At 49.0% G+C, this 108,446-nt stretch overlaps 5 protein-coding genes and 1 long non-coding RNA gene across 20 annotated transcripts; 3 read left to right on the top strand and 3 right to left on the bottom strand.

The window, feature by feature from the left end:
- Positions 1–5,505: 5,505 nt before the first annotated feature.
- LOC115078101 (monocarboxylate transporter 13-like) lies at positions 5,506–17,198 on the top strand. The gene is made up of 6 exons (XM_029580743.1): positions 5,506–5,551; positions 6,005–6,257; positions 9,052–9,254; positions 9,735–9,878; positions 13,919–14,704; positions 15,480–17,198. Exons 3-6 carry the CDS (start codon positions 9,059–9,061, stop codon positions 15,758–15,760), a joined length of 1,407 nt encoding a protein of 468 aa, XP_029436603.1. The 5' UTR covers positions 5,506–5,551; positions 6,005–6,257; positions 9,052–9,058; the 3' UTR covers positions 15,761–17,198.
- A 6,000-nt stretch (positions 17,199–23,198) lies between these two features.
- Positions 23,199–39,847, bottom strand: LOC115078102 (monocarboxylate transporter 13-like). 2 transcript variants are annotated; one of them, XM_029580745.1, is made up of 6 exons: positions 39,656–39,847; positions 33,343–33,526; positions 32,115–32,343; positions 29,460–29,603; positions 24,933–25,715; positions 23,199–23,840 (listed from the first exon to the last, which is right to left on the bottom strand). In XM_029580745.1, the coding sequence occupies exons 3-6, from the start codon at positions 32,320–32,322 to the stop codon at positions 23,581–23,583; spliced, it is 1,395 nt and encodes a 464-aa protein (XP_029436605.1). In that variant the 5' UTR covers positions 32,323–32,343; positions 33,343–33,526; positions 39,656–39,847; the 3' UTR covers positions 23,199–23,580. The 2 variants fall into 2 exon arrangements, with proteins under 2 accessions (XP_029436605.1, XP_029436606.1); XM_029580746.1 differs by lacking the exons at positions 29,460–29,603; positions 39,656–39,847 and having other exon boundaries at positions 33,343–33,888.
- Positions 39,848–39,874: 27 nt separating this feature from the next.
- LOC115078104 lies at positions 39,875–42,716 on the top strand. The gene is made up of 2 exons (XR_003853072.1): positions 39,875–40,163; positions 40,860–42,716. It is a non-coding gene; the product is annotated as an uncharacterized LOC115078104 (long non-coding RNA).
- Positions 42,717–43,155: 439 nt separating this feature from the next.
- On the bottom strand, positions 43,156–56,532 carry LOC115078103 (monocarboxylate transporter 13-like). Its single transcript, XM_029580747.1, has 5 exons — positions 56,274–56,532; positions 54,014–54,269; positions 50,762–50,905; positions 49,642–50,427; positions 43,156–44,778 (listed from the first exon to the last, which is right to left on the bottom strand). Exons 2-5 carry the CDS (start codon positions 54,216–54,218, stop codon positions 44,570–44,572), a joined length of 1,344 nt encoding a protein of 447 aa, XP_029436607.1. The 5' UTR covers positions 54,219–54,269; positions 56,274–56,532; the 3' UTR covers positions 43,156–44,569.
- Positions 56,533–65,933: 9,401 nt separating this feature from the next.
- Positions 65,934–75,186, bottom strand: BCL6B (BCL6B transcription repressor). 2 transcript variants are annotated; one of them, XM_029581281.1, is made up of 8 exons: positions 74,406–75,186; positions 73,497–73,774; positions 72,081–72,302; positions 70,539–71,177; positions 70,258–70,406; positions 69,047–69,177; positions 68,681–68,818; positions 65,934–68,278 (listed from the first exon to the last, which is right to left on the bottom strand). In XM_029581281.1, the coding sequence occupies exons 2-8, from the start codon at positions 73,658–73,660 to the stop codon at positions 68,111–68,113; spliced, it is 1,611 nt and encodes a 536-aa protein (XP_029437141.1). In that variant the 5' UTR covers positions 73,661–73,774; positions 74,406–75,186; the 3' UTR covers positions 65,934–68,110. The 2 variants fall into 2 exon arrangements, with proteins under 2 accessions (XP_029437141.1, XP_029437142.1); XM_029581282.1 differs by lacking the exon at positions 72,081–72,302 and having other exon boundaries at positions 74,406–75,184.
- A 9,821-nt stretch (positions 75,187–85,007) lies between these two features.
- On the top strand, positions 85,008–101,090 carry TRIP6 (thyroid hormone receptor interactor 6). Of its 13 annotated transcripts, none has more exons than XM_029580868.1 (10): positions 85,008–85,162; positions 86,043–86,164; positions 86,481–86,668; positions 96,830–96,949; positions 97,276–97,842; positions 98,197–98,287; positions 98,715–98,884; positions 99,275–99,453; positions 99,659–99,779; positions 100,067–101,090. In XM_029580868.1, exons 2-10 carry the CDS (start codon positions 86,053–86,055, stop codon positions 100,196–100,198), a joined length of 1,680 nt encoding a protein of 559 aa, XP_029436728.1. In that variant the 5' UTR covers positions 85,008–85,162; positions 86,043–86,052; the 3' UTR covers positions 100,199–101,090. The 13 variants fall into 13 exon arrangements, with proteins under 13 accessions (XP_029436728.1, XP_029436732.1, XP_029436731.1 ...); XM_029580878.1 differs by having other exon boundaries at positions 85,093–85,166; XM_029580869.1 differs by lacking the exon at positions 85,008–85,162 and adding an exon at positions 85,331–85,341.
- Positions 101,091–108,446: the final 7,356 nt, after the last annotated feature.

Here is a 108,446-nt window from a genome sequence, read left to right as displayed (position 1 = left end):
ATCAAGCCCAGGATCCTGTTTCCAACAGTGGCCAATCCAGGACACAGTACCTAACAAGATCTCAAACAGTAGATATATCCCATGCTGCTAATGCCCGGGGGTAAATAGCGGTTTTCCTCAAGTCTACCTGGTTAATAACAGTTGATGGACTTCTCCTCCAGGAACTTATTCAAACCTTTTTTTAAACCCAGCTGTGCTAAATGCCTTTACCACATCTTCCGCCAATGAATTCCAGAGCTTAACTGTGAGCTGAGTGAAAAAAAAAAATGTCTTTGTTTTAAATGTGCTACTTGCAAACCTCATGGAGTGTTCCCTAGTCTTTGTATTTTTTGAAAGAATAAATAACAGCTTCACATTTACCCATTCAAGTTCTGGCATGATTTTAAAGATCTCTGTCATATCCCTCCCCAGCAGTCTCTTCTCTAAGCTGAACAGCCCCAACCTCTTTAGTCTTCCCTTACAGAGGAGCCGTTCCATCCCCTGTATCATTTTATTCACTTTTCTCTGTACCTTTTCTGGTTCAACTACATATTTTTTTGAGATGTGTTCGCTAGAATTGCACACAGTACTATAGGTGTGGTCTCATCATGGAACAATACAGAGGTATTATGATATTGTCTGTGTTATGCTCCATGTCCTAATATTTGCAATCCTCCATATATGAATTACACTGTTTCACTTTATATTAAGGATAAAACTCCCGCTCCCCTCATTGTCCCCCATAAATGAGTTACATCGCATCACTTTATATTAAGGATAAAACTCCCACTCCCCTCACTGTCCCACATACACGAGTTACACCCTATCACTTTATATTAAGGATAAAACCCCCGCTCCCCTCACTGTGTCCCACATACACGAGTTACACCCTATCACTTTATATTAAGGATAAAACCCCCGCTCCCCTCACTGTCCCACATACACGAGTTACACCGTATCACTTTATATTAATGATAAAACCCCTGCTCCCCTCACTGTCCCACATACACGAGTTACACCCTATCACTTTATATTAAGGATAAAACCCCCGCTCCCCTCACTGTCCCACATACACGAGTTACACCGTATCACTTTATATTAAGGATAAAACCCCCGCTCCCCTCACTGTCCCACCGTATCACTTTATATTAAGGATAAAACCCCCGCTCCCCTCGCTGTCCCACATACACGAGTTACACCGTATCACTTTATATTAAGGATAAAACCCCCGCTCCCCTCACTGTCCCACCGTATCACTTTATATTAAGGATAAAACCCCCGCTCCCCTCGCTGTCCCACATACACGAGTTACACCGTATCACTTTATATTAAGGATAAAACCCCCGCTCCCCTCGCTGTCCCACATACACGAGTTACACCGTATCACTTTATATTAATGATAAAACCCCCGCTCCCCTCGCTGTCCCACATACACGAGTTACACCGTATCACTTTATATTAAGGATAAAACCCCCGCTCCCCTAGTTGCAGTGATATTTGTTTTTGGACAGAACGCTGTTTGAAAGTTTTATTGCAACAATCAATTTACAGATTGGCATATTGACTCTTACTGTGGTGAGAGTATGTTTACAACATAAAGCCCCTGATGCAGCCTTGTTGGCGAAACTCAGTTCGAGTCGGGCATCTCTAATAAAATCTTCCACGGTGTAAGGTAGTCCCTTTGTTGTTTTTTGCCACATACAGGAGTTACACCGTATCACTTTATATTAAGGATAAAACCCCCGCTCCCCTCGCTGTCCCACATACACGAGTTACACCGTATCACTTTATATTAAGGATAAAACCCCCGCTCCCCTCGCTGTCCCACATACACGAGTTACACCGTATCACTTTATATTAAGGATAAAACTCCCGCTCCCCTCGCTGTCCCACATACACGAGTTACACCGTATCACTTTATATTAAGGATAAAACCCCCGCTCCCCTCACTGTCCCACATACACGAGTTACACCGTATCACTTTATATTAAGGATAAATTCAAATCCTATGCCGTAAGGCATGTAAACTAGACAATGGGGGTGGCAGAAGGAAATTTGAATGTCACCCCCCCAAATACAAAGGAAATGGGTGAAGGGAATAACAAAAGTCATCTGAATAAGACACAAAACAAGTCCAAGAAAAGCAGTAACCTGAAGGAGAAAAGCTGGAAAGCTATGAGCACAAATGCTCGTAGTTTGGGCAATAAAATCCCAGACCTGCAAGCCCCTGATGGCGGAGGAGGACTTGGACATTGTTGCTGTTAGGCCAGACCGGGTTTACACGAGTTCTGCTGGATGACTTTATACTAAGAAGAAAATGCCCGCTCCCCTCTCATTCGTCTTACGTGAGTCACACTCGGTTAGATAACATAAGCTGGGATATTCTTTGCAAGCTGACACTACAGTGTTTGTTACTCAGAAGGGGAACAGGAGAGCTTCTGATTTTATGGGTGAACCACTGGTTGCCAAGGTCAGAGGAGCTGATGGTACAGAACAGCACCTGGGCCTGGTAAGCAAAAGGTGTGAAACTGGAGCTAGGCGGAAGCGGGGGGAAGGTTTTCTAATCTGCTAATTGTTTCTCTTCCCGGAGGAGAATTAAAAGGGCGGCGGCTTAGCACCGATTCCCAGGCTGCATCAGCTTGAAATGTCCAGTTTAAGGTAGCAGCACTTTGTGATGGGTTTCGCCCCCGACAGTGGGGCATGCTCGGACTGAATTGCTGCGTGCGCGGTGTGACGTCATGGTTCCCGCCAACTATGATGCCTTAACTTTAGGTTACTTGTTTACCTACAATCATTGCCCGGCGGCTGTGGAGTGACCTAGATAGGATTCCTGGCTCGGGCTTTCTGGATCACCAGAGGTCACAGTCACGACCCCTGGGAGGAGAAAGTTATTCGTTGCTCAATGGAGAGACCCAGTTAGGGTTGATCCAGGCCTCGTTTTACCCCGTGGAAAGCAGGGAACTGTAGTCCTGATTTTCCCAAGAAGTGTCATGCCAGATCGAGGGCCCATGTTTGTGGGGTTCCAGAAGGACATTCCGGGGTGCGGGCCCCCAGCCCAAGGACTGTGGCTGTAATCTGGGAGGGGATATGAAAAGGGGGAGGAGTCATCAGGTGGTCCCTAATGAAGGTTCAGCCCTGGTTCCAACTGAGCTGGAACCCACTGGCTCGAAGCAAAATCATTGCATTGCGGGTTCCCGATTGGAGCCCTATGGAAGGATTTGGGGGGGGGGGAGAGAGATCTAACAGGGAGGGACCCATACTAACTCACTGCATGGTGACTGGCTGTAAATATTATTCCTTCCACGGTGGGGAGGAAGAGGCTTTAATGACCCCCCCCTTTGGCCCACCCACTCTGCCCCGTTGGCCCCTGCCTGCTGCGTTACCACCGACTCTGCTCAACTTCCTGTCATCTCTCTGTCTTGACCTTGCCCCCCGCCCGCCCTCTCTATTTACTGCAGGCATCTGTGCCCTCTCCGCCGTTGCTGATTCCAGGCTCCGGCCTGGCCTCTTGGTAAAGGATTTTCTCACTGTTTCCTCTCTCCCCTCCTTCACCTCAGGACCCCCCATGCCCTTCAGCTTCATTTTCCACTGAAAGCTCTGCTGGATAGGGCTCCAACCTCGCCCAGATCTCCCCAGGCTGCTTCTACCCCCGCATGGAGTCTTAGGCCGAGCTCCCCAAGTAGGACCTACACCCCCAGACATGCAATGGGACACAACCAGGACTGGCTCCGCCTGTTCCTGTTGACCTGGCTGAGGTGACGACCCTACCACTATAGGTTTGAATATTCTTACCATGTCCCTTCTTTCCTCTAGCAAGTATGTTTTGCGTGTCTTCAGCTTCTTTCTGTAGGGTTCGTGTTGCAAGGCCCTGTGCCAGTATTAATTCTGCAGTTGCACACCCTTGTGCACGTTGCTATTATCCAATAATAGGTCCAGATTATTATTAAATACCTCTGCCTAAGATAATCCAATTTAACTCCAACAAATAATTCCAGGGGTTTATATGTCATTTGCTTAGAGCCACTTTCCCAGCCCAACAACCCCGTGCACATACCATGCCCACTCTGGGGACAGCAGTGTCACTCCTCCCAAACTGTGACTAAACTCGCCAACCTGGCTGGTTTTAATTAAGGGGGGGTGAGCAGCCAGCAGGACCTTTAGCCCCACAAATATCAGCAATCTGCTGCCTGCCACCTTGTCAGCAGACTGTCACTACCTTCCCCCTGTCCCCACCGCCGAGGCGCTCTGACCCCCATCCTCCTCAGTCTCCAACCTCTTCCCACACCCTCACCCTCTGGTCCTGAGTACTACAGCCACAGTCCTTGGGCTGGGGGCCCGCACCCCGGAAAGTTCTTCTGGAACCCCCCACAAACATGGACCCTCAATCTGGCCACTCAGGCCTGCTGACAGCTCCCAGTGGTGACAGCCAGTCAGCAAAACAAGAAGGTATAGTTAATAGTTCTTTCCTTTTGGAGGGGGGAGAGGGGGGTGAGAGGGGATGCTCTCTCCCCCCTGACTCCTAGCGGTGAGAGAGTCGGTGTCATCATGCTCATCCAATCCTAGAGGCTTTGTGATCCTCACCTTAGTCATCCACAGGAACATCAGAGAAGCCCTGCTGGGTCAGGTCAAGATCTGTCGAGCCCAGCCTCCTCTCTCCAACCGTGACCAGTTTGGGTCACAGGTACTTGGCAAAGCCCATTATGTAGATCTTTTTCTTGTTGCTCAATCCCAGGTATAAGCGGTGGCTTCCCTGAATCTACCTAGACAATAATTATTTATGGCCTTTTCCTCCAGGAACTCGTCCAAGTCTCTTTCAAACCCCGCTTGACTGTGCGCTGAGTGAAAGAAATATTTTCTATGATTTGTTTTAAATCTGCCGGTTGCAAGTTTCAGGGAATGTCCCCTTAAGTACATAAGTAAATAAGATTTGCCATACTGGGTCAGATCAAGAGTCCCTCAAGCCCCAGTGTCCTGTTTCCAGCAGTGGCCAAGCCAGGTCACAGGTACCTGGCAGGATCCCAAGGGGTAGACAGATCCCAAGCCGCTTATCCCAAGAATAAACAGTGGATTTCTGCAACTCCACCTTAACAATGGCTAATGGACTTTTCCTCCAGGAACTTGTTCAAACTTTTTTAAACGCAGCTATAATTTAGTATTATTTGTACTATTTGAAAGGGTAAATAACCATTCCCTATTTACCTGTTCCATTCCACTCGTGATTTCATAAACTCGCCCGCTCTTTAGTGGAAAAATGTCAGATAAGTCAAGGATGAGGATGATGGTGATATTTGACAGTGGGGGAGGGGGAATGGCTGCTGTCTTCACTCCTTCTGCATCCCCCGGCCTTTAGCTAATAAGGTACATTCAGGGCCGCTCTTGTTTTCCTTTCTGTTTATGTCTCTGGTTTTGTTTTGCAAAAGCCCAACGACTTGTCAGGCAGGCGAGGCGAGGGGGGGGAGGCTGACACAGGGACAGGGAGGAGTCACCGCTGCCTATAACTGAGCGTCTGCCTCTCTCCATTCTCAGAACTTCTGCAACAGGTTCCTGTGGCCGGCAGCTGGATTTACTGCGGGTGAGCAATGGAGAGGCCGAAGGCAGGGCGGGTGTTACACCCAAGGGTGCCTGTAACCACAGAGACGGGGGCGGGGGGGGGGACTGCGGAGCGGGGAGAGGGAGCAGGAGGGAGCAATGGAAAGGCTGAAGGCAGAAGGTGAGTTAGTGGGGTGCGGGGTTACACCCAAGGGTGCCGGTAACCACAGAGACGGGGGGGACTGCGGAGCGGGGAGAGGGAGAGGGAGATGCAAGCCTAGAGAGCTGTACAGAGAGAGACAAAGGGTCACCCAGAGGAAGGGGAGGAAGAAATCCTTTCTTGCCTCTGCAGGAGGAGAGAAGCCAGCTCTGAGGGATTCCCCTTCCTCCTGTCCTGTTCTGCTCACTTTTGTGCAACAGGTAAATGTGGGGAGGGGAGGGTGGTCCAGCTCTCGCTGGGCACTCGGTTGCTGACCCACTGTCTTCTTTTCTCCAGGCGACTGAAATCCTGCGCCCACCCAGCAGACGCTTCTGCCGCCACCCAGACAGACACCTCTTTCCTCCCACTCTCGCATCCATGCGGCTCGAGGGCTTGTTCTGACAGCCACAGCCCAGGCCTTTCCTCGGAAGGACCCTGCCCGGCTCACATCTGCTCTATGGGGCTCAACTGAGGTTCTCCAGAATCAAAGCTGGACAAGTGCAAGGTCACTCAACCGAGCCGAGGTCAGCTCTGCACTGTGCAAGACAAGGTGAAGCCAAAGACCGTCCCTCTCATCCCCACAAAGGGCTTGGGATCCCCTGGTGGGCCGGTGCTATGAGGGGGGGGGGGGGGGTGGAGAGACCAGGGATTGGATATTTACTCCCCAGACCAGAACGGGGGTCAAGGGGTGAAGCAGTATGTAGGAAGTCAACCAGGTAGATATGAACAGGGTGCATGGTCTACAGCACTTACTCCCACCCCTCTCCAGGAGGATAACCCATAATGAGGCGCCATGAATAGAGCTGCATGCACTGGGTCTCCTTCTATGCAAATCTATCTCATGCATATTCATTGTGGCAATCCTGAAAACCTGGCTGGGTGAGTGTGCCTGCAAGAGAGGGTTTAGGAAACAGTGATGAGGCAGTTAGCAGGAAGATGCCCAGGACTCAAAGAGACTGATGTAATGAGGTGCGCCAGGCTGGGCACGTTTCTGTGCCCGGATCTATTCTCACAGTTTAATAAAGATTTTAGCACACACCGCTGGGAGTAAACATGAGCCCAGAAATCAGTGCCCCTCTATGTAAATCCCATGTTAATGAAGGCATTAGCTATGACTTCCCAATGCAGGGAGGTGCATGAAAGCCCTGAAGGCTTAACTCATTTTTCCTTATTGCTGGAAATGAAGTGGAGTAAAGTTGACTCCCATTTCTGGGGCTATGCCAGCGTGCTCCCAGATCTGGGAGTCCTGGATTTGGAGCTCCTGCGTGGATCACCGCACCTGGGAACTCCTGGCGCGGCACCATAGACTAAGACTAGGCCTGGAAATGGCAGCTAACTTTACTCCTAAAGAACACAGGCTAAGCACTGGGGAAGCCAAGTCCAGGACCCCTGAGGCAGTGATGCAGAACTGCTGTATATGCAACTCTCTATCCTTATGTCAACTCTTTGGGGCATTTTCTTTTTGTAGCACAACAGTTTCTGTTTATTATTACTTGATTAATTGCAATTAATTATATTGGTAAAACAAAGCGATGTACAAACAAAATTCAAATACGGTTAAAAACTAGCAAAACTAACTTGTTATATGTACAACTGCCTATCACTCTGTATAGTAGGCTTGGGAGCACAGCATGCAGAATAGTTGGCCAGGCAGGAGTTGCATGATCTCAGAGTGATGGGGAGATGGCAGGCCTTATGTGCAAACCAGAGAAGCAGGAGGTGACAGCGACAGACAGTTATACTCTCAGCAAGCGCTGCACCATGGTGCTACAAGTGCCTTCCCCAAAGAGCTTACATAATGCTAGACAGTTGTGTATACAAGTCTGTACACAATTGTGCTAAGTGCATGCCCCAAAGAGAAGCACTTTTGTAATTGTATGCCTTTTTAATGTTTTATTTATTTATTTAATTTATTTATTTAAAACTTTTATATACCGACATTCAAATGGATATCACATCGGTTTACATTATAACAGGGGTAACAATTAACATCAGTAGGAGGAAAATAATAGTTACATCTAACAAGGTAAATTCCAAGGAACGGGATGTCGAAAAAGAGAAGCAGAGTTTAGTGAGGGATAGAGTTAACGTTAAGAGAGAAAGAAAGAAAGCAACTATATTACATTACTGCCACATTATAATACGGTACAGTAGTAGAGTATTATATAACATTATCTGAAGGTATATTACATTTATGCATTGATCATATTTTACTGATACACACAGAAACTGTATATGTATATGATGTATGCTTATATGATATATTCAAAACAGCATCATATTCAATTGCTTAATAATATTAAATAGCTGTTCCCTTGTAGTCTTGTATCTTCCGTTCAGAGATAACCTCATAAAACTTTGGCGGGCTTTGCTTCGTTAGCCCTAATTGCCAATCTTATACTCGTGCAGTCACAAGGTAAGTCTTAGGACCGTCACCGGTTAGTTATAATCATCGGTTACTCTGCGGAAGGACTGGCCATTTTTGATATCTGAGCTGCTCCAATCCTGCTACATATAGCATAATTGCACTGCCTGGATACCGGTAATACAACCTGGTTTCTAAAAGATTATATAAATATATATATATATATATATATATAAATGAAAAATATTTTTAAAAAAAGTTGGTCCTTCCGCAGAGTAACCGATGATTATAACTAACCGGTGACGGTCCTAAGACTTACCTTGTGACTGCACGAGTATAAGATTGGCAATTAGGGCTAACGAAGCAAAGCCCGCCAAAGTTTTATGAGGTTATCTCTGAACGGAAGATACAAGACTACAAGGGAACAGCTATTTAATATTATTAAGCAATTGAATATGATGATGTTTTGAATATATCATTGATCATATTTTATACACACACACGTTTTATACACAAAATCTATAATTTGTGCACATAACATTTTCTGTGCACAAGTCATGTTTTACTCATGCTTCACATCTTTTTGGGCACACAGTGTTGGGCCAGCTTGCTTTTTTACATTGCTGATGCATTTGCATACCACTTGCTTACTACATCGGGAATTAACTCAAGAAATTGAATGCTGAAATTTAGCTCACTTCTTTATTCCATCACTGCAATGTGAAGTCCCCTGATATATGTATTCTGTGCAAATGGCAAAGAGGATTTGGAAGGGAAAATGAGGACCCCCTCCAGTCTATACCAAAGACAAGAAATCTATCTGAACCCAGGTGCCAAACACCCAGAAATGCTACTTTGTAGGTACCAATGGTGGAGCTTTGCTCTGCGAGAGAGGCATGAGCCCCGCTCCTGTTGGAAGTCGCCATGGGCACGCAGTGCAGAACGGCTACAATAATGCATGTTTGCATGCTGTTTCCAGCCCTAGGATGCCTGCCACTGAGGCCCCAGATGGAGGCTGGGGTTGGCTGATCGTCCTGGCTGCGTTCCTGATGAATTCCCTGTCCTACGGGATCATCCGCTCGGTGGGAGTCTTCTTTGTGGAATTCATCCATTACTTCCACAAGTCATCCGGGGAGGTCTCCTGGATCTCCTCCATTGCCATCGCAGTGCAGCAGTTTGCAAGTGAGTCCTTGGGTTGGGGGAAAGGAAAAGGGGAATGAGGAGGACAGCTGAATGGACGTGCTTGGGCGTGGGGACACAGATGGGTAGGGAAGACGAGCTCATGTTTCATATGCAAAAAGACTGTAGTCATTTGTGGCCCAAAGTTTGCATCTATTTGTTACCAAGTGACCATCAGCTAAGCCTGAGAGCCACCTGATATAGCATCAACGCTAGAACCAATTTTAGACACAACACAGAACTGACATTTTATCAGAGACAAGTAGATGTTAATTATGTATTCCAACTGTATGCACATTTTTTGTACTTACATGCTTGTGCAACAGGATAAAAAACCTATCAACTAACCAGGATTTCAATATAGTCAAAACTACTGGATGGGCACATGAACTAAATTGCAGCCTCGAGTGTCCTAGAGCTCTCTCTACTAGCTGTATTCAGACATGTTTTTTTTTTCCCTACCCCCAATCACTTGACTTCTAGGTCCTATTGGTAGTGCCATCAGCTCACAGTACGGAGAACGCTTGGTAGTGATGGGAGGAGGCATCCTATCCTGCCTGGGCATCCTGCTGGCCTCATTTGGAAAATCTCTGCTACATCTCTACCTCAGCCTTGGGGTGGTCACAGGTGGGTAACAAACAAGCAAAAATAACCAGGGTCTTAAATGCATCAAATGATTGATGGTGGGTAGAGGATGGATGAGACGAGACAGAAGATGATGGATGGCGTGTGATGGAAGAATGATGACAGAGGATGATGGATGAAGGGTGGATAAGGAGAAGTACAAGATAATGGATGGATGGACAGATAGAGGGTGGATGAGAAGAGATACGATGGATGGATGAAGAGTGAGTAAGGAAAGATAGCAGAGATGAAGGGTGAGTGGAAAGATAATGACAGAAGATAATGAAAGGATAGAGGCTGGATAAGGAGAGAGAGATGGATGGGAGGTAGATGAGGAGACACCGATGAATGGAGAATAGGTGAGGAGAGGCAGAAGAGGATGAAGGAGGGATGGAGTGTGGGAAGACTTAGGAATAATACTGGGAAATATTGTTTTCACAGAAAGGGTGGTGGATGCCTAGAATGCTCTTCCAGAGGAGGTAGTGAAGATGATAATGATTAACACAATTCAAAAAAGTGTGGGATAAATGCAGAGGAGTGGCAAGAGGATGGAAATTAAGCAAATTGGGGTAATCTGCACAAAGCAGCAGTTACAACTCAAAACAACAGTGGTACCATTGCATCAAGGCTCCAAGAAACCATGGGGATAACCTAAAGCCTAATCAGAGGTGTAAGATTGTATCGGGTCTTTGAGGAATCATGGGGAGGCCAACACTGTAATGGACTTTGGCCATGCTTGGGACAGATTTGAGAGTTGAGAGATCAGGTGGAATACCCAAGGTGGGAGATGGTGTTGGGTTGTATTTGGGAAATTTATATGCACATCTATCAGAAGAGGATCTCAACTGGGCAGACTGAATGGAAAATGTACAATATTACAGAGAGACAGAAGAAGAAAGTGGAGGTCAAGAATGAATAATAAAATGGATGAATATGGATGGGTGGGAGGGTAGATAAGAATAGACAGGTGTTGGAAAGATGAAGGTTGGATGAGGACAGCAGATGACAGATGGAGGGTGAGGAGAGCTAGATGATGGTGGAAGTAAATTGTGGATAAAGAGAGAATCCTGGAGGGAGGATGAGACTGAAAGAGATGGATAGATGGATAAAGGGTGGTTGAGGACAGACATAAGATGATCGATGGAGGATAGCTGTTGCAAATGGAGAATGTTTTATACCAAGATGATAGTATCAGTCATTTGTCTATGCTCTAACAATGGATAAATGAAGAAACTGTTAGATGGATTCATGGATGCATTGATGGTTTAATAGATTATAGATCTTAGACCCATAAATCACTACATGGAATAAGATAAATCTGTGTATAGATAGATATGTGGATGACTGAAGGGTTAAAGGGGCTCTTAGAAAAGATAAGGCGATCACAGAAAGACTACATTAATTCTTTGCTTCTGTGTTTACTAATGAGGATGTTGGGGAGCTACCAGTTCCAGAGATGGTTTTCAAGGGTGATGAGTCAAATGAACTGAACCAAATCACTGTGAACCTGGAAGATGTAGAAGGCCAGATTGACAAACTAAAGAGTAGTAAATGACCTGGACTGGATGGAATGCACCCCAAGGTTCTGAAGGAACTAAAAAATGAAATTTCAGATCTATTAGTTAAAATTTGAAACCTATCATTAAAATCATCCATTGTACCTGAAGACTGGAGGGTGGCCAATGTAACCCCAATATTTAAAAAGGGCTCCAGGGGCAATCCAGGAAACTATAGACCAGTGAGCCTGACTTCAGTGCCAGGAAAAATAGTGGAAACTATTCTAAAGATCATAATTACAGAGCCTATAGAAAGACATGGTTTAATGGAACATAGCCAGCATGGATTTACCGAAGGGAAATCTTGCCTCACAAATCTGCTTCATTTTTTGAAGGGGTTAATAAACATGTGGATAAAGGTGAACTGGTAGATGTAGTGTATTTGGATTTTCAGAAGGCGTTTGACAAAGTCCCTCATGAGAGGTTTCTAAGAAAACTAAAAAGTCATGACTAGGAGGCGATGTCCTTTTGTGGATTACAAACTGGTTAAAAGAAGAGTAGGATTAAATGATCAATTTTCTCAGAGGAAAAGGGTAAACAGTGGACTGCCTCAGGGATCTATACTTGGACCAGTGCTTTTTAATATATTTATAAATGATCTGGAAAGGGATACAATGAGTGAGGTAATCAAATTTGCAGATGATACAAAATTATGCAGAGTAGTTAAATCACAAGCAGATTGTGATAAATTGCATGAGGACCTTGCGAGTCTGGAAGATTGGGCATCCAAATGGCAGATGAAATTTAATGTGGACAAGTGCTGTAGTTACACGATGTTAGGTTCCATATTAGGAGCTACCACTCAAGAAAAAGATCTAGGTGTCATATTGGATAATACATTGACATTGTCGTCTCAGTTTGCTGCAACAGTCAAAAAAGCAAACAGAATGTTAGGAATTATTAGGAAGAGAATGGTTAATAAAATGGAAGATGTCATAATGCCTCTGTAATGCTCCATGGTTAGACTGCACCTTGAGTACTGTGTACAATTTGGGTTGCTGCATCTCAAAAAAGATATAGTTGCACTGGAAAAGGTACAGAAAAGGGCAACCAAAATGATAAAGGGGATGGAAAGCTCCTCTATGAGGAAAGACTAAAGGGGTTAGGGAGAAGAGACAGCTGAGGTGGGATATGATAGAGGTCTATAAAATCATGACAGGTCTAGTATGGGATATACCGATCTCACCTTTCTTGGTTGCTACACAGCTACATTGGATCAGCTTCTGGTTTGTTTTTTAGGTCTAGAATGGGAAAATGTGAATCGGTTATTTATTCTTTCGTGTAATAGAAGGATTAGGGGACACTCCATGAAGTTAGCAAGTAGCACATTTAAAACAAATCAGTGAAAATTCTATTTCACTCAACACACAATTAAGCTATGGAATTTGTTGCCAGAGGATGAGGTTAGGACAGATAGTGTTGCTGGGTTTTAAAAAAGGTTTGGATTAGATCCTGGAGGAGAAGTCCATTAACTGCTATTAATCAAGGTGGTTTAGGGAATAGCCATTGCTATTACTAGCATTAGTAGCATGGGATCTATTTAATGTTTAGGGACTTGCCAGGTACTTGTAACCTGGATTGGCCACTATTGGAAACAGGATGCTGGGCTTGATGGATTCTTGGTCTGACCCATTATGATACCTTCTCATGTTCTTAAGTACTAATGGCCAATAGATGATACATATTGAGGATGGATGGATGGATGACAGTGTGTGTGGGTGTAGATGAGATGTTGGGCCAATTAGGTGATGTTTAGGAGGCATGATATGAATGGATTGATGGTAAGTTGATGGCCAACATTTAAGTGAATGAATAAGTAAACAGCTTGGAGAAGAGACAGCTGAGGGGAGATATGATAGGTGTCTATAAAATAATGAGTGGAATGGAATGATTAAACAAATAGTTGTTTACTCTTTCAAAAGTACAAAGACCAAGGATCACACAAAGAAGTTGCTAGGTAATGCATTTAAAACTAATAAGAGAAAATATGTTTTTATTCAATGCATAATTAAGCTCTGGAATTCATTGCCAGAGGATGCGGTGAAAGCTATTAGTGTAGCTGCATTTAAAAAAGGTGTAGAAAAGTTGCTGGAGGAAAAGTCCATTAACCATTATTAAGGTGGAGTTGCAGAAATCCTCTGCTTATTCTTGGGATAAGCAGCTTGGGATCTGTCTACCCCTTTGGGATCCTGCCTGGTATTTGTGACCTGGATTGACCACTGTTGGACACAGGATACTGGGCTTGAGGGATCTTTAGTATGACCCAGTATGGCAAGTCTTATGTTCTTGTGTTATGATGGACAAAGGAGAATAAATGGATGATGGAAGATGATGTTGAAATGTTTACGACATGTATTAAATCATATTACTTTAGATCCTACATATCTGTCTAGATCTGGCCAGAGAAAGGCATTAATGTGGGATAACAGACAACAAACCATCTGCTTTGATACACAGAGAAAGTAAAACAGCTTTTCTCTTGAGCAGGTTGCGGCTGGGCACTGGTCTTCACTCCAACGATGGGCATGATTCCCAAGTACTTTACCCGACGTCGTGTCCTTGCCTTGGGCCTGGCTCTGACCGGCAACGGAATCTCCTCCTTCCTCTTCTCTCCATTCTTCCAGGTCCTCATCGACAACTTCAGCTGGCGGGGTGCCCTTCTGATCCTGTCTGCCATTGTGCTGAACCTCTGCGTGTGCGGAGCGCTGCTCCGACCCCCAGCACTCCAGGGCAAGGTTGGCAGGAGTTCCGTGAAACCCCAGGACGCCTCCAGGGGCTGGCTGTGTCTCAGGAAGGTTTCTTCTATCTTTGACCTCAGCCTGTTCCGACACCGGGGCTTCGTTGTGTACACGGCGGCCCTTCTTCTCATAGGGACTGGCTACTTCATCCCCTACGTGCACCTGGTGCCTCACGGTGCAGACCTGGGACTGAGCAGCTACGAAGCAGCTTTCCTAATGTCCGTCACGGCCCTGGCAGATGCGGCCATGAGGCTTGTTTCTGGCTGTTTCGCTGACCTGAAGCTCCTGTCGTCGGCGCAGCTCCTCTTCTTGTGGAACACCTTGACGGGACTCAGTCTGCTCCTGTTGCCTTTTGGAGAGTCCTACTTCAGCATCATGGCCCTGGGAACTTTTTATGGGTGCAGTGCTGGTGGGTTTGCTCCCCTGATCTTCGCTGTGGTGCCTGACCTTGTGGGAGTCTCCAGGGTGACAAATGCCATAGGGCTGTGCCTGATGGTCATGAGTTTTGGGGGACTGCTGGGCCCCCCTCTTTCAGGTAAGAAGGAAAGTGGTGCAGATGGCCAAAATGCATGTCAAATAACCACCAGCAAGGCGCCCTCCTAATTGCATAAAAGCTCATCCGAGAGGCATGTGTTATCTACAGAACAGCTTCTGTTATTCACGCAATAATAATGCATAACAGGGGAAGCTTGATCTATGCAAGAACCGCCAGTATGTGCATTGGCCACAGCATCGTTTGCCGGACTTTGTGGGCTGTAACATATAATCAGGCATGCATTACATGGTGCAGTAGCATGCGGTAGTGTGCATAGCCTCTGCAAGCCACGTAGGGGCCAAGGCAGGGCAAAAATTTAAAAAATCTTGTTATAAGACGCTGTCAAATCTCAGCTCACCATAGATCAGTGGCAAATGAAGTGGGCCACAACTCTTGTGGCATTCTCAGCTGAAGCATGTCCTGCTGGGAGCCTGGCGCTGTCGGACAGTAGCAGCTAGAGGGGCATATCACGCTGACACTGCTTGCGATCTTGGGCAAGTCACCTCACACTCCATAGCTTGAGGACTGTATTTACTAAGAATTTTTCACATAAACATAAAATGGGAGAAACCCTTTAGTAAATAAGCCTCCTCAGAGTGCAAGCCCTCTGGGTACCTGAATGTAATCTGCTTTGCAGGGGCTGATCAGCCACACAATTAATTGGTGCCTGAACAGATATGAAAATGAAGGCTGGGGTCTAAGAGCTGGCTGACTAATCAGAGAGGCAGGATCTTCTGATGCCTTTGCTCTCACTTTCGCCTTTTTTTTTTTGCAGGATTCCTCCGTGACCTCACTGGGAACTTCCGGGCGTCCTTCCTGGTCTGCGCCACGTTCATCCTCTTGGGCAGCTGCGTCCTTCTCGGCCTTCCAGCCTTCTTCTCCTGCACCTCCTCCGCCTGTCCGAAGAGGAGGGGCCAGGACCCGCTGGCTCCAGCAGAGGACCCCCAGTCGTCTAGTGCCCTGATCTCCAGGTCCTCCACAGACCACTCCCTCCGCTCCTCGCAGGCCACTCGGGTTTCCACTGTGTCCAACGCGCTCTCGGACAGCAGCTGCTAGGCTTAGGTGGGCAGCAGGTCCCAGATCTTTCTGACTGAGCTAAGAATTGGGTGGCTGCGTCCTCCGCCCTGGAGGGTGGGTGCTCAGGGAACCAAAGCTGTGCCACAGCCTTCCTCGCACCCCTATCCTTTTTGGGGTAATTCCTCACTATAGTGGCTGCTGTTGCTGTGGTTTGCTTTGTGGTTTCTCCTGCCCTCTAGTTAATATAAAAGGTGTCTCTTGGCAATTTTAGAGAATAGCAAAGCTAAGCACTTCTGGTAACCTAAGAGCGTGATGCAGTTCTTATAAATAAGAAAAGTTATTATTATATAATAGATAATGTGAGACCAACTAGCATAATAATGAGGACTTTTAACAGTGATAACAGGATCTCTCACAGATCCAGTAATATATTGTAATTAATGTGAGGTGCTCTTACAGGAATAAGAGACTCTCTTAATATGTTATAAAGAAAGTCAGAGTACTGATACAGAGAAGGCCCCAGAGGGTAAGAAAGGTTATTTCCACAGATATGTGTGTGCAAGGGATGGAATCTCTGCCTGAAACACAAAACAAATGCAATTCACCCTGGTGATAGAACAAAGCAAGATAAGAGCCCCAGCAAGAGAGCAGATAGCCACAGTTTGTAGACACAATATTCTTCTCAGTAGCCAGATGATTGTTCAGCAGAGCGGTGTGATTCTTAATTCCCAGATACTGAACAGAAAGGAAGTCCTTTTCTGTTGTTTTGTCTCTCTGTCACTCTCTCAGAGAAATGAACCTCACCCTTAAGCTTGGGTATGTTGGGTTAAGGATCTGTCTGGTGCTCTTCTTAAGACTTGCATTGTGAGTCTGTTTCTCTTCTCTGTGTCCTCCTCCTCTCTCCTTTTCTCTCTGCTTCTCGTCTCTCCCTCTCTAAAGTCAGTGGCACGCTCCCTCAACTAGGTCCCAGAAAAGATCTGCAGCATTCACCCCAGGCTGCAAGAGCATGTGCCAGTATCTGCAGCGTTCTCAACCACTGCCAGGTTTCTGCTCTCTCATGTCTTCTGGACTCGAGGTTGCAAACTCAAATGTAAAAAAACAGGATTTTGATAATGCCACAGGCAAAGAGTCACATTCCTCTGTCTTATCTGTTTCAAGGACAATATTTTTTTAAATAAAATATATGCTGAAGAACTGTTACTGTAATGGGTGGCCTAGATAGAAAGGGGAGAGGAGGAATAAAAATGGGGTATGCTCCCAAGGTAGCTGCAAATGAAGGCTTATGGTGTAGTAGCTCTTATAGGGGCTAGTTCCCAATTCAAGTGGAAGCCCAAAAGAAACTGCTGCGCCATAAAACATAAGATATGCCATACTATCTCCAACAGTGGCCATTCCAGGCTACAAGTATCTGGCAAGTATCCAAATATTAAATAGAGCCCAAGCTACTAATGCCAGCAACAAGCAGTGGCTATTCCCTATTGATCAATAGAAGTTTATGAACTTCTCCTCCAGGAACTTATCCAAACCTTTTTTAAACCCAGCTACACTAGCTGCCTTAACCACATCCTCTGGCAATGAATTCCAGAGCTTAATTGTGCATTGAATGTAAAAGAATTTTCTCTGATTTGTTTTAAATAAGCTACTGGCTAACTTCATGGCGTACCCCCTAGTTCTTGTATTATCCGAAAGAGTAAATAACCGATTCACATTTACCTGTTCTAGTCCTCTCATGATTTTAAAGACCTCTATCATATCCTTCCCCTCAGCCATCTCTCCAAGCTGAACAGCCCTAACCTCTTTAGCCTTTCCTCATAGGAGAGCCGTTCTATCCCCTTTATCATTTTGGACGCCCTTCTCTGCACTTTCTCCAGTGCAACTATATCGTTTTTGAGATGCGGCAACCAGAAGTGCACACAGTATGCAAGGTGCAATCTAAACACTGAGCCATAAAGAGGCATTATGACATCCTCTATTTTATTCGCCATTCCCTTCCTAATAATTCCTAACATTCTGTTTGCTTTTTGATTGTCATAGCATTTTGAGCTGATGATTTCAAAGTAATATAAACTATGATGCCCAGATCTTTTTCCTGGGTGGCAACTCCTAACATAGAACATAACATTGTGTAACTATAGCATAGGTTATTTTTCCCTATATGCATCACTTTGCACTTGTCCACATTAAATTTCATCTGCCATTTGGAAGCCCAATCTTCCAGTCTCACAAGGTCCTCCTGCAATTTATCACAATCTGCTTGAGATTTAACTACTCTGAATAATTTTGTGTCATCTTCAAATTTGAACACCTCATATCTCTTTCCATATAATTTATAAATATATTAAAAACACCAGTTCAAGTACGGATCCCTAAGGCACTCCACTCTGAAAATAGACCATTTAATCTATTTCCTCTCTTTTAAACAGTTTGCAATCCCAAAAGAACATCTCCTCCTATCCCATGACGTTTTAGTTTTCTTAGAAGCCTCTCAAGAAGGGATTTTGTCACACACCTTCTGGAAATCGAAGTACACCACATCTACTGGTTCACCTTTGTCCACATGTTTATTAACCCTTTCAAAAAAATGTAGCAGATGTGGTTAGTGCAGTTAGTATAGCTGGGTTCAAAAAAGGTTTGGATAAGTCCTTGGAGGAGAAGTCCATTAACGGCTATTAATCAAGTTTACTTAGGGAATAGCCACTGCTATTAATTGCATCAGTAGCATGGGATCTTCTTAGTGTTTGGGTAATTGCCAGGTTCTTGTGGCCTGGTTTGGCCTCTGTTGGAAACAGGATGCTGGGCTTGATGGACCCTTGGTCTGACCCAGCATGGCAATTTTTATGTTCTTATGTTAGGTAAGACTGGCTGTAGCCCATTAAACCATGTCTATCTATATGTTCTGTGATTTTATTCTTTATAATATATTTCAAGATTTTTCTCAGCACTGAAGTCAGGCTCACCGGGCTATAGTTTCCCAGATCACCTCTGGAGCCCTTTTTATATAATGGGATTACACTGGCCAATTTGCAGTCTTCAGGTACCACGGATGATTTTAATGATAGGTTATAAATTACTTATAAAAGGCCTGAAATCTTTATAATAGGCCTGAAATTTCAGTTTTTAAACCTCCAAGGGTTACAAACAGGGTTTAATTTGTCTATAAAAGCAGGTGGAACTATGGAGTCCGGGAGGGAGTGAGGAAAGGGTTGGGAGTGAACTGTGCCAGTGGGCGGAACTAGAGCTGGGCATGAACTCTTATCTTTCCCACCGACACACACAATCCCTCTCTTGCACACACACACACACATATATATGCAAACACCCTTTTCATGCTGCATTTCTGCAGGAGGGGTGTCACAACTGATTTATGCTGCCAGCTCTGCTCCGCTTCATTGGATCCCAGAAAAAAAGGTGGGAGAGCACCCATGCTTGGCAATTCTGCCCAAAATTAAGCTCCAACTAACAGACACAAAAAAGGATTGAATTAACACATTATCCGAACTTGTGAGCAGTAGTGCCAATCCTCAAGGCTAGGGCCGAGACCTTAAGTAGTGGCACTGCCGTTCACGAGTTTCAGACTTGTGTCTGTTCTTTGCTCTGCAGCTTCTGCTTAAGGAGCACACACACACACACCTCCTCTTCCCTGCAGAACGGGAGGGCAGGACTAGATTTGGGAGCAGAGTGGTTGTACTTTGCTCTACTTCAGGCTCCCATCTCTTCCCTTCTTCTTCCCTGCAGGCTGCCTGAAGGGGAGGGGCTGGAGCAGGACACCCCCTGCTGCTCCGCCTCTGTAAGGCTGAAAAGAAGGGGCAGAACCTTCCCCCAGAAATTAAGCTCTGATTACAAACTGGCTCCAAGTTTGAAAGACAGGTACAGCCAGTTCTGGTTTTAATCCATGGCAGGCCTGGAATGCTTGTTTTGATTTTCTTGGGGGTATAAGGTTCCATGGGAAGTGTACAGCAATAGCAGACCTGCCAAATCTCCCAGACTGGGCAGGAATCTTCTGCTGTGGGAGTCCTTTCTCCTGCTCTCCCACACGAGAGCTGGCCATTCCTGCCCAGAGGGGGGGCTTCTGGGTGCGCTCAGGCTCACAGGCTGTGCACAATGTACAGGGACGGAGGGTTCGGCGGGGCTGGCGGGTGGAGAACTGGAAGGCGAAGATTCACTGCTGATGCCCACCCCTTTCTTCCCGGGTGCAGTCTGGGATAACGTAGCATCCAGAGAAGAGAGCTGAGTGCTAATGAGGCATATTGAAGCCCATAATGGGTCAGTGAGGTCAATCTGGCGACATGAGTTGCAAAGTCTCTGAGACTGACCCCCCCCCCCCCTCTCCATACAGCAAGTTGAAGCCATGTTAAGCTGGCAGGCAGGGAGGAGCAGCCCAGGCTGTACTGGGGATCATGGAGCAAGATGATGGGAGGGAGTGTGGACAGAGCCTTTCAGGGGAGGGGGCGGGAGATGTAGGGAGAGCCTTCTAGTGGTAGGAGGAGGGGATATGGAGAGAGCATTTCAGAAGTGGAAGGGGGAGGGCAGATACTAGTGAAGGGGAAGGGGAGGAAACAATTGGTGGGGAAGATGGACGAGGTGGGCATAGATGCTGGGAGGGGGAGAAGCAGGGGCAATTGCTGAGGAGAAGGGGAAAGGCAGAAGACAGACACTGGAGAAGAGGAAAGGATCAGATGCTGGGGAAAAGGCAGTAGGACAGATGGGGAAACATGGAGAGAAAGGGGTAAGACGTGGAGGGATGGGAAAAGAGGAATTAGAGGAATGAGAGATGGAAGGAGAGGCAGTAAAAGGGATGGGGGACAAAGAAAAAGAATGAAAGTGTAGGAGAGAGAGAAATGGAGAAGGGCAGGTGAGAGAGCTGAAAGATGTGAGAAAAGCAAGAGAGGGAAGCTTTGGAATTAATGTACATCGCTTTGATTTTCTTGTAAGAAAGATTAATAAAGTAAAGTATGAGAAATGGGAAGAGAGGAGGTGAGAGAGGACTGGGGCTGGGAAAGCGAGGACCCTGGCTTTGGTGAGGAAGAAGGAATCCAGGAAGGAGAACTGGAAGCAAGGAGGAAGGGAGGAAAGGACAGCCTGCAGGAAGAGACAAGACGAGGGGAGAAAGCAGTATCGTGATAACTATCCAGTCTCGGGAAGAGAGAGAAGGAAAAGGGAGAAGGAGAACATGCAGTGAGAGGAAGACAGAAATCAAACTGCAGACTCACAGGTTGGAAAATAGTTTCTTTGAAATTTTGGCAAGGACTTCCTGCCTTTACTTTTCCTGCGCTAGACAGTTAGGGTAGGGCAAGAGGCTCCCCGAGCTAAGGGAAATGGTCGTTCTCTGTCCTCCTCAGGGGCTGAGGGAGCTGCACCATGCGCTGAAAAGTCTCCTTAAAACCTGCTCTGCATTAAGGGGGTTTATTCCGGGACAGCGCACGGAAGCCACATCAAATGTCTGAAGCTGACCTGCGGGCACGAGTTCGCTTTGAAAATGACCGCGCTGTTACCACGCGCACGATCACACCTGCTGCATGGCGAGCAGGATTTTTCCAAGAGAAGTTATGAGCGTGGGGTTTTTTTTGTTTGTTTTTAATCAATACGAACATGTTTAAGCCCTTCCCAGACCCTGCTCCCTGGAATGCTCCTCCCCCTCTGCGCATGAAAGCATGCACCAGCTATAACGCGCCCACATAACTTTACGCACGTGTCGTCATGCTGTTTTCTAAAGGGGCCCGTTCCTGTGGGCGAATTTACCCGCCAAGCTCCTTTTCAGGCCGATACAGTACCCCCCCCCCCCCCGAACCTAATAGCGCCCTCAACATGCAAATGCATGTTGAGGGCGCTATTAGTTATTCCCACGCGATTCAGAAAGCAAAATGTGCAGCCAAGCCGCACATTTTACTTTCAGAAATTAGCGCCTACCCAAAGGTAGGCGTAAATTTCTGCCGGCACCGGGGAAGTGCACAGAAAAACAGTAAAAACTGCGGCTCTTGGGTTGAAAACCGGACGCTCAATTTTGTTGGTGTCCAGTTTCCGAACCCGTGGCTGTCAGCGGGTTTGAGAACAGACGCCGGCAAAATTGAGAGTCGGCTGTCAAACTCGCTGACAGCCGCCGTTCCTGTCCAAAAAGAGGCGCTAGGGACGCGCTAGTGTCCCTAGTGCTTCTTTTTGCTGTGGACCCTAATTTAAATAAATTAATTTACTGTATCGCGCACACAGGAGAGTGTCCTGCGCACGCCAGGAGAGCGGGCACTCACCCGCTCTCCCACGATTTTTACTGTATCGGCCTGTTTGAAATTTAGCCTCCCACAGCCAGTTTGGTGGCAAGCGCTCCATTCCCGAGCCTGGCTTCTGCTCCCTGGGCCAAGGAGGCTGTGGAGGCAGCACCCACAGACCCAGCAGGGAGGGAGTCTCGGCCATCGCTTAATGGCAATACCCGGTGGCCAGACTTTGGGTCCACGTTAACCAGGTTCCGGAGGGGGGCGCTGCTGAGATGGGAGGCTTGATATAAAACAGGGAAACCCCTTCCACCTGGTATTTGCAAATGAAGGCTACGGGCGCCGTAGCCCAGCAGAGTTTGGTTCCCATTGAACTGAAAGCCCAAATGGAGCAAGAAAACCCCCACCTAAACAGACAGACTTGCAATCTGCAATGTGACCACAAGGTGGCATTATCGCTCCACAGATTCCACTCTTCCTTCATTCTCCCCTTCACCCCTTCCTATTTCTTGTTTAAAGAGAGGCTGAACATTTTCCTCGCTGGGCACTAAGGTACTCGAAAGTAGAAAATATCAAATACAAAGCTCAAAGGAAGCAATAACACATGGAGAGGCAGTGACAGGGCCAGGTGTTAGAGCCGAAGCGCTGGGCGATGACACGACTTGCGGTAACGTATTTGAATTTGGTAGAAAGCTGCCGGCAGCATAGGTTAAAAGACAGGCGTCCCCTCACTAGAGTTCTGGCTGTAGCAACGCTCCTGTTTTGCCATGAAAGAAAAAAAAAAAGACGTGACGATTTTATAGCAGAGGAAGGAAAGAGAGGAGAAGGGCAAGAAGAGAACCTCAGATGGGCTGAAGAATAAAGAGAAATTCTCTAAAAAGAAGTCTGAGAAGTCAGCAGTTAATTTGCTCTGGAGCTGAGATCGGCCTGTGCTGCGCACTGTCACGTGGAGGACGGAGGAACCTGGGTTTGATCCCAGCGAGCTGGAGGATGCTGCGGCCCCCCCGAGGGTCATTGCTCAACAGTAAACACTCGGTGGCCGCATTCAGGTCCCAAGATCACAGCCCTGGTGCTGGGCCCCAGCTGAAGAACTGTAACTACAATGATGTGAGTAGGTATGCTGGGATGGAGTTTTTTTTTTGTTTTTTTTTTAAAGAGAGGGAAAAATCCCTCATGGCACCAGGATCCCAGCTTGGTTCCGACTGAGCTGGAGACCCAAAGCAGCAGGAGGAAGTTGCCAAGTCAAAAAAAAAAAAAAAAAACTTGCTCTGGAATTGAGATTTTTTTTTTATAGTGTGCCATTGGTGTACACAGACCTGTACATTACATCATATGCTTAGCAGCTCTATACCCCCTACAGCGGGGAGGTCGAGTGAGAATGGTGGCAGGGGTGGGAGTAGATCCTGGCTCTGCGACTGTTGCAGCTCTGTGCCCTCAGCACTGGGTTCACACCGTGAGATCGCTGGCAGAGGTGCAATGGAGCCTGGATCTGCTGAGTCTCTCAGCTATTTAAGAGGGTGACTTCACTGAAGTCTCTGGAGAGGGAGAAAGTTATGAGCCTGTCAACTTGCTGCAGCCCTCTCCTTGCTCTACAGCCCCTTTACAAGAGCACTGGTCAGGATTTCTTCAGCTGTCACAAAGCTGACAGGAACATTCTCAGCAACTCCCATTATACTGCAGGCTCTCTGTGATAGCCTCATCCCCACACACAATGGTCCCAGAGCCACGATCCAATAACTCGCTAGCTGGGTCTGCTTTCAGCTTCTCCGGGGCAACTTCTAATGGTTTGAGAGGCTTCGCAGCAGAGCAGGAGAAAAAATTTGGCAGAGTGCTCAGGATCAGACTCCCCAACAGTAGGAAACCTCCGGCAACACTGAACGATGCTGAATAGTCCCCTGTCAGGTCCCGCAGCCACCCTGGAAAACAGAGAAAGAGTTCGAACCCAGCAGAATTAAAACCACAACTTGTGAACATAACCAGCCTCCTAAGAACATAAGAACATGCCATACTGGGTCAGACCAAAGGTCCATCAAGCCCAGTATCCTGTTTCCAACAGGGGCCAAGCCAGGTCATAAGTACCTGGCAGGATCCCAAGGGGTAGATAGATCCCAAGCTGCTTAGCCCAGGGGTGAGCAGTGGATTTCTGCAACTCCACCTTAATAATGATTAATGGACCCCTTTCCTCAGGAACTTGTCCAAACCTTCTCTAAGTGCAGCTACACTAATAGCTTTCACCGCATCCTCTGGCAACGAATTCCAGAGCTTAATTATGCATTGAGTAAAAAATATTTTCTCTTATTAGTTTTAACTGTATTACCCAGTAACTTAACTGTGTGTCCCCTGGTCTTTGTACTTTTCGAAAGAGTAAAAAACCAATTTGCATTTACGCGTTCCATTCCACTCATTATTTTATATCACATCTCCCCTCAGCCGTCTCTTCTCCAAGCTGAATAGTCCTAACCTCTTTAGCCTTTCTTCATAGGGGAATTGTTCCTTCCCCTTTATCATCTTGGTCGCCCTTCTCTGTACCTTTTCTAATTCTGCCAGCAGCTTCTCCAGCCCAACCAATGAGAGATTTCATATCCCAGCCCATGAACATATCCAGCTGAGGCCTACCAAGCCCAACCAGCAAGAAATTCCATATCCCAGCCCCTGAACAAATCTAGCCTACTGCTCAACCAGGGAGAGACTTCATACCCTAGCACGCCACGCAACTAGGAAGAGATTCCATATACTACTAAAGCAAAACACCGAACACAACAATTAGAGTGATCCTCATTCCCAGAGGGAGACTTTCAATGGGTCCTAGCTTTCTGTCACCTTCTCTTGATGCATTCCAGTACCTGTAGTGCTAATTTCAAATGAAAAGAGCAAGGACTACAAATCCCATAATGTACTGGAATGCAAATCGGAAAAATCAGAAGTGTGGAGAAGTCTCCTTCTTGAAACTGGTCACTTAGCAGGTCAGACATGGACACAAACCAGAGAATATAGAAAGAGTTTCTCACCAGATAAGGGAATTCCAAGAAGACTGCCGAAGCTCTCAATCATCTGCAGGATTCCGACTGCTCGGAAGACATTCCCAATCCCTACAATCTGTGGCACGACAGAGAAGAACAGAGGGATCATGCCGGCGGCAAAGAATCCATACAAGACGCTGATTCCGACCAGAGCAGCGTAGCTGCGCCCCAGCGGGACCAGGATCATGGCAAGGCCCGTCACAGAGGTCCACGTTGCAAAGATGTGAAGGAGCTGGAGTCGTCCCCAGTCGGCCAACCAGCCCGTGAAGATTCGGCCACAGAGGTCAGCACCAGCCGCGACGGAGATAAGGAATGCGGCCTGATACTCGTCAAAGCCTACACCCCGGGCATGTGCCACCAGGTGAATGAAAGGAACAAAGTATCCCACATTGATAAAGATGTTGGCCAAGATATATCTCATGAAGGGCCAGTGGGACAGTAAGGTCAAACCAAAGAGAGAGGAACACTGCCCCAGGCAGTTTCTGCCTTGGCTCCGCTCCGCTGCCTCCTTCTCTAAAGCTGGGAGGTCCTCCTTCAGGGTCAGCGGCCGGATGAGAGCACCACAGACCACCAGATTAAAGGTCATGCCGGCCATGATAATAAGTGCCCCACGCCATGAGTAGGAATCCGTCAGATACTGGAAGAGCGGGGAGAAGGCGGAGGACAGCACTACACCAGTGGTGGACAGGGCAGTGGCTAGAGTCCTCTTCTTCTTAAAGTAGCGAGTGACAGAGGCTATGACCGGAGTGACCACCAAGGCCCAGCCGAAGCCTGTGAGAAAGAGACAGGTGCATGGGTTTTAGCACAAGGATTTGTCATCCTGCTCTTCCGTATAAAGTTCATTTCATTTCATTTCATACACCTTTTTTCTCAGTAAGTGCAAAGTGACGAGTACCACTGTTTTATAATGAAAATATCAAATGCACAAATGCAACTGCAAGCATACAAAGGAAATACATATAACAATATCCTACACAATGTATTATGAATAAATCTAAGAGGATGACAGTAGGGTATCAAATATACATTTCAAAGTCATGCAAAACTCATCGCTCATTGATACAATCGCTCAATGTTCAAGGCCTGTGGAAATAGCCATGTTTCCACATTGCGCTGAAATGCAAGGAAATCTGTCCATGCATACAAGAGGGTAAACCTAGGACTGGAATAGGTCAGGTGCCTCGGGGAGGAGAGGCTGAGTTAAGCCTCAGCTGCCGGTGAACAGGTCAAGCATGTTGGCCACTCGAGGCTGCTGCCGAGTCCATGCTCACCAGCTCAGGAGGACGGGCCAGCAGCGTCTCCTAAAAGATAGACCAAGCTAGTCCTGGGTTTAGCCCTGCCATGCTTTGGCTTCTAGTTCTGATCTCCCACCTAAGGAAGGCACAGGGACTAGCTTAGCCTGCCCTGGCCAAAATGGAGTCAGTCAGTTACTCTGCTGATCAGACCCCCGTTCTGCCCCCTTCAGGACTTTGGTCAGATCATTACCACTGAGTGGAACTGGCTTGGCAAAGCCATGCAGAAACATTTGGTACAGAGTCTACCCAGAAGCGACCCCCAAGCCAGTCCTGAGGGCTCTCCTCTACCTGGAGAGAGCAGGTTTTCCAGTGTAGGTAAAACTATCTTACAAACAGACCTGAGATACAGAGGCACAATAACACAGCAGGTGATGGCAGAGAAGGACCATTTGGCCCATTCAGTTTGCCCCGTCTGTCTTCCACTCTGATCCTCTACCATTGTGCGCAGAAAAGCTTATAAATTCCCATGCTTAAACCAACACCAACTCCCGCTCGTGCCTTTTACGCAGCCTCCACCCTATTCCTGCCGCTGCCCTCTACATCTCTCTCCCACGCACAGTTAGACTCCATTGCAATACTGGTAGGCAAGTCCAGGGCTTGGCCTTTTTTTCCCTCTTTGCTACTTTTAAGCCCCCTGCGTAATCCAACACCTGGGCCCCCCCCCCCATCATCAAGATTGTAATAATCCAATCAGCCACCGAAACCAGCTTAAGAGATTTAACCCTGGCCTTCGTAGGAGCCCATTGCGACGGCACTGCTGCTATCTGCCCGCCGGCTGGTATTCTCCCTTCTTTGGCCCCCTAGAGTTTCATAGGAGTGGGCAGATGCACCAAACCCCCTCCTTCATTTCTCCCACCACCTCTAGTACCTTTAAAAATTCAGCCCTGTGACTGTTCCGCCCCGCTTCTGGCCGCTGCTACCTCTGCTGGCGTACTATTCCCGAAATCTGCCACCTTCTCCGTACAGAAGTATCTCCTCAGGGTTGGCTCTGAGCCTTCCTCCCTGCAACTTGTCCAATGTTTGCCTTGCTTCCATCATATCCCCTTCCCTTTACTCCGTACGTTTAACGTTTAGAGTTTTTAAGCTTTTCTCTGGACGATTGTGTGTGGCGGGCCTTGGACCGCTTCCAGCCCCTCCATGCCCTTAGGAAGGGGCGGCCTGCGGAGCTGAGCACAGCACTCATGGTGGGGGTCACGCTTACTGAGCTCCAGGGAGGCAATATTCTCGGATTCCTCCTGCTCGTGAGACCTCCACTCGTGCAACCCCTTCAGTAATCGTTTGAATGCTTTCCAGTTCTTATCCTTCTCATTGGCAACGTGCCAAATGGATTTTTTTGTGCCCCACCTGCAGGATTTTGAACTTTTTAGCGCTGAAGCTCATTTATTAAACCCTTGACCAGTTTTCTTCAGGCCCCCTTTCAGTCTACCTGCTCTGTCAGAGATGCTTGTATCGTCTGCATACACAAGGGTATTTTTCCCTCAAGTCCCTCAGCAATGTCATTTATAAAGATACGGGAAAGAATCAGTCCTAGTGCCGAGCCCCGGGGTACCCCAATGGAGCAGACCCCAATACCCAGTTTACAACTTTCTGACCAGCCGTCTTCTGTGCAGAAGCCGTAGGAAAGCACAGGTAAGAAGCTCTGCCACACCTCCCTGCTCCACCACTTTTGTCACCTCCTTAAAGAACTCGGTGGAGTTTGACAGGATCTTCCCTTTGTTATGGGATGCTGTACTCTGCCAAGACCTCTAGACTGGACAGGCAGAATATACATTTTAAATATTCCTTTAGAATGGTAGATTTCCCCGCTCCTGAAGGCGGTCTAACGGGTCTGTCGCTGCTCGCCTCCTATGGGTTCCCATTCGCTTCTCCCCCAGCTCCTACCTTCAAGGACAAGCTGAACCCAGCCCTGAGGGGAGCAATCAGCGCTTCCTTTGGCGCTTTTAGTATCCTGGAGTGTGCACCGCACTATCCACTCTCCTCTGTGTATGTGCGTCAAGTACTTCCTCCTCTGTAATTTGCATTTGTCAATGCCCGTTTCCTGCCTAAAGTCTATCACCTTCCTCTTTGCCTGTCAGTAAGGACCAAGGGAACTTATTTAAGCTTTCTGCCGACTTCTTTCCCTTGCCTATTCCCCCTTTGGCTTTTCACCTCTCCTCTAAAGAAAGATTTTTCTCCTCTTACTGAGTGGGCAGGGCCCCTTGCTTCTTCAGGAAACCTCCCTGCCCCCCTTTCTTTCTCCTGCTAAATTCTGCCCGTTCTCCTCCACGTGTGGGTTTTATTTTTGGTAATATCTGAATGTTAGTCACTTTGCTCGTACCATTTCTGTAATCTAGCAGACCCCGGGCTCCAATCCTACTGCTGCCACCAACCTCACTTACTGTGTGACCCAGTGCTGAGAGCAAAGAGTTGCGGCGCCCAGGCCCAGGATCTGATCCCGCTGCTGTCGCCATTTTCGCGTTAACAAAATTGCTTGGCCTCCCCTGTGCCGACATAAACCATGCAGGGGGAATGGAGTTGGTGTACAGGTCTGTGTACACCAACAGAGCTCTATAAAAAGCACCATGTTATTACTTAGCACGAAACACCCAGCTCCAGAGCAAATTTATTTTTGACTTGGCGACTTCCTCCTGCTTCTTTGGGTCTCCGGTTCAGTTGGAACCAGGGCTGAGATCCTGGTGCATGAGCCTTCATTTTCAGTTGCCTTCAGATTTTTCCCTGTATTTAATTAGAAAAAAAACAACCCACCCCAGTATACCTAGCGGAGCCATTGCATTGACAGTTCTTCAGCCAAGGCCGAGCTCCAGGGCTCCTTCCAGAACCCCTGTGATCTTGGGCCCTGAAATCGGCCACTGGGTGTTACCCTTGAGGGCTGCAACATCTCCAGCCCATTTGGGGAGCACAGGTCCCGACTCAGGGATCAAACCCAGGTTCCTCCAAACGCCACACGACAGTGCACAGCACAGATTGGTCAAATCTCTTCTCGAGATTTTGTTTTTATTCTTCAGCCAATCTTGGGTTCCCTTCTTGCCCTTTTCCTATGTTTCCTTCCTGCATGGGTTCCAGGTGGTTAGATAACTCAAAGGGAAGAATAGCTACACTTCCCCAGCTCCAGATAGTCTAAAGTCACATCAGAAGACTTATCAAGACGTTTTCAAGGAATATCACCACATATGGCTTCAGAGCTGCATCTGGAGGACTAAACACTGGCTGCATACTGTACCTGAGAGAAGTCCAATGCACAGGTAAAGGTGCGTCAAGCTGGTGGCAAAAGAGGCGAGAAAGAACCCCAGCCCTGAGACCAATCCTCCAGCCATAACCACAGGGCGGGCACCATAGCGAGTACTGAGAGCGCTGGCCACAGGACCTGTCACAGAGAGACACGCATGGCTGTCATTTCAGGAAAGAACCAAACCAAATAATCCAGGTCACTACCAGGGTCTTTCAATTACTGCAGTCCCAGCCTCTCCCAAGAAAAAAAAGAGTTGTAGGGGATGGAGCAGGAGCACTGACTGTGGGGGAGCTCACAGCCCCATGCAGTCCCATCCTCTCCTAGCAGGAGCACTGACTGTGGGGGAGCTCACAGCCCAATGCAGTCCCATCCTCTCCTAGCAGGAGCACGGACTGTGGGGGAGCTCACAGCCCCATGCAGTCCCATCCTCTCCTAGCAGGAGCACTGACTGTGGGGGGAGCTCACAGCCCAATGCAGTCCCATCCTCTCCTAGCAGGAGCACGGACTGTGGGGGAGCTCACAGCCCCATGCAGTCCCATCCTCTCCTAGCAGGAGCACTGACTGTGGGGGAGCTCACAGCCCCATGCAGTCCCATCCTCTCCTAGCAGGAGCACTGACTGTGGGGGAGCTCACAGCCCCATGCCATCCCATCCTCTCCTAGCAGGAGCACGGACTGTGGGGGAGCTCACAGCCCCATGCAGTCCCATCCTCTCCTAGCAGGAGCACGGACTGTGGGGGAGCTCACAGCCCCATGCAGTCCCATCCTCTCCTAGCAGGAGCACTGACTGTGGGGGAGCTCACAGCCCCATGCAGTCCCATCCTCTCCTAGCAGGAGCACTGACTGTGGGGGAGCTCACAGCCCCATGCAGTCCCATCCTCTCCTAGCAGGAGCACTGACTGTGGGGGAGCTCACAGCCCCATGCAGTCCCATCCTCTCCTAGCAGGAGCACGGACTGTGGGGGAGCTCACAGCCCCATGCAGTCCCATCCTCTCCTAGCAGGAGCACTGACTGTGGGGGAGCTCACAGCCCCATGCAGTCCCATCCTCTCCTAGCAGGAGCACTGACTGTGGGGGAGCTCACAGCCCCATGCAGTCCCATCCTCTCCTAGCAGGAGGGCTGACTGTTGAAGTCCTCTACCAGGTAAAAAAGCTGTAGGGGATGGTGCAGGACCACTGGTTGTTGGGGGAAGCTGACACCTCCTGCAATTCCAGCTTCTCTCAGCAAGATTGCTGTAGGAGATGCTGTCACTTTTCTCTTTATCTGGTCCTGGCCTCTTCATTTGAGTCATTGTGGCAGTGGGCACGGACTCATATTCTGCAAGTGATCATGGATCCTGCTATATCAGGCTGCTTTTAGGGCAGGGCATTGGCTTTTATTACATTGCATAATATGTAAACTTCAAGACCTGTTCTGACCAAAGGTCCGTCTGTCCCCATGCCCTTTCTGACAGCAGCAGGAAGCGGGAGCTCAGAGAAGGAGAGGTGTAAGAAACGTTCCCTTTAACACCATTACAGCTTATGGCAGTCATGGTTCAAGAGTGCACTGACCCCGAGGTGACATCCCTGACTGTTGCTGTCAATAGCCTGATTGGCCATGAATCTGTCCAACCCCCTTAGGAACACAGTTATCCTATTTGCCTCCACCACATCCTGCTGAGATGAGCTCCATGGTTATCTCGGGAGGGGGGGGGGGGGTTGTTTTATACCCATCACCTGACAGTTTCACCCAGTGCCTCCCCCTCCCCAGTTCTTGTATTATGAAATACAGAGCAGCGTTTCCCAACCCTGTCCTGGAGGCAAACCTAGCCAGTCGGCTTTCAGGATGAAAATGCATAATGGCACTTTAGCGCCAGGGCTTGTCTGATTGAGAACAATCCTCTTGACTTTTACCAGGCTGTGGGTGGTAGGGTTTCCAGGCCAACCTGCGGAGGCTGATCCATTCTTGGTTTTGCTCCACTGCATGCAGGGAGATATACTAACAGTCTTATTTAAAAAGGCATTTGATTGATGGCCTTCTAATAGTACTATCCCTTTTCTCCAGCTGGCATCTTTAAACTATGAACCTAGTATTTATCCTAAGCTTTCTTTTTATTTTCCAGCGCTGTATATTGTATGTTTTATTTTATTGTTTTATGTCTATTTTTATGTGAACCACCTTGGGTATTCCATTCTAGTGTGCAGAATATAAGCTTTTTAAATAAAGAGCTCTGATTTCCCTAAGAAGAGTAGGAAACATCTCCATCCATACAGTAAGGCAAAACAGGGACTTGACCAGCCTCTCTGAACTGAAGAAGGTGGCAACCATTTATTATTCTCTATATTAATGTTTCTATCACACTTGTATGGAGCCTCCGAGCAGAGCCCCTGGAAAGACATTTAGGCTGGTCCTGGAGCTTTTCTGTTGGCCCTCTCCTAATGTCTTCTGCTCCCTGTAGTGCTGATTCTAGTTGAAAGGAAGCAGGGACTGTAATCAGTACACTAGGACATAAGTTTAAAATCCAAGACTGGCCCAAAAGAATTCCCAGGGGCTTCAGCAGCTCTAGTGACACCAATGTATTCAATGCAACAAGGATCTTGCAGAAAAAAAAAAGAAGAAGACCAGAGACAGGAAATGAATCCCCCTCCCAATCCCGACTCCATACTCACTGGCACACTGCTGCACTGCAATGCCGATGGACGTGATCCAGGAGACACGGCCAGCGAGCTCGTCAAAGTACTGCACAAACTCCACGAAGAAGACTCCGAAGGACCGGATCACCCCGAAAATCAGTGCAGTCTGAATGAAGGAAGCCAGGACAATCATCCAGCCCCAGCCACCATCTGGGGGCTCCTCATACACCCTGGAGGCGGGCATGGTCTCGGGTGGGGAAGAACACTGGGTGGGGGGGAGAAGGGGGTGAAAGGAGAGCGATATGAAAAGAGAGATAAAAATCTAGCAGAATTAAGGCACATTTCTGTGTTAAGGCTGAGCTGGAAAGTATGTGCAACGAGGACAATCTCTGCTGATCTATGGGATTCACTATAAGCACAGATTCAGAGGAAGTGTCCCTTGGATTATTTGGTGCAACTGTTTAAAATATCAAAAGGGCTGGCCCAGTCAGTAGCAGTGCTGTGCGCTGCCAAGCAGGAAATCCGAGTTTGTCCTGTGACCTGCTCCTGTTTCCCGGGTCGCCCAGGCTGGAAATGCAGTGGAGGCAGCATTCAGTCCCTGAAGGTGGAGATGAGGAGTGTCAGCCATTACTCGATGGTGACACCCAGTGGCCAGACCAGTGCATGCTTTCCAGGTTCCTGAGGGAGCCAGCCATAGCCTTCGGGCCCTTGGTAGGGACCATCACTGCAATGCTTGGGTTAGTGATGGCTGGCGGGGGGGATTGTGTGTTAAGGGTTGAAAATAAAGAACCCCCCCCCCCCCCCCCCGAGTACTCATCGCTGGATCAGACGGTGTCACTGGTAGCAGTGCTGGGATTGAAGCTGAAGCATGAACAGAGGCTGGTTACGATTTGAGTTTAAAGCCCAAAGGGGCTTCCCCACAGGAGGCACTGGGATCTGCTGCTGCTGCTGCTCTTGTGTGTGGTGCAGGTGGGGTGCTGGGAGTGTGCGAGTTAGGGACCCCAGGTTAAGGAGCCACGGCCAGAACGAAGCAGAAACAGCCGGGAGACGTATCCACAGAGCTGTGAACGGTGCTCCTATACAATGCTCCAGACTCGTGCTGATCCCCACCCGACCCCCTAAAGAGAAAACTATGGCAAAGTCTGATTAGCTCTGGCCTGATCACAGGAGAGGAAGCAGCTTTGGAAGAAAAAAAAAAAAACCCAGAAAAGTTTATAAAGGTAGCGACGCCATGCAGAGTTGAGTTGGTTGAGGAAGGGCTCACCCTGGGGCAGTGCTGCTGTCTTCTTTTCTGGGTATCGCTTAGAAGTGGCGAGACCGAGCAGAGCGCAGCTGTAGGGCGTGGACGTGGAAGGCATCAGAGGTCGTAGCTGTACCAGTGCTGGAAGCAAGAAGTGGGACTGTTGGGACAAAGTCCTTGCCTGGCACAGGAGAAGGCGTTTCAGACGCTGTAGGAAAAACGTATTCCAATTTAAGATTGTTACAGGTGGATTGCCACTGGAGTTTCACAAGACCAGAGACCTGCTGCGATCCAGGGCTAGACCATAGATTGAGGTGAAGGAATCGGATGGTCAGATAGCACACGTACTCCTAAGACTGGCAGGTAGCTTTAGTAACCAGAGAATAAACATAAACCAAGGATCTCATTTTGTGACCCTAATGCCAAAAGCACAGAGCTGATGTGCCTGCCGAGCCAGACTCCCATCCTACTAACACCAGTCTCGCCCTGGGACCCAGGGCTGAGAGCACAGAGCTGCATTGGCTCCCAGTGGAAAGCAGGATAAAATTCAACCGTCTGAATAAACAGGGCCTTGAATACCGCTCCCAGTTCCCTCCCCTTCCACACCCCCATGGGAACGCCAGTTCAGCACAACAGCTCTTTCTTTCCTCTCCTCTGCCAGCCTGACCTGCACAAGATTCTGCGCTTTCAGCTGCTACCACTAACCCTGCGCCTGCAGCCATGCTACCTTACGTTCAGGAAAAAAGCCAGGCCTTCCCCCAAGATTCACACCTTTGGCCCCTACTTCCTGAACTCCCCACAAGGGACTGCGTTATACACAACAGGAACACAGCTCTTGAAACTATTCACAAATGGGTTTCACTATGCTGGATTCCAGTGCTACTTTCATTGTGCACTCTGATTTGATTGTAAGCTGTTTAAATGCCTCTGCTCATTTAAATTTACTAAGCTCCATATTCAGTCACAGTCTGGATAGCAAAATTAGCTGGATACATTTATCTGGCTAACTTTGGAAATATATTCATCAGTGCAGCCACACTATTGAAAATAGCTGGATATCTTGGAATTAGACAGATAAAGTTATCCGGCTAACTTTAGGACAGCTCTACGATCAGCCTTAGCCAGCTAATGTAACTCTTCCCCAAAACACCCCTAAGCTAGCCGGCTAAATTTTAGGCGGATAATAAGATATCCACGTAAGTGCTCAAATATTCATTCAGCCAGATAACTTCTGAGTTTTCTGGTTAAATGCTTCTGAATATGGGCTTTGTTGTAATCTGCCTTAAGACCTAACTTTAGGAAACGGCAGAATATCAAATGTCCACAACTAAATAAATATCACCTACAGACCCGGGCTCCAATCCCACTCTGTCACCATTCTCACAAGTGTGACCCAGGGCTGAGAGCTCAGAGCTGTGACCCCTGCAGACTAAAGCAACAGTTCCACCGGGGATGAATATCTTTTCATTTTCTGCTCATGTTTCAAGTCCGACCGCCATTGCTTTGCGGACGACCTCCAGGTCTTTAAGCCTCTGGGAAATGACAGAGATATAGCCACACAAAACAATTGTGTAACAAAAATTTGGAAATGGGCCATGTCCAACAAATTCAAGCTAAGCCCCACAAAAAAAAAGTACGGAGTCTAGAAACATCCACTATGACCCCCACCATAGCTAAAACTGGTTTGAATGCCACCCCCCTCTCTTAATAAAATGGAAATTCCGAAGCTAAGAACACCTTCTAACATCTCCAGCAACTAAAGCAAATAAGACCATACATTGAGAGAGACAACCTGGCCACTATCCGATCCCGACTAGACTACTGCAACTCACTGGCATAGGTCTCCCACAAAAGCTGCTAAAATGTCTAAATGCTGCAGCATGGACGCAGTCCAGCTTTCTACCTGGAGGGAGAAACAGTTAAAAGTAAAAGTTGCAGGTTGTCAACCCCAGAAAGACAGAAAGAAGAGGCATTTTAAAGAAAAGAACCTGAGAGTCTGTGGGACAGGGGCAGGCTGCTGACTTGGACAGGCTGGCAACGGGTGGTTCCCAATCGGAGGCAGGGAGGAGACACAGCTGGACACCTGACCAGTTACCAGAAGAGGAGGAGGAAATGGAATTCCTCCAAGCAGGCAAGAGCCAGAGAGCAGAGAAAATAACTTGGGGGGAGTCCATGGTCAGAGAGGAGGAGTCTGTGTGAAGAGAAAATCAGGTAAAACACAAGCAGAAAAAGAAAAACGTATATGGTTTATTATTTTTATATACCGTCACATCGGCATGGCCTTCATAACGGTTCACATTCAATAACATTTATCAAATATAGTGGCATCTAAAATCCGTTCTGGAACTCAATCTATTAGAGGCCACACTGGCTATTGCTGTGAATATCTGGCTCTTCTGCCAAGCTTATCCTCCTTAACCAACAACAACCCCCTGGCCACCAAGCAAAAAACTCCTTACTACCTCCGACCTCCTCCCAACACACTGCCCTCACCTCCACTGGTTTTCTACCAATTGCTTTAATGTGTTATGTATCTACACTCTCTTTATGGATTAAGAAGCTATCTATTATTGCTAAGCATTTATGCTAAGTCCATGTCATATTTTATAAGTAATACATTCCAGAATTCTGTACCTTGTTTTGAGTTTTCTAATAGGAAAGTAACAATTCTTTGTAATAATAATAATGTACTGTAATTGAAAATATAATTCCTTAAGCAATCACCACAGCTAGACAATTAGAGAGGGGCAGTTGGTGAAAGCTTCAATCGAACAGATTACTTATGCTTTGAAGACAGAAGGGAGGGATTTGAGCAGATTTGGAGGACAGATTGGCCTTTGTGGAAAGTACAGTTATGAATGTGTTGTACAAATGTAATGAAAAATGTACTTACAAAGACCTATATGGTGATTTTGTCTTAAGAACATAAGAAATTGGCATACTGGGTCAGACCAAGAGTCTGTTTCCAACAGTGGCCAATCCAGGCCATAAGTATCCAAACAATAAGTAGATCCCATGCTACTGATGCCAGTAATAGCAGTGACTATTCTATAAGAAAACTTGATTAATAGCAGTTAATGGATTTCGCCTCCAAGAACTTATCCAAACCTTTTTAAACCCAGATACACTAACTGCACTAACCACATCCTCTGGCCACAAATTCCAGAGCGTAATTGTGCGTTGAGTGAAAAAGAACATATTTAATAGAGATGTGCATTCGTTTTTCACGAATTAGACAATTTCCACAAAATTGTCTAATTCGTAATGGTTCGTGAGCTCCGAAAAACGAATGGAATTTTTCTGAAATTTCGGAAAAATTTGTAGTTTGTGTTAGTAGGACCCACGAAAAACAAACAAACAAACAAACAAACTGCGGGGAAAACAAAATTTCCCACGGAGGCCTGAAAACAAAGCCCAAACCAATAGGGCTTAACGATGCACATCTCTAATAGCAGCTGTTGTGTCTTGGAAAAATAAAAAGTTAAAAAAAAAAATGTCTCTTGCCTTTTGACGCTATTATGTAGATCAAGTACAAACGCAGTGACATGCTTTTCCACTCCAAAGGTGGCTGGATAGTTTGAGGTAGTAACTGCACAGGGTGATCGATTCCTGTTCATATCTTTACACATGGATTATTTTCCACCACTGGGGGACAGTACATGATAACATGGTTGGTTTAGCAGCAGGAATTTGAAGAAAATGCAGCAACACAGTCTTGAAAGGAAAGAAGGGACCCAGGTGATCTCAAAATCTGCAACAGAGGGTTGCCAGCTTTTCCACAGACCAAGCCTGGACACGTGAATACTTGGGGGGGGGGGGGTGCACACATTTTCATAAAATGTTAAATCCTGCCTCTCGGGGCAGTGAAGATGAAATCCTACCACTCAGCTTCACACCGTTTCTTATCTCACTCGCTCGCTTCATGGAACAAGCTGCTATAGGTTCCTCACCTCAGTCACACATGGAACACAGAGGCAGATCCTCACCAAATATAGAACAAAGAAACCATAAAAGTATAAATACAAATGTGCACACAAACATTGAACTGGAAACTGCAACAGAAAAACAGAAACATCACCATTCAAACAAACAATAAAATAAAAAATTTCAAAATAGCAGACACATCCAAAAATTAAAATGAAGGATTAAAAGAGTTCCGCCTCTCTCCATACCTGGGAAGTTTTGATTTCCAGTCACCCTGAGATTGTTGTGGACTACTGAATAAAAAAAAAATCCAACAGCAATGGGAATGGTGGATTTTCCATCAGAGGACTTTGACTGGGGGCTGGAGGTTTGGGATGGGAAGGAATGTATCTTTTTCTTACTATTATAGATAAGAGGTATTGGCAGAACTATTCTGGCCCTTGGCTCACCATGGCAGAGAGAGAGAGAAAGAATCATGGTGAATGATGAGAAACACTTACTTTTTCCCTCTTGATCTTTATTTGCAAACACACAAATGTATTTTGACTCAAGGATTAAAGTATATAGATTTCTTGTTGCTCAGAGATTTCATCTAGCTTTGTACTAAAACATGATTTAATAAAGTTTTGGAAAACACCCTGGGTCTATAGCAGGTGGACATTTATTATCTTACCCTCTAGGCATAGACAGTGTTATTATGAAACGGTCACTGCTAAGGCACTGGCTCTGGCTCGAGCTGGGATTCCCTCAGCTCTATGCATGTGGGGTAGTGGAGGACCCCTGGTGGCGCTTTATAAATACCAGCCCGTGGCAGGAGACCCTTGGCCAAGCCAACGTCTGGACTCCAGCTGCCATGCCCTCTTATCCTCTGTACAGGTGAGGCTCTTGTGCAGACACAGTTCCACTGTGTGTAGGCAGGACGGTGGAGAAAACTGCAGATGGAAAGTTTGTTGCTTTTACATAAAAATGTGTCCCTCAGAATTTCAACAGAGAGGAATGTGAAAGATACACTGTACCTTCTGGGGAAAATATTTCATACGACTATGCTTCACAATCCTGAGGACCATTTTACCCACGTAATTAAAGCAATTACCTGGCTAATTACCTCCCCTTCTTCAGGTAAAAGGACCTGCCCTGCAAAGGGACGGAGATGGAGAAGGCAGAGCCAGCAGATAACACAGGGAGATTTCTTTCTGGACGTGCCATCAGCATGCATAGGACGGACTTTGCACCTGCCAACTGCCCCCAAAGTTTCAAAGAGAGGCTCCTGAAATAGTTTCCATTTGAAAAATTGCTTGCAGGCCCTGCAGGCAGTGTGCGGTTTCTTTTTTTTTTTAAGTTGCCTCTTAATGTACAGGCACAAGGAACTGACAAATAGCATGGCAGCTTTAACCAAGTGCGATGAGGCAAAGATGTGCTGTAATATCAGTGGTAAAGTCTGCATCCAACAAGGATTAAATAACCTTTAATAACATTTTACCTTTTTAGTTATCTAAGACTGCATCACATGATTCTGCGCAGTCCACTGGACTTCAGCCACTGAACGCTGGCACAGATGCTTTAATAATGCCCAATGATATCACAGCTAGTGTGTGCACATCTGCTGGATGCTGCAGGCAGTCTGGATCTGCTGATGCTCCTCCTAGCAGATCTGGAGTGTGCGGGAAACCCCTTTTCGCATGGCTCCTGTTGTGTACAGGTCATCAGAAAGGTCACAGTCCTCTTTCCAAACCAGTGTAGCATGGTATCGCTTGTACAAACAGGCTTGGTGACCCCCAAAACTATTAAGAAAACCAGCTTCAGTCTGAAACCACAGCAGAAAACGCACGTTTTTTTCTGTCTTGTCCCATGGGGTTAACTTGGTCCGCCCCTTTTTTGACAATTGCTGGATTTGACACAAGGTTTAAAATTCCTATCTGAAGAAAATCAGCTAAGGGGCTTTTTAGTGCCAGTTCTGAGAGAGAGAATAGCAAGATTCCAGAAATATTAGTGGCAGTAGCATGAAAAGCTATGTTGCCATAGCAGGGGTACTCCATGAACAGCAGGATAAATCAGCAGGCATCTGACTGATGCTATGGAACGGTGCAGAGACAGAAAGCTCTCTCAGAGCTCAGAAAAACACAGTGTGGCCCTTCCTGTGCAGCTGCCCGCCCAAGGAGTATCCTATTTCTTAAGAGAAAACTAAGCTTCCAATCGGGAAGGGGGGGGGGGGGGGGGAACTGTGTGGCTGATTTAGGCCACCATCTACAGCAAAGTTCTGTTACGTATAAGCAACTTCACTTTCTCCATGGACAAGCAGGATATCATCAGCCACACAACTGGGGACACCCAAGCTGAAAGATGAGCAGCGCCAACCCATGTGCACAAGCGGCACCAGTAGGGTTGCTCCCATTCCTCCCCCTCTAGCTCTTACCTTTCACAGCAGAGGGGTGGTTGGGAGAGGAACTGGGAGGAGTTTGGTTTGCTCCGCATGAAGTTTCTCTTCCTGGTCACCACAGGTGATGTCAGCTGGCAAAGACTGGGACAGCAGAGGGAGGGGGGAACTCTAGGAAGCCCCCTGGGATTTGGGTGGTGCCACTCAGGGGGAGGGGGTAAAGGGAATAGCCTGGCTTTCATTAGTGGGAGCGCAAGGGGACGGGATAAGAGGCATGGGCGGTGACCTGCCCAGCCTCTTTCTCCTTCCTCCCTCAGGTCGGACTAGTCTCTGTTAGTTGCACCAGTTATAAGCCTGCCACATGTTTATTAAAAAAAAAAAAAGGGGGGGGGGGGGGGACACAGACAAGCAACGAATTTAGAAACAGGTTGTTGCATGCTACTTGCAGTGCTAACCTTGACATTTTATTTGCAGGAGCAGCATCTTCCTGTTGCCCAGCAGTCTTCCTCCCTTGCTTCTCCTGCAGCCCCAGCCTTCTTGTGAGCAGGTAATTCCCGCTGCCCAGTTTCTCCAGAGAGGGTCACCAGAATGCCCCATCATTCCAGACCGGCGGTCCTAGCCCGCCGTGTGTCGCATAGAACAGCAGGCTGCAAACCAGGCAGGACAGTGGGAGTGCTCCTCTGGAGCAGGCTTGGAAGCTGGCACAGCAGGCACCGGCAGGGACCACCGAAGAGGAGGTAGGGCAAGGCCACTAGGTGCTGGAACTGGTCAACATGGCGGGCGGGAGTCTGGCTGGGGCAGGGCCATCTGGACGCTGCAGCTCTCCCAGTGGAGGATGGACAGGAGCACCATGGGCAAGGCACTGGCAGCCTATCTGTTGGGCATCAGCGAATGCTGAGGGGCAGGGCCCTTCCCAGGTACCAGTCAGGTATGCACCCTCGGCAGGTGCTCCTCTACTAAGGCGTGGGCATAGCGTCTCAGGGGTGAATATGAACAGCCCCTAGAGTTTTCAGCCTCTATTTCCATCTCTAAAGCTGGGAATGGATGAACCGCTGCGCCTCAACTGACCCTGGAGCAGTTAGCCACTCAAGCAGCACAGCTGCACTGTCGGCAGTCCCTTCCCAGGAGAGAAGGGAGGCGATCAGCAGTGGGGATGGAGAAAGATTTGGGAGGATCAAAAAAAGAAGTGCAGATACAGGAGCAGCTCATCTCATTCTGACTCTTCCTCATTTTCCACTTGCAGCTTAGGGTCTTCTCAGTGGACAAGCTCGTACTACAGCCACACACGTGGGATGACGTCAGCCTCCAGCATTGAATTCGGGTATTCTCTCCTTCTATGGCTCAAAATGTTCCAGAAGCTTTACTGAGCATGCGTGGGCATTCCCGACCAAGCATCACTTCTCCCAACTTCCTCAGTTTTTTCTCGCCCGCTGACGCATGAAGACAGGTTATCTGTCTCTCTGTCACCAAATATGTTCTCGAAAAAAGGAGAAATCCCCTTCAAACTCTGCGAAAGGTGTTGGAAGAAAAATGTCAGTTCACAACACCCATTAGATTTGTCTTAGATGTCTAGGTCCTGAACATAACTCAAGGAATTTTAAGACTTGTGGGAACATGTCGCTGGGGGCACGTATTTACTGTGAATTTAAACTAGGATATGCAATGTCACACAATACAGACTTTTTAACAAAACATAAGAAAAAGAAGTGTAATCGGTAGATTTATTACAAAAAAAATATTTTTTAAATAAAAATACAAATATAAAAAAATTTATTATAAAAAAATAAACTCCAAATGTCAAAACAAAATAGTCTTACCATTCCTTCTCCCATACCTCCCTTGCTAAGAGAGGGAGTCAAGGTCGTTCCTCGGAAAAAGAAAAGGATCATAGTGAATGTTCGTCTGTGTTGCAAGTGTCACATTCTGCACCGAGAGATCAAAAGACTTAACATCTCGTGTTGAGAAAGTCACATGGCTCAGTCCGGAAAATGTCAGCCCCTAGCGGATCGGCTCAGAAGCTGGCGCAGTCTTCGGCGCAAATCCATGGCGCCGAACCTTCAAAATCAATAGACAGCGCCAAACCCAGGGCACCAACATTAAGCCCAGCTATTTCCGCATTCAGGCCCAGATCAAAGCATAACGACCATGAAACTGACCGACGTTTGTTCTTCTTCAACAAGAAAGCCAAAGCATGAATCGAAACATATTGGAAGCTTAGCTGATTCCGATTCAGAGTTTACTAATGAAGGACAGATTTCCAGGCATTCCGACCAGTCTTATGACATGGACTATGATTCAGATGATAACATTTTGCCTTTTCCTCATCGTGAATATCATGCTCTTGCAAAAAGGATGTGGTCTAACTTTATCCAGAAATGTATGTCTGACCCGAAGGAAGCAGATTCCTCTAACAAAGAACATGGTCCAAAACAAAGGTTTTCCACGAACCTACAGCTATAGGGTACGATACTGATACTTCATCACTGGTAACCATATCTTCTGACCATTCCACATCCTCTTTAGATTCTTTGGAGTGTCCTATTCCAAACATTTCTCCAGATCAACCATCTACGCCATCGCTGGATATCCCGCGAAGTGTCACACAGACAGATAATACAAATTCCTCTTTCATAAAAAGAATGGCTAAAGTGAACACATTCTCAATAGAAGAAGATAGGCCCGCAACTAATGAATCAGGAATCTTGCAATTCATTCAACTACAGAAAATCAGCAAAACTATTCCAATGCTGGAAACTCTTTTGGAATTACAAGGCCTTGTGAGACATTTGAGCACAATTGATGCAATTTGGCACATTTTGAGAAGGGATCATTTATCTAACACAGCAACCATAGAAGTCAGTCAAAGACATTTACTTTAGAGTATCTAGGACATATTTTGAAGCCCAGTTTTGAATCAGACATCTTGAAAATCACTAGAGGCAATGTTAAACTCCATTTTGGTGGAAAAATAATCTTGGATACGGCTAAAAAGCAAATGGTACTACTATCTAAATTTGTTCTTAAAAAAAAAAAGTATCACTAAAATAAAGAATAAATTAAAAAATTTGAGAGAACAACAGATTAGCAGCCAGAAGCAATATAAGGCAGCAATTCATGTCCATTCACAAGAGCTGAAAGAAAAAGCTTTCTTTTTGAGGGATGTTTATGCTATTTGATTTGTGTGTTAGCTTTAATGAATTTTTTTGTCATGTAATTGTTATTATATATTTATGATTGGTTTTCTTGTTCTCCGCACTGATCAACAATATTTGGGTGTTGCGGAATATAAGAATGTTAAATAAACAAATAAGACTAAAGAGACTAATATGGTGGGTGGCTGCAAGAGAAGGTCCACACAAGCTCTTCCATCATATCGCCATGATATTAAGTCAGAGGGTGTACAGAAAAGCAGTTTTTACTGCTTTTCTGTGCACTTTCCCGGTGCTGGCAGAAATTAATGCCTACCTTTGGGTAGGCGCTAATTTCTGAAAGTAAAATGTGCGGCTTGGCTGCACATTTTACTTTCTGTATCGTGCGGGAATAACTAAAAAGGCCATCAACATGCATTTGCATGTTGCGGGCGCTATTAGCTTCGAGGGGGGGGGGGGTTTGGACGCGCGTTTTTGACGCGCTATTACCCCTTACTGCGCGAAAACACCCATCCAAACATGGGTTAACAGTGCGCTCCGCTGGAGCGCACAGTACTGTATCGGCCTGTAAGTTAACTGAATAGCTATATTTGGCTAACTTAACTACCCACTCCGCGGCTGAATATCGACCTCTAAATGTAGAGCAGCAATATGCTCACATAACAGACATCTTGCCACCCACCATCGGAAGCAGTACATGGAAACACACACATCAGGTGTGTTCTGAGAGTGACTGGCAAACCAATACAGGATTTGGGATGGGCTCACCCCAGTATGCAGCCCGTTCTGTCTCTCTGCCACATGAACGCATGTTACTGGTTAGGTCTCTGAGAAAGGGATGATTTGCAATCACTTGAGAGCTGGAGCATTTCAGATTGTGGGGGTGAGGGTGCTCCACCTAGAAGCAGCCAAGGCATTCCCAGTGTTGTTACCCTCCATGAATATCAAGTTGCTCCCATAGCATTACAGAACATGTCATTACTGAATCAGAAGGGAAGAGCAAAGGGCCGGGCTAAGTGTTCAAGAGTGGGGAAGTTTCTTTTACGCCATCCTGCAGATTCTACACAAGAAATAGAATCTGCCATGTTGTATTCTCTGGGCACAACATTGTATGGCTAAAGATTGGGCTGAAGCAGGGGTAAGGCACTTGCAGAATTATAATCTTGGCAGCAGCACTGAAGCAGAGAGCATGCTGGGATACTGAAGTCCTAACCCTAAGGGGGCTAGTGAAACACCCTCCTCCCTCAATGATTTTTTTTTTTGCTTTTTGGCACAGTAAGTGATGGTGCTTCCCATACCCCATGTGTGGGCCACAGCAGGGTTTCCATAAGCCACAGTCGAAGAATTCCATGCCATGGCCACAACAATTAGTAATATCTGTAAAGTGCTACAAAAATGTAAAAACTCACAGCTTTCATCGGGGGCAGAAGCCCTGGTAAACAAGATCAACATGTGGCAATTCACTGGAAACGCCAGAAATCAGAAACAGAATGGAAATTCTTAAATTCGTTAAGAAGAATAATTACTAATACACATTGGGAGAGTTTCCCCGTCTCTGTGCTAAGCCCACTTTATATTTCCGAGTGCTTGGCAGACTGAGCTGTTCCACCTACGTGGGAGGTTCTTGTGTCCTGTGATAGGATTCCATTTCACACTGTGGTGAAAAGGCTAGCAGGTCGTTCCTTGGTCACCATAGGACTTAGCCCCTTCAAACTCTCCTTCTGTACCTTTCATCTATTTCCTGAATACAGCAGCAAAAGCTACTCCGCACGCTATCTGCGCTAACAGCAGCTTTATCTCTGTCCTAATGCACAATGATCTCATGCTCCAAAAACTCGCTAGCCGGGTCCGGTTTGAGCACCTCCGGGATAACGTCTAATTGGGCGAGAGGCTTCGCAGCACGGCAGGAGAAGAAATTTGGCAGAGTGCACAGGACCAGACTCCCCAACAGTAGGAAACTTCCGGCAACACCAAACGATGCTGAATAGTTTCCTGTCAGGTCCCGCAGCCACCCTGAAAAACAGAGAGAATTCTAACTCAGCAGAATTAAAAGAACCGCATGTGAACGTAACCAGCCTCCACCCCAACCAGTGACAGATCTCATACCCCAACACAGCAAAGTTACTTACCTGCAACACATGTTCTCTGAGGATAGCAGCAGCAGTCCTCACACATGGATGATGTCATGGGATGGACCCCCAAGTGGAGCATTGACACCAAAATTACCAGAGCTTTCTGACATGCTCTAATAAGCAAGTATGGGATATCTCATGTCACAGCATTCATGTAGGGGCCCCCCCCTCAGTTCAAAATATAGTTACAATTTTGGAGAAACCACCAACTTGGGAGAAGCAGAAGGATTTTGTGAGGACTGATATCACACTATCCTCAGAGAACGGAAAATTGGTTCTTACCTGCTAATTTTCATTCCTGTAGTGCCAAGGATCAGTCCAGACTGCTTGGTTATGCCTCCCTTCCAGCAGATGGAGTCAGAGAAAAGCTGAAAAGCACCCAGATAACCTGGTGTGCCACCTGCGATCCTTCAGTATTCTCTGACTCCAGCAGATGAGAGACGGGCATAACCTTTGACTAGATCAACATACTGCAAGTCCATGTGCATCAGAGATCCTTGCCCTACAATACGTTCCTTAATAAGGAACTCTCACAATAGAAGAAAGTCAACTGCCTCAAGGCAGCCCGGGGCGGGATGGTGGACTGGTTTGCTCTTCTTAGAAAAGGAAATTATCAGGTAAGAAGTAATTTCACCTTCCTCTTATAGAAACATAGAAATGACGGCAGAAGAAGACCAAACGGCCCATCCAGTCTGCCCAGCAAGCTTCGCACTTTTTTTTTTTCTCATACTTATCTGTTTCTCTTGGCTCTTAGTAACCATTTGGTTCTATTTCCCTTCCACCCCCACCATTAATGTAGAGAGCAGTGTTGAAGCTGCATCTAAGTGAAATATTTAGCTTAATTAGTTAGGGGTAGTAACCGCCGCAATAAGGAAGCTACACCCATGCTAGTCCTTGCCAGTAGGATGTAGAGTCCAACAGGATAAAGATCATACAAGAGACTAAATGCTCAGTAGAATCTATATGGGTAGAAATCCCATGTGTGTTGGGTAAGAGTACAGTGATAGGAGTATACTACCATCCACCTGGACAAAATGGTCAGACAGATGATGAAATGCTAAGAGAAATCAGGGAAGCTAACCAATTTGGCAGTGCAAGTAACAATGGGAGACTTCAATTACCCTAATATTGATTGGATAAATGTAACATCAGGACATGCTAGAGACAAAGTTCCTGGATGGAATAAACGACTGCTTCATGGAGCAACTGGTTCAGAAACCAAATGAGAGAGGGAGCTATTTTAGATTTAATTCTTAGTGGAACACAGGATTTGGTGAGAGAGGTAATGATGGTAAGGCCACTTGGCAATAGTGATCATAAAATGATCAAATTTAAACTAATTATTTATTTATTTATTTATAATTTTTATATACCGACATTCTTACATTAAAATGCAAATCATACCGGTTTACATAAAACAGAAAAAGCAGGAAAAAATATTTCCATAGTCAAATACAGAGAACATTTATAATAAAATTGTTAACAAAGGCTAATAAAACTAATGACTGGAAGGGGGCCAATATGTAAATATACAGCTCTAACACTAAATTTTCAAAAGGGAAACTTTGATAAAATGAGAAAAATAGTTAGAAAAAAACTGAAAGGTGCAGCTGCAAAGGTTAAAAATGTACAAGAGGCATGGACATTGTTTAAAAATACAGTCTTAGACGCACAGTCCAGATGTATTCCATGTATTAAGAAAGGTGGAAGGAAGGCAAAACAATTACCAGCATGGTTAAAAGATGAGGTGAAAGAGGCTATTTTAGCCAAAAAAAAAATCCATCAAAAATTTGAAGAAGGATCCATCTGAAGAAAATAGGAAAAAGCATAAACATTGTCAAGTTAAGTGTAAAACAATAAGGCAGGCTAAGAAAGAATTTGAAAGGAAGTTGGCCATAGAGGCAAAAACTCATAATAAAAACTTTTAAAAATATATCTGAAGCAAGAAGACTGTGAGGGAGTCTGTTGGACTGTTAGATGACTGAGGAGTTAAAGGGGTTCTTAAGGAAGATTAAGGCCATTGCAGAAAGACTAAATTAATTCTTTGCTTTTGTATTTACTAATAAGAATGTTGGGAGATACTGGTTCCAGAGATGTTTTTCAAGCATGACGAGTCAGATGAACTGAACCAAATCACTGTGAACCTGGAAGATGCAGTAGGTCAGCTTGACAAACTAAAGAGTATCAAATCTCCTGGACCAGATGGTATGCAACCCAGGGTTCTGAAAGAGCTCAAAAAATGAAATTTCAGATCTGTTAGTTAAAATGTATAATCTAATCATTAAAATCATCCATTGTATCTGAAGACTGGAGGGTGGCCAATGTAACCCCAATATTTAAAAAGGGCTCCAGGCGCGATCCGGGAAACTATAGACCAGTGAGCCTGACTTCAGTGCCAGGAAAAATAGTGGAAACTAAAGATCAAAATCACAGAGCAATAGAAAGGCATGGTTTAATGGAACATAGCCAGCATGAATTTACCCAAGAGAAGTCATGCCTCACAAATCTGCTTCATTTTTTTTGAAAGGATTAATAAACATGTGGATAAAGATGTAGTACATTTGGATTTTCAGAAGGTGTTTAACAAAGTCTCTCATGAGAGGCTTCTAAAAAAACTAAAAAAGTCATGGAATAGGAGGCGATGTCCTTTCGTGGATTACAAACTGGTTAAAAGACAGGAAACAGAGAGTGGGATTAAATGGACAATTTTCTCAGTGGAAAAGGGTAAACAGTGGAGTGGCTCAGGGATCTGTACTTGGACTGGTGCTTTTCAATGTATTTATAAATGATCTGGAAAAGAATACGACGAGTGAGGTTATCAAATTTGTAGATGACACAAAATTATTCAGAGTAGTTAAATCATAAGTGGATTGTGATAAATTGCAGGAAGACCTTGTGAAACAGGAAGATTGGGCATCCAAATGGCAGATGAAATGTAATGTGGACAAGTGCAAGGTGCTGCATATAGGGAAAAATAACCCATGCTATAGTTACACAATGTTAGGTTCCATATTAGGAGCTATCATCCAGGAAAAAGATCTAGGCATCATAGTGGAAAATATATTGACATCGTCGGCTCAGTGTGCTACAGCAGTTGAAAAAGCAAACAGAATGTTAGGAATTATTAGGAAGGGAATGGTGAATAAAACAGAAAATGTCATAATGCCTCTGTATCGCTCCATGGTGAGACCGCACCTTGAATACTGTGTACAATTCTGGTCGCCGCATCTCAAAAAAGATATAATTGCGATGGAGAAGATACAGAGAAGGGCTACCAAAATGATAAAGGGAATGGAACAGCTCCCCTGTGAGGAAAGGCTGAAAAGGGTTAGAGCTGTTCAGCTTGAAGAGACAGCTGAGGGAGGATATGATAGAGGTCTTTAAGATCATGAGAGGTCTAGAACGGGTAGATGTGAATCGGTTATTTACTCTTTCGGATAACAGAAGGACTAGGGGGCACTCCATGAAGTTAGCAAGTAGCACATTTAAGACTAATTGGAGAAAATTCTTTTTCACTCAACGCACAATAAAGCTCTGGAATTTGTTGCCAGAGGATGTGGTTAGTGCAGTTAGTGTAGCTGTGTTTAAAAAAGGATTAGATAAGTTCTTGGAGGAGAAGTCCATTAACTGCTATTAATCAAGCTTACTTAGGGAATACCCACTGCTATTAATTGCATCAGTAGCATGGGATCTTCTTAGTGTTTGGGTAATTGCCAGGTTCTTATGGCCTGGTTTGGCCTCTGTTGGAAACAGGATACTGGGCTTGATGGACCCTTGGTCTGACCCAGTATGGCAATTTCTTATGTTCTTATTTTCAAGGTCACTTCCTTGCCTGCAGTTTGTCTAACCGGCTGAGGTACAGGAGGACCCCTGTAAAGGCTCCAACCCGGACCCCGTTTGATGATGTCCCCATGTGTGTAGACTGCATATTCTGCTTGTCCTCAGAGAAATTAATATGTCCAACCTACATCCCAACCAGTGAGAGATTTCTTACTCGGCACAAGAATTGCCTGCCACTAGTAACCAGACACACAATGGGATACGTTGTTAAAGATCTATAGCAGGAAGCAAAAAAACGTAAAGTAAAATTGAAAGATAAGACAGCAAGCTACTCTTCAACACCTGGGCATCAATTTCCTAACTTTATAATCTCTGAATCAATTCATTACAAAAATACCAACAACAAAGTGAAGCACACAGAATGGAAACATCTCTACTCGGAAAGTCTCTCCCCTGAGATTGAGAGCACAGAGAGCAGAAATGTCTCAGCTCTGAGAATCTTTCTCCCAGGATTGAGAAAGCAGAGTATTAATGACACTATGTCATGTATATCTGTATAGCTTTCCTTGAATGACAGATTTAGCAGTGGGTCATTTTTCCTACATAAATATAGTGCACAGACTTTACTGCAGGGATAGTCTGTCTTCAGATATGTAGAACCGAGGTTCAACAAATAAGTTATAGATGATACCTCGGTGGGGGAGGTTTCAGTGTATTCTTGATGTTAATGACATGGTATGTTAAGAACCAAACACAACCATGTCAAGTTGTTGTATATTCTTGATATTTACTAAACAGAATTTAAAGAATAGATGATATCATTTTGTTAGGTTAGTCCAATAAAAAGGTGTCATCTACAACTTGTTTGTTGATCCTTAATTCAACATATCCAAGTGGATTCACAATCCTCTGTCTTTACACAAACTTTCAGGAGTAAAGAGAGCTAAAGAAAACTAATTCTTACCAGACAAAGGGGCTCCAAGAAGACCACCGATGCTCTCTAGCAGCTGCAGCAGACCAAGAGCTCCAAATATGCGTCCAATGCCCACAATGTCTGGCAGCAAGGAGAATACCACAGGAGTCATGGCACCAGCACAAAATCCATAGGCAGTGCTAATTGCCAGCAGTGCAGCATAGCTCTGTCCAAGCGGGACCAAGACCAGGCTCAGACCCGTCAGGGAGGTCCAAAACACCAAGATGTGAAGGATCTGGAACCTGCCCCAGTCTGCCATCCAGCCAGAAAAGATCCGGCCACAGAGGTCAGCTGCAGCTGCCACAGACATTAGGAAGGCTGCCTCGTATTCATCAAAGCCCTCACCTCGGGCATGTGCCACCAGGTGGACATATGGAACAAAATATCCTGTGTTGATTAGGGTGATGGCCAAGACATATCTCATGAAGGGCCAATGGGACAACAAGGACAAGCCAAAGAGGGAGGAACACTTCCCCAGGCAGTTCCTGCCTTGGCTCTGCTCTGCCCCCTCCTTTCCAGAGGCCAGTAGATCCTCCTTCAGGGTCAGTGGCCGGATGAGAGCACCACAGACCATAAGGTTAAAGGTCATGCCAGCCAGAATGATGAGTGCACCACGCCACGCATAGGAGTCCACAAGGTACTGGAAGAGTGGGGAGAAGGCAAACGATGAGAGCCCCACACCAGTGAACGCCAGTCCAGTCGCCAAGCTTCGCCTCTTTTTAAAGTAGCGGGCCACGGAGGCAATAGAAGGGGTGAAAACCATGGCCCAGCCCAATCCTGTAACAAAGCAAAAAAGAGTATGGGTAGGACCCTAACAAGACAGTATTCTGTTGCTGCTTCGCTTGTACACAGCCATTGCTCTCCTGGGGTAACATATAGCAGCAAACACGGTCTGCCTCTCAGTACAATTGGGGAAACATTAGTCTGCACAATTGAACTATGGATGAAAAATAATTTCAAGTAATTCTGAGACTTTAAGATCTGGATTTAAACTTCAGCCGAGAACAGAAAACTCTCTCAAAGTGGCTATGTCAGCTTGGCTGTTAAAATTTTCCAGCCAGGTTTTTGAAAGCCATCATGTTGCAGACTAAAACTTGGCTGCGTACTGTACCTGAGAGAAGTCCAATGCACAGGTAAAGGTGAATCAAGCTGGTGGCAAAAGAGGCAAGAAAAAACCCCAGCCCTGAGACCAATCCTCCAGTTATAACCACAGGGCGGGCACCATAGCGAGTACTGAGAGCGCTGGCCACAGGACCTGTCATAGAGAGACACACATGGCTGTCATTTCAGGAAAGAGCTAAACCAAATAATCCAGTCACTACCAGAATGAAGCACTCTAGGGGAGGAGTTCACAGCTCCTGTAGTCCCAGCAGGAGGCACTGTAGGAGATGATGCGGGAGTACTGATTCTGGGGGAGGTGATCTCCTATAGTCTCAACCTTACTCAGCAGTAATTATGTTAGGATTTTTTAGTATGAGCACTAGGCACATTTTGTTATATTTTTTAGTTTTTTCATAACTGAAATTTTAAATTTTCTTTTAATATACAAGTTCATGAAGTTATTTGTATGTATATTACTGTAAACCATCAAGAGTTGGTGATTGAGAGGGATAAGTCTTTTCAATAAATGGCAGGAGGCACTATAGGGAATGGTGCAGCTCGCAGTTCTTCCACACCTAGCAGGAGACGCTGTAGAGAATGGTGCAGGAGCACAGACTATAGGGGGCACTCACAGCTCCTGCAAGCCCAGCCTCTCACAGCAGAATGCACTGTAGGGAACTATGCAAGATCGCTGGCTTGTGATCTCACAGCTTCACCCGGCCTCTCTCACATCACTGCGGGAGGTACTGGTGGAGAGACAGTTTACTATCGTCATGCTTCAGCAGCCTGCAACACTCTCCCCAAGCAATTACTGGCTGACTGAGCACATTCCTGGCAAAATGCAATGGACTGTTTATTTTAAATTCCTGATTGTAATCAACCTATCTTTAGCAACGTGAGCCTCACTCAGCTCCATGCCAGCAAAACTCTCACATAGCAGCAGCTCATGTGGTCTGTAATAGACAGGCAGAAGGAACAACCAGGGAAGGAGAGTTCAGCCAGTTTAGCAGACTGCAAAGGTCAGCTTTCTAGCACATGGCTTCCTTCTTCAGTAGTGTAGTAGGCTGATGAGACAAGCTGTTGCATTACAAATTCTTAGAGTAAGATGGCCAAGAAAAGCTGCTCTGATGCCTGAAGAGTGACAGAGGCAAACTCATTCCTGTACCCTAAACGGTGCAGAGGGCGGTACTCTGTCATCTTATTACTGTTGATGCGCACCTCTGTGGCTGCATCCTGCACACACGTTCTTTGGCTTTCACAGTCAAATGCTGGAGTGACAGATGACAAACACCTGCATTTTCAGGAATCGCCATTTGTGCACCCCCCTCCCCCTTTCTTCCCACAATCATAAGAAATTAATAGGTAACCCCTGGGTTTGTGTAAGTGTGTATGGAGCTCAATCAATCCTGAAGTTTAAAGAAAAAAACCTTCCAAGTGCCAAAAGATAGAGATCAATATTGAAAGCATCTGTGAGGGTAGCTTTTCGAGATACATATGCCAAAAAAAAAATTATATAAGTTTTCCCCCACCGACCATTTAAATTGGGGGGTGGCTAACTCCAGTCCTGGAGAGCCACCATCAGGCCAGGTTTTCAGAATGTCCACAATAAATACAATAGAGGCAGTGCATGCAAATCTCTCTCATTTATTCTGAATATCCTGAAAACCTGGCCTGTTCATGGCTTTCATGGCCCTGAGTTGGCCACCCCCACATAAATTTTGTGCACACAAAATTCATTCAGACAAAAAGAAGCATCAATGGAGGCAATGGGGGCGGAGCTAAAAAAAACTTTAGCCCATGGGTGCACATATTGAGCACTTGCCAGCTAAAGCACCCTGAGTCTGGTCAGGAAGATCACAGCCCTAACTATCTGAGTTTATTTAGCAGGAGGCTCGTACATGTAAGCTCTGCTGAATATCTGGGAAACGCTATGCACCTAACTTTCCTTGGATACTTTTGCTGCCCACCAGCTCTCAATGTTGACCTCATAACTTCTTGTTCTAATTCATTAGTTCTCAAACCTTGGTAGGTCGAGCCTTATCCAACCCTCTCCTGGATGAAAAGAGTGTGGTTGCTGTGTGATCCCACTCGAATGCACAGAAATAAAAAGCCTAAAGTGATATCCCTTTGTTGGACTAAATACATTCATTGACTAACATGCAAGAGCTTATACTCTCTTCCTGAGGTCAAAACGGCGCGTGTCAACTCCCAAAAGCTAGCCAATGAATGTATGTTGAACTTTATTTCCACCCAATTTATTCAGTCAACCCTCTACCACTTAAAATCTCCCTCCTCCTTTCTTCCTGGTTAGTATCCCCTATTACTTTTCTTGTAATGCTAATCTCCTTCTTCCCACCCCTTCCCCCTTTTTCTCATCCCCCACTGCCTGCTCCACTCCTCCATCTCTCTCACCTTCATTACTCCACCTCTCCCTAGTCACTTGAGCTACGCTGCTGTGATACCCATACTCGGGCTGATGCAATAAGCTACGCACAGCTTTACTTGCGGTTGGGCGCACCAGAATAGTGTCCAAAACGCATGCCCTAAGAAACGTGTACTGGACTGTGCCCAACGCATGCTAATTCCATGTAGATGAGGACATTAGCTATTCCTGCCTGATGCAGGAAAGTGCACCCAACTCACATTTTGTTTAACATGGGGAATTTAACTCTAGTTCCGGAGGTGGAGTAAAGTTAACTCACAGACAAAGGCTCATGAGAAACACGTGTCCTCCTCCTTAGTATCATCCTGACCTTTGAATTTACTGCTTGCGGTGGAGAAAAATATATGTATAATAATTTGATCAAAAAGAAGCACATTTTTCTTATGACTGCATAATTTGGACCCCTGTAGCAATGGGCCCTGATAATAAACTTTGGCACTGAAATCAGCACCTCAGCAAAAAAAAAAAATCAAGCGCAATCAAAACAAACGCTCATTTTTGAGCGCCTGTTATAATTGTGGGCATCCAATGCAATAAACTCCTCTGAGTGCCAGAAAAGCACAATTCTCCCTTAGTGTGCCTTTTTTTATGCTGGCCTGATTTCCCTCTCATTTAAATACTGCATCAGGAGCACAGGGGAAGAGGCTGCGCACTTGTTAGGTAAAATGGGCTCTCATTATGAGCATCTGTTTTGAACACACATCTTATTGCATTGGCCTATTTATGTGCTAACCATATCATGAATAAGAGACAGTGGTGGTTGATTATATTACAAACACCCCAGCCAGAAGCATGCATAGCATTCAACCCACTACTCACTGGCAAACTGCTGCACTGCGATGCCGATGGATGTAATCCAGGAGACGCGGCCAGAGAGCTCATCAAAATACCGCACAAACTCCACGAAGAAGACTCCGAAGGACCGGATCACCCCGAAAACCAGCGCAGTCTGGAAGAAGGCTGCCAACACCACCATCCAGCCCCAGCCTCCATCGGGAGGCTCCGGATACACCAAGGAAGCCATGCTTTACAGACAGCTCCCTGGACAGAGGCTAAATTTAAGGGTGACTGTAAACTGAAAGATGAGAGAAAAGGTTGTCAGTTCAGGGATAATGAGGATTTTCAAAGCTTCTTTCTCCTCTGATTTTCAGGCAGATGTTTCAGAAAACATTACAGTACAGTGAGCAAGAACTCCACGGGGATTAGCAACCAACAGCTTCCATGGGAACAGAGATCAGAGACAGCAAGACACAGTCATCTGGTTATCCATATCAGCTGCTCCCTGACTGCTTTACAGAGAATGCAGGCCACCGCTATGTCAGGCTGATGGATTTCCCTGTAATTGCAGAGTTCCAGGAACCCTGTGCTCTGGATACTGCTGAGATACCTCTGATCCACAGCTGTTTTTTTCCCCCAGGCACCACCTTCCCGGGACTGAGCAACTGGAATGGCAGACTGTAGCTTCCTCTGCAAGCAGTGGAAAGGAGATAGCGTCCGTGGCTGCCTGTTGGTTCAGCATGATGTTCCCACATGCTCTGTAATGATATGCTTTCTTCTCTAACATGATCTTCCCTTTCTAGGAAATGCTGCCATGAGAAGCATTAGTGGGAGTAGAAAGCATTTGTAAAACAGGTTTTTTTTTTTCAAAAGAAATAACCAAGATGACAAGCATTTCAACAAGTACTGAACAGGAACATAAAGCCTCTCATTGGTGGAAGAGCAAGAGGTGTATTCACCTGGGGAAAATGCAAGCTGAAATCTCGGTATTGTTCCAATTTTAGTTTATGTGCTGCTGAATGTAATGGCTTTATCACCACAGGAAGCCTTCACCTAGAAATTGTTCAGAAGTGGTGCAATCTGCACCAAATAGCTGATAACAACAGAGTAGTTAACCTGAGGAACCAAAAGTTCCATCCCAACAGTAGATGATTAACAAGCAGTTTAACCTATAGTAATGGATAACAGGAGCCTCCTTGCCTGGAAGTAAATAATTCATTGAGGGAGGTGGATCAAGCAGGGAAGGAGCGGAAGAAGAACTAAGGCAGCTGTCACTGACAGAAACGAAAACTCCTACAAATAAACGACAGATGATGCAAAGGGAAATTAGAGACCTCGTTTACCTCCAAGTGACTGATAGGCTGTGTCACCGGGGGACAGATAATACCCATTCCACCTACTACTACTATTGAATATTTACAGCGCTACAAGATGTACACAGAGCTGGTCATACACACACAAGATAGTGTCCCTGCTCCATGGAGCTTACAGTTTAGTAGAAAGACAGATAAGAGGTGGAAAATAGAAACAGTGGACTTAACATTTGGAATGCTTTACTGTGGACAAAGACTGGCAAAGGCTAGCAGTGGACAGAGAAAAGTGTTCTGGAGTGACTCAGAAGCAAAGAAGAGAAAATATGGGGATTTCGTTTTCTTACAGGAATCACTATGTCTAATTATCTACCTTCAAAGGTTAAAGAAGAATAGAGCAAGTGGGGCAAGTAGGACTCTTAAGTGAGAAAATGTAATACCTGAAAGGCTGTATCTAGCACCATCCCATCCCATTAAACAGAAAGTTAAATATTTTGAGAAAATAGTAACTCAGAAACCTAAAATTGCTTCCTTTTTAATCCAACTGACGATGAATTACCAGCGAATAGAAAGGATGGAGAGGAAATGGCTGGGAAGGCAGACCATGTTGAGATTGGGAACAGTGGAGTTGGAGCTCGGAAGGGCCCGCAGGGGAGGAGAGAGCGGGAGAAGGAAAAGCAGTGGAGTGACAGGAAATCAATGCGGAAGAAAGGAGACCAGTGGAAAGGCATCCTGCCTCCTTTGAGCTTCTCAGACCCGACGGCAGAGCCACCTTAAACGAGCAAAGGTTCCCTGCTGGCTAGAAACAGCGTTGCTTACCTATAACTGCTTTTCTCCGTGGACAGCAGGATTAACAATTATAGCCGCGCGACTGTTTATCCTGCTTGGCCATGGAGAAAAGCAAGCAGTAGGGTAAGGAGACAGGCAGCCAAGTGGGCCAGGTTTGTTTTTAAAAGACACTTAATTACCCCCACTAATTGAACATAACATACCTGCAAAACAGAAGTCCATCAAGTTATCAGGCAGCCGAATCACAGCACCATTAAATAGCCAAGAATCGATTTCCTCTTTACTTAAAAGCTGAAGCTCCGCGGTCATCGGAGGCTTCATTGTGCATATATTAGTTGATGACCTCTAAGAATTACCCCAGCCTCCATAAATACATAGCTAACGTTAAGGTTTATTTCTGACAGGCACCATTAATAACCCCATCAACTGAAGGAAGGCATGGGGGAGGAGCTACAGGCAAGAAAACACACCTGGAAAACACCTGCAGATGACATCACCCTGGGGACGGATGCCCCGCCCACTCGCAAGTCATCGACGGGTACCTGGGGATCGATGATGCCCCGCCCACTTGCAGGTGACTGACAGGATGCGTTTCCCGTTCCTCACGCGCTCGCCTAAAGCCCACCAGAAACCGTTATTTCAACCAACGTATCCGCGTCAACCTCCCAACCCGGTTCTGCCCAATTGTCGCCGTCATGTATTTTCCCTTCTCCTCCGGCAGTCCACGACAATACTTAGTATACATAAATAAATCACATTATAATAAAATAAAAATAATAATAAGAAAAAAAAAAAAACCCCCGTCCTCTCGCACGCGCCAATGAATGAACGAGAAAAGCAAGCGGGAGGAGGGACGGGCGCGTGCCCGTTCACGTGAAACCCGGCTCTTGCGGAAAGGAGGGCGGAGCTCGCAGGGCTCTTCCAATCACAAGGGAGGTTTCTTCCCCATTTGCCGGGCTAGCCTCTTCCTTAGTGACGCCACGCTACGCTTCGCAACATCATCACGTGATCGCAGAAACTTATTCTGATAGGTACAGTGCTGAGTCAGGGCTTTGGGTTCAGCTACGTTTTAGGCATAGGAGGGAAGCAACCGCTTAGGGCGCCAAATATCCAGGCCAAAGAGGAGTCTGCTTCGGGACCGCCTCGGCACGCTGGCCCAAACCTTAAAAAGCCTGGATAATTTTTACAAGAAGAATTAATTAATGACTTGACGGGGTTTCCATTTATTTTTCTCTGTAAAGCCTTTATCTGAAGCCTCCGTTGGAGTTCTCTCGGGTTGTTTTATGTAACACTTTGCTTCTTTTTACCTTGGGTTTTTTTTTCATGCAAATTCAAATACACGCCCAGAAAATCTTGAAGAGAAAAATGTATATTTTGTATGCAATAAGCAAAAAAAGCAGAAATTTAAAAAAAACATAAATAAATAATGCCCCATGAAATACTCTAGCAAGCCCCTCCAATACAAAGTAGCAGGGAGATAAGATTTAATGAGCAAAAACAGAAAGCAAAAAATGTGAGCTTTCTTTATTTTTAAATTAACACCTCCATGCATTAGTGCAATGGGTTGCATTTGGTCCCAAAAAAACAAAGCGGAAGCCGATCCAAGGTGGCTAGCAGCAATGAACACGAAGAGATGGATCGGGGAAAAAGGACTTTTATTGAATCTTGCCCGACTCTGGCCGAGTTTCGCTCTTCTAGGAGCTGCCTCAGGGGCTTAACAGCCACATCTGTTGGCTCTTCCACGAGCACACTATTTGAACTGAAAGGTATTGAAAATTCGATCAACTCATACACTGAAGCTATGAATGAGAAGTCTATTCATTGGTTGAAACCATACTATTGTAGTGATTGTTTCAGACACCAGTATGTGTACACATACTTCAGTGTATGAGTTGATCAAATTTTCAATACCTTTCAGTTCAAATAAGAAGGTATGTGCCAAACAAAGAAAGTTTACTGAAAAAAATTGGCAAAAGTCTCAAACAATACAAAATTCCAAAGCCCATCCAATACAGAGAAAAGTTTCAAAAACTCAGTCTAAAACAATGCAGAAAGGCAGAAACAGCTTAACGTTAGGTTAAAAAAAAAATTCCACTTAGATACAGTTCTTAGTCTGTGTAAGTCCCAACCGTGCCAAAGCAGTCTCCCAATGAGCTTGGCACTTCTGAGGGAAAAGTATAAATTCCTTGAAATTCCTCTCGGTACTCAGACAGCAGGATGGCCCCAGACAAATCTCACTTCTAGTGGCTGGAAGTCAGTCCCCAGGTCCGCTCCTCGTCTTTCAGAAGAGTTCTTCCTCTTTCACACATTGCTTCTGGTCCTTCCAAGACAGGAATGCCACCCTATGATATCAGGCTCCCAGAAAAACAACCAAGAAATATGCTCTTCAATTCCTATCGGCAAAATCCTCAGGCGCTCCTGAACTAAGACTTCCCGAGAAGACTCCTTAACAACTGCCAGACTTCTCAGACTCCTTAAGACCCCCAACCCCCAGTGTCCATATATACCCTTCCGCAAATCCATCTTTCAAGTGAGGAACCTCCTTTCAATTGCCCCTAAATTCATACCTCCTGAACTCCCTCTGCTAGAAACTTCCCACTTCTAAAATACAGCTCTAAACAGTGAAGCCTGAAGGTGTTTACACTATTGAGCCCCTCGTCTCACCCCAGATTGTTTTCAGTCATAGCAGGGCCCCCTTCCCAATGCACGGTGGCTGGGTCTTTGTGGCTAACCAGCTAACCACAAGGCCTACTTCCATTGCCCCCTCACTTCAAGGAAGCCATGCATCGTCATTGTTGCTACACCGGGCAGGAATCCCCACACGTACACAACATTACAGCAACGCAGAAGGTGAAGTCAGACCTCCCCCCCCCAAAAAAAACCCAATTATATTTCCAAAGTTTTATGGAAACACTGCCGTGTAAGAAGCCATTTTGTTTTGCTATTAGGACGGTTGCTGATGACATACGTTGAGCCTTGGTTCCCCAGAAACCCACAGAAATACTACCATTTTGCTTTAAATTATTGGGTTCGAGGCCTCCTTTTGATCTGCAGGTGTGCAGCACAGCCACACAACAGCCAAAGAGCCAAACCCTGCGCGGTTCTGCTGAGCTGTGGCACTATGTCATTGGCAGCATCTAGCCAGCCAAAATGGCTCCCTCATGCCAGATGGATTGCCAGCATTATGACTGAATGATAAGAGGTCGTTTCCATACCATTTGTACACATATAACACTTTTTTTTTCAGTCAATATTAAAAATGCGTTTCTTAAAAATACAGGGCAAGCACGAGCTTAGCAGGAGTGGGGCACAGGGGGAAGTCTGGAACGAAAATTATCTGTGATACAGCCATGGGATGTAGGGGAGCAGCAAGCAGTGTTGCTTCTCCAGCGGGTCAGAGATTCAGGATTCCCCGGCCTCTTCCTCCCTCCCTCCCCGCCTGCTCCCCAAAACAGGATGCAGGTGGTGGGAGGTAGTGCCTTTCCGGAGTCCTTTCCGGCCTCTGGAGCCTGGCAAACGGCAGCAGGATGGGATGAGTCAGAAAAGTTTGCAAGCTTTTTTTGTTTTGTTTTCCAGCACGTTTACTGGGATGTTGGACGAGGGGGAGGAGGAGCATCTTTGAAGGGAAAATACACCTTGGCCCAGTTCTCGGAAGCACATATTTGGTCATTCCTGGTTTTGTTTGCCAATGAGCTAATGGCCCCAGTATATTTTGGGACACATGGTCTCTGCTTGCTTTTTTTTTCACAGAATATATAGGAGAGCCCCCCAGGATGATATATATCAGAGAGCCCCCCAGGATGAGCCCAAGGTCCAAATCTGCAGCAATGACAGTATTCAGACAAAATGGCTAAGGCAGAATTTTTATTAAAAAAAAAAAAATATCCTGTGTGCCCGCCCTTCCGCTGCCCCAGCCCTCTCCTCCAAAGGCCAGATCTTGCAAGGCAAGAGATGAGGGGAGGGAAGTCGTCTTGCCCCTTCTGCCTGACCTGGAAAGGAGTGACATCAGAGCCAACGTGGACCTATTGCATCTGGGGCGTGTGTGTGAGGTCATTAGCACCTCTCTTGCTAGCCTGGCTGCTCCCCAGCATGCGGAGGGTGACAGCCATGAGTGCCCTTGGGTTTGGGGGAAGTATGTTGGAGGACAAGAGCGCTCCTTGCCTTGGGAGAATGCGCACACAGATCTTATTTTCTGGCGTGCCCACTCATGGATTTTCCTTCCATGGGAAGCCAGCAGCTTGCTGTCTCACTTGGGCCTGGTGTGTGTGTGTGTAGTAAGGAGGAAGTATGTAGAGACCCGGCCCACCACTCTGTGGTCGCAGCTCCGGGATGAGCGGGAGGAAGGCGAAGGCAGAGGTGTTTCGTGATGGGTGGCGGTCACCAGAGGGGAGGACAGGATGATGTGTATCCTTTGAGGTCCAGCCTCAAAGGCTTTGTCCAGATAACCTTTTAAGTTACCCAGACAAAAAACCGAGGATGTGAAATCCCTCCCCCCCCCTGCCACCAAGTCCCTGGTAAACTTTTGTCTGGGCAACTTTTTGCATGGACAAAATTTTGCCAAATAACAAGAGGCGGTGATGGGGGGGGGGGGGGGGGGGGGGTAGAGGAGCCACGGATATATTTGAGCCAGTGAGGTCGGATATTCAGTGCTGGGCAAATAACATTAGCTGGGGCTAAGTCTGGTCAGAAAAATATTTGCCCAAAAGCTACACCGGGCACCTTCTGCTCGGAACACGCAGCGGAACGCTTACCTGGGAATGATCCTGCTGGGGCAGAACACACCTGGGGCAACTTTGCCACTCAGCCGTCCGCTGAACGTCAACCTCTTTGTGTAACCGTGCGCCCCGAGGTGCGTGTGGGGGTGTGTGTAGGGTTTCCCTGGCACTCGTGTGAGTGTTTGTGTCCCGGTGCTTACTCATTCTCAGGTGCCTAATGTTTGCGCTTCCAAGTCATGCAAAACCTTTCCTCGGGCTCTCCCCAGCTCTTGGTCTCTCTGTGGGACATGCGATGTCCTCTGAATGTTGTACTCCCAAACCTCCCCCCCCCCCCTTTTCAGTTATCCCTGGAAACAGAGCCCCTCACTGGTTTTCGTAATTCCTTCTATTATCCTTCCCCTGCATCTATTCCCTCCTTTTGGGGCAGGCGGACAGCCCTCTCCATGCCTCTCTCCCCCCCCCCCCCCCCCCCCCCCCCGCTGCTGCCTGTAGATGCATAGAAGAGAAAGTCCCTTCTCCATGGAGCTTACAATCTCGTCCAGATCCACAGGCAAGGCAGATAATAAGGGGAGAATGTGGGAAACGGGAGCAGAGCAACATTTGAGAGCTGCGGAGTTTAAGGCTTCACACTCTGCCTTCTTCCTGTGGGGGGGGATCTGTCAGGAAATGATATCACCCACAGTCCAGGGACAACACCAGGCGTGGGCCGCCGCAGGATGCAGGTGCGACCCGGAAACGTAGGGGAAACCCAGGGAGCCCTCCACCCCCCACCCCCCTTACCTCATAAAAGGAGAATGAAGTGGACAAACTGGGAGAGGAAATCAAGGAAGGGAGTGGCAGGCTTTGGTTTTATTGCACGAGAAATAATCATGAAAAAAAAACAATGAATAGGACCCCCAACAGCTTCCAGAACTGCTGAGAGCTGGGAAGGACGCAGAAACGTAGGGCGTACTCCCCTCCTGCCGTGGTACGGCGGATCCTACCTGATCTCTGGCGTCACCTTCCGGGGCTGGTGACCGAACAGGGAAAAGGCCTCGATTTTCTCATAAAGACCCTGGCATTTGTAGGATCAGCGAAGGATCTGGTGGGCCTAATTTAGCCCCCCAGGCCAACATTCAGAAAAGCAATTGATGGACGACGCATCCAGCTAAAGTTAGCCGGATGCACTGTCAGGGATATTCAGACTATCGGAGTTCCTTGGCTACGTTAATTCCACCCTGGAATGCCCCCCAAATGCCTCTGATTTATCTGAATACATTTTATTCAGTTAATGACTTAGCCGGATAAGATTTACCCGCTTAAAGGGGCCGGATATTCCTACACCTTTGAAAACGGACCTCCCCGTCTTTAGAGGACAGAACTGCAGGCGCCACTCAATAGTGCAGCGTTTATGCGACTAACATGATGGGGATAGAGAGAATTCGAATGAACTGATGTTTTAAAAGAAAACTCGGGCCAATACAATCATTTCCAAATAAAGATTTACTTAAAATGCTAATTACGATAGCTGGAATTTCAAATGACGGCGGGACCTTCTCAGATTAAGAACCATTAATTCTCCCTTTCTTAAAGGGGGAGGGGGAGATCTGTATTAATGGTTTCGAATTGCATAACAGATATCTATAATAATAATAATGTTTTTTTTAAATGAATAACTTTGTGAGTGGTTATTTTTCTCGGCCAAGAGGGACAAGCGAAAACCTAACAGATCTTAAAAATCATCCAAAAGGATCTACAGCAAACTATAGCTGTGGGCCTTACTCGGCGGCAGATCATCTGGTGGAGGGGACACGATCGCCTGGAGGTGTCAGAGGTTCTTGTGGGGCAGCGGGAGATTCTCCGATCCATCCCCATGCTCAGGGGATTTCCTCTGCGGAATGAGGCCACCTGCCCAGCTACATAACTAGAGCCTCCTTTTGAGGATCCGAGGAGAGGCTACCCCGCATTCGCCCTGCAGCTTCCCCCTATCTCAGATGCAAATAACGCAGGCCTTGGAAGCAGGGGTGGGCAGTGCGAGAAAAATATTTCTACGTGGTACCAGGAGGAGAGTTACCGGAGAGGGCGATTATCCAGGGAGAGGAGAGCTCGAGGACCCTCCCAGGGCTAAGGGTTAGATTTAGGGGTTGTACAATCACTGGGGTCAGCGCTCAACGACCACTAGGGAGTTTATGGGGGGGGGGGGGGATGGAGAATCAGGATCACATTCTCCCTCTCTGCCTTCTCCTGCATCCCTAACTCCCAGATGCCCTTCACCTCCCGGGGCCTGGCGAGCGATCTTGTGAAGAGTGTGCGAGCGTGCGGGCACGGGGGCGTGAGTTCACTTTTAGTCTGCAAATGAGGCCCTGCACAGAGAGAGAGAGAGAGAGAGAGAGATTCATTGCCCGCTGAAGGGGCTGTGACTCGCTCTCTGTGCCAGAGCAAAAGGTTTTTATATGAGGCTTTGAGAAAGGTTTGTCCCCACTGAATTGGATCAGAGAGAGCAATTTTCAGATTTGGCACCGGGACAAAGCCCACGACTGCTTTTACCCCGTGGACTTTGCACCGGTTTTGAAAGAGGAAGCACGCGTGCGGTTTTATCACTTAGATACCGGCCGTGGGCACAGAATACCTGCAGATGGCGCCGGCTTCTGGCGCCGGGTACTTTTTTTTTTTTTTCCCGCTGGAAATCACAGGTAGAGATTGGAAAAACGCAATCTACCTGCACTATTATCCCCCCCCCCAACCTATTTGCAAAGAACTGAAGGGGAAAGCCAGGGCTCAAATGGGAGGGGGCTAAGGCATTGTGCCAGGCTGTAAATTGGGCACCAACTGGGTGGGCCTTACTATTCACATTCTGGCCCCACTTATTCCTACACTGGCCACCGCCAAACTCCCTGGGCAGAGCTCACTGCCAGAACCCAAAAGGAAAGGTGCCCCGATCCTCCCCCCCTGACACTTATCTGGATAATAACTCGGAGGGTTTCCATTTGGAAAGGCAGCGTAATGAGGTTACAGACCCAGCCTCGGTGCCATACCAGGTGTTCAGACGTTAATTACAACCTCGGAGTCTGCTGACAGTGCCTTTCTAAAAATACTGCAAGTTTGTGTTTCCCAGCACTTTGGTTTGGCTTTCATAGAAGTGAACGGGCTGTTAAGGAGTGTCCTGGGGAGGAAGGAGAGGGTCACTGCTTTCAGGGGATCCCCCCCCCCATGTAATCCTTCTTAACCTACAGAACACCAGAAGGGGCAACTAAAGCCACCCGCAGGCTATCTCCTAAAGTTACTTTATTCACACACCACTAAGGATTCGCTGCACCCGTCCCAGGCTTTACCCCTCACTCCCCCACCGCTGAGGATCCTCTGCACCCGTCCCAGGCTTTACCCCTCACTCCCCACCGCTGAGGATCCTCTGCACCCGTCCCAGGCTTTACCCCTCACTCCCCCACCGCTGAGGATCCTCTGCACCCGTCCCAGGCTTTACCCCTCACTCCCCCACCGCTGAGGATCCTCTGCACCCGTCCCAGGCTTTACCCCTCACTCCCCCACCGCTGAGGATCCTCTGCGCCCGTCCCAGGCTTTACCCCTCACTCCCCCACCGCTGAGGATCCTCTGCGCCCGTCCCAGGCTTTACCCCTCACTCCCCCACCGCTGAGGATCCTCTGCGCCCGTCCCAGGCTTTACCCCTCACTCCCCCACCGCTGAGGATCCTCTGCGCCCGTCCCAGGCTTTACCCCTCACTCCCCCACTGCTGAGGATCCTTTGTGCCATTCCCAGGCTTTACCCCTCACTCCCCCACCGCTGAGGATCCTTTGTGCCATTCCCAGGCTTTACCCCTCACTCCCCCACCGCTGAGGATCCTCTGCGCCCGTCCCAGGCTTTACCCCTCACTCCCCCACCGCTGAGGATCCTCTGCACCTGTCCCAGGCTTTACCCCTCACTCCCCCACCGCTGAGGATCCTCTGTGCCAGTCCCAGGCTTTACCCCTCACTCCCCCACCACTGAGGATCCTCTGTGCCCGTCCCAGGCTTTACCCCTCACACCCCCACCGCTGAGGATCCTTTGTGCCATTCCCAGGCTTTACCCCTCACTCCCCCACCGCTGAGGATCCTTTGTGCCATTCCCAGGCTTTACCCCTCACTCCCCCCACCGCTGAGGATCCTTTGTGCCATTCCCAGGCTTTACCCCTCACTCCCCCACCGCTGAGGATCCTCTGCACCCGTCCCAGGCTTTACCCCTCACTCCCCCACCGCTGAGGATCCTCTGCACCCGTCCCAGGCTTTACCCCTCACTCCCCCACCGCTGAGGATCCTCTGCACCCGTCCCAGGCTTTACCCCTCACTCCCCCACCGCTGAGGATCCTCTGCACCCGTCCCAGGCTTTACCCCTCACTCCCCCACCGCTGAGGATCCTCTGCACCCGTCCCAGGCTTTACCCCTCACCCCCCCCACCGCTGAGGATCCTCTGCGCCCGTCCCAGGCTTTACCCCTCACTCCCCCACCGCTGAGGATCCTCTGCGCCCGTCCCAGGCTTTACCCCTCACTCCCCCACCGCTGAGGATCCTCTGCGCCCGTCCCAGGCTTTACCCCTCACTCCCCCACCGCTGAGGATCCTCTGCGCCCGTCCCAGGCTTTACCCCTCACTCCCCCACCGCTGAGGATCCTTTGTGCCATTCCCAGGCTTTACCCCTCACTCCCCCACCGCTGAGGATCCTTTGTGCCATTCCCAGGCTTTACCCCTCACTCCCCCACCGCTGAGGATCCTCTGCGCCCGTCCCAGGCTTTACCCCTCACTCCCCCACCGCTGAGGATCCTCTGCACCTGTCCCAGGCTTTACCCCTCACTCCCCCACCGCTGAGGATCCTCTGTGCCAGTCCCAGGCTTTACCCCTCACTCCCCCACCACTGAGGATCCTCTGTGCCCGTCCCAGGCTTTACCCCTCACACCCCCACCGCTGAGGATCCTTTGTGCCATTCCCAGGCTTTACCCCTCACTCCCCCACCGCTGAGGATCCTTTGTGCCATTCCCAGGCTTTACCCCTCACTCCCCCCACCGCTGAGGATCCTCTGTAGTTCTCTCTCACCCTGGGGATTTTCCCCTACAGTACTGCACTGTACCAAATTCCGTCTCATCCTTTGCCCAACCCTACTGAAATAACCAGGCCAATCAGTGGTTCCCAAAACAACTCCATCTTTTTATTTAAAACACAATAAGAGGAAGAAGCAGCAGCAGCAGCTAGCGTAGCACGGTTAGAGAGAAACATCGCGGTCTGGGGCCACAGTGCAAAATGACTAAAAGTAACAATGAAAAAAAAAACCCCAGCTCACCGCAAAGCGCTGGCACGGCCCGCGCTGCCCTGCCTTACAGAGGGAAAGGCCGAGGTGTAGTAGACGGGCTCCGGCGCGCCCTGACAAAGCAGGAGGGAAGCGCCGAGTGTGGGTGCAGGCAGCGGGACGGCAGGGACACCCCCACATCCATCCACCAGGGGCATAGCTTATTCTATTTGTAAAGCAAGGGATCCTCGTCGGCCGTCCCGGTCGTCCCCTCCCCCCCCCCCCCCCCCCCCCCCGAGCCCCATCCCTCGTATGGCCCCGTGAGCTGAGCCGGCTGGCTCTCCCCGTCCGTGGCTCCCGGCTCCCAGGGCGGGTGCTTCCAGTAGAGAAATCTGGTGGGCGCCTCGAGTGAGCCGAAGTTTCGGGGGGGAAGGGGGGCCGGCAAAAGCCAGCCGGTGCGAGGCCCCGAGGCGCGCTGCGCCAGCGCTGGGGGCCGTCGCAGAAGGGCGCGCTGTGCTGCAGCTACCGACGCCAGTAGGAGGCAGCGCTGCGCTGGAGCTGCCGCCGATAAGTGAGCTGGGGGAGGGGAAGCACAAACGAAGGTTTTGCCTGGGGCAACGAAGACTCTTGCACGGGGACCTTGCTTGCTCCCAGAGCCAAAGATCAGCCAAACGCCTGCCCCTGCGTCTGTAAGAGCAAAGAAACAAGAGGGGAGTGGTTTTTTTTAGTGTTGGGAATGCAGGTAAGCGATGGCCAAAAAAAGCCTTTTTTTTTTTAAGCTGCTCCACTGCTCATAGTGCTACAGATTCCAGACCTGATTATAGTGCAGCGGTGGCACTCGCAAACCTCTCCCCCACCCTTTCTCTATCGTCCTATCAAATCTAAAGCCAGCATCTTGCCCTCTCTCCCGGCCCACCCTCCCGAAATCCAACTGCGCTGCATTTCTTGACAGCTTGCTTCTCCGCTTCCCAGAGTCAGACCAGCAGGCGTGGAAGCCCCCCCGGTCCTCTCCTCCACCCCCTTACTGGGCTTCAGCGACACCGGAGCAGAAATCCAGCAGCTGCCGCGACCCCAGCTTCCACCACTCCTCCCCATCCCCAGCCGGTCTCCTCGCAGCACCCAGGGAGGCATAGCCGGGGCTCCAGGCCCCACTCCCTCGCGCCATCCTGTGTTCCAGAGCCTGCGGTAAACCCTCTCCCCGCTCTCGACCCCCTAAGGACTCCTGGTTCCCTTCTGAACCGCATAAGCCTCAGACAGTCACTGGACAAAAACGGAGCTCGCATGATCACATGCTCCCAAATTGACTCAAAGGGATAGCCTGGTGCCCTCCCCCTGGCTTGGTGCCCAGGGGGAGGGCACCAGGCCACAGGATATTACATTAAGTTTCACAACACGAATGTATTTGGCCAGCAAAAAAATAAAAAAGACGCATAATACAAATAACACTCTTCCAAGCACCTCTAAACATTGTGTTAAAAAAAGTGAACAGTTCTCCCACGGCTCTGCCACCGGTTTAACAAACTGCACACACACCCCCCCCCTCCAAAAACTGGTTCCTCACACGTGGCAGAGGGGGAGAATCAGCCGCCACCAGGACGCGGCCGGCGTGTCCTCCGCCTGCGGGACGTCAGCGGGCATCCCAGCAGCGCTCCCCTCTGGGCCGCAATGAGCTTCGCCCGCATCCCCTGCCGCCTTCCTCCGCCCAGCGAGTGCAGTCCATCCCGGCTGCAACTGAGGAAGACGGCGGTGCTGGTGCGGCAAGAGAAGAGGGGGGGGGGGGGCGGGGGGAGGAGGACTTTAAGTGCTAGGGAAGTTTCCAGAGCTGAGGCAGGAGGGGGGGGGGTTACAAAGCATTTGAGGGGAGGGGGGTCCCCTATTTTATTCACTGAATTTACTGAATGTTGTGTGCTCTGGTTGGTGACACTATCTGGGGGGGGGGGGGGGGTAGTAAGCACGGCCCAGTTTCTCTTCCTGGTACTTCTTCGACCCGCAAAGCTTTTCTCGCAGACAGGAAGAGGAGGTCTGGTGCGCTCTCTCCCTGCGGCCCACGTGAGACGGTCGCAGAGTCCTGGCGTGGCTAGCGGGGTCCACCCTCTCTCCCCAGAGCAAGGGCAGGAGCGGCGGCAGAGTAGGGAGTCGCAAGGAGCTTGTAGTGGACCTTGGTGTTGGTGACGGCGCCGTGTCTCTGCCGCAGGTGCAGCCGCAGCTGGCTCTTGTGCCGGAAGCGCAGCTCGCACGCCTCGCACTGCAAGACAAGCGAGGAAGCAGTGAGGGCAAGGCACCTAGCATTCCCCCCTTCTTCCTCCCATGAGGCACAGGTTTTGCCCCTCCCCCGTTATCATGTGGCAGGTTTTGCCTCTGCCCTGGTGTGGCTCTCATGTGGTGCAGTTTCCCCCCCTCCTACTGGTTCCTTGTGGCTCCCACGTGGCGCAGTTTTCCGTCTCCCCTGGATTCTCCTGGCTCTTACGTGGTGCAGTCTTCTCCCTCCCCTGGTTCCCCCTGCTGTCATATTTTTGTGTTTTTCCCCCTCCCCTGGTTCCTCATGGGTATCACGAGGCGTGTTTTTTCTCTTCCCATGGTTCTCATGTGGTGCTTGTTTTGCTCTCCTATCCTTCCCCCCCCCCCCCCAGCTTCTTCCTGTACTCACGTGATATGGTTTCTCCCCTGTGTGGATCCGGATGTGACTTTTCAGTGTCTGTAGGTGCCGGAATCGTGTCCCGCAGGTGTCACACGGGTACGGTTTCTCGCCAGTGTGGATCAGAACGTGGGCGCGCAGATGAGCCACCTGGGAGAGTTTGGGAGTGGGACAGAAAAACCAATGAGTACCATACAAGTATGGAACCTATGCACCCCCTACCCCCCAATCCCGGTGATATGCCAGGGCCACCAACCTCTTAACCATGAGTAGCTGATACACCCACAGCCACGACCCCCTTCCGCTAAATAACTACTACACCACACAATGGCTTGTGGACCACCAGCTTCCCTAATCTAGCCATCACTCATGGCTGACCTGCACGAATCTGGAGTCACACGTCTCGCACTTGTAGGGCTTCTCGCCGGAGTGGATGCGCGCGTGGGTCTTCAGGTTGGCGGGCCGGTTGAACTGCGCCCCACAGATGCTGCATTGGTACGGCTTCTCTGCTGGAGAGGGAAAGAGATGGTGCGGGGGGGGGGGGGGGGAGAGGAAGTGGCGGACATGGTCAGTGACTGGGTAGGATGCAAGCTAGACCCATACATATGGAGAGAGAGACTGAGAGGGTTGGGCACCTTCACACGGGCAGGAGACCATCAAGTACCAAGAAGTGCAATCAAAGTCCAAGAAAATTTCGCAGAAAGATACATAAATTGTCCCCATTGGACTGGGCGCCACAGGCTTGTGTGGAAGTAACCTCCGTGCGCACCTTGACATGTTGCCTATAAGTGTAACACCCTACGAGCTCCAGAATTAAGCTCTTTTTTTGTACAATGAGTAAGAAGAGCAGTAGCAGTACAGTTGAGAGCGTGAGATCATACTCAACATACACATGAAGCTCACTCCCATCACTGTGTGCGCAAATCTTAGGGATGTGCATTTGTCGGGCCATTCGTTTCATTCGTTTCGTGGATATATGCGTACCTCACAAATGAATTGTTAAGAAAATACACACAAACCATCCATTCTTATGTGCGTACCATACATTTGTGAGGTACGCACGTACACACGAAACAAATGAAATGAATGGCCCAACGAATGCACATCCCTACAAATCATGCAGAGAGAGACTTATGGTTGTTGTGTATTATATTAAAGAGTGCAATCTATTATAAACCACTAGGTGGCATCGTTCTGTTTTAGGGATCTTGCATATCTTTCTATTTCATTTCTGGGGTTTTTTGGGTTTTTTTGCTGATCCCTCTCATGGGGGAGATGCTGCTCGCTCCCTGTCTCAAGCTGTAACAAGATGAAAAGCCCCTGTACACTAATAAAGCCCCTGTTTCATATTCTTGCTGCATCTTGTTCACTCTGCAACAAATCAATTTGGAGACATTAGCCTTGCAGAAAAAGAAGCACACGTGCATGCCATGTCACATACAAAGACAGAGGCACTAAAAAAAGAGACACAAACAGAAAGAAAGAGAGAGGCACAAATACACCCAGAGAAACACACACACATGCAGGAAAAGGCAGTGAGAGAGAGTGGGGGAGAGAAACACCCGGTGAGAGAGAGGGCCTGGGCTCACCTGCTCTGCTCTCCGTGGTGTCAGGCTGGCACCCCAGCAGCTCCCCTCGCCGGTGGGCGTACAGGACGTGGCGGTGGAGCTGGGAGACCCCTTCGAATGGCCGGCTGCAGACCACACACCAAGACTCACAGGGAGGGAGTGGGGAGAACCTGGGAGGGGGGGAGGGGGAAAAAAAGAAACGGGGTTCATCAGAGACCGCCCGGTTGTTCAGGCCGCCCCTCCCCTCCTTAGCCACTCCACCCCCGCAGAGAAGGATCTAGGTCAGAGAGGAGCGACCTCACCTGTGCTGAGGGCCGCGCAAGCTGCTTTTCCTCTCCTCTCCGCTGCCGGATTCCTCCTCTGCTGTCTGCGAGGGGCCGCCGGCCCCCGGGGGCAAGGCAGGGGAAGGCCCCGGGCTTCTCCGTGGCAGCGGTGGCGCCCCCCTTCCCTCCTCCTCCTCCTCCTCTTTCACTGCCTGCTGCAGGGAACGTAACACAATGAACTTGTACTTTTTCCAGTTCCAGGCTTTGGAGTCTGAGCTGGGGGCCCCCAGGGGGCAAGGGGTCGCCCTGCCACAGCCGCTGGACTCCACGGGTGAGGCAGGCTGGCACTCGGACTTCATCGGGCTGTGGGGGGCCAGGATCGGAGGCTTCTGGTCGCTATTCTCCGCCTTCTCCGGCCTGGTCTGGACGGGAGCCCGGCCCGACGCGCCCTGGGGCTGCTCGCTCTCCCGGGGCGCCGTCGGGACCTGGCTCTGCGGGGCCCACACAGCCCCCGCCGGGATCGGCCTCCTGCTCTTGAGGAAGGCGCTGCCGGCAGCGCCTGACGCCTGGCCCTCCTGGGCCCCCATCGGAGGCAGGGCCAGCGGAGATGGGAAGGAGGTGGAGAGGCAGGAGAGCTCGGCTGATGGAGGTGGCAAGCGAAAGTCCATCCCATCGTAGCTGAAAAGGCAGACAAACACAAAACACAGTAAGAAAATAGCAGAATCTGAACGGGAACTGAGTACCTGCTGCAGAGAGCTTATCCTCACTAAGTGGGTGGGGGGGAGGGAAGGAACAGCTTCTCCCTCCCCTCATATACAGCGCAAAACCTAAATTGGGTAAGGGGGGGGGGGGGGTGAAGTACCTGCTTTAAAAAGTTTACCCTCAGAGGGGAGGACAGGAGCTGCTCCATCCCTGCTTCTCACCTACTGTTGGGGGCTGCAGGGCTTGAGCAGGGTTGGGGGGGGCGTCCCTGCTGCGGAGAGCTTACCCCTAGGACCAGCCTCTTCTCTCCCACAGAGGCAGAAACTCCGTCAGCCTTCAGAGGAGAGAGTTAACCCGACAGCCGTGCCCGGATATCGAGCCCGAATAAGTCTGGCCTGACTATCCGGTCTTAAGGCCTCAGGAGAAAGTCACCCGGGTTAACTTTAGCCCTGATTTCTGGCCCTCCAAAGCCGTAGGCCTGAATGGCCAAAGTTGCCCCGTGCCCCTGGAACGCCCTCACTGCTGCCTGTTTTTTATTTTGGGGGGGGGGGGGGGGTGTTTGGTTAAATTCTGTGCGGGCAGCGGTTCGCCACTCTTTGTGGCGGGGCCCCGCGGCGTCTGGTACCGGAGGATCCTGGCGGGGCCTGGACCGCTGGGGGAGGGAGCACCTGCCACGGAGAGCTTACTCTCGGAGGGGGGAGGTGTCGGGGAGCAGCACCGTCTGATGGTGGGGGCCCGTTGCCGGGCAGGTCCTGAAGGCATGGGGGTACGCGCTGTGGGACAGAAGCACTCCTCCCCCCCCCCCACCCACTCCTCCCCCCTCCCTCACGTACCGTTTCGGCGGCCCGGCGGGGAGCGAGAGCCCGGGCAGATCCTCACCTGGCATGGATGAAGCGGCGACAGGCCTCCGCCACGTGCTCCATGCGCAGGCAGCGGGCGGCGGCCAGGACGGCGGGCGCGGTGGCCACGCTGAGGGGCAGGCGGGAGGTGTACATGAAGTCCAGCAGCAGCCGGAAGCCCTCCGGCTCCACCCCGGCGGGCAGCGAGAGGACGCCGGCCTCGCCGCCCGCCTGCTCCACGAACAGCGAGTAGAAGAAGCCGCTGTGGAAAGCCAAAAAAAAAAAAAAGGAGCGAGTCACTTTGCCCAGAGACCCCCGCACGGTCCCCTCCCCGCCTGAGGCAGATTTAACTGTGGGGAGACGGAGAAGACCCCTGAAGCACCCCCTGCTGCTGCTGTTATCCTAACTCTCTCAAAGGGAAACTTAGGGCCCGGTGCAAGGTGGCCTAAGCGAACCTTCAGTCTTGCGCCCGTCCCCTTCCACCCCCTGCCTGTCCAAGGCAGCTCCGGCACAACCTCCACCTCTCTCTCTCCTCTCACCCCTCTGCCAAGTCCTGCATCCCCCTCCCATTGCCTCTGTCCCCAGCACCTCCCCCCCACCACCCCCCCCCCCCCCCCCGGTCCGGTATCCTCCCGTTTCTCCCCTTTCACAACCGTGCTCGGCGCACCGAGATCACCCCATTCTCTCCGCCCTCTCTTGGCGGTGCCCGGCGGCATCCCTCTCTCCACAGCCCACCCTGCCCCCTCTCTTTTCTCCACCCTCCGCACCTACCCGGCATCCCTTCCTTTCTCTCTTGGGGTTGCCCGGGTCTTAAAAGCAGGTAAGATGGCACCTGGAGGTTTCCTGGGACCTGGAAGTTAGTGCCGCCTCTCCCCTCCCTCTTTCAAAAAAGCCCCCCAAAAAAACGTTGCCACCCTGGGCGACTGCACGGTTCGCCCAGCGGAAGAGCCGGCCCTGTGGGGTGGGGGGAAGCACCGGCAGAGATTTGCGCCTGTTGGGTTTTTTTCCCGGCCCAGATGATGCAAGAAGCTTTGAAAGCGCAAAACTCAGCGAGCTGCTGCCTCCCCTGAGACGGCCTCCATGAAAACGTGGGTGAAAGTAGGCACATTGTGGACTAAGGCACCCACCTTCACCCACACACAGAGCTGGCGATTCTGAAAACGCCTTTCATTCAGGTAAAGAGCGTTTTGTTTTGTTTTTAATTTGTCCTCTACCTCTTTATAAAGCCGAGCGCAACTAACAGCGTCCGGCTGGGGTCACATGATCATGCAGAGTACCCTGTTTTACGGACCAGTGAATAATGCCCGGCGACATCATGGCACGGCTCTGGGCCCCTCCCCCCCCCCCCCCCATCTTCCACCGAGAAAGGTCACGGTACAAACCCCCACGAAAGCCGGAAAACGAGGACCGGCCGTCCCCCGTCCCCCCCTTGACCCTCCCACCTTGGCCGACTCACCTGCAAGCGGCCAGCACGGCCTTGTGTGCCCTCAGCTGCCGCCCGCCGGCAAGCAGCGTCACGTCTGTCAGGGCCCGGAGGCCGCGCAGCTCGTCCAGGTTGCGCAGCACGTCGCCGCCGTGGCGGGTGAACTCCCGGACGTAGCCCTCCGCAGGGGAGCCCATGCCCGGCCGCGGCCCGTGGAGGGAGGAGGCGGGGAGGGGGGAGAAGGACTGGGGGGAAGGAGCCAGGGCCGCGTCAGCTCACGGAGAGAGCCCGGGCAGGAGTTTACGCCGTTTCTGCAACAGAAGCGCAAGAGAGAGGGGGGGTGTGTGAGTTACAAAAACAGACGCCCTGTGCGGAGAGCCACGTGCAGCACCGGGGCTACGGATGAAACGGTTCTGTCATTATGGGTGGGGGGAGGAGCCCAGTGGCCTCCCTTACAAAGCTGTTCTGGCCATCAGTTTTCCCTGGATTGACGGTCATGGGAGTCCCCGGTGGTGGTTAATCCGATGAGGGTAGGGGGGTGGAACTCTCTCTTTTAGCCCCTTCATTCAATCTCATTGTCTGCCAGCTAAAATATGAAGCCCACGGGCATCTCGCTTGCTCTCCCAACTACTCACGCTCCACCTCACCCCCTTCCAAAAAAAAAAAAAGAAAGCTGCCCACGTGTCGTGTACGGACATCACACCCCCCCCCCCCCCCCCGCCACCCCTGACAAAGTGCGTCTCCCCCGTCGCAACGTTACGGCTCCCAAACGGCCCCCCATGCCAACCTCCCACAGAAAAACCCCCTCCTCTCCCTGCACACCGGGTACCGCCACGCAGAAGAACTTCCACGTCCCCGTGGTTCGACCGGTCACGCCGCTCTCTCTCCCCCGCACCCCTCGAGAAGCACCAAACTCCACCCCCCGCAGAGCATCCGACTCACCCTGACCCGCAGGGCCCCTCTCCCCAACGGTGGTCTCCTCCGTGCCCGCTGGAGATCTGCCACCGGCGGCAGCGCCTTCGCCCCGAGTGCCGGCCTCGGGACGATCCTTGCTCCCTTCCTCTGCTGCGGAGCATGGGTTTGGTGTGTGTACGTTGTGTGTGTGGTGGTGGTGGTGGTGGTGGGGGGGGGGGGGAGGGATCTGATATATCATCTCAGGCGGAGGAAACGGATCCTGTGGCTGTCACATCCTCTCCCTCCTCGCCCCTCCTCCCGCCCCCCGGGATTTCCGCTCCTAGTCCAGCTGGATGCGGAGGGGAAGGAGGCGGAGGAATGTATTTTTAGCCTGGTGGGTCTCGGAGGGCCCGGGTGGGAGGGGGGTGAGAGGTTTCTCGGAGGACGGGCAGAAAACCGCTAAAGCCGCTTACCCAGGTCAGCGCAGCGAGGGGAGTCCGTGGGCTCCCCCTTGTGGCGCGGGCACATCTGTAAACCGGCCCCTGTCGCACGAAGCGGTGATGCAGTGCGCGCGCCCCCCCAGTATGCCTGGGCATGTGCCCTAGAGGTGGCTGCACGGACAGCGCACGGAAGGTGCTGGCGATGTGCTCCTCGCGCATCCATAGCTATTAAAGTGGGATGGAGAATGGATCCCAAAAAGGGGATGAATTAGCACAGGATCGAAGCTTGTGTGCAGCGGCGCCAGTCGCCAAGGCGTCAACCCCCGACCACCGCCGAGCCTGCTCGTTTCTTTCCAGGGCTAAGATTAAGTACTCCCAGTTGCGCACGCAGCCAAGGGACAAGCTCTTCCCTGGCTCTGTAAGGAGAGTATCCTTGGTACGTAGGTAAATCCAGCCTGACTGAAACTACACGGAAAAATATGTGCAGGGCTGCCCATAAACTGGACACAAGGCAACAGACACAAAAGCAGGGCTGAATTAGCCGAGCAGCATCAACCATCAAGGCTTCCGTCCTGAGCAAGAGCGAGTGTGGCAGAGAAGTGGATGAAGGCACACACAGGGAGTATGGGGGCGGGGAGATACATAGGGAAACATATACATAGAAACATAGAAATGATGGCAGAAGAAGACCAAATGGCCCATCCAGTCTGCCCAGCAAGCTTCACTCATTTTTTCTCTCATACTTATCTGTTTCTCTTAGCTCTTGGTTCTATTTCCCTTCCACCCCCACCTTTAATGTAGAGAGCAGTGATGGAGCTGCATCCAAGTGAAATATCAAGCTTGATTAGTTAGGGGTAGTAGCCGCCGCAATAAGCAAGCTACACCCATGCTTATTTGTTTTACCCAGACTATGTTATACAGACCCTTATTGGTTGTTTTTCTTCTCCCCTGCCGTTGAAGCAGGGAGCTATGCTGGATATGTGTGAAGGATCAGTCTTCTCCCCTGCCGTTGAAGCAGAGAGCCATGCTGGATGTGCATCGAAAGTGAAGTATCAGGCACATTTGGTTTGGGGTAGTAACCGCCGTAACAAGCCAGCTACTCCCCGCTTTGTGAGTGCGAACCCTCTTTTCTTCTCCCCTGAGGTGAGACTGACAAACTGAAGAATAGCAAATCACCTGGGCCAGATTAAAAAACAACTCAAAAATGAAATTTCAGACCTATTAGGAGTAATTTGTAAGCTATCGTTACAATGAAAGGTTACCAACATAACCCCGATATATAAAAAGGACTCCAGAGGTGATCTGGGAACCTATAGACCAGTGAGCCTGACTTCAGTGCCGGGAAAAATCACAGAGCATATAGATAGACATGGTTTAACGGGACACAGCCAGCATGGATTTACCCAAGGGAAGTCTTGCCTCACAAATCTCCTACATTTTTTTTGAAGGGGTTAATAAACATGTGGACAAAAGTGAATCGGTAGATGTGGTGTATTTGGATTTTCAGAAGGTGTTTGACAAAGTCCTTCATGAGAGGCTTCTAGGAAAACTAAAAAGTCATGGGATAGGAGGCGATGTCCTTTCATGGATTACAAACTGGTTAAAAGACAGGAAACAGAGAGTAGGATTAAATGGTCAATTTTCTCAGTGGAAAAGGGTAAACAGTGGAGTGCCTCAGGGATCTGTACTTGGACCGGTGCTTTTCAATATATATATATATAAATGATCTGGAAAGGAATACGATGAGTGAGGTAATCAAATTTGTGGATGACACAAAATTATTCAGAGTAGATAAATCACATGTGGATTGTGATAAATTGCAGGAGGACCTTGTGAGACGAAGCTTGGGCATCCAAATGGCAGATGAAATTTAATGTGGATAAGTGCAAGGTGATGCATATAGGGAAAAATAACCCATGCTATAGTTACACAGTGTTAGGTTCCATATTAGGAGCTACCACCCAAGAAAGAGATCTAGGCGTCATAGTGGATAATACATTGAAATCGTCGGCTCAGTGTGCTGCGACAGTCAAAAAAGCAAACAGAATGTTAGGAATTATTAGGAAGAGAATGGTGAATAAAACGAAAGATAGCATAATGTCTCTGTATTGCTCTATGGTTAGACAGCACCTTGAATACTCTGTGCAATTCTGGTTTCCGCATCTCAAAAAAGATATAATTGCACTGGAGAAGGTACAGAGAAGGCGACTAAAATGATAAAGGGGATGGAACAGCTCCCCTATGAGGAAAGGCTAAAGAGGTTAAGGCTGTTCAGCTTGGAGAAGAGACGGCTGAGGAGGGATAGTTTACAAAATCAAGAGAGGTCTAGAGCGGGTAAATGTGAATCAGTTATTTACTCTTTTGGATAATACAAGGATTAGGGGGTCACTCCATGAAGTAAGCAAGTAGCACATTTAAAACAAAGTGGAGAAAATTCCTTTCACTCAACACACAATTAAACTCTGGAATTCATTGCCAGAGGATGTGCTTAAGGCATAGTATAGATGGGTTTAAAAAAGGTTTGGATAAGTTACTAGCAGGCCGATTCAGTAAAGTCCGCGGGAGAGTGGACGAACGCCCACTCTCCTGGCGTGTGCACCGGCCCCTCACCAGTGCACGTGATTCAGTATTCAAATTAGGTGGTGCAGTACAAATGGGGAAAAGGAGGCACTAGGGACACTAGCGCGTCCCTAGTGCCTCCTTTTAGCCCGGAGCGGCAGCTGTCAGCGGGTTTGACAGCTGATGCTCAATTTTGCCGGCGTCGGTTCTCGAGCCCGCTGACAGCCATGGGCTCGGAAACCGGACGCCGGCAAAATTGAGCATCCGGTTTCCGGTCCGACAGCCGCGGGCAGAATTCAAAATTTTTTTTTTTTTTACTTTTTTTACTCTTCGGGACCTCCGACTTAATATCGCCATGATATTAAGTCAGAGGGTGCACAGAAAAGCAGTTTTTACTGCTTTTCTGTGCACTTTCCCGGTGCCGGAAGAAATTAGCGCCTACCTTTGGGTTGGCGCTAATTTCTGAAAGTAAAATGTGAGGCTTGGCTGCACATTTTACTTTCTGAATCGCACGGGAATACCTAATAGGGCCTTCAACATGCATTTGCAAGTTGAGGGCGCTATTAGGTGCCGCGGGTTGGACGCGCGTTTTCCTCCCCTTACTGAATAAGGGGTAAGGGAAAACGTGCGTCCAATAGCAGGCTAACAGTGCGCTCCATTGGAGCGCACTGTACTGTGTCGGCCTGTAGAGGAGAAATCCATAAACTGCTATTAATCAATAGGGAATAGCCACTGCTTGTGGCTGGTATTAGTAGCATGGGATCTGTTTAACATTTGGGTACTTGTCAGGTACTTGTGACTTGGATTGGCCACTGTTGGAAACAGGATGCTGGGCTTCATGGACCCTTGGTCTGACCCAGTATGGCATGTTCGAAATCGAAATTGAAACTGAAATATCCATAAAGAAAAAACCCACCACCAACAACACCAAATCCACGATCCAATTTAGAAAAACATGCTCCATGGATGCTCTCAGCAACACGCTCACCAAGGAACTAACTAACCTGGACCTCACAAATGCGGACACCGCCATGAACTCCTGGTTAACTATCACCCACGCAGCAGCTGATAAATTATGCCCCTTGACATCCAAACATATTAATCCTGCCCGTACTAACAAAAAAACCCTGGTTCTCATCAGAATTAAGAACACTTAAACAAAGCCTTCAACACAAAGAACAACAATGGCGGAAGAATCCCACCACCACTGCACGGGCCTCCTACAAAACCACAATGAGCTACTATAGGGCCACTATTCTTCGTACCAAAAGGGACTTCTACGCCAAAAAAATACACGGCTTCCTGTATGACCCAAAAACTCTCTTCTCATATGTTGCCACACTCACCACCCCTATTCCTCCAGCCATCCCGGAAGAAGAAGCACAAAACAAATCCTCCGAGCTGGCAGTCTTCTTCGACAACAAAATAAAAAATTTACTTATCCCGCTACTATCTTCCAACCCCATTCCCAACTCCCAGCCTCCTCCTGACCAAAACCATGCCCCACTGACACACAAACGGTCTCTAGAATCTTTTGATACTACATCATCCCTGGAAATAGAATCTATCATCAAGAAAATGAAGCCCTCTTCGCACCCTATAGACCAAATCCCGACCAAACTCCTTCTCACAATCCCTAACATCATCGCCAAACCTTTGGCCGACATCATTAACTGTTCACTCTCAAACGGTACTGTCCCGGATGCTTTAAAAACAGCCTCGCTGAAACCATTACTAAAAAAACCCAACTTGGACCCATCTAACCCCACAAATTTTCGCCCTATCGCTAACCTACCTTTCATAGCCAAGCTAATGGAGAAGCTGGTCAATACCAGACTCACTGACTACCTCGAATCCCACAACATACTATATCCATCGCAATTCGGTTTCAGGAAATGCAGAAATACAGAATCTCTCCTTCTCTCATTAACGGACAACATCCTGTTGGGTCTCGACAAAGGTCAATCATACTTACTAGCCCTGCTAGACATCTCGGCAGCGTTCGACACAGTTAACCACACAATCCTCATCAACCGTCTGATGGAAATAGGCATTTCAGGGGCTGCACTCCTCTGGTTAAAATCCTTTCTAAGCGACAGATACTATAAAGTTAAAATAATCAACAAAGAGTCTCACCCTGTAGCTGCCAAACAAGGAGTTCCCCAGGGTTCCTCTCTCTCGCCGACCCTATTCAACATATATCTTCTCCCCCTATGCCAACTCCTCAATAATCTCAACCTCACATACTTCATCTATGCAGACGATGTGCAGATCCTAATCCCCATCAAGGATCCAGTTTCAGACACCCTAAACTACTGGAATAGCTGCCTCCACACCATCAACCTCCTTCTCACAAGTCTCTGCCTCGTACTCAATACGTCCAAGACCGAACTGCTAATCATTTCCCCCAATGATAATAACCCGCTAGCCTTCAATACCAACACACCACTAACAAGTCAAGTGAGAAACCTGGGGACATTCCTAGACTCCAGAATGAACCTCAAAAAATTCATCAACAACACCACCAAAGAAGGTTTTTATAAACTACAGGTACTAAAACAGTTAAGACCTCTTCTACACTTCCACGACTACCGTTCGGTCCTTCAAGCCATACTATTCTCAAAGATTGACTATTGTAATGCTTTGTTGCTAGGTCTCCCGGCCTCTTCTACCAAACCTCTTCAAATGCTGCAAAACGCTGCAGCCAGGATCCTCACAAACTCTCGCCGCATGGACCACATCACCCCGATTCTAAAAATACTCCACTGGCTACCCATTCGCCACAGAATTCTCTTCAAGACACTTACTATTATCCACAAAACCTTATTTCAGGAATCCTCGCTCCAGCTTACCATACCCCTCAAACCACACGCCTCTGCAAGACCCACCAGATCTGCATACAGAGATTCCCTCCAGGTTCCCCCAAAAAAGTCCGTTCTCCACAACACCATTGAAAAACGTGCTCTATCAACTGCCGGTCCGCATCACTGGAACTCTCTTCCGCCAGATCTCCGCCAGGAACATTGCCATATCACTTTCAGAAAAAAAATTAAAAACTTGGCTGTTCGCCCAAGCATACCCCTGAAGAAACCGCAGGATCACCCCCACAGTTACATACCCCGCGGTTGCGTCCTCCTTCAGCAACTCAAAAAAGGAACTATTTCTCGGCTAACTGCACTTTAATATAACTTGTCTTATATTACACACGACGTAATTTTGTATATAATGCTTACCATGTAAACACTCACGTTTCTGCTTATTTGCTTTGTTCTCCAGTTAGAAATTGTTTAACCTATCCTTTTTCTCTAACAACCAAGTTCCACATTCCCTGTTATACTGTAATTTCTTGCTTCCATTGTTAACTGGTTTTTTCCCCCTAGTTCATTGTAAACCGGTACGATAAGACCTGGTCTTGAGCATCGGTATATTAAAAGAATTTAAATAAATAAATAAATAAATGTTCTTACGATCTTGGGAATGTGGCAGGGCTGGTCATGGGAGGGGGAAGGGGGGGGGGGCGAGGGAGAGGACACAGAAGGGTTTATAATGAGTGGCGGTAGAATGGACAAAGTTAATTGGACCAGAGATGATCAGCTGCACTTAAACCAGTTAAGCACTCAGCTGAATATCAGGTTTTATTCCATCACATAAAACTCGTGTGGTTAGATTTTAGGGAAGCCGTTGGCACTCGCAGAGTTGTCTGCACAAATTCAGCCAGTTAACGCCAAATATCATGCTATCTGGCTAAATTGGAGCGGTTCTGCCCCGGACAGACCCCCAACCCAGCCCTGGCTGAACCAGCCGCTTAGCAGGAGACGTGATTTTATCGGGTTAGATTTATGCAGTTAAACATTAACTGCACACATCTTTTGAATATCGCCCCCACCCAGGGAGTGCAGAAGTGAGCTGGGGGGAAGGACCTTGGTTCTGCCCTTGAGGGCGGGGTCGCCTTTCTTTTCACAGCCCGTGTCTAGCACTAGAAAGCTTCTCCAGAGATCCACGCTGTGACCTCATCACTGTGACATCACCCACACCTCCTCCTGCAGGAAGTAAAACTGCCCCAGATCCCACCTCGGACCCCCCCCCCCGTGCCGCTGCTTGCTCGCAGCGACTTCCAGACCTGCAGCACTTTCAGTTCAATGTTTCATAAACGTTTCAGTGCTTTTCCATATGGGACGCAAAAGCAACTCCAGCAGCAGCGTGGTCACTTCTGCTCACCCAGGGGGCACCCACAGCTTCCACTGAACGGAGCCCCTCGGACTTTGCAACTTGGCGGGAGGAGAGGGGTGCAAGGGCCATCCAGGGGCCCACAAATCACGCCACTGAAAATGACCAGAACCCGGTGGGGATCAGGCCACTCCGACTAGGGTAAACATGGAAAAGTGCTAGAAAGTCCATGTATGTGCATGGTCCTCGCTTCCTGCCTTGTTTTTACCGTGGGGGTGGTTTCCTCGCATTGTGTTAAAAGGGAGGAAATAGGATGGGAAGGAAGGGCCTGAGGTTTTCTCTCTCTCTCATTTTTTTGTTTTTTTTTTGTTTTATAATTTTACCATTTGCTCCAGCACCCTGCCACCTGGAGACAGACAGACAAACAGACAGGCATACATAAACAGAGACAGACCCAGAGACAAGCTCACAAATAGACAGATAAAGCAAGAGGACAGACAGTCAGACAAACAAGGGCAGGCAGACCAACGGGCAGGAACGGTGCCGCAGGGCCGGCTTTGGGGAGGGGTGGTGTGGTGTGGTGTGTGTGTGTGTGTGACCTGTGTGCCTGCGCGGGCTGCTGTTACTCTAGGGCCGCGGGGTGGCGGCGGATTTAAGAGGCACCGCCACCTGCAGCGGGAGACACAACCCCCGTTCCCCCCCCCGGCCATGGCATTGACGGAGCGCCACAACACGCAGGAAATTCATGGGGGGGGGGGGGGGGGAGGGCAAGGGAGGGCTTGGTTGGGGGGTGGGGGGGGGGGCAGTATCTCCTCTCTCCCCGGCCGCCATGGAGCGTACCATTCTCGGAGCCCGCCTTGGGCCCCGTCGGCCCTGCGCTGGCACAGGCGGAGAGAAAAGCGAGGGGGCCAGCCAACCCGCCTGCAAAGGCCGAGAATGGGAGACGCCATCCGCGCAAAGTTCCAGCCGCGGCCATCACCCGGCATCCGGCTAAGGATGTCTCCCAGCTGCCAGCCGTATACTTTAACCGCCTGCAAGGGGTTGCTGCTTTCTAGCTGGGAGGCGCAGCCGAGTCAACCTGCCAGCCCATGCAGGTAAAACCCTCCTCTGGACTGCTTCTGTCCTCCCAACCTCTCCGGCCTCTAGAACTGAACACAGATCTCGAGGCGGGGGGCTCCCTAGTGACCTACACAGAGCTATTATTACCTCCGATTTCCAGCTGATGCACCTCTCCTCATACACCTTAGCACACACCATGGGGCCTTCTCAATTGCTTTACTACTCCTGCAGCCTTCAGGCCACCTGAGGTGATTAGTGCTGGGTCCCCTTTCCTGTTTCCTATTTGTCAGCTCTTGTCCCCCTAATCAATAAGTGACTGATGGATTTCCCTGGCTCGGATGCAGGGATTTTACCCTTTTTTTTTTTTTTGCACTGAAGCACAGTTCTCAAGCTCCTGGAATGTTTGATTTCCACCCCTTCCAGCCCGCCCCCTCTGTTAAAAGATCTTGCCGTCCGTCTGCACGCATTAAGGGTATTTTTCCTCCACAGTGTCGCTCTTAGAGGTGTCGAGAAGAACCGGTCCCTTCGCCCTCGCCGGAGCAGACGCCATGGAGCGCCCGCTCTCTGGGTCCTGCCGCTCAGCCAGTTCCTCGCCTGATTTCCAGCTTTCTGTCCTACTCCCACACGGCCCGGCTTACTCGCCAATCTTCTGTGCGGGATGGCGTCGGGAACCATACGAAAGTCCAGACAGGCAACATCCACTGCACAGCACCTTGATTAACTTATTCTGATTTGTTACCAGACTTTTTGGACTACGAAACTCACTCAAAGTGGTTCACAGTATAATTAAGAGGAGCAGCAGAGGAGCATAAGGCCATTTGCACGTTGACCAGAGTTAGTGTAAACCAATTTAACGTAGCAACAGTTTAGACAATTCACTGAAAAGAATGTAGCCGGCTAAGTGGCAGAGGTTTTTGAAATAAGAAAAACAAGTCCCGTGCGGATCTGTGGCCCGATTCAGTTCGCCCTGCCGGTCCAGGCCCCCAACACCCTCCAAATGAAATTTAAAAATAAAAGTATTCCTGGCTGGTGCCAGCCATCCCCTCCTCTCTCTCTCTTGCACCACACCCCCTCACCCCAACCCTAACCCTCTCACCCAAATGGCACGTTAGTGAAGGCTAATCTGGTCCCAGGACTGCGAACCCTGCAGCTTCCTGCGTTGCTCAGACAGCAACGCCAGGAGCTTACACTTCGATTACTACCCTAGCAACAGGATTGCGGTACTAGAGAAAGGTGACCAAAATGATAAGGGGCATGGAACGGCTCCCCTATGAGGAAAAGCTTGAGGTTAGGTGAGAGCGAGGTCTATCAAATCATGAGTTGAACAGAACAGGTAAATGTAAATCGGTTATTTATTCTTTCAAAATACAAAGACAAGGGGACAGTTCTTGAAGCTAGCAAGCAGCACATTCAAAACAAATCGCAGAAAATTATTTTTCACTCAACACATTTTAACAACCAAAATGATAAAGGGGGTGGAATGATTCCCCTCTTATGACTCTTCTGCTTGGAGAAGAGACGGCTGAGGGGAGATATGATAGAGGTCTATGAAGTGGAACGAGTATATGTTAATCGATTGTTTACGAAAACTAGGGAACATTCAACGTCTTTACTAGCTGATACATTTAAAACTATTAAGAGAAAATACTTTTTTACTCAGTGCATAATTAAGCTCTGGAATTCATTGCCAGAGCATGTAGTGAAAGCTGTTAGTGTAGCTGGGCTTAAAAAGGTTGTCCATAAACTATTAATCAAGCTGACTTAGGGAATAACCACTATTACCAGCATTAGTAGCATGGGATCTATTTAATGTTTGGGTACTTGCAAACTGGATTGGCCACTATTGGAAACAGGATGCTGGGCTTGATGGACCCTCGGTCTGATCCAGTATGGCAACTTCTTATATGCTTAAAGCTTTCCAGATACTTTACTTGCTCCAAGGCAACTCTTTTATCTGGCTAACTTAAGCGGATACAATGGAAAAGCAGCCAAGTTAGCAGGATAACTTAGGTTCACCCGGGAGCGCTTTTTTTTATCCGGCTACAAGCAAGGGCCCCAATATTTAAAAAGCTGTGATTTAGCTGGTTAACCCGTAAATCATCCGGCTAAATGAGAAGTGAGAGGGCCCCCAAAAGTCTTTAGTGCCAGAGAGCCCCTGAAGTTCTAACTGCACCACTGGCAAAGAGCTAAACAAGGGAGCCAGCAGGCCAGAGAAGGGCTCCCAAAACGCTGCAGGAGAGATAATTAAACGCCTAAAGGCGGGCGAAAATCTCCGGAGCCCGGCCAGCCCTCGCCGAGCGCGCGCACCCCTGGGCGGGCTCACGGGCTCGCGCGTGCTTTAGCCACACGTGGCCGCCCCCCCCCCCCCGCGTCCTCTTCCTGCGCCAGACAGGGGCGGGGCCGGGCTCGCTCACGTGCCGGGGGAGGGGTTGGAATGCGATGACGTCGGGGAGGGGCAGGGCTGAAAAGTTTCTCCCCGGAGGGGGAGAAGAAAGTTTGTGTAACGGAGAGGAGACGAGACGAGGTGCTCGGGGACCGGAAGCGGAAACCGGGAGCGAGTGAGCAAGCTACCGACTCTGGGTAGGTGAGAGCCTGCCCCTTTTGATTCTCTGACTCTCCTCCCCCCTCTGACAGTCTCTCCTTCGTTCCCCCCCTCCCCCTGTCCGCTTTCCTTTCTTTTTCCTCCCCTCCACTTTCCCTCCTCTTTGTTTTTCTCCCCCCACCACCATCCCTCTCCCCAGGGCTGGGTTTAGACATAGGCAAGTACCTTGGGTGGCAGATTGGGAAGGCGCCCAAAAACTGGGACTGCCCCTACTGATCCTTGATTTCTGGAGGAAGCACTCCCTGACCCCTGCTCTCGTTCGGTTGTCTCTTCCCTCCCCCGCGAGCTCTTGCTATGCTTTAGTTTCTCAGACTTTGGGGACAGGACCCTCGCAGTTCCACACTTGCAGGGGAGGGGGAGGCGTGGTGGTCTTGGATTGCCCCCTTTCTCCCTCATCCTTGGCTGGGCTGCACACTGGGGAGGAAGAGGCCTGGCCTGGACTGTCCCAGCAGCGGGGGGGTGGCAGGAGGCAGTCGGGAGCAGATGGGGTGCAGAGGAGGAAGACGACACGCTCTCGCAGCAGCGCGGACTCTGGCCAACGTGTTTGGACCCGCAGCAGGATCTTGCCTTGCCTTTTCGAGCACAGTGACTCCACCCTGCCCGCTCCCTGCAGGGGAGAGTCGGGGGCAGGGCGAGCATCAGGGTGCCAGCAGGGTGATTTGTGTGTCTCGGAAGGAAACTGGGGGTGGCTTTAGTTGCATTCATATTGTGGTGGTCTCTTGGTGTTCTCCAAGCAGCTTTTTCCGCACGAGACAGGCAAGGGGCAAGGTCACAGGAGACTCAAGATTTCAGCTGGGCTGAGCTCCTGGGTGCTGCAGGCTGAGAACATAATGGAAAATTAATTTCTTTCCTTTATAGGTCTCTTGATATGTCTGGGCCAACCTGGCTACCCCCAAGGCACCTTGGTTCCCCTGAACAGCCGGGCATAGCTGGTGGCAGCAATGTTTCCGTGTCCATGCCCACCGTCCACAAGCCACAGCGTAAGTTCCGTGTCCATGCCCACCGTCCACAAGCCACAGCGTAAGTTCCGTGTCCATGCCCACCGTCCACAAGCCACAGCGTAAGTTCCGTGTCCATGCCCACCGTCCACAAGCCACAGCGTAAGTTTGCCACTGTGCCTGCACCCAAATGAGCATATGGCTCATATGAGAATGGTGCTGGGGCCGTGGGAGGTGGACCCTAATATCAGCGGGTGCCCTCAGGTAGTGGCAGCGTTGGGCCTGGGAGAAGAAGAAAGGGGTGCATCTCCCTCCTGGCTCCCTCTAAAATGTCACACTCTTTCTCTCTCTTCCTCAGGGGCATTTTCCCCTCTGCGTTCCTATCCAGAAGATGCTGGAGCTGTTCCTCTGGGCCCTGGAGGATTCCGCCCACTCTCCCCGGGGACCTCCGATCGACGCTACCCAGTGACCTCCATCTCAAAGGAGGAGAGGGCTCCGGCTGCCTGGGGGCCTGGTTCCCCTACCAGTGCTTCCTTCCAGGTTCTGGTAGGTCAGGGATTTCTGAGAATGATCAGCAGGGCTGTGCCTCTCTCAACCACACTCCACTCCATCCCTCAGTGTACCCAGAGTCATAATTTTGGGAGGTGGCTAAATAGGAAGCGATTTTCAAATACTTCAGAAAGTATTTTCTCAGGGATCAAAATATCAGATTGGAATGAAAAATAGGGGAGAGCAGTTCTGACTCCCACAGTGCTCCTACCAAGTCACAAGTACCTAGCAGATCCCATAAAGAATATCTAAGTCCTGTTATGTACTCCCAGGGATAGTAATGGCTTCTCTAGTCTACCCTGCTTATGTTTTATGCACTCTTCCTCCTAGAATTTGCCCAAACCACATCCTCTGGTAACAGATTCCACAGCTTAATTATACATCAATCGCCATCCTCCACTACACCTTTTCTAGTCCCTGCCCCTTTTGAGAAGGGGGCAATCAGAACTGCACACGGTATTTGAGGTGCAGTTAGGCCATGGATCAATACGGGGGCAATATGATTATGCTCCATTCTTATTCCCCTTTTCCAGATGATTCCTAACGTTTTATTTGCTTTTTCTGACCGCTGTTGCATGATCTATTTATTTATTTATTTATTATTTTTATATACCGACATTTGATCTCAATTGAGAAATCACACCGGTTTACATTCAGGTACTGGAGGTATTTCCCTATCCCCAGAGGGCTCACAATCTAAGTTTTTGTACCTGAGGCAATGGAGGGTAAAGTGACTTGCCCAAGGTCACAAGGAGCAACAGCGGGACTTGAACCCTGGTCTCCTGGTTCACAGTCCACTGCTCTAACCACTAGGCTATTCCTCCTCCCTTCTATCATCTATCCTCATCTATCAAGCCCAGCAGCCTGTCTCAAACGGAGTCCGATCCGTGCTGCTCGAAAGAAGCACCCAGCAGATCCCTTCCCTGTTTCGGTTTCCTGGAAATAGTTGCTGATGATTCCCTGAATCTGCCTGGGTAGTAATTGTTAATGAATCCGACCTCCGGGAACTTGTCCTAGACATTTTAAAATCCAGCTACACTGTTAACCTTGACCACATCCTCCAGCAACAGATTCCACAGCTTAAATGCGCGTTGGCTGAAGAAATACTTGCTTACATTGTTTGAAATCTGTTACCAGTTTCATAGTTCTAGTACCATTTATCTGTCCCGTCCCCCCCAACTCATGAATTTATAAACCTCTATCATATCCCGTCTGTTGTCTCGTCTCCAGGCTGAAGAGCCCCAACCTGGATAGCCTTTCTTCATAAGGGAGACGTTCCATCCACTTTATCATTTTTGTTGCCTTTCTCTGTACATTTTTCTAGTTCCACTATCCCGGATCCAAGGTGACTAGAACTGCACACAACTTAAATCTGTCTTTCCCTGTACCTACCCAGATCAGTCCAGACGCCTGGGTTTTGCCTCCCTTCCAGCAGATGGCGACAGAGAAAGTTTTGCAGACATTGCCACAACCTGGTGTGCCACCTGGCGTCCCTCAGTATTACTCTGTCTCCAGCAGATGGTGGAGCTGCAGAACCTGCAGTCTGGAAACTAGGTTTTAAATAAAAAGCAAAAAATAAACCCCCAAACCAAAAAGGAATAGATAGTTTCTTGGAGCTGTCCTGGTGGGGCCATCCCTCCTGGTTCTGAGGTTGATGAGCAGGGGTTGGAGACCCTCTTATTGCTCGGTCCTTCATCCGCCCGGGGGTAGAAATCTAGTGGAGCCAGTTCCCTCTCCCCCAGAAGGACTTGCAGAGCCTGCTGCCACATTTTGATTTAAGGGACGTAGCATTTGTCTTTTCTGTAAAGTTTATATATTAAAGGGGATTTGCTTTATTTTTTTTTGTTTTTCCTATCGATCGACTTGGAGTGAGAGTGGTGCTGAAGCCCGGCAGGGTCCTGGCAGGCTAAGTACACTCTCGAGCCGGTTTTTGTTCCTGCTGTTTCTCTGGGGGAGCAGGCAGCTCGGGGATGACTGCGGCGGTGTCAGAAAAGCAGTGTGTCAGGTGCATCAGGGGAAGCAGTGGGGACCTTCCCAATTAGCGTGGGAACGACAGCCATGTTTATCGTCTTTTGCTGCTGCAGGGGGAGGGGAATCTCCCTCGGTCACTGTCCCTGGCTGATTAGGGGCTGGGGAAGGACGAGGACCTCCTGGGGGAGGATTCTGATGTTTCTGCAACCTCATCAGATTTCGTCCTGTTACTGCACAAGGCTTATTTTGCCAGGAGAGCTGCCTTGGGGGCGTCGGGTCCACAACCCAGGAAGAGGGCCAGGGTTTCACAGGCTACAAGTGTTCGGTGAGTCCTTGGTGTGCCCACACAGTCTGACACTAGACGACCGCTCTGAGGATTTGGAAGATGCAGGACAGGATCCGGAAGAGGGGCCGGAAAAAGCCCTAGCTGTTGAGGGGGATGATCCAAAGGTGGTTTGTCTTTTCCACAGAGAAGAGTTGGGACCCCTGATCCCCCTGTGTCCTTAAGGATGGTTCCACGAGTAGAATCCAATCAGGACGAGGTAGATCCAGTCATGGATGGCTTACGAGGTCCAGCGAAGGCCTTTCCATAAGTTAGTGGTCAGGGAGTGGGTTACTCCGGAGACTGGCTTAAAGGTTGGTAGAACAATGGATAAATTATATCCTTTGCCAGAGGACACGCTTGAGCTGTCAAGGCTTCCAAAGCTGGATGCCTTGGTGTCTGTCTCTTTACTAAAAAGACAACCATTCTGGTGGCTGGATCGGCAGGATAGGAAGCTGGAAGTCAATCTCAAGGAGACTTTTTTTGAGGTGTCTGCCCTAGGCATACAAGCTACAATGTGCAGCAGCTTTGTTTTGGGGTTGGACTGCGATGGATGCAGCAGTTACAGGCAGATAAATCGATGTCTGCCTGCATCGGAGGCAGAGCGGCTGGAGGCTGTGGTGGTTTGTGGAGTCGACGCGTTATGATGTCAGCGGTCTCGACCAGGCAACTTCTTTAGTTGCGAAACTGGTCCGTGGATGTTTCGTCCAAGTCTCAGGAGTGTTAACTTTCAAAAGGAAAGCTGCTTTTTGGAGAAGGCTTGGAGGAGCTGATAAAACATCTGGGAGAGAATAAAGACCACAAATTGCCGGAGGATAAACCGAAAGGGGGAAGAGGATCTTCTCCTCTGTATTCTCTGTTCAGAGGGAATGGGAGTCTTAAGGCAGAATTGGGCTTTGGGAGGAGCCCAGAGGCAGACCGCGGGGTGGTCCTGGAACCAGTCCTTTCGAGGTCAAAAGCCCAGTAGAGATGGCTCTGGCCAGGGTGGTGGTGGTGGAGCCAGGTTGGTCCACTCCTCGGTTCCAGTCATAGGGGGGTTGGTTGACTTCTTGTTTAAAAAAAAAAAAAAAAAAAAAAAAGTGTGGGCCAAGATCACATCAGACAAGGGGGGGGGGGAGCATTTGTGTCCTCCGGTTCAGAAGTTGGGTCCCTTTTGGAGCCTTCACTAGGTCCTTGGGGGGGGGGGGGGGGGGGGGTGGCTCCGTTCGAGCCTCTTAGAAGGGCTACTCTGAAAGATCTCAGCTTAAAGGTGGCTTTCTTGATGGCAATTTGTTCTGCTAGAAGGATTTCAGGCTTTGTCATGTAGGAATCCTTGTTTTGAGAATTAAGGATTCTGGAGCCGCGTAGCGGGCAGCTCCTTCCAAGCGAAGGTGGTGTCCTCGTTCCACCTTAAGTCAATCAGAGCTTTCCAAACTTTGGATGCTTCACATGAGGGTTGAGACTTCTGGATGTAAAGCGGGCGTTGTTGTGGTACCTTAAGGTCACCATCAGCTTCCGGTTGTCTGTCCATCTTTTTGTGCTATGGAGTGGTGCAAAAAAAGGGGTCCTAAAGCTTCAAAATCCACCGTAGCGCAGTGGTTGGAGGAAGCTATAGGTTCGCTGTGCATCTGTCAGGGTTGTCCTATCACCGAGGGGGTTAAGGGCTCGCTCTGCTCATCCTGGGGTGGCTTCCTGGGCTGAATGTCAACAGGTATCGCCACGAGAGATTGGTCGGGCGGCTACTTGGAAGTCGTTGCACACTTTCGCCAGGCTTTACTGTTTAGATGTCCAGGCCCCAGAGACCATGGGTTTTGGTGAAAGTGTACTTTGAGCGGGACTCTCGCGGTCCCAATCTGTTTAGGGAACCTATGGTGCGTCCCGGGAGTCTGGACTGATCCGGGTACGTACAGGGAAAAGAAAATTGGTTCTCACCTGCTAACTTTCTTTCCTGTAGTACCACAGATCGGTCCAGAGTCCTGCCCCGTCGATGTGGGGAGAATTGGAGAGTTCGCTCGATCTGTTATTGTAATTAGTCTGAAGAATGGCACAGATTTTGATTAGTTCCTCACATTTTTAAGGTTGGAAAAATATATCCATTAGTGTCCACTTCCTACTACTTGTTTAGGGGGATATTAGCACGTTAATGGTGGTTATGCTTGTTACTGTCTTGGCTTGGGTACAGGTCAATACCGAGGGACTGCAGGTGGCGCACCAGGTTATGTGGCAGTGTCTGCAAAACTTTCTCTGTCTCCATCTGCTGGAAAGGAGGCAAAACTCCAGCTGTGGTACTACAGGAACAAAAATCAGCAGTTCCCTGTACGTACCCGGATCAGTCCAGCAGATGGAACCAGAGAAAAAAATAACTGATGGGCATAGCTCACCCTGCGCTCCTCAGTATTTCTCTGGTTCCAGCAGATGCAGTCAGACGAACCTGCGGTTCCTCTCCTCAGATATTTCAGTGTTTTCTTCTACATTGGGTCAAGCAAGTATTAAAATAAACTGTTCCAACTTTTTTTTTTTAAACTTACAGGAGACTGTTCTGTCTCCTAGCTCTTAAGGAGTCCTAGGGGGGATTTCCCCTTGATTATTCAGCCTAGGACTCCAGTTCCCAGTAGCCATAACAATTTCCCTGCACAGGGGGTGATATTGGTGGTCCAGTCACCCCCCCTTACTGCTTTGGTCTTCCCTGAGATGTTCTTACCTCAGGTCCCCTTGCAGAGACGTTGCCATTCCTCTGTTGTGGTGAAAGTTCAACAAAGTTTAAAAAAAAAAAAAAAAAAACAAAACCCAAAAACAAAAAAAAAGGGGGGGGGGAGTAAAGGAGACAGTATTTCTGCTTGTTTTAATCTGAAGCAGAGGGAGAAAGTCTATTTATGCGGCTGTTACGCCGACCGGCAGGGATTTAAGTGCCTCACAGCTGTTTTGCCGGCTCCCACGCTTCACTATCTTTTTCAGCTCAGCTGATTTCTTGCCACCCGATGCCAAGGTCACCTCTCTGCCTCGCCTGCGGGGAGCCTGCGTCACGACTCTCCCGTGAAGGGCTCTGCTCTGTCTGCTTACCCGAAGGGGAAGGACCCTCTGGGACTGCTTCTAAGTTGACGACCCGGGGTCGGGTCGCTAAGCGTGAGTCCGGGCCGGCCCTCCCTCGGAAAATCGCGGGAACAGCGGCCATTTTGTGTCCGGACCTCGAAGCAGTTTCAGAGCCTCGGGGGGGGAGGGGAGCCTGATTTATTACGCTCTCAGCTTGACGTAAACCCCATGGGGGCCCCCCTTTTTACAAATTTTGATTCTCAAGGGGCCCCTCCCCCACAGGTACCTGACAAGTCTTACCATGGTTTTTCCACAGAGTTCGTGCTTCTTCTACACAGGTCTGTTTGGCCAGCTTGGAGGCACAGGGGGATCCCGTTCCAGGCCCTCCCCCGACTAAGATTCCTCATTTGGTCGGTGGCCAGGGCACTGGCCCACCGGACCCGCAGGGGGCTACTAGGGTCCACACTGTACCCGGGGGCTCAGATACTCTTTACCCTCCGGATCGGAATCAGAATCTGGCTCCTTTGCCAGATTCTGATTCAGATCTAGATCTGCTGCTTGTGAATCCACGCGTAGAAGGAGATGAACCACGGGTCCTGCTGTTATTTAAACACGAGGAGCTGGATCTGCTTATTCCCTTTGTTCTGGATGAACTAGGGATTGAAGTCCCACCGGAAGATACTGCCAGTGCATCCACTTCCTGCACTGTGGATCTGGTCCTAGCTGGCTTAAGGGCTCCGCTTCGTACCTTCCCGTTTCATCCTATGCTTATGCAGCTCCTATTCCCGGAATGGGAATCCCCCGATTCTAGCCTCTGGGTGAGCAGGGCGATGGGATAAGCTGTATCCCCTGCCAGATCCGGCCCTCGACATGCTTAAATTCCCCAAAGTTGATGCTTCAGTGTCCGCGGTCACCAAACGCACTACCATCCCAGTGGTGGGGTCGACGGCTTTAAAAGATCTTCAAGACCAGTCCAAATCCTTTTATCCTTCGTGCTCTCGTGGGTCTTTTCAGCGGAATACCCCCTCCAGATCTCAGGCATGGTCTCATTCCTTTCGGGGATGTCGGCCATTCCGAGATGGAAACCCCCAAGGATCCGGCGCCAAGTCCTCACAATGAGATGCGGAAGGCCCATTCCTCTGTTCCTGTCTTAGGTGGACGTCTGTCTCTCTTTCTCGGGGAATGGGCCAAAATTACTATGGATCAATGGGTCCTGGCTGTGATCAGAAATGGTTACGCTTTAGAATTTGCTCGACCTTCCGGACTGCCACCTGATATCTCCTTGTGGCACTCGGAAAAGGCCTGCCGATCCAGCTAGTATTTCATTTACTTCATCGTGCCCAAGAAGGATGGCTCTTTCCAACCAATCCTAGACCTCAATTGGGTCAATTGGGCTCTCAAGGTTCCCCATTTTCGAATGGAAACCCTGCATGCGGTCATAGCGGCAGTTTGCTCCGGCGAGTTTCTGGCTTCTCTCAACCTCACCGAGGCTTACCTGCACATCCTATTTGCAAGGAGCACCAAAGGTTCCTTCGCTTAAAAATTCTGGGCCGGCACCTGCAGTTTCAGGCTCTCCCGTTCGGATTGGCCACTGCTCCTCGCATGTTCACCAAGGTGATGGTGGTGGTAGTGGCTTTTCTTCAGCAAGAAGGAGTCCTAGTCCATCCCTACCTGGACAACTGGCTTATCCGGGCGAAGTCGATGGAGCTCTGTGTGACAGCAGTGAGCCGTATTGTATCGCTGCTTACCTCCCTCGGATGGATAGTCAACTACTCCAAGAGCAACCTCAAACCCTGTCTGTTTCTGGGAGCTCGCTTAGACACCTGCAAATCCAAGGTCTCCCTACCCAAAACCAGGGCGCTCAAGCTCATGAATCAGGTACCGCTTCTTGTATCTTTCTCAAAGCCCACGGCCTGGGATTACCTTCAAATACTGGGCTTCATGGCCTCTACCATAGATTTGGTTCCCTGGGTGTTTGCGCATATGCGACCCTTGCAGAAAGCTTTGCTTGCCCATTGGAAGCCGGTTTTGGAAGATTTTTGGGCAATTCTACCACTTCCTGAATCTACTGTCAGCATACGGTGGTGGCTCTCTCTCGACCACCTCTCGAAGGGGATGCCCCTGGAGTCTTCCCAGTGGATGATTGTGACAACGGATGCCAGCCTTTCTGGCTGGGGGGCAGTCTTGATTCAGGGCTGGTGGTCCACAGTCCAGTCCAATTGGCACATCAACCGTCTGGCTCTCAAGTTCTTCCTTCCCTTGCTTCGTCACGAGGCGGTGAGTCCTCTCAGACAATGCAACGACGGTGGCTTATATCAATCGCCAGGAGTCGCCTGGTGGCCTTGGATGCCAGCAAGCTGTTCGATTGGGTGGAGCGTCACTTGGAATGCCTGGCGGCCTCACACATTGCGGGGAAGGAGAATGTTCAGGCCGACTTCCTCAGTCATCAGTATCTCAACCCCGGAGAGTGGGACTTGTCAGAGGTGATGGACCTAGTTGTACACAAGTGGGGGGTTCCCCACCTGGACTTGATGGCCACCTTGAGAAACACAAAAGCTCCCAGGTTCTTCATTCACAGAAGGGAACACAGCTTGGAGGGCGTGGATGCTCTGGTCCTGCCCTGGCCCAACGATGTCCTCTATATGTATTTCCCCCATGGCCTCTGGTGGGAAAGGTACTCCGAAGGATGGAGGTTCACAACGGGCCGGTAATTCTCATCGCGCCAGTGGCCCCACATACCATGGTTCGCAGATCTCGTGAATCTCATGTCGGATGGCCCTCTTCGACTCTGTCCCCTTCACAATCTCCTCCGACAAGGTCCCGTATTTTTCGAGCAGGCGGATCACTTTTCTCTAGTGGCCTGGCTTTTGAATAGAGGCTTCTAAGAAAGAGAGGCTATAAGGAGGAAGTCATCTCCACGCTGTTGCGGGCTTGTAAAACCTCTACATCGCTGGCGTATGTTCGAGTTTGGAGAGTGTTTGATACCATGTGTACGGAACTTGGGGTTTCAACGCACAGGGCCTCATTGTCTCTAGTGTTCTCCTTTGTCCAGAATGGTCTCTCCAAGGACTTGTCTTTCAACTCCTTGCGTGTTCAAGTCTCAGCTCTTGGCTCTCTTTTGGGGAAATTAGACGGTTACACGGTGGCATCCCATCTGGATGTGGTGCGTTTTCTTAAGGGGGCTAAGCATTTGAATCCGCCCATCCGGCATACATGCCCGTCTTGGAGTCTTAACCTGGTCCTTTGGGTTCCCTGCGAGGCACCTTTTGAACCTCTACGTCTGTCCACGGTCAAAGACCTCACGCTTAAGACACTGTTCCTGGTGGCTATTTGTTCGGCCCGGAGGGTATCTGAACTGCAAGCTTTATCCTGTAGAGAACTCTTCTTGAGGTTCTCTGATTCAGGGGTCTCTTTCCCTCTTTCCTGCCAAAGGTTGTCTCTTCTTTCATGTCGGCAGGGAGCTCCACTAACTGACTTTTTTTCTCAGGAGGATATTGCCAGCTGGGCTAGTGGTGATTTATGCCGTTTGGATGTTAAGAGAGTTCTCTTGCAGTACTTACAGGTCACTAATGATTTCAGAGTTTCCACTCATCTTTGTTTTATGGAGCGGCCCTCATAAGGGGCAGAAGGCCTCTAAAGCTACTATAGCTCGCTGGCTAAAGGAAGCTATTGCGTCCGCGTATCTCTGCCAGGGCTGGCCAGTTATGGACGGTCTAAAGGCCCATTCGTTGTGCTCGCAAGCTACTTCTTGGGCAGAGAGCTAGCTGGTTTCCCCACAAGAAATTTGCAGAGTGGCCATTTGGAAATCCTTACATATGTTTGCTCGGCATTATCGTCTCTACGTTCAGGCACCTTTTTTTTTGGTTCCTTCAGCAGACAGGTACTCCAAGCGGGACTGTCTCGGTCCCACCCTAACTAGGGAAGCTTTGTTACATCCCAGCTGTCTGGACTGATCCAGGTACGTACAGGGAAAGGAAAATTGGTTCTTACCTGCTAACTTTCGCTCCTGTAGTACCACGGATCAGTCCAGGTTCCCTCCCGGTCTACTTTTTTAGTCCGCTTGTAGCTTTTTTTTTTTTTTTTTTTCCCTTTTGCAGTGCTGGTAAATGCCTTTTTTATCCTACAGAAGTATTAAATAAAAGATTCATAAGGCACCAGATGTTACTTTCACAATTAAGAGCTATGTATAATACTCTTCCAAATTGGCGTTATCTTATTACTGTTGAGTTGTTACTTGCTTGACCTTATTCGATTTTTCTTTTTCTGCTTTGTTAATGTTTATACTGAGGAGCGCAGGGTGAGCTATGCCTTTAAGTTAATTTTTTTTTCCTCTGGTTCCACCTGCTGGAGAGGAGGCTCAACCCATGGTCTGGACTGATCCGTGGTACTACAGGAACGAAAATTAGCAGGTAAGAACCAATTTTCCTATAGGAGCCATTTTCTTTTGCTGGTCTTGCTGCTTTAATCTGAAAACAATTCCTCCCCCCCCCCTGGTGTTTTAAATAAAAGTATTTATATACTGTCATAATATAGATTGACCAAAACGGTTTACAATTGATAATAAAATAAAACTAAATATAATAATCATAACTGAAAAAAATATTGCATAAGTAACTAGCATAAAAATAATAAAAGTTGGAGAGAAATACAATCAAAGGTAATATTTAATCTTGCATAATGTATGCATTAAAATAAAATTAGCTAATTTATAAGTAAATCAAGGACAGGAAGAAACTCAAAGAAACAAATAATCCTAATATATTAAGATACATATTTGCCATTATCTGATTTAACCTTTTGGGTTTTGTGGTGGAACTCATCACACACATACCTTATCTCCGCCTCTCTTCTCGCAGGCCCGGTCTCCAGACCCCAGGCCTCAGCGCCCCTCCAGCCTGGACACGGAGATTGATGCACTGACCAGCCTGCTGGCCCACATGGAGAGCACTGGGCCTCCACGCCGGGTGGACAGACAGGTGATGGCAGACCAGGATGTGGGAAAGCACAAACCACCCCCCCCCCCCCCCAAGCTCGCTTCAGAAGCCAGATGTGCAGCTGCTTCGGGGTGGAGGGCAGGATTACTGCTGTAAGAGAGCTTCTGAAGACGATGCTGGTGCCTGACTATACACGTAAAGAGGGAAAGTGGCGCGCACTGAGAATTAGAGCTGAGGGAGATAAAAGGACTCCTCGCAGGTCACACAGAGAGAGAGTGACCAGAGCTGGGGACACTTTCTCTATCTTGTAAGGTCGGTAACAAGAGTCCCAGTGGTCAGCTGTAACCTCCCTTCTCTTTCCTCCACAGAACTTTGACAGCATTGCATATTCAGCAGCCTCGCCCTCCGGACCTGTTCTTAGAGCACCGACCGCCTACAAACCAGGCCCTCCCTCGAACTCTGCTCCTTACGGTGCCACGTCGAAGGCACCCGGTTACGCCCCCCAGGAGTGGTACGGTGGTCCTCCCCAGCGTATGCCCCAGAAGTCCTACCCGCAGCCCACCCCGGCACCGTATGCCACCGCCTCCACTCCTGCCGGCTCCTCGCTCAACATCCAGGTGCAGGTGGCGCAGCCTGTGCCAAGCTACACGCAGCCGCACCGCCGAGTGGAGCAAGCTCACGGGCCCCGCGCCCCGTCACGGCCGTCGTATGGGGAGCAGAGCTGGTACCAGCCCCTTCAGTACCCTGGCAGACCGGACCCCACCCTAGGCACGGGGTATGGGCTTCATGGCGTCAGGAGAGCAGAGCCGCCACTGTACGGTTCTGGAGCCAAGCCCTCGGGGACCCAGTACCAGCCAGGGAGCGGGAAGACCAGCAAGGAAGAGCAGGGCCAGCTTCGGGCAACCCCTGAAGGCCTTGTTGGCTATCAACCACAGGTAACGGTCTGGTAATTTGGACGTGGTTTGTTTTTTTTTGTTTTTTTAAATTAATTTTTCAAAAGGTATAAATACAAAATCTGCAACAAGCATAATCAACGGCTTAATTAGCGTACAACATAAGCAGAGATCCCATTCCTCCTCCCTGTGGTCCACAAATGCCAAATCCCAGATAGAAAGTGTAATATAATTAATATAGGCTCATGTTAATCCAGAGAGTGTTTGGTGTGGCTAAGAGTAGAGGAAAAGCTTGTGAGCGAGAGCTTGGTGGTGGAGGGATTGGAACCTGGGTCTGCAGGTGCAGTCATGGGAGGGAGATGGCAGACTTGACCCTGTTGTGATTTGGGTTTTCAGGGCTCCCTGACCAGGCCGGAGGAAGAGCTGGACAGACTGACAAAAAAACTCGTTTATGACATGAACCACCCTCCTGCTGGCGAATACTTCGGTAGGTGCTTTATTGACTCAGAACTGGCTGCGGCCGCACACAACTGAGGGGAGCGAGAAGCTTGCGTGGCTGCTGACCTCCTCTCCATCCCAGAGATCTCCGCCATGTGCCCATGCTTGAGATCCCAATACAAATAAATTATAAAGGACGGAAAGGTTCGACGATGCGCTTCAGAATTTTGATTTTTTTTTTTTTGCCACAAGACTCTCCCTGAGCCACCAGGGGAAATGGTGGGGCTGGGCCTTAGACCTTTTGCTCCCTGTTGTCTGATTTTTTTTTTTTTTTTTTTTTTTTTTTTTTTTCCCAGGGGGGGGGGGGGCCCTAAATCTGTCACTGCCATGGTCTGTGCTGGGGGGGTGAAACTTGCATTGCCACTGCCTGCACCACGTGTGTGTGTAGCGCTCACGTTTGCCTTTCCTGCTTGCAGGCCGCTGCTCGCGCTGCGGCGAGAACGTGGTGGGGGACGGCACCGGCTGCATCGCCATGGAGCAGGTGTTCCACGTGGAATGCTTCACCTGCATCGCCTGCCGGGGCCGCCTGCGGGGTCAGCCCTTCTACTGCATTGACAAGAAGTCCTACTGCGAGGCCTGCTACATCGTAAGTGCCGCTCTGGCGCAGAGGAGGGAGGGAGGCCCAGCTGCTGACCACCCCCCCCCCCCCCCCCCCCCCCCGGTCCCTTCTGCAAAGGAAGCTTAAGGGACCAGGATCCCACCACGCGCCTCCTTGGCACTCGCGGTGCTGCTGCTGTCGGGGCGATTTTTTTTTTTTTTTTTATGTTTGCATGAACGGTGGTGTCTTCGTATTCCCCCCCCCCCCCCCCCACCCTTCACTGGGGCTGGGAGGGGGGGATTGTCTTCCTGCATAACGGCCATTCAGGCGAGACTCTGTGAATCGGGGTGGGATGTGGGTGCTTGTCCAATCATGTGGTCTCTGCCACCCCCCCCCCATCCCTCTAAGTCTTCTCTGCCTCTCTGCCCCCCCCTCAAGGTCACCCTGGAGAAGTGCAGCCTCTGTTCCAAGCCCATTCTGGACCGGATCCTTCGAGCTGTGGGGAAGACCTACCACCCGGAGTGCTTTGTCTGCGTGGTGTGTCGGCGCTGCCTGGACGGTGTACCCTTTACCGTGGACGCAACCAGCCAGATCCACTGCATTGAAGACTTCCACTTGTGAGAACTGAGTCGGGGGTGCCGGGGTCTCGCCACGAGCTTTTCAGGCCCTTTTGGCGGCCTAGCTGCGGTAGCTTTTTGGGGGCAATATGAAATGGTTCCCCCCAATGACTTTTTTTTTTTTTTTGAAGAGAGTCTGCAGTGTAGCTGCTTTTTGGAGTGGTTGCCTTCCTGAATCCCCCATCTCTGCTTGCTTTTTTGGCAGGAAGTTTGCCCCTCGGTGCTCTGTGTGTGGGAATGCCATCATGCCAGAGCCAGGGCAGGAGGAGACTGTGAGGATCGTGGCTCTGGACCGCAGCTTCCACATTAACTGTTACAAGTGTGAGGTGAGAGGAGGCGGGGATGAGGAGAGGCGATGGAGATCCATCCTCCCTGGGGGTCTGTGGGGGTGGGAGGGAGGTTAGAGATTGGGGACAGGTGCCAGAATCCATCTCCAGGGCTAGGGCTTGGGGTGAGAAGGGGATAATGGACACCGGGGGCCAGTGGGGAGATGCGATGGAGATAATGGTTGAGGGAGAGGCAATAGCACCCTGACCCTGTGGGAGGGGGGGATGGGTGGTACTGTGAGATCCCAGGCCCGTCTGCTGCTGACCCTTCTTCCCATCTCTTGCAGGAGTGTGGGCTGATACTGTCCTCAGAGGGTGAAGGCCGGGGCTGTTACCCCCTGGATGGTCACATCTTGTGCAAGAGCTGTAGCGCCTGCAGGATCCAGGAACTCTCTTCGAAGATCACTACTGACTGTTAGACGCCGTGCATCCCGCCCTAGCGATTGCCAAGGTTGAACCGAGGATCCCCACCCCCAGCTGCGTGACGCTCTCTGGCCATAGCGGAGGCCGGAGACCCATCGTTCTGCAGTACGTGAGGATCTCCTCAGGGACTTGTTGTTGCCTGCTGGCTCTCTATTTTTGAGAGGTTTTTTTTAAATCTTTCAGTTGTGGTTTTTTGATTATGGATAACTTTTTTTTTTTTTTTTTTTTTTTTTTCCTCTTGTAATTTCTGGTGGAGTGGGGGCAGAGTTAATGTGATGAGCTGTGTGGTGAAGGAGGAATGACAGAATCTCACATCCCTGATGTTTTCTGCCCCATATTAACACTTCCCCCCCCCCCCCCCCCCCCACACACACACACACTCTGTGTCCATTGCCTGATTATAGGCTGGGAAAGGGCAGCAAAAGGTCAAGACAATAGAAAGGTCAAAGGACAGTTTCTTTTCTTTCTTTCCCCCCTTTCTCCCCCTACCTTGGCTCTGTGATAGTGACAGTGAATAGGGTTCTGATAGGGTTGCCACCTCAGATCAGCTTTAAAAGGTGAGGCAGGCCTGCCTTTGCCCCATTGCATGCAGGGAGTTGTAGTCCTGAATTGTGCAGGTGAGTTAAGTTACAAGGGCCTGCATGCAGTGAGGCGAAAAGCAGTCCTGGGCTGAGGTGGCTGCCCTCAGGCTGATCTCTCCTGCTTGGGTTGGGACTGAGGGGAGAGTTTGTTAGCTCTAAAGACATTTTACCAATTTAATAAAAACACATCTGAGCCTTGGCCCTGACATGCTGAGCCCCTTCGGGGTGAGCTGTGGGGAGAGCAAACTTGCACTTTTTCCCTCTCACTCTGTGGCAGACTTGCACAATAAAAGTTTTTTGATGAGCACCTTTTTGCATTGGCTGCTTTTTATTCCTCGTATATTGTTGTATTCCTCCCCCCTTTCCTTCCGATATGAACATCTTCCTGCAGCCAGACTGGCACGAGGGGCTAGGTCTTAGACTGAATGAGGAAAGGCATTCCCTGTACGTACCCGGATCAGTCCAGACCAGGGGTTATGGAGTCAGAGCTAATGTTGACAGGGTGCCCTCTGTGTCCCTTCAGTATTTCCTCTGACTCCGGCAGCAGCACGGCTCGTTCCTGTGGGTTCTCCCTTCTAGGTGAGAGATTAGTTTTAACGTTTGGCTGGATCAGTTTAATGAGATGCTCGATTTTTGCAGGGGTGTGAAGAATGGTGGGTGCAGACCCTGTCTGTCTGGTCCTTAATGGTTTTAACCCTTCTAACAGGGGCCCAGCTTCCACCCCCCCCCCCCCCAGGCTGCTGCAGGGGGGGCTGGTTTTGCTTTCCAGACCATCGACGCCGCTCCCGCCTGTGTAGGACTGTAAAAGGTGAACCATAGTGTTTTACCTGCTGCTGCTGCTGGTTTCCTGGTTGATAGGAGCAGCTGAGAGCGCAGCCGGGCTCGGATTCCTCCTCTGAAGCTGTGTTCATTCTGGGCCTGGCTCACCTTGGGGCATCCTTGGGCCTGTTTTGTTGTTTTTCCTTTCTCCTTCAGTGGGCCAGTACCATCTTTTTTTTCTTCTTCTTCTTCAGCGTGGGACAGTCCTGTACCTCGTTTATTTTGTGAGACACAAGACTTTGGGCCCAAGTGAAAGGCGATGTCAGAAAAGAAGCAGGGGCTCTGCAGCTGAGAGAGGAGTTGATATTGTGACTGAGATGCAGACTGAACTGCTCTTTTTACTACCCCTTGAAGTATCTCCATCTATTTTTTATCCTCTGTCATTGCCTGACCCCCTGCCAGTCTTAAACACAGAAGGCGCTTTACTGCTGGGCCAATCTCTTCCCAGTACATCACCTTTCCTGCTCCCTGCCCCTGATAAGTGGGGGGTGGGTTTTGCTTCTCCAGGGCTGCCCCCCCCCCTATAACACAGGTCAGGAGGGTTTCTTAGGGCTCACAGGCTGCTTCCTACTGTCTGAGTGATGTGCAGTTGGTGCTAAAGATGCTCACGGTGCATCCTGCATGTGAGTGCAGTGATAATGTCCCGGATAAAGAAAAGCTTAATGAATGTGAGCATGGGGGTCGTCGGTCCTCTCTCAGACTCCTTGTGTCTCCATAGATCGTTCCCCTCCCCCCCAGGGCTGGCTTCCAAGTACATGGGCTTCTGATTCCCATACTGTGCCCCCTGCAGGACAGAGAAGATTTTCACTGCTCCCCTCCCCATCTCCATGAGGTGCAGGAAGTGGGCACGAGCCTGTGTGTCCTACATCTGCACCTGTATCTGTGCCTATACTGGGGTGTGTGAGTACACACACCTATGCCTTGCACACCCCTAGACAAAGTGCAGATATGGACCTCACACCGCCACCTATTGCTGAAGTAGAAATGTAAGCCTGCATGATTGGGGAGGGAGGTGTCTGTAAGAGATGGGAACTGGGACAAGTGCACCTGCTTTATAATGAGGGGGGAATCATTGCCCCTGGATGAGGATATTTGAGCAGCTTGTAGGTATGGAGGGATTGTTTTGTGCATTCTGTACCTTGACAGGAATCTGCCTCATTCTTACGCCAGGCTTGGTTGGGTGTTGGATCGCAGTCTCTCACGGCGACGGCCGGTGCTCTTTGTAATTCTTGCATTGGGTCCGGGAGCACTGGCAAAGTGCAATATGTACACAGGAGCGAGGCCCCCTTTTTTCTTTAACCAGGCAGGTGCCACACAAGATAAAAGGGGTGACGTCTGTGTCCTCCTGCCACATTTTCCAGGTCTCTGGCTCCTTAGTGCTCGTCTGTCCCACCGCACTCTGTACAGAACGGTCGCTCAGTCCTGACGCTTCTAGTCCCAGATCCCGTTCTTGTGGTTTTTTTCTTTATTTCCAGTGTCTGGTTTTCTAACACTGAGCATGTTATCAGTTGGAATGGGAATGTCCCAGGCGGTTCCCTGTGAGTGTGACAGGGGACTTCTTGCTCCGATAGATATAACAAACTCAACGTGTGTGTGTAATATCTTTTCTTCTCCCTGCCACAGTTATGGTAGGTAGGGGCCTTGTGCTGGAGGATGGTGAGAAGGCTGCAGTCTCTGGCTGGGAGGGAGCCGCCGAGGGATGCAGCGACACCTAACCTAATCACCTGCCTCCATCTTGGTGCTGCTGCTTGCACCCCCCCCACCCTGAGCCTTTTACTGGGGTATTTAGGAATGCAACAGCACCAGCCTTTTAGAACAGAAACAAGGGGGTAGATTTGTCAGTGCTATTTATTTATTTGGGGGGGGGGGGGGGTTAAGTTTGTGTAAAACTTTTACAAATGTTTCCTGGAGAGATGCCAGCTTCCCTGGCTGGCGCTGCTGCTGGCCGTGTCGCTGATGGTGCTGGCACTGCCAGGAACGCAGGGTTCTCTTGAGAAGCAGTGCCCTGTCCGATTTCCATCAGGTCCGGTTCCCAGGGCTCAAAAAGCAACGAAGTAAGCCCCAAGGTAGGGAGTGTCTGACCCTGGCCTGCCTAGAGGGTAACTGAGATGATGGGGTGGGCATGCATTTAAAGGAATTTATATGCATGCAGTGAGAGAGATTTGCTTCCAAAAGCCTGGCACCCCTTTCCCTCACCCTGAACCATACTGAAACCTGGGGAGGGGTGGGCTGGGTTGGGTGTTAGATTGAGTATGGGCACTTGTATGCTTACCTATCCAGGAGCGTAGGAAGCCAAATTAGAAGGCAACAAAAACTGACTGGGACAAGGAGCGATATCCTACAAGCAGCCAAGCACCCATGGCTGGCAGCTGGGGGATATCCGTGGCAGTGCGGCCCGGAGTATCTGAGCAGACTGCATGGCCCAATTAATCCACCTGCTCTCACTCACTCACTGTCCTATTACTAATTCAGGGGAAAGTTGGGGGGAGGGAGGCAGGGAGTGAGCTGAAATGATAGCAGGCTGCAGCCTCCACTCCCCATACAGAAGGAACAGACGTTGGGTCCTGGGAAATGAAAGAATTAAGGTTGGGTGGGGATGGACTGCATTGGGGAAGATATTTAGGAGAGGAGGGAGGCAGGCAGATGCCAGTTTGAAAAGGGGAGACTTTGGCTGTGGACTTAGCATAAACATGTGGATAAAGGGGAACCGGTAGAGGTGGTGATTTGGATTTTCAGAAGGCGTTCGACAAAGTCCCTCATGAGAGGCTTCTATGAAAACTAAAAAGTCATGGGATAGGAGGCGATGTCCTTTCGTGGATTACAAACTGGTTAAAAGACAGGAAACAGACAGTAGGATTAAATGGACAATTTTCTCAGTGGAAAAGGGTAAACAGTGGAGTGCCTCAGGGATCTGTACTGGGACCGGTGCTTTTCAATATATTTATAAATGATCTGGAAAGGAATACGACAAGTGAGGTTATCAAATTTGCAGATGATAGAAAATTATTCAGAGTAGTTAAATCACAAGTAGATTGTGATAAATTGCAGGAAGACCTTGCAAGACTGGAAGATTGGGCTTCCAAATGGTAGATGAAATTTAATGTGGACAAGTGCAAGGGGATGCATATAGGGAAAAATAACCCATGCTATAGTTACACAATGTTAGGTTCCATATTAGGAGCTACCACCCAGGAAAAAGATCTAGGCATCATAGTGGATAATACATTGAAATTGTCAGCTCAGTGTGAAGTGGCAATCAGAAAGCAAACAGAATTTTAGGAATGGAATGGTGAGTAAAATGGAAAATGTCATAATGCCTCTGTATCGCTCCATGGTGAGACCGCACCTTGAATACTGTGTGCAGTTCTGGTTGCTGCATCTCAAAAAAGATATAATTGCGATGGAGAAAGTACAGAAAAGAGTGACCAAAATGATAAAGGGGATGGAACAGCTCCCCTATGAGGAAAGGCTAAAAAGGTTAGGACTTTTCAGCTTTTGAGAAGAGATGGCTGAGGGGGGATATGATAGAGGTTAAGATCATGAGAGGTCTAGAACAGGTAAATATGAATCAGTTATTTACTCTTTTGGATAATAGAAGGACTAGGGGGCACTCCATGAAGTTAGCATGGGGCACATTTAAAACAAATTGGAGAAAATTATTTTTCACTCAACGCACAATTAAACTCAGGAATTTGTTGCCAGAGGATGTGGTTAGTGCAGTTAGTGTAGCTGGGTTTAAAAAAGGTTTGGATAAGTTCCTGAAGGAGAAATCCATTAACTGCTATTAAGTTGACTTAGGGAATAGCCACTGCTATTAATTGCATCAGTAGCATGGGATCTTCTTGGTGTTTGGGTAATTGCCAGGTTCTTGTGGCCTGGTTTGGCCTCTCTTGGAAACAGGATGCTGGGCTTGATGGACCCTTGGTCTGACCCAGCATGGCAATTTCTTATATCTTGTTTGGTTGGGTGGGGGGTAGGGCTGGAGAGGGTCTGAGAAGGTTGATAGGGCAGTGTATTTTGGGAGGTACTTCCTGAGTCCCTTTTCCACAAACCTTACGAGGTCTTGCTTACCTGGAGGTAATGGTTGGGAACTTTCTATCGCCCCAACGTGTTTTGGGGGTGCATATCAACCCCCCTCCAGCACAGCTTCCTAATATAGGTGGGTCCCTGAGGACAGGGCTGGTGCTAGCTGGTAAAATCCCCCCTCCCCCTCAACTTCGAGGAGAAGACCAGGGGTAATGGAAACCATGCCACCTAGGAATTTTTTTTTATTCTTTCCCAGTGTTTACTTAGTGAGAACATGAAATTCCAAGAATCTCTTATCAGTGCCGCCCCCCCCCCCCCCCCCAATTCTTCCTTGCCCTCTCTCTGTCTCTCTCCCACTCTTTTTTTTTTTGTTCTCGCTCTGTCTCCTCGTCTCGTTCGCTCTCTCAGGAGCTGTCCAGGAGGATGGTGCTGAAAGCTGGGTCCGACCTCCTGCAGCTGGAAAGACCTTCCCAGCAGCCCCCACCCCCCCCGAAAACATTAGGTGAACACATGTGGCTGCAAGAGGTTCTTCTGAAAATCTTAAACCTGCTGCTGGTCCCCTTTGGATGGGTGCATCCAGGGCAAGGGAAGAGGGCTTCAGCCCATGCCCCTGGGGTCTGGGGCAAGGAATGGGGCTTTTGCTTGTACCCGCTCGCCCTGGGACAGGGGAGGAAGCTACAGCCCCACAGGGAAGGCTGTGCAATAAGGGGGATTTAGGCTGCAGGCAGGAGTGAAGGTTCAGTTTACTCCCTCCCTGAAACAAGCAATCTTTTGAAATTTCAGTCATACAATTAAAGGCATAAAAGTGCTTTTAGTTACCTGGCCTGTCTGATTTCTGTGAGGGAAGGGTAAAGAAGCCCATTTGGGATTCCTTTTTTTGCCGGCTTGTAATGCAGACGAACTGCAGGTCACCATCATGCACACACTCTGGAGGGGTGGAGGGCAAGGAGTGTCCTGCTGTCTGAGAACACATCCTGAGCTTCCACTCCCATTGCTGCTCTGCAGGAGCAGAGTGTGGAAAAGAAAGGACCCTTCCCCGGTCAGCCTTGGTAGATGCCCCTTGACAGGCACAGTTTTTCATAGTGGCTGTAATTGCCGTTGGAAGCACTTAAAACTCTCTATGGGGAGGGGGAGGGGGGGGGCAGAGGCTTTGTGAGCAAATAATAGAATCCATGCTATGTGCATCCATATGTAGGGCATTTTGGCTTAGAAAAGAAATTAAAGGACCAGCTTCATGTTTCCATTTACTCAGCTGCCAAGTAGAACACCTGAGTTCCATTCTCAGCTCTGACCTGGGCAGGTACAGAATCAGATTAGGAGACAGGGGTTTCATTGGCCGTTTGGGCTCCTAATCCTCAGGGTCTGGAACTCTCCCAGAGGCTAGAATGCCTGGGTTACATCCCCAGGCTGCTGACAGTAACTCAGGGGAGGTACGTCATGCTGTCAGTCACAGACACTCGTTTTGTACTGGAGGATATAGGAAGACGTGATGTCTCCCTTCTCCTCTCTCGGACGGATACCTGTTTTGACCTTGGCATGGACCTCGAAAACGACTGACCATTGCCTGCCTCTTACCAATGCCTGGACCTCAGATACACCTAACTCCCACCTGACTACAACCCTAGCTACTACGGACCACCTCATCTGTCATCAGCAGAAACCCCCATCTTAGTCCTGCCGGCCCTGGCACCCAAAGGCTCAACCCGAGGGGAATGTGGGCTGGTATCAGTGAAGGCTGTGACTGGTCTCTGCTTCATCCAGGTCCACCTGCCAATGGTAGAAACCTGCAGGGTTTCTACCATTGGCAGGTGGACCATTGGTTCTACCTCCCTGCAGGTAGAGCCATTGGTTCTACCTCCCTGCAGGTAGAGCCATTGGTTCTACCTCCCTGCAGGTAGAGCCATTGGTTCTACCTCCCTGCAGGTAGAGCCAATCCTGCCTCGGCCCAAGCGTCCACAGATGGAGGTAGAACTAGAAGCCTTGGAGAAAATGGGAGAGCTGTGGAACAACAGTGGACCAAACTAAAGAGAGCAATCACAAAAGCAACAAATCTAGAGGGTAGAAAAGTAAGAGAAATAAACCAATCTGGTTCTCAAAGGAGGTGGCTGACACAATAAAAGCAAAAAAAAAAGCAGCATTCAAGAATTACAAAGGATCCCAAAAAGAGGAACACAGGGAAGAGTATCTGGTAAAACTTAAGGAGATGAAGAAAGTAATCGAGAAAGCAAAAAGTCAGGCGGAAGAAAGGATTGCCAAGAGGTAAAGCGAGGTGACAAAACATTTTTCATATACATCAGAGAAAGAAGGGTGCAAAGTGGTATAGTGAAACTGAAAGGTAAAAAGGATCAGTGTGTGGAGAGAGACGAAGAAATATTAAACAAATACTTCGGTGTTCACTAAAGATGACCCTGGAGAAGGACCGTCGCTAGTTAACAAGACTGTGGAAGGGGGTTGAGCAGACGAAACTCCTTTTACAGAAAAGAATGAAAGGGAAGAGCTGGGAAAACTGAAAGCAGACAAGGCCATGGGGCCTGATGAGGTTCATCCCAGGATACTGAGGGAGCTCAGAGATGTGCTGGCGGCTCCGCTGTGTGACGGGTTCAATAGATCCCTGGAAACGGGAGTGGTGCCGAGTGATTGGAGAAGGGCGATTGGTGGTGGTCCCACTTCACTAGAGTGGGAGCAGAGAGGAGGCTGGAAACTAGCGGCCGGTCAGCCTCACCTCGGTGGTGGGAAAATTAATGGAGACTCTGCTGAAGGAAAGGATTTTATTTATTTATTTTGTGTTTTTCTGTACCAGCATTTGCGAGAGGTATCA

The sequence above is a fragment of the Rhinatrema bivittatum genome, chromosome 16 (assembly GCF_901001135.1).
Source record: "Rhinatrema bivittatum chromosome 16, aRhiBiv1.1, whole genome shotgun sequence".
Taxonomy (NCBI): Eukaryota; Metazoa; Chordata; class Amphibia; order Gymnophiona; family Rhinatrematidae; genus Rhinatrema; species Rhinatrema bivittatum.
Note: the sequence above shows the minus strand (reverse complement) of the source record. Positions and strands in the feature narration are given on the sequence as shown.

Excerpts from the sequence above, each read along its gene's own strand:
- LOC115078101 (XM_029580743.1), top strand. The coding sequence starts at position 9,059 with ATGCCTGCCACTGAGGCCCCAGATGGAGGCTGGGGTTGGCTGATCGTC. Across the intron at positions 9,255-9,734 it reads CGCAGTGCAGCAGTTTGCAA|GTCCTATTGGTAGTGCCATC; the intron begins GTGAGTCCTTGG and ends CTTGACTTCTAG. Across the intron at positions 14,705-15,479 it reads GCTGGGCCCCCCTCTTTCAG|GATTCCTCCGTGACCTCACT; the intron begins GTAAGAAGGAAA and ends TTTTTTTTGCAG.
- LOC115078103 (XM_029580747.1), bottom strand. The coding sequence starts at position 54,218 with ATGGCTTCCTTGGTGTATCCGGAGCCTCCCGATGGAGGCTGGGGCTGG. Across the intron at positions 50,906-54,013 it reads CGCAGTGCAGCAGTTTGCCA|GTCCTGTGGCCAGCGCTCTC; the intron begins GTGAGTAGTGGG and ends TCTCTATGACAG. Across the intron at positions 44,779-49,641 it reads TCTTGGAGCCCCTTTGTCTG|GGTGGCTGCGGGACCTGACA; the intron begins GTAAGAATTAGT and ends TCTGTTTTTCAG.
- BCL6B (XM_029581281.1), bottom strand. The coding sequence starts at position 73,660 with ATGGGCTCCCCTGCGGAGGGCTACGTCCGGGAGTTCACCCGCCACGGC. Across the intron at positions 71,178-72,080 it reads CGCCGCTTCATCCATGCCAG|CTACGATGGGATGGACTTTC; the intron begins GTGAGGATCTGC and ends CTGCCTTTTCAG. Across the intron at positions 68,279-68,680 it reads CAGGGGAGAAACCATATCAC|TGCGAGGCGTGCGAGCTGCG; the intron begins GTGAGTACAGGA and ends CTTGTCTTGCAG.
- TRIP6 (XM_029580868.1), top strand. The coding sequence starts at position 86,053 with ATGTCTGGGCCAACCTGGCTACCCCCAAGGCACCTTGGTTCCCCTGAA. Across the intron at positions 86,669-96,829 it reads GTGCTTCCTTCCAGGTTCTG|GCCCGGTCTCCAGACCCCAG; the intron begins GTAGGTCAGGGA and ends CTCTTCTCGCAG. Across the intron at positions 96,950-97,275 it reads CACGCCGGGTGGACAGACAG|AACTTTGACAGCATTGCATA; the intron begins GTGATGGCAGAC and ends TTTCCTCCACAG.
- LOC115078102 (XM_029580745.1), bottom strand. The coding sequence starts at position 32,322 with ATGCCCGCCTCCAGGGTGTATGAGGAGCCCCCAGATGGTGGCTGGGGC. Across the intron at positions 25,716-29,459 it reads GTGCATTGGACTTCTCTCAG|GCTTCGGCTGGGCCTTGGTG; the intron begins GTACAGTATGCA and ends TCTTTCTCACAG. Across the intron at positions 23,841-24,932 it reads TCTTGGAATTCCCTTATCTG|GGTGGCTGCGGGACCTGACA; the intron begins GTGAGAAACTCT and ends TCTGTTTTCCAG.